At 46.4% G+C, this 142874-nt stretch overlaps 6 protein-coding genes and 2 long non-coding RNA genes across 11 annotated transcripts; 5 read left to right on the top strand and 3 right to left on the bottom strand.

Annotated features, from left to right (window-relative positions):
* Window positions 1–591: 591 nt before the first annotated feature.
* On the bottom strand, window positions 592–4013 carry LOC125708586 (uncharacterized). Its single transcript, XR_007382502.1, has 2 exons — window positions 812–4013; window positions 592–710 (listed from the first exon to the last, which is right to left on the bottom strand). It is a non-coding gene; the product is annotated as an uncharacterized LOC125708586 (long non-coding RNA).
* A 1610-nt stretch (window positions 4014–5623) lies between these two features.
* On the top strand, window positions 5624–7521 carry foxd3 (forkhead box D3). Its single transcript, XM_048976231.1, has one exon. It carries the CDS (start codon window positions 5945–5947, stop codon window positions 7058–7060), a length of 1116 nt encoding a protein of 371 aa, XP_048832188.1. The 5' UTR covers window positions 5624–5944; the 3' UTR covers window positions 7061–7521.
* A 6293-nt stretch (window positions 7522–13814) lies between these two features.
* LOC125708587 (uncharacterized) lies at window positions 13815–14850 on the bottom strand. The gene is made up of 3 exons (XR_007382503.1): window positions 14734–14850; window positions 14387–14493; window positions 13815–13952 (listed from the first exon to the last, which is right to left on the bottom strand). It is a non-coding gene; the product is annotated as an uncharacterized LOC125708587 (long non-coding RNA).
* A 401-nt stretch (window positions 14851–15251) lies between these two features.
* Window positions 15252–24985, top strand: alg6 (ALG6 alpha-1,3-glucosyltransferase). The gene is given in 16 exon segments (XM_048976230.1): window positions 15252–15459; window positions 15745–15829; window positions 16776–16865; window positions 16990–17078; window positions 17879–17961; window positions 18142–18206; window positions 18502–18544; window positions 18546–18688; window positions 19740–19875; window positions 21632–21717; window positions 22089–22173; window positions 22259–22329; window positions 23167–23235; window positions 24037–24232; window positions 24613–24651; window positions 24653–24985. Coding segments are annotated over 16 exon segments (1521 nt in total). The 5' UTR covers window positions 15252–15377; the 3' UTR covers window positions 24812–24985.
* Window positions 24986–25131: 146 nt separating this feature from the next.
* LOC125708584 (integrin subunit beta 3 binding protein) lies at window positions 25132–31537 on the bottom strand. 3 transcript variants are annotated; one of them, XR_007382501.1, is made up of 10 exons: window positions 31387–31537; window positions 31254–31290; window positions 30313–30400; window positions 29992–30058; window positions 29841–29907; window positions 29346–29424; window positions 29073–29160; window positions 28804–28860; window positions 26317–26392; window positions 25132–25528 (listed from the first exon to the last, which is right to left on the bottom strand). XR_007382501.1 is itself a non-coding variant. In XM_048976234.1 (9 exons), exons 1-8 carry the CDS (start codon window positions 31389–31391, stop codon window positions 26340–26342), a joined length of 474 nt encoding a protein of 157 aa, XP_048832191.1. In that variant the 5' UTR covers window positions 31392–31529; the 3' UTR covers window positions 25132–25531; window positions 26317–26339. The 3 variants fall into 3 exon arrangements, 2 of the variants coding, with proteins under 2 accessions (XP_048832191.1, XP_048832189.1); XM_048976234.1 differs by lacking the exon at window positions 29841–29907 and having other exon boundaries at window positions 25132–25531; window positions 31387–31529; XM_048976232.1 differs by lacking the exon at window positions 29841–29907 and having other exon boundaries at window positions 31387–31526.
* A 122-nt stretch (window positions 31538–31659) lies between these two features.
* Window positions 31660–44299, top strand: efcab7 (EF-hand calcium binding domain 7). 2 transcript variants are annotated; one of them, XM_048976228.1, is made up of 14 exons: window positions 31660–32066; window positions 32303–32514; window positions 33265–33351; window positions 34027–34402; window positions 34595–34654; window positions 36964–37070; window positions 38865–39006; window positions 39301–39395; window positions 39852–40009; window positions 40866–40999; window positions 41613–41761; window positions 42472–42681; window positions 43074–43181; window positions 43584–44299. In XM_048976228.1, exons 1-14 carry the CDS (start codon window positions 31919–31921, stop codon window positions 43656–43658), a joined length of 2061 nt encoding a protein of 686 aa, XP_048832185.1. In that variant the 5' UTR covers window positions 31660–31918; the 3' UTR covers window positions 43659–44299. The 2 variants fall into 2 exon arrangements, with proteins under 2 accessions (XP_048832185.1, XP_048832184.1); XM_048976227.1 differs by having other exon boundaries at window positions 34027–34654.
* A 650-nt stretch (window positions 44300–44949) lies between these two features.
* On the top strand, window positions 44950–57694 carry pgm1 (phosphoglucomutase 1). The gene is made up of 11 exons (XM_048976229.1): window positions 44950–45304; window positions 48876–49038; window positions 51238–51384; window positions 51506–51631; window positions 53191–53381; window positions 53922–54076; window positions 55155–55270; window positions 55541–55676; window positions 55945–56128; window positions 56228–56362; window positions 57443–57694. Exons 1-11 carry the CDS (start codon window positions 45059–45061, stop codon window positions 57530–57532), a joined length of 1689 nt encoding a protein of 562 aa, XP_048832186.1. The 5' UTR covers window positions 44950–45058; the 3' UTR covers window positions 57533–57694.
* A 7560-nt stretch (window positions 57695–65254) lies between these two features.
* ror1 (receptor tyrosine kinase-like orphan receptor 1) lies at window positions 65255–141432 on the top strand. Its single transcript, XM_048977392.1, is given in 10 exon segments — window positions 65255–66131; window positions 113277–113348; window positions 118658–118945; window positions 121606–121642; window positions 131074–131201; window positions 132427–132744; window positions 133676–133921; window positions 134915–135129; window positions 138403–139533; window positions 139535–141432. Coding segments are annotated over 10 exon segments (2835 nt in total). The 5' UTR covers window positions 65255–66028; the 3' UTR covers window positions 139832–141432.
* Window positions 141433–142874: the final 1442 nt, after the last annotated feature.

Raw genomic sequence — 142874 nt, 5'->3', positions numbered from 1 at the left:
CACTTTGCGTTTTCTACGCCTCGAATTATTTAGCTTTAATCCAATATCATTTTAGACACGTGAATTGAAAAACAAAAAAACGGCTTGCAAAACGACGCAAAAAAAACGGCGTGCAACACGACGCCAGCTAGGTGAGGAGGTAAATTCTGATGGCGCTCACTTACGCTATTTACAACGTAAGCCATCGGTAATCGAACACTAAAGTGCTATTTCGGACATAAGGTAAATGACAGAAAAACATACAAACCTACTAACACCACACTTAGGCTACTTAACACGGCACGTCGGCATGCTAATCCGGCTGACATTTAACTCTAGGTGTCATTTTCCATGCACCCATAGTCAGTCCACATCACGGTTCGTCGTGGGATGCTTGTCTAGATCAGCAGAGCATCATATCATAAAGGATGGCTCATTCCTACGCTAACACCAAGCTTCATCTGTCGCCGTCTTCATAATTAGGGATTCCAATAAGAAAATAAACTCGTTAGCACTTTCCCAACACGAAGGACCAGTATACACTACGAGCAGCATTTTACTACTGATTTGTTTTACATTTATTAGTATTTTAAGGACCTTAAAAAAATCCTCGTGAGACAAGACATTTTATTTTTGAAACACACAAAATGGTAATGCAGTCCGGGTATAATTAATCCAGTTTTAAATATATTTTCTATCTTGAAATCAACTTCTATTTTCATCGTTCCTGTCTGAAAAAAATAGAAGAGTCGATGAGACGTGCACGTAAAACCTCATTCATTATATAGGCGCAAATCACTGTCAATATTAACTTAAATATAAACAATAATACCAGATAGATGCCACGTCTAAATGATCGTAAACAAGCGCCGTCTGCTTCCGTGTTAGCAGAGTACAGTGCCAGCATGTGATATGTACACAGGAAAATATTTAAGCAGCATGGTCGTTTCACACTTTCAGTTGTTGATTTTTTTATTAGATGCAGCGTTTTCATTGGAGACCTGTCTTGCAAATGCTGTCTTTAAAACGCTCCCTTTCTTAACGAAGCGTTAGACCATCTCTGCACTGAAACGTCGATTGGAACGATGGCGTTCCAACTACATGCAAAATTGCAAAATCAATAAAGAATTATACGTTCATTTTTCGACACTAGTCACACATCCTTTAACAATAATTACAGTTATAATTGTTTTCTTGTTTCATAATGATAAAAGCATAAAATGTAATAATAATACTAACAATAGTAATAACTATGCATGCTGGTGTAGGGTTATTATTAAAATATGTTGATCTAATTTGAAACACAAAATTCTATAAAAGCATGTAGCATATCACTTGTACTATTGTGCGAATTTAGATTTTTATCGTATGGTTATTGATCTCAGTTTTTAGCTAGTATCTTGTGTTAAGCGCGTGGACCAGTAATTTAAAAAACATATCGATGTAAAAACTCCAGTATGCAAGAAATTCGTTTGCGTAGCTTCTCTCCGCCTTTTAAATCAGCACCATGCCATGTTCTCTTTTGTATAGCGCGGCAATTATGTTATTTTCTGTTTCGTGCCTTTGCGCGTTGTTGTGACGGTGAACGGCTCCAGCGTGATTCCACAAAAGGGACGGTTAAAAATGAGCAACATCATAATGTTTGACAGAAAGTTGCAGGTTGATAGAGTGGATTCTTTAAGGGGGTGAAAATGGTGAATTCCAAAAAAGGCTAAGATCGTGCCCTCTGGAGGGTATAGCCTTGAGGGAACCATTGTGTCAACCATGGAAAAAAAGATCCAATTAAAGATCACATTTAAATGAAAAGTAATTTTTAACGCAAATATGACGTGGATATTTCCCCTCAGAAATGAAATAACGGTTTTCAAGAGAATGGCTGGTTTTGATTAAATCTGACATGCTGACAATTCCGCGTTGATGTAAAATAATTAACATAATAGCCGTAATTAAAAGCGCGCTAACAATGCCATTAATTTATCATACAGTTTTACTAGCTTGCTGCCCCCAACTGCTCTCATCATTAATTAAATGAGTTGCCTTTCAAAGAATCTGCTTTTACACTATAGCGATCGTTTTCATCGCAGTACAATTTAACCTTTCACCTTATAAAACCATTTTGGTTAAAGCACTTTCGTTCAATTTAAGTCTTTAAAAACTTCTTTTAAGCAGTTTTCCTTTGTGCGCCTTTTGCTTCAAGTGAAGACAGAGCACTAATACTGCATGTACTTTTGTCCCCCGGCCCAACATGACAATGATATATTTTATTTTTCTACTGTTTAGCACATTTTATAAGCAAGAATTAAAAACCAAACTCCATAACAGTTGATTTGCCTGAACCCCGCTCGGTTAAATACATTTTAAAATAAGCGATATTTTAAATATTTTAGAATTGATACCGGTATTATCGTTTTTATCAAAATTTTAATCAACTAGACTTAAAGTGCTGAGACGATCTGAAACTTACATTAGTGAAAAGACTGGATCCAGGTGATTGTAAGCAGTCGTCAAAGTAACTATGGTTTAGGGTAATTCTGGACAAGCTTTACGTTTTCATAATTTATTTACTGGAAGTAAAGGTTTTAAAAAGATGAGAGAGTGGCTTTGACGCCAGGTCTACCTCTAAAGCGATTAATTACGCCTTGGAAGGGATTCCTCGGTACCTTGCTTAGTAGGATATTCGATTCAGAGATAAGGCCATGCGGTACAAATGCACAGTTATTATATTGCTGAAATGTAAAAAAAAAAAATCCTTAATCGTGCGTACGTTTAATCAGGTGGTTCCTGCCCCCATTGAGTCGGTGAATCTTTGCGTTGGACGTACAATACCACAAACACCAGTGTTCGGCTTCATTCTCCACGTAAGTTTATTCTCATTTGCATGGCATAGAAACTGTTCGCTCATAAACACGTTTTTCTGGTGCACCGTTTCTTCCCCGACATCTTTTTTATTTAATGTATTTAATTAATGAAATGTATTTTATGCTATCATTTCGCTATTGGTGCGCTATTCATAGTGCTGGTATCCGCGTTGTCACCTGTTATGGCTTCGCCGACTATAAGCTCTGATGCTGGAAAGAGTTAGCTTATTATTCTAAAAGGTTTTGTCCGACCAAGTCGTGCGTGTGCGCTTAAATGTACATTTCATTAACAATCTACAAGAGTGTAAAGCAGGATTTATGGGGCTTCAAAAGATCACCGAGGGGACACGTTGTATCACCTATTTTTTTGTGCTGTAAGGCGCCGTGACTCCTGAATTCGCACGCGGGAGACTGCTGAAAATCAATTCAAGATAAAGAAAATTCAAAAACAATCTTCGGACACTGTATATATATCGGAGACAATTTCCTACATATTACACTCAACAACGGCAATTATTATTGATGTAATAATAATAATAATAATCGTTATTAATATTAATCTAAAGATAAAGAAGAGCGAAAATGTAAACGATGTGTAAAACAAATATTGAGTTTTTAGGAAATGAGATCGAACCTAGAGAGCAGGTTTTATCTTCTGAGTACCAGGTATTGATAGACCAGAGATCACACAGTTCAGATGGCTCTCTGCGTGAGCGCGCGGCCACAATACGTGTCTAATCGGGTAGAAACGGCCCTATTCGCTCAATCGGGATTATTAGCGACATTTATTTAAAACTATTTTTAGTATGCTAATTAAAAGGCTTTTCGAAGACGGCATGTGCAATTCGTTCATCTTTTCCCCCTTAAGTATAAACAATACACATAAATGCTGTAAAAGACAAAAGAGAGAGAGAGAGAGAGGATAAAAGGGGTTTTATTATCTGCCATATAAATATCTATTTATGAAAATATATGAACAGCTATTTAGCCTCAGATTTGAAATGTTTTAGCAGTCGACGGTTCGTCATTATCCAGTATAGTATCTTCTTATTTTTTTAAAAATGACTATATGGGCAAGCAGACAGTTTTATATTCGTTATTTATCATTGACTGGACTAAATATTTCCCTTTCGGAATATTTTTAGAACATTTCTATTATTGATAATAATAATTTGTTTGCCTATTAAACAGTGCAGTTAGAATAAATTATAATAATAATAATAATAATAATAATAATAATAATGACAACACATACGGATAAAGAATAGTACTTATTAGCAATTCATAATTGTCACCGTGCTCTATTTTAAAATATCCGTTTATCTAATACAAATAAATAGTTTTTAAATTTCCAATCCAAAGTGCTCGTTAAAAAGCACACTGTAGATAATATTACAATTGATGCTCACAGTGCCATCACGTTTGTTCTTGTTCTCTCGATTCAAGGGGGGGCGGGAGGGGGGGGGTAATCGGTGACCGCCTAAACGTGCGGAGCCCATCGCTGTATTGCCTTTCAGGAGGGGCCGGACGAAAGACTTTGAACTGAGCAGAATAGACCGCCACGGATAACCGCTCCTCTGTTCCCATCGTAAAGTCATTTACACATTTTTGTTAGTTCTAATAGAGGGGTGGTAAGAATAATTGATTCTGTTGTCAATTAAGGATATTTTCATTACGGCAGGAGGAGAGACTTCCAGACCAAATCAATAGGCAGTTATATTGCTTGTGGCACACAGATAACTAATTTCAGTCTGGAACATCCGCTAGCCTCTCCCGCTATATATACATAAGAACGTGTTTCTTATCAAAACGCCTTTACCCTTAGCATTTTCATTAAGAATAGGAAAACTGTGCCGAAGAACACAGAACAGATATTCGATGTGCGTGTAAAATATTTTCCACTTAAACTAAGTTAAGGAGATCGACTTTCCCCATCAACTTTTCCGCAAGCTACACGGGTACAAACAAGATTTTGTTAGGAATTCTGTATTCGTTTTTACATCCTTTTCATGAGAACGTCCTAGAGACAAGCCTTATCCTCATGGTTGTGAATAGCGCCTTACATTCGCTCGCTCCCTCATTTCCTACTTTTTCATATGCTAACACTTGCAATGATTAAGTCGTTAACACCTCAGCACAACCCGTTAAAAGCTTTTATTTATAGTTGCTCATTGTTACTGCATGGTCTCGTTCCTGCTTCGTTTCTTTAAATCCGCGTCAATCACCCGAAGTTAATATTCAAGTTCAATCTGAATGGATGACACAGTGGAGATAAATAAATAATAATAAATTTGCCTTTGAACTAAAAAAAAGATCTCAGCCTACCACCTTAATGACAATTACTTCATCCGCTTTAAGAAGATCGCAGGCTATCGACCGAGGACAGCACTTAATGTTTAAGTATAAATTCCATCGCATGCAATAAACACGAGCACACAGTAATAACTAGAAGAGAGTCAATTAACTTAGCTGTAGACGTTTTCATTCAGCAGCTTTCAACACAATTTGTTTAAACAAAATTAAGATTGGTTTTTACAGCAGCAGAATTAATGCGCGTCAGAACTGAAGGTTTCAATCATGCAGCCCAATTGTCTCTTTCTCTCTCTCTCTCTCTCTCTCTCTCTCTCTCCCTCTCTCTTTCCCCGCTAATGTTAAATGGTCTATGACGGACGAACAGAGCCAGGAAGTAGTGGCAAGCGGCTTTACTGTTGCCCCTTTGTTGACAAATCCATGAAACAACTCCGGACTGCATGGTATAACTGGGGGGCCAGCTGACGTCACCTAGCCACGTGACCCCGCCGATAGTATATCTTTAACTGAAAAGTAATCTATCAGACAGTCCTTAAAAACCGGCCTTAAAAGCATGTGTCATCCCGACTGCACCATCCGGAGTTCGTCTTAGTTACTATTAAACGCCTTTTGAAGGGGGACTGGTGTAAAGCACGCGACACAATTTAAAACTTAAGGCTACACACTAGAGGAGAAATATTTTTTAAAGTTTCCCTGGCAGGCCGGGCCGACCTGCATTTAGATTTTGGTGACATTCGATCTGACGGCGACGGGCCACGCACTTACCTCTGGGTTGTTCCTCAGCAAAGTGAGCTGTGATGACTCTGTCTGGAGGCAACAGTGCCAACGACATGTCCGGTCAGACGGTGCTTACTGCTGAAGATGTGGATATCGATGTGGTCGGAGAAGGCGACGAGGAAATGGAGAGGGACAGTGACTGCGACAGCCAGGGGATTCATGAGCGCGCCGAAGAAGTGGAGGAGATCGGAGTTAAGGAGAGGGCGGGCAGCCCCTGCGAGAGCTCCGGGGAGGGTGAAGGCAAGGCGGACGGACAAGAAAGCTCATCGGGTCCCATGCCGAACAAACCAAAAAACAGCCTGGTAAAGCCGCCGTACTCGTACATTGCGCTTATTACCATGGCTATACTACAGAGCCCGCAAAAGAAACTGACTCTCAGCGGGATCTGCGAGTTCATCAGCAACCGCTTCCCGTATTACAGAGAGAAGTTTCCAGCCTGGCAAAATTCCATCCGGCACAATCTGTCCTTGAACGACTGCTTCGTCAAAATCCCAAGGGAGCCGGGAAACCCAGGCAAAGGCAACTACTGGACGCTGGACCCCCAGTCGGAAGATATGTTCGACAACGGCAGCTTTCTCAGGAGAAGGAAACGTTTCAAGCGACACCAGCCTGATATTCTCAGGGATCAGACCGCACTCATGATGCAAAGTTTTGGGGCATACAGTCTTGGAAACCCGTACGGCCGACACTATGGGATTCACCCAGCTGCCTACTCCCATCCGGCGGCTTTGCAGTACCCTTACATCCCTCCAGTGGGTCCAATGCTTCCTCCGACGGTGCCCCTCTTGCCGTCAACCGAGCTCAATAGAAAAGCTTTTAATTCTCAACTTAGCCCCAGCCTACAGTTGCAACTGAACAACCTGAGCACCGCGTCCATGATCAAGTCCGAGCCGTCTAGCAGACCATCGTTTAGTATAGAAAACATTATCGGGGCTTCCAGCACTTCGTCCAGTGCCCAGACTTTCCTGCGGCCCCCCGTGACCGTTCAGTCAGCCTTGCTGAGCGCACAGTCGCTGTCCCTTACCCGGACATCAGCTGCTATCGCTCCTATTCTCAGCGTACCCACGAATATTATTTCGGGACAGTTTTTACCCACAGCATCAGCGGCGGCTGTATCGAAATGGCCTTCTCAGTGATTTTTTTTGTAGACTTGGGGGAGGGGTAACTGTACAGCACAATCTGGCAGCACTGGTCTCTGTCCACAAAACTGTAGCCATGTAAAAAGTTTAGAATGAGAGAAACGAACGAAATGGAATGCTTTCTGTACAGGTAAAATTTGTAAATATTTGTACAAAAATTGATTTACTTGTTTGAATTGTTTTGTTTTGTCGTTTATTTTATTTTATTGTTCGAACTGTGTTTTATCCCAGCTTTCTCATTTTGCCCCGAAAGCTCTCCGCAAGTAGAAATTCACATTATCATTATGTTTTTTTTTTTTTTTTTTTTTTTTGATTTTGCTTTTTAATAAATAAAAATACATTGTTATAATTCGATTGGAGAAATACTGTGTTTATAAAATTTAAATATATGTATTCTATGTAGTTCTACTGTGTTGTAAATTGAAAATCATTTGTTAATAAATTTTAAAACAAAGTAACACAGGTTATGACAAAATGATTTAAAAGAAAAACAAACAGCCGTTATGATTATTCCCGAATTGCGTTGTATAGGCCTAAACGGAAACGTGTCACTCCGCAATTTCAAAATGGCTTTTAAAAAGTCGTTCGTACTTTACACTAAATAACGTTACAATAACAGTAAAGCAAAATGTCTCTTTATAATTCCAGAAGTACAATATCACCTGAATAATTTAAGTTTTGTTACAATTATTGTTTAATTCAAATTTCATTAGAAATTAACTGGTACAATTTCATATTTTTCGATTATTTTTGATAAACAGTAGTAAATGAAATACACCAAATAATATTTTTAAAACATAAAAAAATTTAGGCAACGGGATATTTTTGAGTGAAATATTTCAGTATGTCGGTTAGCCAGATAAACCTAAATTACAGATACGTAGTCACGATAAATATAGTACAACTATATACTTCTAAACTATACGTAATAGAAGTAATATTTATACATAATAAAATATTGATTTTTTTGCAATAAAATTAGAGTTAATCATCACTTGATTTAATACGTGTATAGTGCATACCAAAAATGTAAAGAAACTAAAAACAGCATTTTACGATTATTATTTGTCTTTATAGCCTAGTATAATTATTATCTTATTTTTCCCAGTACAGCTAATACGACTTGCCCCATCAGTAATGCTACACGCCGCTGCTGTAGCGAACGACGCTTTATTTAGCCTACGGATCGATGCAAATACACAATAATAAAGCACATTAAAATAGTTGTATACTAAATTCAAAATATGAAATCGTTATTAATATAAGTTTTACCTGTAAGTTTTTAAGGTAAATACATAGGCTTTATTAATATCAGTTCGACATAACAGCGAAAATAAAAACACGTTGGTTAAAAACATACCTATTATATAATTCAGCATATTTTTGTTTTATGTAACTGCGATAGCACAGATTAAATAAAAATAGCAGTTAATCTTTACGTGGTAAAATAAATTGTGATTTTTCCAGGGTATCTTTTTACAAGGAAAACTTAGGCGGTCTAAAAACGTTTGCACGTCGCTACTATAAAAGTGACACTTCGCTTCACAGTTGTGTCTGGCTAATCAGTTTTAGACAAACAGCAAATGGTAGGTGGTGTGCGCCGTACAAAGGTTACTGCTATATTTAACTGATACCCATGGGAAAAGTGAAAGCGCCCGCTTCTTGAATTCACTTTCAGACTGAAGAAGCTGCTGATACCATACTTTCAATGACACTGGATAACAGCGCACTCATTCCGGGGCGGACTTTTTATTCCTTAAAATGAGGCTAACATTTCTTTGCGCATTGCTGTGATGTTTGCAGTCACTGTGCAGTTTGAGTACACATACCACAAATGATTTATTGTGCCTTATGATGTGTAGGATTTCCTTAAAAAAAAGGGAAAGGAAAAGTCATTGCCTCAAGAAAGCAAAATTAGCGTCACACGTGTGGCTGAGCCAATTCCGCACGCAAATAGTTCATTGCAGCGTGGATGACAAACGATTACATTTTCGGTGGGCAGATATTTTGCGGCGTACGTGATTATTTTTGCATGTAAAATCCTGGCATTGGTAGTGTGAGAGGCGGGTCAGGTTCTGTTGCGCAGTTTGGTTGGAGGAAATATTTGTTCTGTCTAATAATTATTAAACAAAAATTTAACAAGATGCCATTCAACGCAATTGAACCTTAAAAATGTGACATAGATAATAATCTTTATTCATATTTTTTCTCAACCACCAGGTAACTGTGTATCGACATGCATCCCAACGCCTTCATTAGTGATTTAGCTAAATAGAGCTAAACTGTTTTCTCGTATCGTATCCTTTTCTTGCAGTAAGCCGTACTGAAACAGCGATAACTAAAATCATCGCTAGATGGCGTTTCACAACGTTATTATCGTTTTAGTAAACCGACTTTAAAAGGCCCCGCGACCCAGTAGAATAAGCGGTTTGGAAAATGGATGGATGGATGGATGGATGGATGGATGGATGGATGGATGGATGGATGGATGGATGGACTTTAAAAGGAAATAACTGGAAGCTCGTGTTCGACTGCTGAGACCTGGGGCAGTAGGAGGTTACACCTGGCGGAGCAAGTAATGTCAGTGTTGACGGGATATCATATTTATCTGGGAGTAAGGACACTGAATTGTTTAAATTGTAGGGTGTTTAATGGACGATCTATTTAAAGGTTACTCGATGGCAAAGACTTAACTCTCCAACAAGTGCAAGGTTGCGGATCCTTTTTATACGACTGACGTCACGCATGCCTAATAATCTTTCATAGTATTAGGTCGGTATTACTGAACGACATACTATTTTATATTCCTATTCTGCAACAAAATATTGTAATATTTCCAAGTGATAAACTTTCACCTTAAGCCCGCCGGAGTACCTTAAGTACAGTACCAACAGGTATCCGAGTAACCGATTACGGTACGACGATTCTGCAGAATATCATCAAAGCGGACACACTGCATTTTATCATTCTTAGTATGAAGCAAAAATGACACGTAGAAGAAATTTTAAAAGGAAATGTATATGAATTGGGTGTGTGTGTGGGGGGGGGGGGGGGGGGGGGGGGCTCATTGGCACCGTTACGACTCAACTATCTCCCTGGAAGGATGGACAATAAGTGCAATTTAGCAAAAGTGAAAACTTTCTGCCCTCCAACGCTACAACTGTGTCAAAATGTTGACCTTTGCAGCTGCACCTGCTCCCCGACACAACACGTGCAGAATGGGAATGTGAAAACCGCCGGTTCCCACAGACACAAGAAACAGATTCTCCGTGCAATGTTTCTTACTCATGAACATTAAGACCACCGAAGTGGTCCCGTCTTTTATGTGAATACAATTTAAACAAATACTTTGATGTTACAAATATTGTAAGAGAGACGTTGTAATGATTATTAAGCCTGGCAGATGGTTTGAGAAGAATATCGCCCTGAATAATTCGTTTATTTATTTCTGTATAATTCATCAAATTCTGTAGAAATTTGCCAGAATGTTTTTGAATAATACTGGAAATATTATAATTGGTTTAAAACATCAGTCAATGTTTACTGACAGGAAATTTGGCAATCATAGACAATCATGCAGTTTGCTACATCGGTTGTCACCGTTTTGTAGCGTATTCCTTACAAAATGAATAAAGCAAATTAAACATTTGAGTTTGGAGCGGCTCACTTTGGAAAGGGTTGAGATGGGCTGAGGCGAGGCAAGGGAAAAAACGCTTCCGAAAAAGTGTCTCGGTTTAAAATCGGAAATGTACACCCTGTAATTTATGTATTTTCATGCGAAATCCGCTTATTTTACTTAATCGGTATAATGTTAATATAACGTATATATTTAATAGTACCTTAAAGGAGAAAAGAATGGTTGTTTTATTTTGTATTTTCATGCTATCGCTGACCTCGATCCGCGTTATTATATCGCGCTTTCCGACTAGGAGTTACTTTAAATAAAAATTAAAGGTTCACTATTGGGTCAGGTGCGTTCGTGAGACTATAGTGTTTAACAAAGATGGCTGTGCTGATATTCACGTTCAACTGTTCAGTGCCTGGCTTGTGTTACGCCAACCATTCATCCATACACCCATTTGCCGTAACTGCAAATCCCAAGGAGGGCTAGTGCCGATTCCAGCGGTCACAGGACACATGACGGGGGAAAATTGGAGGGGATACCAGTTCATCACAGACCACGAATGTTACTTCTAATTTCATTCACACGAAAATCAAAGTAATATTGACTTTGATTCATTGTCATAGACCGAGGTGCTACGTCATATAGGTCTGTTTCAAAGTCGCGGCGCAGGGACGGAACCCTGAAGCTGAGATAGACAATATATTTGGCCATTTATTGGGCAATAGTCTGATGGCTACAGATGTAGGTGAATGTGTTTGTATGATTTACAAGTCCTGCCACTAATAATTTGGAATAAATAATTAATATTTTTCAATCAGGTAATTGGTTTGGTTTAGCTTGTATTGGGAATTAAAACAGTTGTTTGCATCTGACCGGTGTTCTTTACCTTTAGAAAATCTATCTATCTATCTATCTATCTATCTATCTATCTATCTATCTATCTATCTATCTATCTATCTATCTATCTATCTATCTGTCTGTTCTGTGTGTCTGTCTGTCTGTCTATTAAATATTGTCATTATTATTATTAGTGTTATTATTATTATTAGTAGTTAGTAATAGTAGTAGTTACTAAATACTATCATACTATTCAAAACCAAACATGGACGGGAGGAACCCATGAGAGAAAACTAGTGATTGATTATGCCTACGTCGTGATGGAGAATCTGGAAGGAGATGGTTTTTAAACGGGACGAGTAAGAGTATAAAATGAAATTAAAATGTCATCCTGAAAACTAACAACAAATCGATTCTTATAAACGAACGATTAACATTTATATAATTTATATAGATAAACAGGCAACATTAGTAGAAGGACTTAGAAGTCCAGTCTTTGGAAGTGCAACAAATAAAGCACCATGAAGCGGTGATATAGATCTGCTGAACTATGGCGCCGTTGAACCTTGCCAGCCAATTCATCAATTCTCAGATAATGCTTACTTGAAAGTAGAGGGCAGATTGAATAAATACTTTTAAACCAATTCATGTTAAGATATCGTAAGATTCATGGTAGCCTAATTGCCACTGATTAATAGGCGCAGAAGGGTGATGTCAATCACATCGTGTTGTTGCACCTCTATTATGATGTGTATTTTGTCTATGTCCGTCTTTTGTATCGGGCCACACTCTTTGCTTGAAATTGTGCCCGTCTGTATATAACACCAATTATATACACCGCATACAAGGTTAATTACAATTTAGAAGAGAATTTTTAAACAGAAATATTAACCTAGATGTGAAAATTGGCGTGATCTATCTGCTAATGTAGGTTACCCCTTGCAACATCCACGTCGCAGTATCTGTGGCAGGGTAAACGTCACACCTCTTATCGCACAAAACCAAAAATAAGACAGTTGCGAGCCAAGCTGAGTTTCCCGACGGGAATCTGCAAAACCAAATTAGCTTGAAAGCGTTTTTGATACGCCCTACCGAGCCCCGCTTTAATATCTACGGGAGCGGAACATGCTGAAATACGGGCGAAATTAACCAACGGAGTGAAAAATAATAAATTGAATGCAAATACAAATAAATCACCGCCGACTACAGGTACCATTTATGTCAGGGTGTCAATGACAAGCCAAACCACCTTGTGCAGCACATCGCAGACAGTAAATGTAGATGCAGCAGTTACTCAATATTTAAAAGCCGAAGAGATGAAGCAATAAACGACAGAGTAAAGCCGGGACACAGGGCATTAATAACTAATGGTTGCCAGTGACTAATAGGCTTCTCATTGTAATGAAAGTGTCACTGCAAATCAGCAGTTGTCCAAGGTTATTATTATTTATAAATATTTGATGTATTAACTACAAAGAGGCTTGCTTTACCCCACAACTTTTGTGCCTGTAGGAAACCGCGCACTTATCATGCACACGGCCGCTACAAATATAGACACAGCGACTCATGTGTGGCTCCCGTTATGGAGAGAAAAGGGTGGATATTGGGTGGCTTGCAGTATTAATGGGGTGAAACTGCTGTAGTGTCTGGGCATCTCCGTTTGGGTGTCTTTGCTAAAGAGACACCAAGGAGACCCAGCGCCTGTCTCTTAACGAGCGGTGATTTAACCTTCCTCCTGCACCGCGTATTCCGTCAATATCCGTCAATATCTAAGATCTGTGTTAGGGTAGAATAATATTGCTACTATTCCGGCAGATCTCAGTATGAGGTTACATTTTTTAGACTAGGACTCTATTGTTAATGTTAATGAATTTGACCAACGTACTGCGATATATTTTGACTAATGATTTAATCACGATACTAATACTATCTATCCATAGTGAATAATAATGTGTAATTAACTGAGCACCTTACCAAAAACTATGAAAGATACTTATATACAAGAAATTGTGCTGGTTCTTGCTAATAGTTAATGATCATTAAATGTTTTGGGGGCATTCTCAATCCAAAATGCAGCTTTCAAAATATCATCATCATCGTCACCCTCGTCGTCGTCGTCGTCATCATCATCATCATCATCATCATCTTCCCACCAGTCCTACTACTGAGGTTCATGGTGGTTACACACCAGTCATACTGGGTCAGATGTCTTCTTCTATGGAGATCTCCTTCGTTATGGGGGATCTCCTGATGTTCCTGAGCCAGCTGGGACATACAATTCCTCCAGTGAGTTCTGGGACTTTCCGGGGGTCTCTCCTCCCTGGGATGCCCACACCGCCTCAGCTGACTCTGCTCCACCTCTCCCTCTATTTTGAGGTCCCTTTATATCTCAGAACTCCTCGTGCCACCACAGGGAGACCAGAAACCCTGGGAAGAAAACTCATTTTGGCTACTTGTAGCTGCAGCTTTATATTTCCACCGTCACCCACAGCTCATGACCACAGATAAAGGACCGTGGGTGTAGATTTGGGGATGAACGTCTTGTGGAAGTACCATTTGCATTTAGGGAGGCAGGGGGTTCAGGGCTGATTTGCCCCCCCAACGTCGAAAACCAAACCTATGCCCATATGACGGATATTGATTGACCAGCAAGCCATGAGGCCCGTCTTACGATTCCACTTTACCCCCCTGTGCCTGCAAAACTGTCCCCTCCAATCCAATCTGCCCGTTAGTATCACATTCCGTCTTACTGTCAATTGTGAAGGTACTTCAGTTCCCCCAGTTCCCTCATTAAGGGCAGACTCCCCCCCCCCCCCCCCGAAAGGAGCAGTCCAAAATTACCATAGACATCCTCATCAAACCTTTATTGCTTGTCTGAGTTGTTCTGATCCACTTGACCACCTCCGCCAGCGTTGGATTTAACTCACGAAGTGGTGATCAGTTGATAGGATGGCCCCTCTCTCTTCACCTGAATGTCCGAAACATAGGACAAGTCAGATGACATGCAGAACCAGAGGTTGAGAGACAGACACCCCCGCGGCCTTTTAAAGAAAATATATAGACATTATAGTTCAATGGTACAAGAATAAAAGACAACCCACAGATGTGTTTTTACCTCTCCTGTATCCTTCAAGTTGGAAAAGTTGAAATATACATTTCACAGCATAGCCATGTGAGGCTAGGTACAAAACTGCTTGTGCGTATCTACCTTGATATGGTGAGATGACAATAAGGAATCTTACATCATTCCCCTTCGGAGCCTCCGGAGTGTCCCCCCCGACAGTGAATTGCCGACAGTGTGCGTGTGTCTCCCCCGCATTCTGCCCTGTGCTTTCTGGGATAGACTCACAGTGCCCTAGTCATCCAAAGAGGATTATAAAAAAACCTCAACAATATATGCATATATATTTATTAATAATCCAATTGCCCTAGGAACAGTCTTCATTCTTGTATATACACTACATAAAATACAGACATTCATTGTTTTTAAGGTATTAATTGCAGGACCATGGTATTACACAGACTCTGGTTAGTCCCTAATTAACTTTGTTTCACTCTAAAATTAAATCCGCTTTCTCTATACGACATACATAAGTATTTGTCATACGAATTATAAACATGTGCATTGATGCAAGTCTGTCATATACATAATACTAGCGGCGTTGTTATATATATATATAGGGCTTTTCATGACGACATCATTCAGCGCCAGAGACGTTGGCATGTTGCTGCTCGCGCTTATTTTTGACGCAACATTCAAGGAAGTACATGAAGCTAGTGAGCTAAGAGCTAATTTGTGCTTTAAATCGATGTTTAACCTTCTGTGTTCTTTTACAAAATCTGCAGGGACAAATGGAAACCTGGACCATTGTGTCCATTTGCGTTCTACTGGGTCTTACTACGAGATGGACGGTGTCTCTTAATTCGTATTCAGGTAAGCACAGCCGAATATTCGCGTAATAGTAAAATAGTAAAAAAAAATATATATATCCAGGTACCATTTGGCTGTTATTTGAATTTGCATCTGAAATACTATTTATTCTGACTGAAAAAGCATGGATTTCGGTTTGATATCACCATAACTGCATCAAACAAAAGACTACATTACAGCTAATTCCGTTTTGTTTAACCAGTTAAATGCAATGAGTTTCTTTTTAAAACGCATTTCAGCAAGTTAAAAGGCTTTTCATAGTCGCATTTTAAATTATCTGTCCTTCAGGTGCAAGTAAACCACCGATGTTTGGGGACTATGAGGCTCAGAGACACTGGCAGGAAGTTACGTACAATATTCCCGTTCATCAATGGTGGGTGTTTCTATTTATGAATAAAACGCGGCTTCTGTACTTAGTATGTAGGTCTAATACAAAATCTGTAACATCATGCAAGGTATTTGAAGATACATAATGTCACGAACTGAATGACAAGTACACCTGACAGTCAGACTGTAACAGCTAATCGTCTTTAGTAGGGAACTGAAAATATGGCATGTCTCGTTTGAAGTCTAAAAGATGGCTATAAAATATATTCTAATGAGATTCATCCACTTGAAGGGGAGGTCACTTGAAATTGATGGAGGTAAATACGTTTTTGGGCAGTGTGAGGAGGTATGTTGGATGAGGTTTTATGATATTAGGGTTCGGAGCAGAAGTTGTGTGGATGTGATTGAGATGTACAGCATGGTCCTCTAATCCCAGTTCTGCATTAGTGAAGTACGCATATTGATTCTCAGGGACGTCTAATTAAGCTGGTTGCTACATCGGGTGCATTAGAGAGATCCAATAATGTTTGCGAAATTTTACTAAAACATTACACTAGTATATTTATTTAAAAATCTAATACAATGCATCAGGACTGAGGCTGTGCACTTGAACGCCACTAGATAGAAACAGCATTTTTCATTCGGTCAGACAGATGAGGACCTCCTTAATAACATAGCAGTTAAATGGTTTCAGTTTTACAGCTTTATTGCCGCATAATTGAGCATGGAATGCTTTTTTTTTAAAATCCATATAACGGAAAGTTCAAGTTGAAATAGGAACCCATGGTGAGCAGTATTGTTTATTTGATTCCTGGCTTATTAATTGATAATTGTCTTCTTGTTCACCTGGGATGGAAAACATTGTAGCGTGTTGTACTGCCGTCTTGCTTGTGATGTCACAGTTTGTGTATGTTCACATTTCAGCTTCCCTTCACTGGTTTTAAAGCAGTACCTGGGTAGGCGTGTGCTTGAGACCCATGTTTTATATCCAGGTACTTCAACACCACGGATAATGACCTGAACTACTGGGGTCTGGATTACCCCCCGCTAACAGCCTACCATAGCCTGCTGTGTGCACACGTGTAAGTCACTCTGCTGGGCCGCTGTTGCAGGGCATCCTGAGGGACGCCGGCTGTGTGTCACACCTGGAGCACTTAGATCATGTTGTCTCCCTGCCTTACATATGTTCACTTGTGGGTCTTGCAGAGCCAACCTGATAAACCCAGACTGGGTCAAGCTGCACTCGTCCCGAGGGTTCGAGAGCCCGGCCCACAAGCTGTTCATGAGAGCAACAGGTAACCAGACAGACGCTTCTCACTTTACGGTGGTTCAATATTGATTTTATGAGGGTGTGATAGCGAAGCGTTATTCAGCAGTCATCAAACTTTGAATTTTGCTCTCTTCCTGGGTTTAACGATACGCCGCACGATGCTTTCTACTGATGCTGGGCGACGGCAGCATCCACCCAGCCACGCTTCCAGTCTCCATAGCGATTGTGAATGTAAACATCTTATACAGTGTTTAACAACATATGGAATTGTGTTTTTTTCTGTTTAAACAAATATTCCAAGCCCATTATGTTTGCCCAAGTGTGTCATATCATATCATATTCATATTTGACTTGCGGCATTTTCAGCTTCCACTGGGTTCATTGGAACGTAACCCCATCACAAGCTGAGGAGCATCTGCGCTCATGAATGAATGTCACAGAATGCACTACATCGCCAGTTTGGCATGAAGGATATCTGGCATGTTCCCGTTTGCTTCGCGTCATGAAATATTTGAAAGGGAACAAATGAACAGTATTTGAAGGGGGTTGGTCATTGTTGCGTTTTGGTGTTTTAACGATGTGTGACTTGGGTAGCTCACCAGGAGAATGCCGAGGTCCTTTATTGGTTAATTAATTAATTAATGAGCTTTGTCCAGAATCAGTGTGCTGTGTGTTTTCCACCTAGGACTGCAGAGATAATTGTAATAAAATTGTGATAAGGGGGAGCATGAGGAAATGAATGACATCATGAGTCTGCATGCTAACCCTGAGATTCCAATGCTCTCATATCCACTTTAACTACTTCTGTTTTTTTTCCCTCTTCAGTGATTGTGGCTGATATCTTAATATATATTCCTGCGGTTGTCGTCTATTGCTTATATCTCGCTGAAGGATCAGCAAAAAGAAAGGTTAGGAAATCCTCTTCCGCCATAGTTGTGGTGTTGACGCAGTTAAGGGGCATCGTAGGCGCGTGTCTGACACGGTCCATGTGATTGCCTGGTGCGCCATGCATGTGCCCCCTGCTGTGTCGCGTTTACGAGCACAGCGTTTGGGATCCTGTGATCTGCAGCACCTTCCCTTCTCTTCAGGCTTCATCGCTGCTCTGCGTCTTACTCTATCCAGGCCTCATCTTGATTGACAACGGGCACTTTCAGTATCCTTCAGGAAAATGATCTCGTGTGGGTGGGGTGGATGGGGTCAGTGGATGGATAGACTGTTTGGTGAAATTATATTATAGTTTTCACCCCAATATGCTTAACGTAACCTTGTTTCAATAGCCTCCAAGCTGCATTATGTAGTATATATTATGTAGCATAACTGAATTCCATAAACTGTACAACATCTCAGTTACTTGAACATAAAACAGTCAAAGATATAGTGATGCTGATGATCGTCATTCATCATCTGACGGTGAACCCTGAAGTCTAACTTTCTTGACGGCGGCCCAGATATAACAGCGTGAGTTTGGGCCTGGCCCTTTGGGGCGTGTTGGGGCCTGGGGCTGGGATGGGACCTCCTCGGCTCCCTGGCCTTCACGCTGGCTCTCAACTACAAGCAGATGGAGCTCTACCATGCCCTGCCCTTCTTCTGCTACCTGCTGGGGAAGTGTGTCAGGCAGGGCCTCGCCGGGAGGGGGTGGCGGCTCGTTCTCTGGAAACAAACACGTGGGCAGAAACGGCAGCGTTTGGAATGTTGATAATTTACCCTCAATCCTGTCCAGATTTGTCAGGTGAATTGGTGTCTCTACTTATAATATGTGGGCCTTGTGATGGGCTGGCGTCCTTTCCAGAATGCTCCTTGCTTCATGCACTGTACTTCCTGGGATAACCTCCAGGTTTACAGTGACCCTGAACTGGATAAGAGATTGTACGACGGATGGATGAATGTTTGATCTTCTCTGTGGCCACCAACGATAGAAGAGCCTTTTTTAAGTGCAACTGTGTGCTGGCCTCACCAAACTACATATCGCCTTGTGAAAAGATCAGTGGGTGTTGATTGACTTTGTTTCGTGAAATCTGGAAGGCCGTGATTCTCAGTCTTCTGGCGTAAAGCCTCCTGTTCGTCTGTCTTAAATTACTGCAACTCCATATCTCACGCTCAGAGACGAGCGCCACCCAGATATTATTTGGGGCGATAAAGTCCGGCCCTGTCATTACTGTCCCCTCAGTTTGTTGATTTAGTAATAATGTACCAAGGCCGTTTGGTAGCAGATGCGCCCTGGGATTACATTGCTGCGTGCAGAAATGTCCAGATGACATGTCGCACTTGCCAGTGCTCCTCGACTGCTCTGGTTTGTGGCGGTATTCCCATGGATACCAGGAGATCTTCGGCCGAACTCCCTGGACATGACTAGACAAGTCATTTTTAAAAAGTACATGTAATGTGCGGCGGATTTTTTTCACGATTCATTTTCCTTATCATTACCTTAAACTCTAGTGAGTTAGTAATGCTGTTATCAGACCTCTATGTTATGAAGGGAGCTATATAAACGTGAATTAAATTGAATAATATCAATATTTTGAATATTATTAAATGAAGTCAGGGCAGGTGCTGTTGTGTGAAGAATGAGCTGTGTAATCATTATTTTGGTGTGAGACACGTTCTCTGGTCATATTAAGCATTAAAGACTCGCACGCCCCCCCCCCCCCCCCCCCCCCCCCCCCCCCCCCGTGCCTTTCCAGCACAGCCTGACCGCGCTGGTGAAGATCGCAGTGACGGTTCTGCTGTCCTTTGCTCTCTGCTGGTTACCCTTCCTCTCCGACCCGCAGCAGGCCATCCAGGTGGCGCACCGCCTCTTTCCTGTTGGCCGCGGGCTTTTCGAGGTGAGGAGCTCTATACTGCCCCCTACAGGGCAGCACGCTCACTGCAGGTAACACCGGTCTCTGTAATCAGCTTGATATCCCTGTAGGGTCATCCCTGGTCCACATCAAGGAAGAAAGCGAAGTAGAAATGGCTAAATAAATGGGAAGATATCAGTCTGCTGGTTCTGCTCCATCTCCCAGGACGGAGGGATAAATCTGTCGTTTTTATTGCTGTGGGGAGGCGCGCATTAGCACTGCGATCTGCCGCCTGGGCTGCATCACGGCAAAAGCATCTGAAAACGCCGGGCTGTCCTTGGAAGCCCCTTGGGCAACGTTGGCACGTGAACTGTGGAACGTGGACTGCAAGGGTTGCCCTGTCCGAGGGGTGGGTGCTAGGGTAATGTGTTGGGGGGGGGTGGACTGGATGGAAATTATCCCCATTGTGTTGAAGGAAGATATGATTCCTAGTTTCTCTACATTGACAAAATTAAATGACAACAAATGTTGGCTGAGGACCCCCCCCAAGTCACCAGTGAGGTGGCCTGCTGACACGGCAGCCTGGGGGTGCATTCTCGACTGGTATGTGGAGCAGGCCCTCAGGCGTGGGGGGTAGGGGGTCGAGGGGGCAGCCTGATATCCGGCCAGCTGTACCAGTCACCAGCCATAGCCAGAACAGTTGTGTGCAAGGCTCCCCCCCCCAGATCTCTCATTTGGATCTCAAACTAAAGCCAAACACGGTGGCTGAAGTCTGTTACTGTTCCCCCCAGTGGCCCTCTGTTCCGGTTAGAGGCAGACACCCACAGAAAGCCCCATCCAGGTGCTAAACGCGGACTCGCTCGGAAGCGCGTCAAGCGGGCAGCAGCGTCGCCGTCGCTGGGCCTCGGTGTGAAGGTGCAGCAAATTCCTCGCCAGGCCGCGAAGTGCAGCTGTACCCGGGAATGCGGGAGGGATTTTTATGACGCTCTCAGCTGGGAGACGACGACGTACAGCAATGCTGATTATTGGCTTTGCTCTCGGCGCGGATCGGAGTGCGGGGGGGGGCAGTGATTTTCCCACTGGCTGTAATCATGCTGCCTTTGGCCGTGTACATACACTATACCATGCAAACATCAAAGACTATCATATTTAAATGATCTTCATGTTGATGTAAAACTATGATATTATATCTGTTCATGTGTCAGCTTGGCCATTTCAAAACCCCTGAATTTGCAGCAACTGTCCAACATACTAGTGTATATTTGTTTTTGTTTCATTGTTACTGTTAATTTACATAAGTTCTAATGTTAAGTAGCTTTTTTCCTGAGCGAATGTAAACTTACCACTCGGATAAATAGCCTTAAACATTCTTTGACTGCCTAAGATTTTTGCTGTATGTATCTGTCTGTCTGTTTATACTTGTGAATTGTGGCTAATTGTGATGAATCATGGGAATGGCGGAGTGATAGAGAGCAGTATGGGTACAGGGGTGCTCCTCACGTAAACATTCATTAAAGCTGATCTCTTTTTAAGACAAGATGCACTTCAGTGATGCCAGGGGTAAATTCTTGAGAGAAACTTCATTGAAAAAGGGACTTCAACCTGGGCCCTTGGATTAAAAGGCTAATGCTCTAATGACCGAGCAATTTGGGCTAAACGCATTGTGTTTGTGTGTGTGTGTGTGTGTGTGTGTGCGTGTGTGTGTGTGTGTGTGTGTGTATTACATGATACATACCCGGTAAGTCTATGGGAAATACCTGGATGCAATTTCAAAATGATGTGTCTCTTTTTGTGTTTGTAGGACAAAGTGGCAAACACATGGTGCAGCTTGAACGTGTTAATTAAGATAAAGACTTTCCTGTCCCCTGAGACACAGATATACCTCAGGTATCCCCCCCAGCCACCCCCCCCCCCCCCCCCCCCCCCGAGCCGTTTGATGCTTCAGGGAGTAAACTCAGGATTCCAGCTGTCATGTGGTTATCCCAGCAGCCTGGGTCACACAAGGCCCCTTGCTGTCACAGTATGGGCGGGTTTAAATCAGATGGGATATATCCACATACTGCTTCTTTAGCACCTCCTACTGGTGGGCATATGTGGCGCATTTAAAATCTTGAAATTTAGTGGTGCAGCATTAACAGCACTAACAAAATTGTCTGGAGCCAGTATTCAGCGAATGAAGCGCAAATCCAGCATTTCAGCGCCGATGTTGTCCTCAGATTATCCCGACTGACATGTAGCTTTGCGTCGTTCTGTTTCAGCTTGGCTGCCACCCTCCTGGCTGTATCCCCTTCCTCTGTGAAGCTCCTCTCCAAACCCACCTTTTGGCAGTTCAGACTCGCCCTGGTGAGTCGCTTTCACCATCTTGCCGTCTCTTCCGGTCTCTGTCACGGTCCGCTGGTTGACGCCATCTTCTCCGTCCTCCTTGAAGGTGAACTCCTCCTTGGCCTTCTTCCTCTTCTCTTATCAAGTCCATGAGAAGTCCATCCTCCTGGTGGCCTTGTAAGTTCAAACCTGCCAGTTTTATATCTTTTTTTTTTGGATCGATCAATCTGTCAAAGAACTCCGACCCACTCCATGTGATTAACCTCTGTGTGCCCCATCACCTGACACCTGTCCGGCAGCGAGCAGTTATTACTGGCTGTGGAAATGCAGGCACCGGATCTGAGAGTGTGTGCCCAGTGTCGGGGGAGGGATAAGGGACTCATAATCGCCTTCCACGCCACAGGGCTTCGAAAGAGCGAGCAGCTGGAGCCTGTGGATTTGGTTATGGATTCCCTGATGTATTACTCGTGATTATCCATGATGCTGCTCCATTACCTGTTGAGTCATGTCCTGCACCTGTCCGTGAATCAGCTAGTAATGTGTGCCCCAGGATTAGGAGCGAACCAGGAGAGGGGCCTCTGCTAGGGAAGCGAGAGCTGTGATGGCGGGGGTCAGTGCTGGACGGCAGGCGTTTATCGGTGTTTAATGCCCATGCTCCCCCTGCTTTATGCGGCATCGTGATATCAGCGTGTTTTAGCGTGTGTTTGGGTGGGTGCAGACCCAATTTACTATGTGGGATTTTATGCTGTGTGGCTCAGTGCCGGACTCTGTGCCGGAAGGTCGCTGGTTCAAATCCCAGGGTTGGCAAAGTGATGTCATCAATGGGCATTTTAGCAAGGCCCTTAACCCCCCCCCCCCCCCCCAATTGCTTCAGGGTCCTGGCTGACCCTGCGTTCTGAAAAAATGTGTCTTGCTTAAGATAAAGGTGCCTGCTACAGTAAGTAAGTAAATCTGTTTAAAATGGTCCGGAATTAATTGTGAAGGATCTGTGTCTTCATTGGCTTGTCATTCCAGGCCTGTGTGTCTCCTGATGAATGAACTGCCTCTGGTGTCAGTCTGGTTTTTACAAGCCTCTACTTTCAGGTGAGCTTACGCTACTGCCCCCTTCTGGAAAACCCCTGATATTTCCGTTATTAATATTTATGAATAATTAGTGTTCTGCTTAATTGCTTTTTTATTACGAGTATAACTTCAGTAATAAGCAGCAGACATCGCTTTGCCTTTACTGAAACCCTGCTGGGATTTCAGAACAGGCTCAGAAAGTCAAAGCGGACAGGAGTTCGTATCGATTCGTGCCCCATAGGTGTAGTATTTCTGAAATAAGCAGGAATAAAAACAAGAAAGCGGGCGACAGTTGCCAGTGATATATATAATTCCACTCCTTTCTGCTGACACTTTGCGGGGCAGGGAATAGATCAGCCTCCTGTAAACATGCTTTGTGGGGGTGTCCCCTCACACACCCCCACATTACCTCAGCGTCCTGCTCATCGTGACTGGCCAATGAGAAACACGAGTCGAATGAAAAGATAAAAGGCATTTTCTCAGAAACTGATTTACGAAATGAATCCAAAACAATGCTGAGAGACACTCTTCACGCCACAGACGTCAGCGAAGGTTGTTTTAAATGGACTTGCATGGATTGTTGTCAGCGTGGTCAACAAAAAAAGTGTGAACAAGATCTAAGATCTAATCCAGCTTTCTTTTCACTATTAAAAACAAAGTTAGCTAGCTCGTGATCAATGTTAAATTGCTAAAATGATCTAAATCCATACTGATAACCAGCATGAAATAGGCAGTTTTCATTGCTCAGCAACACTGTATTTTTGTCTGTTTCCTTATTGGTTCGTTGTTTGACTTGGATGCCCCGCCCTGCTCTTTTCCCAGCATGCTCCCGCTCCTCCTCAAAGACGGCCTCCTCCTGCCATACATCGTCACCTCCCTGGGTTTCCTGTTCTTCGGCTCGCGCCTCCTCTCAGTGCTGGACCGCAGTACCACGGACGACCTGAGGCTGGCGCCGCTCTGTGGGCGGCTCGGCGTCTGCCTCCCGGGGGTGACCTTCTCCTCGCTCGTCAAATGGGGAGTAGGTGTCGCACCGTTTTGGGGACTGAGCGGCCGGGCCTGCTCTTTATATGGGGATGGTTCCTGGCGCAGGTCAACCCGGACATATTTAAAGACAAGCTGGTGTAAAAGATGAGGAGGGGCGGCCAAGATCGGGTTCCATGGCTGGGGCAGATATGGCTTCTACAGCCGTGTTTTACTGACCCCCACCGACTGCTGCTCCTAAAAATGGCGGCCCTCTCCCCCCACCCTTTCTCATGGATGATAGATACCTTTGTTCAGAATGCATTCACTGGTGAGACTTCTAAGCACTTGCGCAAGTCGCTCTGGCTTAGGGCGGCTGCCAAATACTGTAAATGTTCCTAAAAGCCCCCCCCCCCCTTTTTCTCTCTCCTTCCCCAGTTCGCCTCCTCCGTCCTCGCCATGGCCGCCCTGACCCTTCGCCAGTGCGGCGCTGGCCCCGCCGGCCCGCTTTCCGGACCTGTTCCCCGTACTGGTCTCCACATTGGCCTATGCCCACTTCCTAGGGGCATTCGTGTACTTCAGCGTTGTACAGCTGCTGGAGGCCCCACGAAGGAGCAGCAAGAAGAAAGCAAACTGAAAGGCTCCGCCCGCTAGACAAACAGTGGGCTCATCTGTGTCCAGGTCCGGTCCGGTCCGCAAAATCATCCTCATGAGAGAGGAGGCGCCCCTCATTCCACTTTCGTTCTACATGTCAGGGGTCTACAGGTCTGGTACCATTTTTTAAAATAAATTTTCTTAAAGCGTTCCGTTACTCAGGTGACCCCAGATTTGACCTTGAATTTAATTAGATAGCACCTTTGGCTGTCTCCTCAGCAATCTGTCTAAATAAACCCTCCCCGTTGGAGCATGGCGAAATAAGTCAACACTGCAAATGAACAGTCATATAGCCCACACTAATTAATATCTTAAAGCCATTTATTATCATAAAATATTCATTACGAGCGGTAAATACAGAAGCATCCCACGCAGAGGGTGCGTGCTAGCAGGAGAGCGGCGGACACGATGTCATAAAACTGAAATACCACACCAATCTTATGCTTCTTTCTGGAAGTTAATGATGGGCATTAAAAAAAAAAATCTATTTCGACTAGAAATGGTGGAATCGGGGTTGGGGGGGGGGGGGGTGACATTGCCGGGAGCCCAGAGGATCCTGAGCATTGCTGGGGGTGCTGCTGAGTGCTGCAGAGCTGTTTCCGGATAAGGGCCTGGTGGCTTCTGCAGAAGAAGCGCGGTGGCCAGCTGGATGGACCGGGAGAAGCCATCGGACCCTCCTCCCTCGTGGGTCACAAAGCTGCTGCTGGGGGGGAGGGGAGGGGGGGTTAGGGGCTGTTCTTATTGGCAAGGTCCATTTACCCCCCCGCCCCCCCCCAAGGGGCTGTACAAAAACATTAGTTTTGTTTATGGGTGTATGTTTTTGTCCTTCACATGGCCTCCAAGGGTGATAAAGTGAGAGTTATATGATCCACCTTGAGCAGAAATGGGAAATGTTACAGCGCAGCACCAGCTGTTGCATGGGTCCCACCCCCCCCAAGCACTGCCAAATAAAGAGGCCTGCTTGGACACAGCCCCTCGTATTCACCCCCACTTATGTATTCTGGTCAAATCTCACCCTGGGCCAAGCCACTGGCATTAGCCCGGGGATGAATTAAAAATTGTTCTGCTGGGCTGTGCATTCGGCATTAATACAACAGTAAAGGTTAGACAGGGCAGATGGGAGACCTCTGCCTGAAAATAATTATAATATAATAAACAATGATAATTTCAAAACCGAAGCTCATCCTCCAAACGCATGGTCTGTATCTCACACCCAGATTCCACATTTGCCACGTGGCAGGAGAACCTTCCGGAAGCTTAGCGTGCAGAGAGTGCTGCTGCAAGGCCTGCTAGCCTGCATGGCACCGCAAGACACGCTACTCTCCCGCATGAGCATCCCCAGCGGCACCTGGCACCAGTCCTGCAAGTGCTCTGCTTCGGCTCCAGTGCAAACTAATTACCAAACTATAAAAATAATCAATATTTTTAATCATGTAATAATCTGCTGTTTAACGTAGGCAGATGGGTTTTTTTTTTTTTTGTACTTACATCAGAGGACGCAGAATTACTCCTCAGTTCAGGATTGATTTTAGGAATTCGTAGGAGCTTGACGGCCTTCCGGGACCTGCGGAGTGTCATATGCATGCGATTCATTTTCTGTCCAACAGGACAGGCATCGGAGGGGACCTCGCCGAAGACTGCACTCACAGTAAGGTGTCAGCGTGCGGAAAGGCCCGGAACCTCGCTTCATTGAGGTGCCTCATCCGAACGAGACGGGCCAAAAGGCATCAGAGATGATGTCTGGCCAAGGGCACGGTAGACAGCCATTTTAACTGCAGCTATACCTTCAACAGTACCAGAACGGCTCCATTCACGTCAAACTGCTCTAAATTTATGTACCAGATACTGGGATCCTCCACATAGTATAGGGTATAAAAAAAGCACTAAAATCGTATTTGGTTTATTATATATTTTAAGAACCTTGCTTTAATACAGTACCTATTAAGGGTACGATACAAATCTCTCAACACACGCCTCTGTCTATTAACTAATCAATTTCTATACTGCTGATCTGTCCCCTTTGTTCCCGTTTCGTCACCTGAAAATTCATATTATATAGGATTTTCTTATGGACGAACCGCAATAAAACGCGTCGTGGCTTGGAAGATGCAGGGGCCGGTCAGACCCCCGCACATGACTAAATGCTTTAGAGGAAATAAAATTAGTTTCTGCGGTAAGCAGAGCTGTTTAAATGTTATTTATTTTCATGCTCCAAAGAAAATATATTGTGAAGTACAACATTGATTTAGGACATTACGACGTCTCTGTGTGGGCCGAAGGTGGAGAATTTATAAAGCCTTTGCTCAACTCCTTTAATTGAATTTTCCAAATCTCTCACCACACACAAATAATCGATATCTTCTGCGGAGGAACTTGCTCAGAATTATTACGACCTTTCTTTTCAATTCTGTTGTCATCAGCACATACCGGCAATGCGGGTATTCTGTAATGCCTCGACAACGCTGGGAATTTATATCAGACCAAAAGCTGATTACTCACAAAAAATATATATATATATATATAAAGTGACTTTCTCTAGAATGCTTAGCGAAACTTCTGTTAACCTAAAGAAATGACTGCGGACATTTTGGGGGGGAACTTTAGGACTTGCCTGGGGGAGTGGGGGGCGGGGGTTACTGGATACTGACCCACGATGGAGGTGGTAGTGAGGGGAGTGTGTGTTTTAGAAGTTTGGTCAGCAAAGTTAAAATACCCCTCTCCATTTACTCAGCTGCTCTGGCGGGGTCAAAGAGCCCCAGGGTCACAGCGCACAGGCCCCACCGCCCCACCGGACACCCTCACACTGCCATGAGTGTGATTTCATACTCCTCAGGTGATCCGCTTTCACCCCCCCCCCCCCCAAACCACCAAAACAACGTGATAAATTTCCCAGTTACAAACACATTTGAGTTAAATACAATGATCCTTCATCCTCCGTATTAAATACAATTTAACTGCACAGAGCCACAGTTAGAGATCCACCCTAAATCAATGTTACGCTGTGCAATATATTTTCCTCAGAGCATGAAATTTTTTGAACAGCTCAAACTAATTTTATTTCTTCAGCTGCATTTAGTCACGTGTGGGTTCTGATACATCCCTTAACTTTTAGTCAATAAGCAAAATGACAGAAAATAGTTTTTTTTAAAAAAACCCAAAGTGCTCATGTGTGAAAGTAATACATTACATGAGATCCCTAAAACATAGTGACATAATAGATATTTGAAATAAGTCATGTGAAATGTACATTTCAGATATACCTGTAATTGTGTAGTTTCAAGTAAGGAGTAAACAAAAAAAGTAAGGTTACTAGCAAGAAAGTTATACAATTTTCCTTCGTTATAAAATCTGGGTGATAATTAGGGAGCGTCTACAAACTGCCATTCCCAGCGTGATTTGTGCTGGAAGGTGTGAACTACTTTCAAGACCCGATACAGTAGGACTGGCCTTTGCCCCAGCCCCGGTACATGCCCCCCGCAGCCGTGCTCCAAAGGCGAACACCATACCGCCACTCGTCCTAGTTCGACGCTTTAACAAACGATGCCCTGTTTCCTTGCACGGCCTTGAATGACAATTTGTTTACAACGTAACGAAAGTCGCGAAGGAACAATCGGACCTTTCTTCCTCGTGCCTCCACTTCCGAGTGCCCGGCACTTCATCGCTTTAAGTAAATGCATCTAGTTCACACTACGCCATGCAGATCAGAAGCAGTGAAGATCACCCCCCCCCCCATCCCTGAAATCCATCAGCTTGTGCGGTAAGTGGAACCATAAATATTTTCTATTTTCATTCACCAGAAAACAAGCAAAGGTCATGATTAAACAAGTGGATCCCACTCAGTTACACCCACTATACAATACAGGTGGTTTAGTCATCATTACTACTTCATTACACACCATTTAAATGGTTCACTGTTTCACATTTAAACTATCTGTATCATGTAAGCCAGGTTTAAAATATTTAAGCTGGTTTTACCGTCTCTGCGGTGGCGGTTGAAGTCAATCCCATCGAGGCGAGCTTCCACCAGGGCACCTGGGACAGACTGGGTTTTAGCAAAGGCGTCCGCATTCCATGATGGTATGGAAAGCATCAGGAGGGACATGGAAGCTCCTGATTGGAGTAGGACACCCTTGCTCAGAATCCTGAGCCCCGCATGTCTCCTCCCGCATCTCCTTGCCATTTTCCCTGACAAAGGGGCGGCTTCCCGGGGATGCGGGGTCTGGATGAGGTGCCATGCCACTCACAGAGCTCCCTGTTTTTGCGCAGTTCGGCCTGCAGGTCGGAAGAGCCTCCTCTGAAGAACCCGCTCAGCTCACTGCCGCCCTCCGTCGACTGCGTTGAGAGACAATTAATTTTACAAAAACATTCCGCACATTGTGATATTCAGTTAATGGTCTTTACCGTTTCAGCTTTGTCATCCATCAAAACGATGACATTTCAAGATTCTACTAAAACATCTATGAAGTGGGTTAAGAAAGACAATTTTTAAAAGCAACAGGTGAAACGGACAGACGTACCAACGTTTTTTCAATCTGCTGCCTGGCCTTTAAAAATGCATTTACTGACGCTTCAATTTTAGACCGCAAGGCATGAAATCTGGAGAAAAATAAGCAATAAAGCTCAGATACAATATACAGGAGTAAACCACCTTCTATTGCTTTTCAAATGATCTTTCTGTTTATCATATCCACATGTGATTGAATGCATATCGGACCATTAAACTTCTTAATAGTTCTTGGTTTTCTCCTTGGGCCTAAATGGCCAGCAATCAGCATACTGAACATGAATTTTCAAAACCGTCATGATTGTCTTGATGTAGTGCTTATGAAAATGCCCTGGGGGGTAAAATGGGATTTTTTTTACTTGACAAACCTTGTCCAACTATTTTTAGAGCTATGTAAATCACTGTGGCCCCATCAAGTGATGAATACCTCTTGATTCCACACCTCCTGTCATTAAAAACTGATCAGTCATAATGACCATCAGGAAACTGCAGCAATTGAAGTACTCACTAATAAAGAAGCTTATCTCCACCCTGAAGTATCGGTACAGACTTCCTTTTCAGCACTTTAGATTTTACTAAAATATTTAACAAATATCATTAATGATTTAGCATTTCAACTCTGTGATCGATTAGTAACTTCACAGGACCAGAATACTCACTTTTCTTTATCTGTCTGAAGTTCCCGTAGCGTAGGACTGCCAGCATTTTCCCTCAAATTTAAATTAGCTGGCGAGAAAAATACAGAAAGATTTTGTATATGCCTGTGCTGTTTTTACATCATTGATGACTTCATCTGCAAGAACGGGAGCCATTTAACACTCTGAAATATTCAATGCACATTTACAAAAAAAAATTAATAATAAGATATATATAAAACATGGTATTTAGAACTAATGCATTTTTTTAAATGTACGTACCAAGAAACATTAAGTAAAGAGTGTAAACATCACTACAAGATAAGAAACAAAGCTGTTCTGGACCTGAAGAAGAATGTATGTGGTGAATGGAGCAGGTGCCTGTGGATGGGGAATAGGCCCAGTCAAGTGCTGGTCTCTTGGATGGAGTTATCTAGACACAGAACAGTTTTGATTATAACACTGTATGCCTTACTGCATCAGGAGACAAATTAGATAAGTAGATCAACACATATATTTATTTAATCATACATGAATTCACATTAATAACCGAATTGGGCAGCTAGGCAGAGATCACTAAACAACCCGGCAATGACACTTGGCAATACAGCAGCCTATTCCCAGGATCGTGTAAACCAGGGTTATCGGAATCGCAGTCCTCAAAGTCGAAGCACTGCTCAGTCTCCAGCCTTCTTTTACCTGCGAGTCAGGTATGAAGTATCTGTAGCCAATCAGTAATTATTAAACTAACTACCTCGGAGAACTGAAAACAAGTCCTGTACTTGGAATCGAGGGTCAGATTTGAAAAGCCCTGTCATAAACCATGGGGGACAAAGAGAGTGTCACAGACGAGAAATGTATTTGACTAAACAATATAAGGCTCCCCTGTCCAGGGTGTACCCTACATTTCCCCCCTATGCTGCTTAGGATTGGCTCCAGGCCACCCACAACCCCGACCAGAAAAGCATTTAGAGGATGGATGGATGTCAAATGAGTTTCCTAACATATTGCCTTTCCCTATTACACAAACAAACCGTAAATACCAGCTGTGTTATACTACTTATTTTAACCATTTATCATCTACACTGAAAATTAGCCACAACTGATTTTGAATAAAGATCATCTATAAACAACAGTCATAAGCAAACGACAGTGGATGCAGCGCTGGGAACGTTACGTAACATCTGATACGTTAGTACATCTTCTTACTTATTGAAATGTACTAGTGTCACTACACTACGCAAAAGGACTAACGTCGACCCTAAGCCACCTTTCACCCAACTCACATTTTCCTTTTCTTCCAAACGCAGGGCCCTCTTAACTCTGCAAAACAAAACAAAACAAATTTTCTAACGTTGAAGGGACTGCTCCCCACATACAGAATAAATATGTGCGAAAAATACCGATGAACATACTTACGGCATATTTACAGTAAGCGCACAGCCTCCAAAACAAATAATGCCCGTTTTGAAAAGTGGCGCGGTACGACCGGAAATGGGTTCCCCGTCACCGTTTATTTTTTATTTTTCTTTTAAAAACCACATGCGGTGTATGGATATTTTTCTAAAGTATCCTATAGTTTAGATTTTAAAATAAAATGTAGTGTGACGTGTTGGCCTCGTGAGTATTTTTTATTTTATTTTATTATAATATTTTGTCCTCAGCGGAACGTTGTAGCGCTATGTTTCAGTCCTTGCCCGTCTTAACGATACACATTGTTTACATGGCAACGGCCTGGATGTATGCGGCAGGCGATGATGCTCCGTTTAGCCTGCTGGCGAACTAGATGAAATTAAGGGAACGTTTTAAGTATAAATTATAAGTGCTTTCATCTATGCTAGTGCGTACGTTTGCTGCGTGGTTGCCTGAAACACGGTTATCGACATGCTAGCTAACTAATATGGTCTGCGGTTTATAGGATAGACTCTGCATTACAATTTAACATTTAAGGATGTCGTCGTATATCACACCGTCCCACTGTTTGCAAAAATCGCAGCAGACCGAGGATGAGCGATTCTACACGAGATGCAGGGCCGCGTACGTGGCGGTGTTTAAGTCCAGTCTAGCAAACATACAAAGCAAGGAGCAACTGTGCATAGGTAAGAAGGCCGATACACAGGCAGTTAAACCTTTGTTCTGTGGTAGAGTTAATAAACTTCCTTTCATTAAAACAGAGCATTGCCTATTGGTAGTTAGACAGATGTTCTTTTTTTCTAGAAGTCGGGCATCCATTAAAACATTGTTAGTTGACCTGGTTCCCGGAGTCCATTGTACGAGTCCATAAGCAGCATTTGATATATGCGTGTTTTTTTTTTTTTTTTTTTTTTTTTTACAGTTTTGCAACAGGCCGGGCTGAATCCGTCTCTGAAAACTCTGGGTGCGTACTGGACCCCGGGTACAGTCAAACTTAACTTTGACGACTTCTGCGAAATACTTAAAAAAGAGAAACAAATTGACCAAACTGAGGTGCTGAAGGCTTTCAGAAAGATGGATCCAGATGGTAGCGGATATATTTCACACGGCGATCTCTACAGAGTCCTCACTTCAGTGAGTAATGCCAAGTATCTCGCTGTTAATAAATTGACAGATTCTTTTCATAAAAACACCTGTCTTCCAACTGCTTATCTTAGTCAGGGTTGGTCACACCAGTCAGCCTAACTGCATGTCTTTGGATGTTAGGAGGAGATCCATGAGATGTGGACAGAATTTGCAAATTCCACACACACAAAGTTGAGGCGAGATTCAAACCCATAAGTGTGAAACTGAATCGTACAAGTCTCCATATATCTTACTGGGCAGTGGTGTCTTAATGTTTAGGGAAGCGCACTTGTTCGAATCCCCTACCAGCAAGGTACCCTGAGCAAGGTACTGCCACCTAGCACTCCTCCCCGGGCGCTGAATTAGCTGCCCCCTGCTATGTCACATATGGGTTAAATGCAGTGAACACATTTCGTTGTTGTACACTGTGTGTTGAGGTGTGTCAACAATGTCTCCCGATCTCTATCTTCTTATAGCTTATCCTGATCAGAGTCCCAGGGGCATAGGACAGACTGCTAGGAAACACCCTGAACAGGATGCCAGTCCGTTTCAGGGCACATGTATGCACACACTAATAATTATTCTGTTTGGTCAGTTAAAAAACTCCAGTTAATGTAGCTACATGTCTTTGGGCTGTGGGATGAAACCCACACAGCAGAGAACATACACAGAGCATTGACACAATTTGTACCACCATTTTGCTATTTTGCATTGATCTTAGTTTAGTAATTAGTTTTTAAACTTGCCCTCGTTTTTTAGACCGGAGAAAAGATGAGTCCAGAGGAAGTAAACAGCATCTTTTCCATAATGGAAATTAACCGGGATGGAAAGCTGGACTACAACGAGGTGAGATCCTCCTTCGCCGACTGACTTTATGGGTGTTTGCAAATAATGCGTTTAGATCACTGCTTGCAATTAACAGAAGCAGAACAGCAGCGTAATTAATTCGTTGTCAAAACTGACTGCGGTGGAGAAACGTGATTTTCGTGGAGGATAACAGTACCGGCCTTTCTGTGCATCAAACTGCAGTGCGCTGCCACCCCTGCGTGTCAGCAGTATGGGGGACGGGGGGCACGAGGTTCCCCCCAGTATCGTCAGAACCTCCTCCTTCCCAAACAATAAACACAAATAACAGCACATGCCTTATCTTTTTATTATGAATGCGCACGTTACTGAAGCCAATTCCCTGTGCATGCGGAGCGAGCGGGAAACTCACGTGGCTAACGAAGATGGTTGTGCTACATCACACTCGTTTTATCATATGCATTAGATATATATTTTCTGAAATTGTACCATAAACAGTGTTCGTCTTATTTAAAATGATTAAAACTTTATTATTCTAGAATTATTTAGAAATCTTTCTTACACGGCATCTTCTCACAATGTCACTAATGCACGTGTGTCCGTTGTGATGTAACAATATAAATCGCACCCCCCACTGCCGTGGCAATTCGGTACTGACCAATGTCAGACTCCTTCCAACGCCTGCTGCTGACATAACTCCTCCTCCATGGCGCTCAGTTCTGCAGGCTCTTGGTGTTCGTCACCGAGGAGTGTCAGACCACGGACCTTCAGAGACTGGAAGCCGATGGCAGACAGAAGAGGCAGAATTTCGGCAATGATTCAGAGAGCTCTCCCCAGAGGCCTGCCACACAGTCCGGCCCTGTGGCTTCAGAGAGCTCTCCCCAGAGGCCTGCCACACAGCCCGGCCCTGTGGCTTCAGAGAGCTCTCCCCAGAGGCCTGCCATACAGCCCGGCCCTGTGATTTCAGAGACCTCTCTCCAGAGGCCTGCCACACAGCCTGTTCCTGTGGCTTCAGAGAGCTCTCTCCAGAGGCCTGCCACACAGCCTGGCCCTGTGGCTTCAGAGAGCTCTCTCCAGAGGCCTGCCACACAGCCTGGCCCTGTGGCTTCAGAGAGCTCTCTCCAGAGGCCTGCCACACAGCCTGGCCCTGTGGCTTCAGAGAGCTCTCTCCAGAGGCCTGCCACACAGCCTGGCCCTGTGGCTTCAGAGAGCTCTCTCCAGAGGCCTGCCACACAGCCTGGCCCTGTGGCTTCAGAGAGCTCTCTCCAGAGGCCTTCCACACAGCCCGGCCCCGCGGCTTCAGAGAGCACCCTGAAAACAGAGCTGGACACCACTCCGAGGAAAGGTATGACTGCTGTTGCCGTTGCTGCCGCCCCCCCCCCCCCCCCCAGCAGAACACAGTGAGGCTACCCCATGCCCCTCATTCCGTGTTTACAGACGTATAAAAGCACCAGGGGTCTCCAAGGGTACAGCTAACCGTGCTGATTTATTATCCTATTTATAAGCAAGACCAGAAATGCTTCTAGTCCTGGTGTGTCCAAAGCAGCCCTGCCGGACCCCCGTTTGCCTTTTCTTTAGAGAGCGTAATAGGATGCCTCACAGAATTATCTAACTGATTAAATAAGCGAGTGGATAAAGGACAGTAGGACCTACGCGGCTGGAAGATGAGATGAGAGAACTGCAAACAGACTGCCCGAGAAGATGAAGTGGATGTGCAGCGGGCGGGGCGTGTTCAGGCTATTGATTGGGGGAGAGCCGCCTGGACCCCGGGGAGCGGGAGGGGCTGCGGGACTGTCTGGGGGAGGTCCCTCAAACGGACGGCTGGAAAAACAAACAGGCTTTTTGATACTTTCCCAGATTAGCGCATTATGCTCTCCGGCTTGAGGTATTGATTTATTCAGCGTGCATGTTGTCACTGATGTAGGTTAAACGCCCCTCTGTCTCACACTTTGCTTTCGTTTGGGTCTGCTTGAGCTGATTTTGTCAATGGACTGTGGGGTGCAGGTCTCACTGGGGCTTGTGGTGAGTCCTTTGGAAGGGGATAATGCACTTCCATACAGTGCATGCTGTACCTTTACATTTCCCACTCAGTTTCTTTCATTCAGAGCAGCTGAATTTTTACCGCAGTGAAGCATGTTGTTTAATGGTACAATCGCAGGCTCCCCTTCACCATTAAGCAACAGCCTTGCTTGTTGACCCCTCTTCCACATTGCTACACTAAGGACAATGTGTTGCTCAATGGTTAGGGATTTGTGGCCAGTAGGTTATGTGTTCAAATCCCATAGCTGGCACCAAAAAATTTATTTTTATTCGGCAGGCCCTTTGTCCAAAATGACGCATTGCACTCGCAATATATTCACCATTGCGATCTTAAGCAGAGCCCTTAACTCCAACTTCTCCAGAGATGCTGGATGGCCCAACTTTAAGATGTTTGCTTGTATCTCTCAAAATCATCTCCTGAACAAACATCCATCCATCCATTTTCCAAACCGCTTATCCTATTGGGTCGCGGGGGGTCCAGAGCCTATCCCGGAAGCAATGGGCACGAGGCAGGGAACAACCCAGGATGGGGGGCCAGCCCATCGCAGGGCACACTCACACACCAGTCACTCACACATGCACACCTACGGGCAATTTAGCAACTCCAATTAGCCTCAGCATGTTTTTGGACTGTGGGGGGAAACCGGAGTACCTGGAGGAAACCCCACGACGACATAGGGAGAACATGCAAACTCCACACACATGTGACCCAGGCGGAGACTCGAACCCGGGTCCCAGAGGTGTGAGGCAACAGTGCTAACCACTGCACCACCATGCCGCCCCCTCCTGAACAAACAAATAAATATAAAATCTATACTATGTGTCCTGTATCTCCAGACTGGCTAAATCAATCCAAAAGGTATGTACAGTGCCCATGTCTCCTACTAATAAATATGAGTTGAAAGGGATCACAAGTAATCATTTTGGTTTATATGTTAGCGACCCGGCCCTCTTACATTCACGTTAACTGGTAACCATGCCAACCACACGGTCAATACAAAACTCCACCACAGCACGCAACACCTTTAAACACCAAGGCGGCATATAGCTGTGCTTTTTGCAGACTCTGCATTGATCATCAGCACCTGGGGTGATGATTTAATATTGTTCAACACCCAGGACGTATCATTCCTATGTTGTCCGTGACAAAATGGCACAATTTCCAATTTTAGCTGCGGTGATGAAAGGTAGAAAGTTCTCGAGTCTGAAATACGATCGAACAGCAGCGGTCAAACAAATCTCGGCGTCTGCTGAAAAGATCTAAATTGAGAGAATCCCTCTTCTTCATTTTTTTGCCAGTATATTTTTCATTGAGCTGCCTCACTGCTGAGCTTATGGGTATCTAAGGCTCTGGAGAACGTGTCAGAGGACGCTACCTTTCGAGTTTCGGGGTGTTTTGCTTATCGTTAATTCCAGACTCTTTTGGTCAGCCTGTCTATCTTATAATAAGAGGTGTGTTGTGTGGTACTGTGCTGTGTGATGGCATCTTCGTTGTTTGTGCTTTTATTTAAGAGGTGCTGAAGCTGAGGGCAGTTTCCTGAAGGTCAGCCTCTCCCCCACGGTGTTCCTGACTCTAACTGTCTGGTGCTTTTCTGGTGGTCTGGGGGGGGGCAGAAAACAGGTCCCCCGCTTGGCCCTCCTCCGCCCGCAGCCGGAGATCATCCACGTCAGGAGCCGGTGGGACGAGAAGCAGCAAACTGCTGGAGCCCCGCTCGCTGCAGGTTAGGTGACCGGCCTTGTCTGTCAGCAGGCCTGCTCGCCCTGTCCCCGGCCCGCCGTCACGATAGGCCTGGTGCTCTGGGAGAATTTGGGTTGGGGCTCTGACACCAATCTCTTATTTCTGTCCTTCCTTTGCGCTCGGCTTCCCTTAAAGCCCCTGCAGTTTTTCACAAAATAATAACCGGTGTGTCAAGCTGCAGGATTTGGGGGTGTCCGGGGGTGTCCGGGGGTGTCCGGGGGTGGCTGTAGGAATTCCCGCCTTGAGCATCGCGCTGCACAGTTGTTTTACGGCCTGTTATGTCGCTCCGGCCCAAACTGCTAATTGGGAGCCGCGAGCGAGCAAGCGGGGTTGTGTTTTTGGGGTGAGGGGGGCGCGTGCGTGGGTGAGGCCTGGGGAGGGGGCACATTGTGGTAAATCAGAGAGGGGGTCGGGCTGTGACACTCCATTGTGTGGGTCGTCAGGCAGAGCCACCTCTGAGGGACACTATTTCAGGGTTTAAAGTGGCGCAGGGCTCGAGGCTGTTTGTTTCATTTGTTACCAGGTGTACAAACTGCCCGAGTCTTTTACCCTCTCCTGTTTGATCCCTTATGCTTCACAGCCCTCGGAGTAAATAGGCTTTGTTAAAGGAATTACATTTCTGTCCATGTCGGGGTTTATGTCTTTGTTTTACTCTAATTTATTAGCTAGCAAAATAGTTTCCATTTATTTTCGGACAACAGGGACCACTAATCCTTCTAGAGCAAAACAACTATATTTCCTTGAACGAATCTCCAATGGATTGAGCAAAAACATCTTTCAGCATTTGAATGGGATACCCACAATGCACCCTTATCGGCCTTCCTGTAGACGTCTCACAATTTCATAATTTTATACATATCTATGAAATATTTTTTATACATATTTTTTTAACCAGTCAGTTTTTCAGATTTTAAAATGTCGTATTCCTTAATGGAAATGAGTTTTTTTTAATGAGATAGTATACTTAAAATTTCTGTAAACCCTGCACACCACATAGGCCAGTCTGTGAACTTTATATTCAATTCAGTTCTTATTTAATTGCTCTTTTCCACAATATTGTAAATTATTTCTGAATGTGTATGTTTTTGCACAATAGCCTTTTTTTGTATCGCACACTGTGTTGGTGTTTAATGCTCTATGTTTAGGTCGATGCCACGGAACAAGTAAGACTTTCACTGTACGGTGTAACTGACTGTTTTTACCATGCATATGACAATAAATCTCTTAATCTTAATCTTAAATTCCAGTTTTAATTCACGTTTCAGTTAAAATATTCTTGGTTTCAAACAAACATAGATTTTTAAGACTTGGCTGCATGTAGTAAGTAACACTTGTTTAATATATAAACAAATTAAGGCCACGTCAGAAAGATACAGTACAGGTTTCCAGGGCATAAAACCTTAATAGAGTGGCTTGTTTAATGTTCCCACTTCTGTTCAGTCAGCAGGGTTTTACTGTACTTGGTATTTTAACCCCCCCCCCTCCCCCCCTGCAGGCTTTCCTTTGTTTTGACTTTTCTGGCACCATAGCTCCCCCTGGTGGCACTATCTGCTTTTGCATGTCGCACAACAAAAGGGCCGAAATTAACCACGACTATTTTGGTGACCGTTGTTTTAAACAGTGGTAGTTCATTTAAGTTGATATACATGAGAAGTGCCTAAAAAAATGTTTAATTTAAATGTAAGTAACGTCTCAAGGAATTACTTTATGCTGTAACTTTAAACAGTTTATCACAATCCCTACCTGTACGTGCTTTCAACAAGCTACCTTTTTGTAGGACTGGCATCACATCAGTTTGAAAGGTTGCTTCCACCTGGAGGACAATGGAGAGATTGTGTCCCTGCAATACCGTCTGCACCTTGCCCAGCCGACGGCCGTCTTCCTCACCGTACAGCCAATGAACCTCTGTCCGGTGGACGGTAATGAGGAGTCCGCCTGCCTACCCAGCATGCAGCACTGCAGGGCCCCAATTGTGTTATTGGGCCAAGTCACAAAACTGGCCACAGACCGAGAGAGCAGGGAGCTGCCCTCATACATTTCACCGCTGTCTGCATTTTGTTCATCCCGCCCGTTTTGTTCCTGCTGTTGTTCTGTTCGTCTAACACGTTTTATTCCCCTTCTAATTTTGTTCCTTTCATTTGTATCCTATAGCATCATTTGGCTACGTAGAACCTTCCGGAATTTCATTCTGCTGGTTTTTTTTCTCTCCTCAGACAAACCCTCATCTTGGATGAACGTCGACACTGCGCTGTTCCTTGTGAACGAAGGCTTTAACGTCGTCTGTTGTACGGAGTTGCACGATAAAGAGGTCAGTGCATGTTTTGCTCAGTTTCCTTTAATGTGTTGTTGACGGAGCACTTTCTTTGCAGAATAATGTTTCTGAGTGGTATATATCAGATGGTATATATCAGATGGTATATATGAGATGGTATATATGAGATGGTATATAACACCTCAAGTCATATCTTTCATATAGTTTCATGTAGTTGTATGGTTTCGATGACAAACATTCTGCACATGTTAGCTAACCTGGAAAATATTCATAAAACTATGAGAGGGGATGTAAATAACATGCATTTGTATAACTGTGAATTGTTCAGATTTACATTTTGAGATCATGTGGAGTGTGTCGATACAGCCCAATTCTAGCAGGTGAGACATGTGTCTGCTGCCCTCTAGTGTCCAATGCAGTGGGACAGATGTGAAAGGTGTGCATATCTCCCCCTAGTGGCCAAATTTACTGATGCATCCTGTTGATTGACAGAAATTTGGCTGGAAGGGAGAGCTGAACGCCGGCACGTACTATATAATACCGTTTACCACGGGTTGCAGACTGAGAAAGAGCAGGCAGCCAGTGACAAAGGCTGCCCAACTGGTATATCGCACCGAAACCGGGGAGCTGGCTCTCACTAAGGAGTTCAGGTACACTCTGCAGGCTTCTTTCTGAATGGTGCACTGTCCCTTTAAGAACGCGGTACGTGTGCATGTCCATTCCACGTTTGTATGTGAGCCGTGGGTCTGAGGTTATTCAAACTGAGCTGCGTTCCACTCAGGCCCGTTTCCATCGACGCTTTTGTTCTGCTGAAAAGTAGGGGGTTTGTATGCAAGCGACAGAAGCTTTTAAGTTCATTAAGATGCGAGGAGAGGCCTGTAAAGGCTTAGTAAGCAGGCGAGCGGGGGAGTCAGGGTCCCGTTCCAAACGTAAGGGCTCTTCTAGGGAGAAAACCTTTGTAGGTCACCTGTGTCTTTAGGGGAAGCCTCACCTGCAGTGCTTCTAAGGTCCCAGTGGTGACCAGCTTCCAACTACCAAGATTCAGGGCAAAGAAATGACCGGAAAAGGTCACTGCTGACTCTCCCACCATGACAGCCACCCTTTTCAGTTACTCGCTTCCTCTCAAAGGCCCAGGCCGGTGTGGAGTACAAGAGTTAGGGGTCTATCTCCATTTCCGGAATGTCGTGGGTTTAAATCCCATAACGTGAAGAGTAATCATTAACTGTTGGGTTCTAGAGCAAGGCCCTTAGCTTGTCCAGGGAAATTGACTTGATTTGACATGCACAGATGGTACATTTGTATGGTCGTCACACATCTCAGTTCACTTTTAAGCTCATATTCTGTGTGTTTGTTTGCATATCCTAACACGTTCTGATTCATCATGTTCACGGGCACCTGTGCGTATGCGAGTGCATAAGCTTCCGGTGTGTGACACTGCACGGAGTGATCACTTGCACATCTCTCGCAGCCTGTTCGTCCAGAATGTCTGCCCACTCTTTCCTACAGAGCTGCCCTCTCAGACATATTTGAGGTCATCGACCTGGATGGCAACGGGCTGCTCAGCTTGGAGGAATACAATTTCTTTGAGCAGAGGAGCAGCGGCGAGAAATGCGACGGGGATGCTTGGGCCGTCTGCAAAGGTGCCTGTGCAGAACTGGCAGCTTTATGTTGCTATGGGAGATGGTCATATTCAGAGCAGGTCATGTGGCAGCCAAAGAAGCAGGAAATTGCAAAACAGGAACTGTTAATGATGTAGCATCATCAGTGTCTGAGAAAAAGATAATATAATATTCAAATGAGTAGAAATCTAGAAGAAGATTATTATGATTATTATGATCTGTGAGTGGTGTGGGGGGCTCACTGGGTTAGGACTAGGGTAGGGGGCGGGGGATCGATTCTATTACAAATTTCAATTCTTCAAGGTGTCAATTTTAATATTACTGTGAGAGTTAAAAAGTTGATTTATAAACATCGGTTTAAACATCCATCCATTTCCTGAAACCACTGAATCTCAACTGGGGTCGTGGGGTGGGGTGGGGGGACTGGAGCCTATCCTGGGTACAAGGGGCACAGGCAGGAGCCAACCCTGGGCAGGTGCCAGGACACTGGTGCACACACTCACACACACACTCACAGCGGAGATCAGTGCGCAGTCGGTGACACACAGAGAGGCGACCATGAGGCCAGAATGCATCTGAACATGGACTGAGAGCCACGGAGGAACCTGTCGATGGATGTCTGCTTGTTCTGCAGAGAACTTTGACACCAGGAAGAACCAGCTGACACGCCAGGGCTTCATGGAGCTCAGCTTGATGGAGGCGAACGACCGCGAGGGCGACCCCAGTGACTTATGGGTAACCCTGGAGTCCATGGGCTATAACAGAGCTTTGGAGATGGTGGAGGTATGGAATCCTTTGGCTTTGTGCTGTCACCTTCTACCAGCTGCATTGCCGTCATGTATGTTGTTATATACTATATATATCATGGCCGTTTGATGAAGAATGCCTGTCTCTGAAGATCTATTATGTCAAGAGCATGAAAAAACTGCAAAATGAGCGTTAAAACAACATGATGAGGCACCCTTGCCACGATATTTAAAAAATCATTAGACGGCCATCAGGAAATAGTTGAATGTTTTAAATGTATTTGCATGGATTGCTGTCAATAAGGCAAGTATGTCAGTATTCACGATTCACAAATTATATTAATTAGCTAAGTTTCTAGCTATCAATGTTAAGTTGTTAAAATTAGTGAGTAATCCATACAAATGACCATCACAAATACAAATGTTAACTAGTACAAACATAATTAAATGGATGATTTCATAAATCATTGGTCAATTACATGTCAAACCCTATCAGTAGACAGTCTCAACCATCAAAAAGTGAACATAGGCAGTTTTTATTGATCAGTAAAGATATTATATATACTATATATAAATATTATAAGCAGTATAGTAATTATGTAATGCATTAGCTTTTTAGTAATTGTCCTCATTGCCTGTAATATATAACTATTTTATATGGCAATAGATTTCCTTCAGTTGTGTGCTGCTTAGACTTGATAACAAGCGTAAAGCAAGCACTAATCCGCCTGCCATGTCCGATTGCAGGCGTGTCCTTTCGTGGTCAATGTGTACGCTGAGGCCTCCAAGCCCACCATGCAGCCCGTCAGCCTGGAGTCGCCCGGCAGGGCGCTGCACGCCGCAGTGTGCGAGTCTGTCATCGCTAAAGGGCAGGCCAGGCCGCTGAAGAGCCACAGTGACGTGCTCGTCCACACCTACAGGAGCGAAGCCAGGATCTCCTCCGTCATCGACAACAAGGTGGGCTGGTACCGGGAGGCATTCCGGAAGGTTCTACGTAGCCAAATGCGGTGACTTTGAGTTGAAGCGACTCGTTTGATGGGTCTTTTAAACGTGTCTTTCAAAGATTGAAGCCTCTGTTTCACTCCTGTAAGCAGAATAAAGGATTGTGCCACTTTGGCTTGTATAAATCACACAATGTTTGGCCTGTATCATTATTATATTCTTATGTGTTTGAATGATCAATTCAAAGGCAGCTATGCCAGGTCTCCTTTATAAAGGACTGAATCTGTGTGTTGAATTCATATATTTGTTCATTCGGCCAGCCGTGCCATTGTGACTCGTGCATAGGGGTTCTAGGTATGTCTGACAAGGTTAAATATTCTGCTAAATGTGAATGTTTGCTGCCGCAGTCTGCAGAGAAGGTGACCGTCTACGTAAACAACGAGCAGAGTAAGAACTGCTGTGGCAGCAGGGGCTTAAGCATGTTTGCTGTGGAAGTCCCCCCCAGAAGCAAAGTGGTACGATCTCTTATGCTCCTTCTACACTCACATGGTGCGAAACTGCATACTAAATACACGGTGCCTGTAAGGGTTTGGAACTGCATTAATGTCAAACATTTCACTTAATCATCCATCCATCCATCCATTTTCCAAACCGCTTATCTTACTGGGTCGCGGGGGGTCTCACAGTGCTCGAACCCGGGTCTCACAGTGCTAACCACTGCACCACCATGCCGCCCTTCCAGGATCCATGGCCGGTCCACATATTTGCTACCTCCCAGCTCTTTTCCGCGAGATCCCCTGTCTAGGGGTCCCCGATCAATGGGAAACATTGATATAGATGACATTGTGCTGTACTGTAGACTGGACTACGTTTTGCTGTATAGATTATAACTTTGGTCATGTCTGCTTTTGTTTCAGGTCTGTCAGCACATTGTTCCTGTCAATGAGAAGCAGGAGTGGATCTACAGCTGTGTGGAAAGCATCTTAACCTGAGCTGCAGACTCTCACCGTCCATGTGGGACGACGAGCTGCCATTAATGAGGCAGTAGCAATACCTTCCCAAAGGCCCTGGGACACACTGGCATCTAGTGTAGGCCAGGCCCACAACCATGCCCTGGAGTGGTGGGTGTGAAACGGAGGAAAGGGATGAGTAGCTAGCAGTTTGTTTCTGTGTGTGTGTGTGTGTGTGTGTGTGTGTGTGTGTGTGTGTGTGTGTGTGGGGGGGGGGGGGGATTAGGTTTATATTACATTGTGGAGACCATTTTTCATCTCTCCATCTGTTTCAGTCATTTATCTTGTCTACATTTTGACTTATTTAGCAGACACTTCCAGCCAAAGTGACACAGTTAAGAAGGTAGAGTTGGACAGAAATGGGGGAGGTGGGGGGCTGTGGTTATGGGCCTTGCAGGTGAAATCACTGCCAACGGTGAGACGTTAACCTGTGACTTTCTGACTACAGGAAGTGTCCCACCCCACTGAGTAACACACTGTCCCCTGGGTAACAGCTCACTAACAAAATATAAAATATTACCTGTATAAAATATCTGTAAGCATAAACATTGTGTTTTATTTCTACTGCAAAGGACTAGTTTATGGATCCATAAAAAAATCAATAAACTACCACAGTCACTTTAGTAATGCTTCTATGTGATTGTAAAAGGTAGGTTTTGTTTATTAATTTGTATTTATTTAAGTATCGAACCCTGTAAACCTGTACTGGATAAACAAATGGAAGAGGAATGCATTGAAAAGCACAGCACGGTTATTTAAATATATTTAGAAATTAATGTTCGCGGTGTCTGTTTGCGGCGCGGCTCGTGTAGCCGCTGCGGGTTTAAAGGTGGCCGTTCGGCGGGGGCGTTCTCTGGGCTCCCTGTTCAGCCTGTCAGTCGGGTGCATTGGCCTCATTGCCAGTGCCTGTAACCCTTAATTCCCGGGGTAGTCCCGACCTGCTATTTATATCACATAGTGGTTATACACTTTGACCTTCTCTACTGTAACTGTATATTGGTCTGCTAAATGTCATATTAGTTGTATGAATCATCTTCGCCTCTTTGCTTTTGAGGAAAATACACAATCAGTAGCTATTAAAATATATATGGCATACTTTGGGATGAATAAATACAACTTATGCATTATGTATTACATTAATCACTGTATGATTAATAACATGATCGTGTAGATATTGCTTGCAAAAATCATAATAAAGTATCGTTCATAGCCTAGTTAAGGAGCTATACAGGAAGAAAAGGCTGCACTGTCTCTTTAAAAGGGAGGGTGGGGGCGGCTCCCCGTCCCCCCGGAGGGAGACCGCGTACGTGTATGACCGGTTCCATCGCAGATCCCAGCCCTGCGGAGCCGCACGACGCCGGTGAAACGTTTCGGGGACGAAAATGTACAAAATAATCAGCGTTAAGACGACGCCGTACGCCGACCAGAAGCCGGGCACCAGCGGCCTGCGCAAGAGGGTTGCTGTCTTTCAGAAGAGCCAGAAATACGCCGAGAACTTCATCCAGAGTACAATTTCCACCATCGAGCCCCAGGACAGGCAGGGAGGCACGCTGGTGGTGGGGGGAGACGGCAGGTTTTTCGCGAAGGATGCGGTGCAACTGATCGTGCAGATCGCGGCGGCGAACGGGGTAGGTGGGCCGAGTGGCGCTATCAGTATGACAAGCCGCCTGTCGCACATTATTTGGCATCGTAAGCGGGGGGAGGATCGGGTACACGTACTGCACGTTAAATGGCACCATCCCTCCCTGTTAAAAGCAAACATTTCCTCCCGTCAGATTATACATCTGTGTTTGAATCGGTCTTATTCTGCAGTTTCCTTGTTTAATTGCCACCGGATGGAATTAAAGCTGCAGCTCAGCTGATACGAACCCCAAAGGAAACGATGTATCACAGATGTTTCAAAATCAATTTGTTCTATATTAGTTCATAGCTCATCCAAAAGCAAAATATTTTTAATGAAAGTTTTATTTTAGTTGCAGTTCAAGCTAGTTCATAGAGGGACAGCTGTTGAGTTTTTTAGGTGTAGTAATGTCGAGTGACCTTTCGGGGATGGGAAGGGGTCGTGTCGGCGTCGCCTTTGCCCTTTCGCTTACTGACGCCTTTGGACAGAAAATATGTCGCCCCTCACAACGATAACACAAGTTACTAAATGCAACGTACGTCTGTCGCGGCTTCCTTTTTGCATCGGCGATTGGGAAATGACCTTTAGTGCATGTGAAACACAGTGCTGTGTATGTTGAAAATGAGCTGAAATCGCTGGGATGCACCGCTGGTATGCTGACGCACGCAAGGATGTTTGGTAGTTGCAGGGCTGGCGAAGTTCAGTTTAGAGACTTAGAGAGGTAAAATCTTTTACCTTTAGAGAGGTCAAATCTGAAATAAAATAACATGTAATGAGCAACTGCCGCGACACGGCCGGATCCTGCGCATCTGACAGCCGTGGAGGGGAGGGGGTGACTGTCCTGGTCGTGTTTGTTACACTGCAGCGCATGTGTGCGAAAACTACAAAGCAGAGAAATAACCCCGACCCTTCAAAAATATTAATGTTTAATTAACGTGAAGTGTAGCTCAATACCAGTAACCACTGTCATAAAGGCATCAAAGCAGACGTTAATGTTATTTGTGTAAATCAAGTCTCAAATACATCGCATGAACATTTTACCCATTGCCGATTTATGGCTGCGCTTGTTATTCATAAAGCCGCCAATTCTGATATTTTAGCATGTAATCTTTAGTCCTTAGATGCAATAATTTAATACTAGACATTTTAAAGTTTTTGCAATATGGAGCTAAACGTATAATTCAGCAACGGGCATGAATTTGATTTTTTTTAAAAAAGCCTGCAGACCGGTTTAACATTAATAACGTACTTGGTATTCATTATAGTATAGAAATTACGTCTAAAGCAAACCCAGTCTGACAACTGTTGGTAGTGTGATATGATTTTACTCTGATTTGATAATATCATATGATTAATTAGCGAGTTCACAGAAAAATCTTTTGTAACAAAACATCTGGTTAGACGATCCTTTTTATCATCAGTATTTCTGTGAATAATTTATGGCTTAAAAAAATTATATATTTTAGTTTGAAGGAGTAAAAAGATTTGCTGATCTTTTTATTAATCTAGATTATGGGGGGGGGGGGGGGAATTAAACCTACCCCTTTAAGTATAACTGTTGACCGATGACGGAAGATCGTTCATGTTCAATCCTCTGAGCGACCACTAGGTGGTCTCAAGACCGCACCTCCTTTTCATTGCATTGCATTACATTGCATTAATGCAAATGGATCAGTTACTAATAATGTACATATTGGTGTCTGGGAGATACTGTCATATTACATGATGGTATGTATGAATATTGGATTTTACATACTATTTAATCGCTGGAATAAATGTCAACTTAATACAAAAGTAAGAAAATTGCATGATGTTTTTTGTTTTAAGAATTATGGATGATCTTCATAGTGCATGTGTTTATTTGACAAAATATAACGTTACCTGGGGAAAAATGTGTATTTTCATTTTTAATAAAGGAACGTGTGTGTGTGTGTGTGTGTGTGTGTGTGTGTGTGTGTGTGTGTGTTTGTATTACTTGTGAGTATGTTCAGATCTGTTCAGCTGTCTATTTGTAGATGGCTTTAAGCTAAATCACACCCAAGGAACTGGTTTTAAATTACACTTTAGTATTAGAATTGTGTTGAGGGCATTCCACTGGGTTTCAAAAGTTAAATGAAAGTATAACGTTTTGTATTTTGATTGGATGTGTGGAGTTGGGACTAGATTAACTCTGTAATTTGGTCTGGCGCTGGTGACGGCCCAGAACTGAGTGGGAGTGTGCGTGACAGTGCCCTCCCCGCCCGAGTGTGTCCTGCCGTTATTTTTGTACGCTCTGCTTGAACTTTAAAGACTGACCTGTCTATTTTCCTGTCTATCTTGTCGTCTCATCCATTCCAGGACATCTGGTTAAAGTTACCCCCTTTCTGTTGCTTGGCTCCTGACTAACGACGGATGGTAATTCCCGTGGAGCTTTTGACATTGTTAGATATCCGTCCCTCTGAGCAGAACCTGTGAATGACAAGCAGAAGGCCTGTATTATAGAACTAATGTATCAGGTAGCTTCAGAAATGTCTCTGCCATTATGTCCCTCTCGGTTCTTCAAGTCAGACGGTAGATGCTTGTGGATTTGGCTTTTTAAAGACGGCAAAGTTCTGTGCGAAGTTACCATTCTAAGTGGAACAGGCGCACCGAAGAATCGCAAGGAAGTTTCTTCCACTCCAGAACTTTTATTTTGTGAAATAAGGGGTTTGGCCTCTAAATGACATCACAATTATTTCCTTTCCATGTGCTTTTTTTCCAGTTTAAATTGCTTACAGTAGTACAATTTTGGCCAACTGTTTATACACTTGTGCATTTCTATTGAAGCAGTTTAGCTTAAATACTTTTGCTCCAGGGTACTCGGGCACCAGAGAGGGGGTTACAGTAGAGGATTCTTTCTGGGATTTGAACCTGGAAACATTTGGGTCAGTTCAAGTATAGTTCCTTACCCACTGAGCCGTGTGCCGCAGATACGTATGTTTAAGGACATTGTGAAAGATGCTATATAACCACACTGTACCCATCTGCAAGCAGTTACTCTGTAGCTGATTTCCTGCTTGGCTGTGCTGCCCTAATATCACAGTCTTGGGAGCATCTATTCTCTCCCGTTGTTGCCGTTTATTGACGGTGCCTCATTACGCTCACCCGTACGCTCACTTTGAATGCATGATATATGATTCTCGTGCCCTTTTTTGCCCTGCAAATCTTTCTTTCTCTGACTTCTGTGTACACATCTTCAACAAGGTTGGTGCTGCCATCTGCCACTTGTGTTTTCAATGGGGGGGGTGAGGAAGTGGTGAGCATGAGAAGCGGATCCGTGCAGGCGGTTGTTAAATACCGTGCGCTTTGAATTACAACCCAGAACTCTTGGGGAGAGCTGAGATCAGAGCTGCTCTGGAGAAGGTCTGATGATCACAGTTTCCATATGTTGTATTAACTGGAGAATGTGGCCCGTCCTGAGTATCCCAGTCAGCAACCCTGGTTTTGCTTGTGTTGAGAGATGTTCCACATTTCGTTGTTGTCTTTGTGCGCTGCTAAGGACCCCAGTGTGACCAGCCCCCCAGGACAGGAACTGACTGTCCCCCTGTGCCTCGCTGCAGATCGGCCGCCTGGTGATTGGCCAGAATGGCATCATGTCGACGCCGGCGGTGTCCTGCTTGATCCGGGAGATCAAGGCCATTGGGGGCATCATCCTGACAGCCAGTCACAACCCAGGAGGCCCCAGTGGGGACTTTGGCATCAAGTACAACATCTCCAGCGGAGGTGAGAGGCAGGACAGCGGCCATCCACTCGCATCACTGAAGGTTTCCAAATATATATGCAGAGGATTTTCTTTGTATTCAAATTAAATGTACAGACGCTCCTCTACTTACGAATGAGATGCGTTCTGAAGGGCCGTTCGTAACTTGAAATGTTCGTGAGTCGTTATTCAACATCATGTTAAGGGTGTACGCAAGTACAAAGAGCTAGGATAATGGGAGTGCACACGCTGCGCTGCTGTGTGGTTGTAGTAGCGGCCAGAAGTCGTACTATCCGGAATTGGCACGCAGAAAAAAAATTGATGTTGCGGACAGGAAACGGGAGCCCAGTGAACACAGTTTGGACTTACAGTCCTCTTCGTTCGTAAGTTGAAAGTTCGTAAGTATAGGAGCGTCTGTATTCACATCTAATGTACTGTAGGTTTGATGTAGTTCACATATATATATTTGCCCAGAAAAAAACACACAGTTTAACATTAGAAAATGCGCAAATTATCAGTGGCAAAATAAAAACTAAGAAGGATTTCTTCTGTTCTCCAAAAAGTTACTGATATCTAGTTGGACAGTTAGATGAACATCGCTTCAGTTCCCAAACCTCTCCTCAGGGGCACCTCATATGATCCCATCCAACCATTAAATTTCAACACCAGCTTAATTAATGAAATTAGTTAAATAACGCTGTGAGGTACTGATTAGCTAATCAAAGTGTCGTCATAAAATCCTTGATGGTTTATTTGATGGTTAATGGAAATATCGAGGTGAATTTTGAAGTTTTTCAATGATTGAAGTAACATGCTATGACATAATTATTTATATTACATATTTGCAGTGTATTTGACAGCATGTCAGTGTTTGCAGTGATTTGTACAGCTAGGATCACGGAATTTTTATGTTCAGGTGACCGTTACTATGCAAAAAATTTTCTGTAGAAAATGCATGAAAATACAATATTCATTTTGTTATTTAGTTGTCGAAGTCTATGAGCAAAAATTCTGCCAAAATGAAAATCATAATGTTTGTATTTAATGCTGTAAGATTAATTAATTTTCTTACCCTTTAAGCTTGACGTATTTCACCAGTAGGGGGCAAAGGCTCTCCGTACTGGAGGATCCTCTTTAAACTTGGTCAGATGATTAAGAGCGAAGCCGCAGCAGTCAGCTGACTCATGATGACCAGACGAGCCAAGATCCTGCACTCAGTCATCACATTAATAACAAAAGTCACTCGTTGCTACATTCCTGCCTTTAGACCCACAAGAAAACTAACAAAACAAGTGCAGAGTTTAACTCCTGACAGAAGGTGATTGTCACGGTGAATGAAATTCGTAGCTCTCCCCGTCATCCTGCGAATACCACAGCGAACTTTTGACAACGTTTTGACGTTTTTTGTTTGAAGAAGACAAGCTTTGCCTTTATGTGAGCGGTTTTCACTTCACTGTTATCTGACATTCATGTCAGTGTTTTTCCTAACCCTGCTCCATACCTGTTAGCATTTGCTTGTTTGATGGACTCTGCTAAGCCTGGGATTTCCATCTCTGTCCTTTGGCTTCTGCTGCCTTGAGATTCAGTGTTTGTCCAGGTGATTTTCGTCTCGTGAAAGGGGCTCCACCATTGGAGGGGACTCTATGTGTGGAACTTGACAGTTGGCTGCCATGTCCTTGGGGCGGCTAAGCATTGTGGTTTTCACCTCGGCTTCAAACCGTGACGCGTGTGAGGAACTGCAGCCCTCTCCAGCCGCTGTGCTGTGACTGCTTTGCATGTCAGGGATGCTATGTAGCTTAATCAGGCAGCCACAAACCAGCCTCTCTAATGTTTATCCTGTCTAGAGGTTCCCCAGAAATTAACGTCTCTGACATGATACGATATTTATTTTATCCAAAGTGACTTACAGTAAAGGGAAAGGTCACGTGTGGGAAAAAAAATGTATGATCTCTGGGATTCGAACCTATGACCTTTATGGTACTGGCACAAGATTCTACTGGTTTAGCTACAGAACCTAACCGAGTACCAGAGATACTCTGCATTCTCAGCTGCTACTACAGAATTGTATGTAGTACTTTTTCTGTAGTATTCCTTGTCGGTTATTACTGTCTGTTGGTCTGAATGACTTTGTTACTGTCTTAATGTCTGTGTTGCAACTGTAAACCTGCAATTTCCTTCAGGATTAATGAAGTGTCTGTCTTGTCCTGTGCTGTCCTTCACAGGCCCTGCACCAGAGGGCATCACAGACAGAATCTTCCAAATAAGCAAGACCATCGAGGAGTATTGTATCTGCCCGGACCTCAAAGTGGACCTGTCCACCATCGGCAAGCAGACCTTTGACCTGGAAAACAGACCCAAGCCCTTCACAGGTCAGCGGGTGTCCACAGTCCATCCGTGAGGTAGATTGCCCAGGACAGGGGTGTATAGATGGCAATGTGTACCTAAGGCGGGGACGGGCTGCTTGGGTTACACCGGATCTCTGCTCCACAGTGGAGATCGTGGACTCTGTGGACTCGTATGCCAACATGCTGAGGGACATCTTTGATTTCGCTGCCCTGAAGGAGCTGCTGTCTGGACCCTCTCACATCAAGGTCCGGCTAGACGCCATGCATGGAGGTAAGAGCTGGACCTCATTCCTAAACACCTACAAGCAGATCGTGATCAAGTGCAGACGCACACGCAGACACACACACGTTATTGTGGTTATTATTATTATTGTTGTTGTTTGTTTTTTGATGTTGTGTTTGACACAAGCATGAAATACAGAGAGATTAATGTCTTTGTGACTTGCGTTAGGGTGCTGCTTCATCTAACGGTAATCAAATTTCCATGGCTGCTGCCATTTTAACGGGCCGGTTCAGTCTCACCCAGGCTGCGCAGCCTGGAGCTCTGCTGCGCTCAACATGCCGCCAGTAAACAAGCGTGTCGGGAGCGTCCGCGTGTCAAAAGATGGCTGCCAGAGTCCGCCTGAGGAATGTGGGCCGGGAGCTGCGGAGCATCAGCGCTCCAGCCAGGCATGGGAGGGAGGCCCCAGGCACACAGCGGCGGCTGTTCCCCGCAGCACGGCCAATGAGCATGGCTCCTCCCGAGGCCTTGGCCAATGGTGCTCTGTGATGGAGCAGTGCATTATGGGAAAGTGGGCAGCCACTCCAGGAGAACCTCTGGAGATACATATTTTGTTGCTCTGAATGTTTATTAAAGCTCACTTCAGCAAGACGACAGTCCCTGGAGCAACTGGGGGTTAACGGCCTTGTTCAAGGTTCCAATGGTGACATCATTCAGGTGACCCTGGGATTTAAACCTATAGCCTTCTGATCACTGGCATATCAAGAGCCTTGCTCAGACACATGCTAATTTTTTGGCTGTGGGGCTTAAGTCCCGAACCGCCACCACTAAGTGCTGCTCTTTCATGTGTTTGGAGCGAGTTGCCCGTTCGAGGAAAGTGTCCCAAGTCATAGTGAGATCTGAGAGGGAGAATGTGACTTTCATCAAGGATGTCTGCTGGCTATCGTGTGGATCCGTTTCAGCCAAGTTGGTGTTAAATTGGGCGTCTTCTTTTAACCCTTACCCACAATGCACTTTGCTATAATAGCTGACTTCTGGAACAACAAAAAAAGCTCTTTGCCTTTGTGCAAACCGGACATGAATAGCACAGAAGCATTTTCATCCTTCGTTGATTAAAGAAAAACTAAGAATGAATTCATGAAATCCTGATATGATAAATGACCCCTGTGACCCCTTACCCCTTCAGAAGTGTCATTTAATTCTTTTTTTTCTTTTCCATTTTTTTTTTTCTTAGTCATCAGTAAGGTTAAGATAAACGTTTAAGGGAGAAGTACAGACAATGTGGAAGGTGGACCACAGACGAACGCACATTTAGTGCAAAACAGACAAAACGCAAAGACGGTACACACAAGATGCAAACAAATTTATAGGGTACACAACTAACATATCCTGAAAAACAGTGTATCAACATATTAAGGAAATTATTATTATTAGTAGTAGTAGTAGTAGAAGAAGTAGTATAGTAGTAGAAGTATAGTAGTAGTAGGACAATTAGTGATACTAGTAGTATTTCTGCAATGAAAAAAACATATACACCAGTTTTTATACCACCATAAAGATCGGTTGCTTCCTGATGAGAGCGTGAGAATGACACCTGGTGCTTTCCACAGTGATGGGGCCCTACGTTAAGAAGATCATCTGTGAGGAGCTCGGTGCTCCAGCCAACTCTGCAGTCAACTGTATCCCCAAGGAAGACTTTGGGGGCCACCATCCCGACCCCAACCTGACCTACGCTGCTGACCTGGTGGAGGCCATGCGGGGCGGCGAGTACGATTTTGGGGCCGCCTTCGACGGCGATGGCGTGAGTGCTGCCTCTTTGCGCGTCCTGCGGTTTCTTTGCGGGTATGAAGGCTGTAAATGTTATGCTTGAGATACATATGCGTCGTGCAGCTCACGATGTGGCCTGCAGCAACGTTTACCGGCGCGCTAATCATGCATTTGTGGGTTGGTGCCGAGGTTTGAGGTCCCCTGTTGGCCACAAGTACTCACTACACTGAACAGGGGGAGCAGCAAGGTGACTGAAGGACCGTAGGTGCCACTGGGTGAATAGCGCTCATATCCAAGCATGTCCTGTCACCAGGGGAAGGTCTGGTTTTGTCTATGGTCTTCACCTCTCCCAAGTCTGCAAGTGGGGGGCTTGTAAGAAAACGGGATAATCGGAAGATCGAGACTGGAATTAGAAAAACAGGAATGTTACACGATGTTCATTAGTCATGTAGACCAACCAGTGACGAAGCGGGGTGTCAGTTAATCAAATGTAGCCTGAACCTGATTGGCAAAGATGAGTTTCCCGTGTAATGTGCCCCGTTTCCATGGTTTCTCCAACCTCTCCTCCACGCAGGATCGGAACATGGTCCTCGGGAAGCACGGCTTCTTTGTCAACCCCTCGGACTCGGTGGCCGTCATCGGCGCCAACGTCACCAGCATTCCATACTTCCAGAAGAGTGGTGTGAAGGGCTTCGCCCGCAGCATGCCTACCAGCGGGGCTCTGGACAGGTGAGGCGTGTCTGGGCTGACCACTAGAGGGCGCTAAAGCCAGTTCAGCGTGAGACACGTCCGTCATGCGTGACAGAAACGCATGAGAAACTCTTCATGATTTTCAAGAGCATCACTGTGGTTACTTTCCAAAATGGGGAATTCAGCTTCACAATATCAATAAACTGGGTATTTTATCCATTCTCAGTAATAAACTTAGACTCCTTTTCACACTAAATGATGCACCTTTTCTACCCTACTCATGCCACCTGTGGTATAATGAAATGAAATGGCACTTTATATGTGCACGTATGAGTAGAGATAGTCTATTTGTACATTGCTTTTTTTCGCATATATCCCATAATGCTCTGCTTTGAGACGCTTACAGTTTAGAGTTAAGCTTGGAGTCCAAGTGCAAACTTGGGCTATTTATCTGATGCCACTGTAACATTTCTCTACTGTACACTTTTCTTTCTTTCTTTCCTTTCTTTCTTTCTTTCCTTTCTTTCTTTCTCTATTTATTTATTGCTATTGGGCAACAAAGAAATCCCAGTTCAGGGGACCCACAAAGGTCTTATCTTACCGGAGATGAGCTGACAATTAATAACCATGAAAGGAGGAAGGGGGTGTCATCTTTTAATAAAAACAAGATTTTAATTGGAATTCCAGGCTGGAATGTGAGGTTAAAACCTGAGGCCCCAGATGATGAAGGATAATCCGGATTAGACGCGAGCAGCACTGACAGGAAGATTACAGAATACCTGTGGAACGAATTAAGATGGTGCATTTTGTCAGGAAAGAAGTGTCGATTTTTTGTTTCTGAAATGTGAAGTATAATTTCATTGAAACGCTTAAGGGTACATTGGCAGGTGATGGGGGACAAAATTAACTGTAATTTTTGGGTAGAATTCTCCTCTAAGACAGGGGGCCACAATGGAGTAACTTTCATAAAGAAGGATATGTGCAATGTTCCTCCAGTCTCATTTGTGTAACACTATACTCTTCTGCACTGAAGAGGATGTGGGCTTTGCAATGCGATACCAGGGACTGACGTAAGACACTCTCACTGCGTATTATTGAATACCATGTGCTTTCTCAGTGTTGCTAAGGCTACCAAGGTCCAGCTGTATGAGACGCCAACTGGGTGGAAATTCTTCGGTAACCTGATGGATGCCGGCAGACTTTCCCTGTGTGGGGAGGAGAGCTTTGGTACAGGTGGGTGAATGTTCCTCTCTGGGGCTCGTCTCGCTTCAGCAGAGCATGCAAGGTCTCGCCATACCTTAAAAAGACGGGATCTTGAGAACTTCTGTTAAGCACCTTATTGGTAAAATCACGGGTAATATGAATATACCCAAAACCTTAAACCTTGAGTAGTTTTAGGGCTGATTAGTTGGCTTGGCTAGCATGATGCACAGATGAAGCATCTGCGACGATCTTGACTCTTTATGAACGTTGCCAATCTTACTCTACGCTTTCGTTGTCTAGGTTCTGACCACATTCGAGAAAAAGATGGACTTTGGGCAGTGCTGGCATGGCTGACGATCCTTGCGACCCGGAAGCAGAGTGTAGAGGAGATCATGAAAGACCATTGGCAGAAATTTGGAAGGAACTTTTTCACCAGGTGAACCCTGAGCTACAGCACTTCACTGACCTCCAGTGGTAGCGTCCTTATACTTGTCTGTCAGTCCATCTGTCTTCTGTCTTGCTCAGGGTCTCAAGCCTTCAGATAGGTTGGGTTTGGATTATTCTGAAAATAATTTTTGTTGACCAGTCAGAGTTGTAACTGGTATCTGCTGTGATTCTGCCTTGGAATCCATCTGTTAAGGAACTTCTGCACGCCAGTAAACGTAACTGAAATCATGACCTTGCCACCAATGCGCCCCAAATAGGTATGATTATGAAGAAGTGGATTCTGACGCTGCAAACAAGATGATCAAGGACCTGGAGACCCTGATCTTAGATGCAGCCTTCATAGGTCAGAAGCACACGGCAGGAGACAAGACTTACGAGGTGGAAAAAGCTGACAATTTCGAATACAATGATCCAGTGGATGGAAGCGTCTCCAAGAACCAGGTGAGAGGTGACATTTGGTGTCTCTGGTACAGCAGGAACGGAGTGGAGAGACGGCCGTCATGCTCCTAGTAACCCTAACCCCCATATTGTGCTCATCAGGGACTGAGGATCCTGTTCACTGACGGCTCTCGCATCATCTTCCGACTGAGCGGCACAGGCAGTGCTGGGGCAACTATCAGGCTCTACATAGACAGCTATGAAAAGGACCCACAGAAGATATACGAGGACCCACAGGTGAAGGCGTCAGAGTTGCATTCAGCTGCTTTTCCAAAACCACAAAAGAATCCCAGCACTGATTTTTACGCAATCGTGGATTGTGGTTCTTCTCAAAACTGGGCACCAGCTTTGGGACGCTACCCCCGATTTCTGATTCAAGTTAATGAGCTATGCTTGTGTAATGGTGTGTGGCAGACCTAACTATTTTAAGTGCTTACATGCTAAAAATTGGCCCATTCCGCTGTTTCCATCCAGTACGATATTTGTCTTCAGTTCAGGGTTTGTAGCAGCGCACTGTACAGTTTGTGTACCACATCATAGTATTTTTTTCAATGCTGCATCGTGTTCTGGATCTGCTTAAACACCCCACCCAACCCCCCCCCCCAAAGTTTACGTAACCCCCCAAACCAAGCAAATGCTCTGTCGACTTAACGTACGTGTGTGAACTTCTAGAGACAAAAGGCCACATTTGACACGGCAGAGTGACCCCGTTAGGCAGAGTGCGACACGAACAGCCCCGTCTTTGTGACTCTGCTCCCTCGCCAGTGCCGTGCCAGGGCTCATTATGCTGTTTGACTGGAACAGCACAGAGCAGCAGGGTGTTTGATTTAGCCCCAGGCTTTTGCATCATCCCATCTCTAACGGCCCTGAGACGGGTTTTTCCACAGTTGGGGTGTTTTTTCCATGCATGCGGATAAGATACCGCAGAACGTCAGTGATCCAGGGGGGGGGGGTTGGGATTTCTTTGTCCAGTAGCACAGAAAGGAATCCAGCAAAGGCGACGTGTGGCTCAGCAGGTTAGGACGCTGTTCTGAGGATCCGTAGGTTGCTGGTTCAAATCCCATGGTCAGCTGAGTGATTACACTATTGCACCCTGTTTATGAAATATGTTTGACGCTTTGGATAAAAATGTCAGCTAATTAAACAAAATGCAAGTAGAAATAAATACAACAAATGATAATGCAAGTAAAGGGACGATAAAGGAATATAGGAAAATCCGTAATAAAGGTAATGTAGAAGCAATAAGAGGATTAATACGCAGATGTGCTGTAATGCGAGGCTGATGCTGCTCCATGTCCCTCTCGTATCTGGAAACAGGTCATGCTGGGTCCCCTAGTCAGCATCGCCCTGAAGATCTCACAGCTCCGGGAGAAGACGGGCCGCGATGCCCCCACTGTGATCACATGATCCCCTCCCTCCGACCGTCAGGACGTGGCCAAGCCTCCATCTCAACCCACATCACATCGTCTTTTGTCTACCGTTTCCCAAAGCACTGCACTGCACTGCACTGCATTATCTGTCTGGGGGAAAGAAAACAAACACTAGAATAAAATGGGATCTTCAAAATGATCTACATCTGTCCTTCATCTGTCCGCCCGTCACAGGAACCCAACCCAGCTCTGCAGGTCTGCAACGTAGCATGCAGGCCTGCTTGTCTGCGCAGATAAAGCTTCTGCGACGAAGCAGATGGAGCGATATCAATCTCCGGTCCATGAATTCAGCCTCAGGAAGTGAAGGCAGAAACAGAATGTGGTTATGGAGGCCGAGCCTTGAACTTCTGCAGGCCCCTCATAATGAAGCGAGTTATATCATTTCTGAGATGCGTATCCGTGAATAATTGGTCCTTGCCTCCAGCATAATAATATTTGCAGACTGTCTGTGAGAGAGTCTTTTAGAAGCAGTTCCAGGGGAGGAACCATTTATAGGGGACAAATATTAACAGGAACTTCTGGAATGTATAAATTTGCCTGAAAATTACATACTATGCCATTTCCATTCAAAAAACCATAAGCCGCATGTACAAAAAAGCACAGAACAAAAACATGACCCACAGGAACCTTTCTTTCCTAGATCTTAACCCCTTTTATATATATATAAAATAGTGCTACGGTTTCATGTTTTGCCGAGACTTCAACTATCCGTAACGGGGCTTCAACTGAAAAGAGCGGCGTTATTTTTTTTCACCAAAAGTTTTCAATATTCCTTCTCCCGATTTAGAATTGCACCCAATTTAGTTAATAATAGCCGGAAAGCTGAAAAGGCAGGTATGCCTCTGTGAAGGGAAAATTGCCTTGGCATGCTGGGGCGTCCCGTCCCCCCCACCACCAATGGCCTCCGCTCTGCCCCGGTAAGATCCCTCCCGTTTCACTGCCTGCGCCATTGAAACCCAGTAAACCCCCGCCGGCGCTCCCCAGTTCCCTGCAAAACGAGCTCGGGGTTGTGGTTTGAGAGGGGGCTTCAGTGAGGTGCCCCCACATACATCGGGTGGGGAGACGTAGTAACCGCGATTGGATTTAGATAAAAGGTCAGATTCCGAAATAGGAGCTCAGGTAATCCGCGCTCCTTAAAGCGCGAATGATTTACACGTTTTATTCCCACCGGCCGCCGGTCTATAGCTGGTAGCGTATTTATTAATATAGAAAAAAAATATCAGTTTTTACTGCGAAAACACGTTTTGAGCTCATTGTGCTGAAAGGCGGACCCACCTATAGTTTTCTAGTTAACAGAAACAGGCGATAGCAGTTAACAGTCGAGAGTAGGCTTTTAGAGAAATAATCAGTCAATTCTGAGCCATTATGAGATAAATAATGTAGCGCTATGTTTTTCGCTGACGAAACAGACAACATGCTTACCCTCCACCCCCCGTGCAGCCCTCCTGGGGCAGGAGATTTGCCGCTAACACCCAGACCCTTCTGAATTCCTGCATTATTCGTAGTGTGTAGTCAGTGTATATATGAAATATTGATTATTTGTCCTGTATTCCAACAGCGTGCTTAGGTGAGTCGGTGCCCATAGTGTGTGACAGCGCGTCTCAGCGTGTGCCTTTTAATAGACTGGCAACCCATTCCCCTATTTCCCTGCAGTGTTTAGCGGGATAGGCTGCAGGCTCACTCTAACCCTGTCCTGGATAAGCGGTTAAGATGGATGGATGTATAATGTGTGCGTATACATATAAACGTATGTGCGATGCACACGTAGAGCGCTTAGCTCTTTCGGCGAAATTTGACAGTGTTCTATTGAATAATTAAACTAAGAGACCAGGACAGGGGATATATTTCTGTGTTCTAACATCTGGTGTAAATTTGCGAATCCGCCCTGAACAATTTATATTGTTAGGGCGCAATAAATGTGTGACATGACTAATGACAACTCAGGATTTCAAAGTAAATGGTCGGAGGTGAAATGCGGAAACGTGAACTTAGCGTATTATTGGGTTATTCGTCATTACATGACATGCAAAATAATTTGAAAAACTGTAGTAATGTATCCATCCATCCATCCATATTCCAGCCCCTTATGTTGCTCAGGGTTGTGGGGTCTCATAGCAAAACACAGTGGAATTAGCCTATATAAATATACATTTATTCTTTACTCTGTAGCATAACTGTGAGAATATTATATTACTGTATTTTAAAGCAAGTGCTTTTTAAGTCTTGTAGCTTTAATATGAAAGTTGAATGAACCTCAATTAAAAACTGACAAACTTGCCAGTCACTCAGCAGAAAAGGACTATGAGTTTTTGCAGAAAATGGCCACAGAGCTTTGAGTATGTAGCTTGTGATTATCAAGAGATCAAGCTGGTCACAAAGGGCAGCCACCCATAGCAGCACTCAAGCCGGTGGGGACTAAGGGTCTTGCTCAGGGACCCACAGATACGCTGAGGCTGGGCTTCGACCGACAACCTTCCAACCAAGGGCATAGAGACTCACATGCAGCAAGGCCCTAGTGAACCTTCAGGAAAAATACTGGATCAAACAATTTACCACTCCTTATCTTTTTAAGACCAAGTCTGTCCTCTTTTTTCTTCCATCCATCCATCCATCCATCCATCCAGATTATTCAGCACAGGGCCCTGGAGAGCCTTAGGGGGTATTGGGGTGCATGGTGCATTACATCTCTAGGATTGGGAGTCTGTTTCCTGCCCCCAGCTCACTGAGGGCGGAGCTTCCAAAGAGAAGCAGAGTGTGTGTATATGTGCCCCAGAATGGGCTACCATCCCTCTCACAATGTCCCCCTCCTCGTGCAGAGCATCCTGGGACACGCTCCAGACTCTGTTTGATTAAATAACTAGCAGTTATTGAAAATGAACAGATGTTCAGTTTAGCCTCTGACAGTGATGATGGATGATGGTTTCCCCTCCTTGTTCCATGAGTGTAATTCTCCCACGGGTGCCAGGAAATGCGAGGTGAAGTGCCGAGAGGTGGGGCCGGTGGCCTCCTGGCCAGGCTGGGTGCCTCGGGAGTCGTGGGCGAAGACGACGTTTCAGTTGGTCAGTCATGCACAACGCCTGGACTCGGCTGCCATTTTGGAACATGTTCAGCCCCTTTCAGATCCAATCATCCGCTGCACTCTTGAAGAGGTGAAACAAAGTCCTGGCGCTCTCCAGATTTCCTCGCTGTGGTCAGAAGGACGAAGGCAGCCATCAGGAGATACACACTGTTGGGATGTTCTGTCAGTCTGACTCCATCACAGGGGGTCGTCACCATGGCAACCAGCAGCTTGAACGTGAGGTCAATATTAAGCTCCCCTCCTGCAATATTGCTTAAGATTACAGTAAATACCCAACAACCTTCTGGGTGGAAATGTAAGCACACAGCACAGCCTGGGAATCTCACATTGGAGCTGTGCATCTCATATGGTCTTTATTTAAACACCATTGTGAGGGACGCGGTTTATTTTGCAACAAATGTTATAATCATGCACACGATCCATCAGAGAATACACTTGGGGTTACGTATGTCTTCATCTCAGAGCAAGAATGTGTTGTACCAACTGTTAGTCAGTTCTAGTGCGGATTTATTCTATTTTAGTTCATATATTACAACCATCCTGACAGTATCGAGGATTTGGTCCAAATTACACACTGCGATTCTACTGGAGCGTTTTCACAAGGTGTAGGACAGTCATTAATAAAAATTAAACACAACAATATCATTGTGATTGCCTTAACTGGTGTCTTTCCGCAGTCGAGATATGTTTACTGCCCACACAGAGACTATCCTTGTTAGCACTGTTGCCCCCGAGCCAAGCAGGCAGCATGTAAGCTGGTCTCTTCATTCCTGCTGCATAAAACAACATATTTATCCATGCTTGTAACTGTAGATAAGGAGGGATAAAATCACTGTAGAAAAGTCCATCAGCATAGACTTCCCCAGAAGCCAAGCACAGACATTGTGTGTCTTGGAATGAAGGAGTTTTTTTTCTCCGATCTAGTACAGGGCCGGCCACCCATTCTTTGTTTTTTCCATCGAAAGACCGGACTAGGACTGTCCTGAGCTCACTGCTAAATGCTGGGGAGCAAAGCTACGATTGAAGTATCGAGGTTAGGCCTGCTGGTGTTGAGGAACCTCGGCCTGCCCCCCCTAAACTTCAACTCCACAATCTCCAAGCATATTCTCTCTTCATCTGTACTGGTGGAATCAAGCGCTCATCATTTGGAAGACAAATGGACAAAACGGGCAATCTCGGAGATTGCTTAGCTGTAAAGTAGCAATTATAAAAAGCCTAAGCTGGATAGCAGAGTCATCCTGCCTCTACTGTATATTACTTCACTGTCCATTTTTTATGTCACAAAGATGCACATAACTCCTGTTATTTTTACAGTTTTCTGCCTCATAAACATCTTGACTGAAGCCAGCAGGGATTTTCCGAGCACGACTCCCTTCACTTGTTTTATTCTTTCCAGAATTTACATAGCTGCCGACGCCCTGAGACCTTGTGTAAATAGCTGCAGCATTTCATGGTGCCCAGGGATGTAAACAGACAGAACACGCAACGACCCTCTTGCACAAGCTGGATGTAACAATGAATTTCTGTTAGCTTACATTAGTACACGACGATCACAATGAACTTAACATGAGCACTTTTTAACTCAAAAAGCAATCAAACAATGAACGAGGAACAATGGTTGCCGTTTGTTTTTTTGTACTCTATGTAATACTAATATATTTTTTTTATCTCGACAGTGCAAATTATAGGCAGTGCTATATCCTATTTAAGAAACCTTCAGCCCCACTGTGGGTCAAATCTTAGAATCGCTCTTGGTGCAAAAGTTTTTTTTTTCTTATACACAGAATTAATTTGCTGTAACAGCTGATGTTGAGCCTCACGAATGCATGAAAATGCGCTGGTTGTAGCATGGGGTCAGTAGGGTTTAAAGGACATTTTAATAACTGTATAATTTGCCCCAGATGGCGCCAGGTAAGGTAACTGACTACTCAAGTAATAAGTTCAGCGGAACAATGAGAAGCTAAGCAGGGCTAAAGTCAGCCCCGAGGGAGACCCCTACCCCTCCCACGTTAATGCGATTGACGGAAGGTGACGTTTCCCTGTAATTTATACAAGGATCACGCACGTTAAGTTTGTCGGATCCCACAGCACGAGGGTTTCAGTGTGAACGCGCATGTGTGTTGTGTTCGTGATCGGAGCGCAGGAAATGAGCGAGACAGCTTTCTGTAGGCAGAAGCAGCTCCTGCCGTATAACTCCGCTGACGGTGAGGTACGCCTTCAAAGATGGAAATGAAATCCTGTCAATCCGTAAGCGGAAGGCGTTTAAACTTTCATTTACAATTTTTTTTCCTTAAATATCCCATTTCAGTCCCGTTACACATTTGCTCAGTTTCTCTCGTCTAAGCAGTTGGTTAACTAGGCCTACATATTTGTCTTATTAGAATTATTAGATTTTACTGTCTTACGTTTTATGTTTGTGGTAATATTAAATATTTATATTATATTTATTAGGTCTCCTTTTTTAAGAAGCGATATTTCACCTCAGTGTATGACCCGGTTAAAGACGAGCTCAGGTGACGATGAACTTCATTTGATTTGATATTCAATATGGCGTAAGATTCAAACAACATAACTCAAAAAGACTGAAATGTAGGATTAATATTCTTCTAGACATCTCATGCGTTTTATCTTTAATGTGTGATCATTTCCACAGACACGGCCCTCTCAGCCCACATCATCTGCAGGGCGGAATGGGTTATGCGTAGACCGTGGCTTATCCAAGGCCTTGAACCCGAGGCCAGCTCCCTGCCTCACTTTCAGATGTTTCCCGGAAACCCTCAGTCCAAGAAACATCAATGCCAATCTGCACGCCGATATTAGACGGCTTTTACTGTGAATGGTTGCAATTTGGATAATTGAATTATACTTTAAGGAAATGAGGTAGATAGACATCACAAAGGCAAAGACAGCCACATGTTAGAAATATTTCAGTTCCACAGCACCCTTCTCTGCAATAGTTTCCAAATGTGTAATATCAGATGCAATCATTTCTCAGTACGTTAAATGAATTAAGTGTAGCATACTACAAAAATTAAACGCATATAAATACAATTAAATACAATACAATACAATACAATTTAATATAGGCGTATTACACCCACGATCCTGTCTTATTATTAAATATAAATCATCCGGCCTGTTGACAGTAAATTGTGGAAAGCAATTGCAAGGACACGTCATACGTCAGACTATCCGTCTGGTTTACGCATAGGCCACTTATCCAGTTTGCTGTTGCGTCTTTTACTATATGTGCTATAGCTTAAGTTTGACCACACGTTTTACCCTGAATAAAGGTAACGATTTGATTATCTGTAGTTTTATAAGTAATCAGGGTCGTCATTTTAAGAGAGACGATCCTCAATCTGATCTCCATTCTTGCAAGAAACAAAGAAATAGGAACGAGTCGTGATCGCTGCCATTCTTGGCCATCTTTCCAACTTCACTGCTGGTAGTTTGCGGTAATCGCTCGAAAGCTTAGAAATGGGAGCTGCAGTTGGAAGGAAACACTGCGTTTTTATTTGGCCCTGTAATTGTCAGAATTGCATTAAGTACAGGATGCCGTCACGGTGCTGCAGCGGAGAGTCCGCTAGTGTTGTGCCATCCGTTCAACACAAGGTGGACTGCTGCTGGTTAACTGGCTTTACTGTGCATATCTACTTTGCGACGCAAACATTTGCCAGTAAAGAATGTTTTGATGATGGTCTTTTTTATTTATTCAAAATGTAAAAAAAACTCAAGGCACAATTTTCTTAATGGTTCAGCGGTTATGCAGCCTGGATTACGCAAACACGCATGCACTACCTTTGCACTTTTGCGTCCTTAGACTTCCAGAGCATTCCATTCATTGACTTACGCAAACCCGACTGTCTTTTCTCATATTCTCCAAAGGGGCATGCAGTTATTCCACCCAGCCTTACATAAAAAATTAGCATTCGAGTAAAAATACCCCTCAAATAAATCAAAGTTGGCCGCAACAGCAATTTTAAGCGTATAGACTATAGGCTATATTTACACGTCTACTTTAATGTCTGCCCTGATTCCTTGGGGATGCTCAGCCTTATGAAATAGTTTATAGCTATAATTATTTTGCGGATTTTAAAGTTTCCGTTTAATGATAGAAGTGAGCATCAGCGACCTCCATTAGATCACAACATGATAACTTAATAATATTTAATAACGTTCCAAAAATGGGGGGGGGGATACATTTTCGTAACAGAATGTTTCTCTCATTTAATATGCACCGCCTTAACAGTCATTTGCCATTATTAAACACGAATTTCTCACCACATTTTATTTAAATTAAGTAGTGTTAAGATGTCTTTGTTAAGGACAGCCTTTTAAAAAAGCCCCCTTCCTTTTGCACTTAGACCTAATTCATTAGCAGTAATCCCTATGCAAGGCGGGGTCACGCTGATCCCTGTCGGGCCTTGAGTGTGTGAACCTCAGGCACCTTCCCACACCTGCATTATCTTAATCACTGCTACGAATTAGCGGTTTGTTAGTGGCAATTATTGTTTTATGAGCTGCCGCCAATACGCACCGCGTGGTTCAATGGGTCTGTTGATAACAGGCATCTAATTGTATTATTTATCCCACACGGGAAAAACGTAGTAATTTGAAACCGACAGCTGGTTAAGGTTAGGCGACGTTGCAAAAGTAAGCACTGGGAAATGTAGGTAAAACGAACGTTTCGGATAGGTTTAGTAAAATAAGTAGGTTATTATAGAAACAGTAACATCGCGATTATATAGGCTGAATAAAACTGTGAACTTGAGTTAGAGATGTATGTAAAAACATGCCATTAGAAGTCCTATAAACCTATTACTATAAGGCAAACTATGTGTCTAATAGACCTATTAGATATAATTAAATGCATGTTTTAACTACCACGGTACTCTTAACCAATATGTATTATATGGGCACTAATATGCGTACGTAACCTGTTGCAACAAAAAATAAGATTAAGTAACTCTAATGAATAGAAATATCTCGGACAATACTGAGATTCTTTACACTAGGTTGACGGTGTATATAAAACTAACGAATTGAGTATCCTATACGGTACGCTCCAAATTACAAGTGAACAGACAAGTTGCTTGGATCCGTAATTGCCCTTAAACATACTGTATACGATATTTTCAGGTTGGACGCCAGGTGGCGCAAAACGGACCCGCAATGTAGCTTATCGTCCAGTGCTCGTACGAGCCTCGGTTTTGGAAGAAGGGGCGAAAAAGCGGAACAGCCCCAAACTTAGCAGAGGCTGTGGACGAGCCCTCGGATCCCAGTTTTCTACTCCAGTGTGCGGGTGCAGGTAGCTGGGATCCGGCCGTAAAAACTTTAATTTATTTTAATCCCTAGTAGTGGATGTAAAGATACCACCTCGAGTCTAGCGGAATGAATCAAATGCGGCCAGCGGTCCTGTTTCGGGGATGTCAGATGAACTTTCTTCGACTCTTTGTCATACGACTTATTGCTCTGGGGATGCGCACTTCAGCGGGTAAGAGACAAATAATTCATTATAATGGTTTTAAGCTTCGCCAGGAATTCCTGATTTCTCATGTTGCGGAATAAGTACTTCCAGTAATAATTGTTTGATTTGCGCTTTTACTTATTGGAATAAAGGGTTTCGTTTTTTTCGAATTTTTGACCAAAAGTAACTTACTGTATGTCTGCTTATTGTGCATTGGGTAGTCTACGTTATGGGCTATGATGTATTTCACACTTGCCGGATTAAATTTAATTTCTTTAAATGCTTTATGTTAAAGATTATACGTATTACGTATACGTGTATTTACCACAAAAATACTGCAATTAAGCTACCAAAGTCTATAGGCTATACATCCCTTCTAGTTAGTGACTGGCTGCCGACTATCTTTCCTTTTTTGACTTGGGTTTTGGGAGAAATAATTCGTAGGGCTATACATTGGGCATCTTAAAAGTCAGAATTGATAGACGTGAAGTGGGAAGCCTGTCTGCTGGATGTCCATTGTCCATAGTGTAAAGGACACACGGCAGACACTCCGTCTGATATCGCATGATAAGATGCAGTGTATCCGACGTCGATCTGCCGAGAAAATACGCAGATTTCTATTCCTCTTATCGGGAGCCTAATGTAAACTATTTCTTCCTGCCCCCTTTTCGGAAATGCAAGTAACTCTGGTGAACGGTACACATCGAATAAACTCTGGTTAGACTTTGATAAAGTTGCCTTTTCTGGCAAGTAGGACGATCTGATGAATGTTAAGAAAAACAAGCACCATTTGCGTAGCTAACATCGGACGTTTTGATACATAACCAAGCAAACAGATTTCACCGGTTTCGGGCAACTCAGACCAGATGTTTACATTTGCTACAAATAATAATAATTATTATTAATAATAATAATCCATATTGTATTCCCTTTCAGTATTTTAAATTGTATTTATTTATGCGCTGCTTAATAGTACAGAGGATAAACTACTTTTTTTTCCCAACTAAGCTACCTACTGGTTGGGTTTTACAATACATATTTTCCGAGATCAGGTGTGTGGAAAATGGATGAAGGCAAATTCCTATTCAGTGCAAATAAAGCTTAACCGTGTAACACCGAGTTAATCTCCAGCTATCTGCAAATGAGCTCTTAAGCACTTGAACAGGCGTCTTCGCACTGAAAAGCCAAACCACCTTGACACTCGCCATGCCGCCGTCTTATAACACACCCCAGCGAAACCACTGAAGCTGTGTTTTACATTATGTTTACATTTCTTTAAATGTAGTTTTAATGTAAATAACATTAGGGGGCTGTGGTAGATTACCGAGCCTCATCGCTGTTAAATCCAAACACTCTGGGACCTTCTCCCACTTAACCTGCGCGAGGTTATAAATAGCTCCCGCATAACCGTGAAAGACAAACAGGTACCCAAATACATCCGTCTGTCCCTTTTGTCTAATTATGAATTAATCTAGTCTCTTGGATACTTAAAACAACATCGTGTGGCTTTATTATATTTTTCCTGGACTAAAAACCACGTGGGAACAAATTAATAACCTTACACGAGGTCTGATAACAGTGGAGTGCCTACCAGTCAGGTGGTATCAATTAATCGCCAATTTAAATAGGAAATACAAAAGAACTGCACGGAAATTTCAACTTTCGCCATAATGCTCACCAACCTCTAATATAAAAAGGAATTTTATTCACGTACGAATAAACTATTATAGAAAAATCTGCGACATTGAAGTGGGTGTATTTTTAGCATCACTGAAAATCGCTTGTACTATTTAATTCGGTTTTATTACGGGGATGTAATTTTTGCAGAAAGGTGCGTTTTACGTGGAATTAATTCTTGTTTACAAGCCGTTTCTGGGCGCTTTCCTGCGTAGGCACGTAATGTAGTAAATCCCTAAACAGGAATAGACGCCTCATCAGAGTGAGTCTTCAGCATTGTAATTTAATATCCCCCCCAGTACATATTACAGTCACGATGGGGCTGGACATTGACTACAAGCTGGGTTTCGCTGTTGGTCTTTTAAACCGAAGTCGCTGAGAGAAATGCAAACAACTTTGAGTCTGGGTGGAGAAAATAATGAAATACAAGATGGGGATGAGATGGGGGCGGGGGGAGCAAATTCCCAAGAGCTGACCTCTGTGTGGTCTTTAATCCGTTTCTTAATATTATAGTTATTCAGTGTGTATATGGGATACTGCTTTGGCAAAATCCCACCCGATGCTGTTTCCGTGCAATGAAGATACCAGTCAAATACAAAAACCGCTGTGACGGTTCCTTAAAGTAAGATTGGAATATTTTATGCAGTGTTATTTAAAAATGTTCGCAAATACCCCCCCCCAAACGTAAGCCTGCAGTGATATTTTGATTAAGTTTATATTATTTCTTAAATAATATTATCATGTCAAAGGCGGGGGGGGGTGGCTTTGGCATTACATTTGCAAATTAATTTCCTGTAATTTACTGTAGTTTGTCATAATCCTAAAAAGTGGCGCTATGTAGAGAGTGGAGTGTTCCTTCGTACCAGTTAGTTAATATTAGGAGACCGCGGCTTGTTCCTCTCAGGAGTCCGGGCGGGTCGCGGCCGCTTTAAATCTTCCTTTCGGTGTTAGTGTGAGTCCTGAGTGTTAAGTAGCCGTCGCAGCCGGAGGACCGGCACACTTACGTCTTTGTGAAACCCCCAACTCTCTCAGGCGTACTAAACACCTCTGCTTAAGGAGTTCTCGAAGATTAATATTTGTTTTAAAAGGAAAACATTTTATGCCCCCCCCCCTTTTTTTAAAAAACATTTTCTCTTCTGTACACTGCTCTGTTCTTTCATTGGTCAGGCCTTGACATATTCATTGCCGTCTGTCTTTCCCAGAATGTATGACTCTTTAATTCTGCCTTCGCAGCGAGAATAGCATAAGGAGTAATTCCATATGTTGATGTCCTGGCAGAGATTTATGTGGAGATGGCAAACATAAATGGTTGGCGTGGTAGGGTAGCGCTTCTGAGGGTCAGTGACGGGGTGGCAGTGAAGGGGCACCCTGTCTCTCGCATCTTCTGGCCCCAAACTTCCTCCTTTCGTCCCTGCCAGCGGCCCCTTGTACTGGGCCACTCCCCTCCTCCCTTCTTGGCTCGCGCCGACTCCGGACGGCAGCCATCTTCGGATGATTGGCAGCGCGGTCCCGCCATTCATCAGTCTGTTTTCGCGGATCAGAAGAAAGCGAACCAAAGGGGGGTGAAGGTATTCCGAAGCGAGCCTGCGGTGTTTTGTCAGGACTGACACTGAAGTAACTCGTCAGACAGTAGATTAAGCTGTTTGCTCCGGCGAACACTGAAACCCAGCAGGAAGTTGTCAGTATTCCGTTACTGATCCGAAGGGAGACACTATGGGAATATGTGGGAGTGTCTACTCTGAAAGACCAAAGAAGGCACATTTATGGGAATATTTGACCTTAACCGAGTGAATATTTCTAACCTTTTTTTGGATAATGCACTGGAGAGTAACAGTTACAAACAGTATGAACTCCTGAATATTGGAAGAGGCCACTTTCCACTGTAGATATATGCAGCTCTGGGACAAAAGTGAGACAACTGTCAAACATCATTTTAAAGTCCTGGTTTAATCCTGCTTCTGTTGGCAGAAGGCGACACTGCAAGGCAGGTTGTGTCCAGGCTCACAATTTCTAAGACGGCAGTACACAAGAATAAGGTGAAGCAGGAGACGCTGGGAACGACCAGAAGCCAGACAGACAGAGGGCAGAACCGACTTTCTAATGCCAGAGATGAGCGTTAACTTATAGTGTCTTTATGAATCAAAGGCTGACATCAAGTGTCTTTCAAAAAGAGTGAGAAGCGTGAAGTGCAGGTGTGAGGTGCACTGATAGGACAGTGTGTATCAGGCTCCTCGAAGCAGGACTGAAGCCCATAAAGGAAGGAAGAAGCTCTTCATCAATGAGAAGCAGGGAAGAGCCAGGCTGGAGTTCGCAAAAAAATGCATATTTTACACAAATATACATTGTTTACCTTCTATTTGCTAAGAAACCACATTGACAGCTGATAACTTGTTGGAAATGTTTTCATTTACAGGACTTGACCTTTTTTCTTTTTTACGTGACTCTAAAAATCTCTTGTAATATGTAACTTTTAGCTTCAATGCTTTATTCCCCGAAGTTCATCATTACTGGTAACTTTGTAAAATTGTGCACAGTGACCTTTCTGGATGTGACCTAAATGAATACGGTGCATGTTGATTTCGGCGCCGTTCCTTGTCTGCTAGGCTGAATTGCTCCGGTTTTCGTTCTCTGTTCAGCTGTCTGTCGCCCTCAATAACATTACAGCGAGCTACACCAGCGTTTAATGACCTGCCGGCGAGGAACAAGCTCCCCTCTCTCTCGAAACAAATTAAGGGTCTTTGTAACACCGGGGACTCGACAAAAAGAAAAACCGCACATTCACCATCTGCACCGGGCTGCTGTCGGGCTTGGCGAGCGAGAGTCAGCTTGGATTACGGGAAATTAAGTTTTATGGCCGACTAATGGTTTGTTCCGAATACTGTGAAGCCTTAACTCTGCGTTCCCTCGAGCCTCCGGTCACGGGGGTGAAGTCGCTGTCGTTGTGAGGGCTGTCATCTTCTCGGTTGGGTTTTTCGTGGATGGATGTTTCAGAAGTGAAGGACGGAAGAAAGCAGGGGTTTACGAGCGCGTGTGGATAATTCGGAATGAGGTGTGAGCTTGATATTAGCTTCCCTTCAACACAAGGCCGTGTATGAAGTTATGAACGATTTTTTTTTTTCCTCGTTTCTACGTCACGACTTACTATTTATCAGTATCCATAGAAACTCTAATCTGAGCCCATTTTTAAAGCTAATTCTCTGCGCTTTGAAGATTTCGTTCCCTTGAAGAGGTTTAGTATAAGCTCAGTAGACGGGCTAGTTGACTTCCGGTACAGAATATACATTGGATTTAAATATTATGGGAAAATCTAGGAGCCACACCAGGTGGCATTGAGACGCAGGCAGGGTTGCTGCTGCTGTTCCCGCTGGTGTCAGCACCATATGAAGGGACTACAAGTACATGACTTTATGTGCTATTGCTTTGCCTGCCGAATTTCGTGTGCAGTTCAGTGCAGTGAAGAGCGATTTTGTTGTCCCATTGGAGCGGATCTGCTGCTGGTGGCTTTGACAGGCTCCAAAGTAACCCCCACCCCCCCCCCCCCCCAACTCAGTTCAACACTCTGACATCCAGCAATGGAGGCCGGTTCCAAGAACACGTGGACTGACTAAGGTTCGAACCCTCATCACTCATCAGCGATCCAGTCGACCCTGAAATTCGCGGTGCCTTTGCGTTTTAATAAGGCGGCGAGTGATGAGATGGTGTGGGGAACCACTTAGGCCCGTAAAAGCTGCTGTTTTTGCACTTAGCGGCTGGACCTGGGATGTAGGTCCCAGCCGAGTGTCCTCGGCATGCGGCGGTATCGTGCCGCCCGCCCGCATTTGCTCCACAGCCCCGGGGTGGACGTGAACATGCACATAATTCTGTAGAACTTGTATACACAAAGCCCCCAAGTTGTGTGGGGGGAGACGCTTTCCCCTCCCACCAGGGCAGGTTACCCAAACGTTACATGCTGAATGAAGGGGAAAAAAATCCTATGTGGGATGTGATGTGTGTCCAGGTTTGGCTGGATCCCTTAGAGGTGGATTGAAGGAAAAATAATCGGAATGAAAAGGTTTCCCACACAGCGAACTTTTCATATTTCCACCTCGACAGTTATTTCATTTCCGTCTGGATGTTTATCAAACCTGGCACCGCTTTTATTTGATTATAATATTATTTTTTTCCCTTTTAACTTTGGAGTCATACCAAGTGCACGTCTAGGCTCCGGTACCTTCCCTGCCGCTGTGGCCTTTTTTGCGAGCGCATCGATTTCAGCGGCGCAGGAAATGAAACTTCGCTGCCAGTAGCGTGCCAGGTTTCAGGCCTGCTGGAGACTTGGGAAGAAATTTAACTTTATTTATTCTTTTTTGTTTCTTTTCCCTTATTCATAAGAGAGAGAATCGCTCCCCCACCCCTAATGCCTTTGAAATGCGTGGCAGTGAAAACCAATTTAATTCTGTTGTGGCCGGAGCGGAAATGGTGTTTTCAGATTTCCGATAACACGACCTAACTGCTTCCGGAACCCATCCGAGTTTGGATGGTATCTGTGAGCCCAGTTAAGTGGGTCTGGTCACCCTTCTATCCCCCCTCTCCTCTGCTTCCCCCGCCGGCGCATAGAAAGGCCTGGAATCTGGGAACGGGCTGATTTTCTCATAAGCCGTTCGAGTGCTTTCATCTCAGCGTGACTTTATTGCGCATGTGTGTTTTTCATGATGCGCCCTGTGGTGTCCCGGCCAAGGCAGGGTCGGTGGGTTCGAGGGGGGGGCAGCTTGACGGCAGGCGTGAGGAGGCAAAACGGCTTTCCCAGCATGCCTCTGCAGTGCCCCCAACAGGGCGAGGGAGAGAGGGCGTTCTGCTTACTCCACCCCGTGCCTCTCGCATCATAAAACCCCAATTATCTCCTCTTTAAAGGGACCTAAGAGGCTTAGTAGCACATGATTTTAAACTTGTCTTTAACCTCTTTCAGTCATTGCCCCCAAGCTCACCTTTACCGCTCTTAAACCCACCCGCCCACCCCGATCTTTCACAGATATGACGCATTTCGGTGAGATTGCCATCGAAATAAAAATCCCACTCCTTTCAGATTAGCTTGTTATCCTCTAAACCCTTTGACCAGCCCCTGAGTTTAATAGCAGCTCTGAGAATACAAATCTGTTTTTTTATAGTGTCCAAATGCATGTTTTGGAAATATTAGCTGTGATTTGCAGGCTTACTGGGATGGGTAAACGGCATCCCCTGGAATCTGCTATGGTTGTATTTTGTCTTGTGATCAGCTGTTTACGCTTGCCAAGGGTTGCTTTGTTTTGTCAGGCACTGTTGGTCTGAAATCAGTGCTCTTCTTGAACCACTTCTCCCGGGGATTCATTGCTGTTTTACGGGTCCGGTCGCTGGGGCCGTCGTCACGCGTCTGTCTGTGACGTAGAGAGGCTTCTTGCAGCGGCATCCCTGCTCGCACTCTTGCCTCTTCCAATGTTCCTGTCGAGCACCGGCTTGTTTTCCCGCCCCAGGAAATTACACGTTGTATTTCTCCTTGGATGTTTGCGTTTAAACGGCCTCATCACGCTATGCCGCCTCCACGTTCCCCGCACCGGAGTCGCCGTCGTTAGCCTCGTGTGGGCGTTACGGCCACCCTGATGGAGATTCCTCCCACTCGAGCACTTCTTAAGTTAGGCACCGTTTACTCCACACACTCCATCACCCTGGCAACCCACCACCTGGCAACCTGCTGATTTCTCTCCAGATTAACTTTATGGGGTATTTATAGGCAGCCTGTCCCACAATGCCAAGGAAATCCAGAGTGAATCCAGATTCTGTGATTAGGACACTGATATTGCTTCTGTGAATTTGGTTTAGGCTCCCGGGTATCTGTCTCCTCTTCAAAAGTTAGTTAATAATGATCTAAAGAAACTGCAAAATTACATTCAAAGCACCGTTTTGATTAAAGTTGTTAGTTTTGCATCTTTAGAACTTCATCGACTTCTGAGTATTCAGTGCCTTGATGCGTCTAGCCAGTCAGCCAGTCTGTATATGGTCATAATTTTTTGTTTATTGGCTGTTCTGTGCCCATTTTAGATCCAGGCCAAATAAAACGTTTTAGAAATAAAATTTTGCTTATTTGAAATGTCTACTTGGCATTTAATTCACAGTTTATGAATTGCAAAACCTTGAGCTGCTTACAGTATTTTTCAGGCAAACATTTTTCTAATATTTATACAAAAGCATTTAAATTTGAGGAATGGCTTTCTGCAATTACGTTTGGTTTCAACGGGGGTTTTCCTGTGTAAAGAGTATTTGTGGCTCCACGGTCTTGAAGGTGGTCTTGGACGGCAACCAAGACGTGTGATTGCCTGGATGTTTGGTAATGTGAAAGCACTTAGCAGTGGTTTTCCAGGGAACCCAGATATGTGAAATAAAGCAGGGATGTTGGTTGGAGGAGGCCCCGCCAGCTCTGGTAATACCATCCTGAGCTCGCCTGAGGCCCTTGAATATGGTCGTCTCATGGTCCACCACCGCAGATCACTTTGAAGGTTCATCTTCGTTTTCCTCTGGCCACCAGCTTTGGGACGAAACGGTGGTGCTTCACGGTAACCACGGCGACCATGAGGGAAGCGCGTGGCACGGACAAGCCGGTATGTGGGTGGGTCGCGGCTCAAGGTCGAACCTCTCCTTCATTCGGAGTGAGGGTGGGGTGAGACTTTCTAAACAGGGGGGCCCGCAGTTAAATACCAGGCTTGTTGTTTGGACTGCAGAAACGTGGCTCACGGCACCTCCAGACGTTACAGATGTCTCACCTGGGTATGGAGGCTTCTGCTGAGAGACTTTGCCTTCCTTTTCAGTTGTCCTTTCCCTGACTGCTCTGGCTCTTGAAATACACCCGAACGCAGGAATACCCCGACTCTGCCTACATCAGCCTAGCTACTGGGAAACCCCGCTGTACTTCCACTACCAGCCTGAACAGTGCTTCTGTGTGCTAAGTTCCCAGTGTAGTGGGGCCTGTTCGTTTGTCGGTGGTGGAATATTTGATACAAGTGGCAGGGGTGTTTCTAGGATTTGACCCTCAGATAAAATCAGTAAATGGATTTAGAACAGGGTTTCCCAATCTGGTCCTCATGGACCCACGGTTGGTCCATGTTTTTTGTTCCCTCCAAGCTCCCTGCCAATAAGCCCACATTTTTGCTCCCTCTAAGCAGCTGGGAGGTAGCAAAAATGTGGACTGTTTGTGCACCAGAGGACCGGATTGGGAAACACTAGTTTAGGATAATAATTCTTCAAAGGGGCTGAGACAAAAATAGTGTGGCGGAATCCTCCCTTAAAAATGGGTTGAAGTCGCCTATATTAGATAGTAAGTAGAGGTGCCACTTTCCTGTGTCTCCCCTCCACCATAAAATATTAATACATGGACAAGAATCTTCTTTTATGTAAATAAACCCATAACCGTTTTTAGCGCTGTAATATCTGTCCCGTCATGAATGTTGCACATGTGAGACCAGGAGGAACGTCCCTCCGCTTCACTGTGTATTTGTACATGGGTGGGATGACGGTGAAGCTTGACTTGACTTGGCTCTGCTTGGCGCTTTTGGTGGGCGCGTCTCCTTTACATGGCAGAGTGCTTTTCATTTCACCACGGTAGGCATTCATCTCTCAGGCGCGCGGCGCAGAAATCCGAAGTGTGTGCCGAAACAAAAGCAAAAAAACGGGACCGATAGCGGCCGGAGTTTCAGGGAGGGTCGCCGAGGGCCAGACATGAGGTCACTTCTGAAATCCCGTGAGCTGAAACGCACCGCGGTCTGATGGCACCGGCCTTGGCTCTGCCGGGTTGCTGTGAGGTTATGGAGCCGGTCCATGGAACCGGGACACCTGCGGAGGGTGTGCTGGACCGTCTTGGCACCCTGCTTGGGAGTCTTTCTCCCAGACTTACCCGCTATTATAGTGTGAGTGGGGGCCCAGTCTATGTACATGGTACCCCCCCCTTCCCGAAATGCCCCCGGTGCTCCACTGGGGGCTTGTCATCATGCTTTCTCCATTCCCCAGGCTCCTACACACTAGCTTTTTCCAAATTTCTGACTTTTTTCATAATTTGTGTATTTTTTCTGTCTGGGAAGTTGGGTGTCCTGTTCTGGGCTCTTTTTAGGAACGTTTGTCTGTCAGAGCCTGGATCAGGGGCTGGGATTCGATTGGGGGGGGGAGGGGGGCATTCCTGGCCTTCCGCTCACCTCCTCTCGACTTCTGCTCGTACCTTAAACAAAGTTCCTGTATATGAAGTTGGCCGAGAGAGGCTTTTTTAAACCACAAGAAAACTAAACTCTCCTTGTCCATCAAATCTTTCCCCGAATAGCCCCTTGTAGGTGTTAAATCATCACCTGTGGTTAGTCTAAATATACTACATAAACCTTCTTTTTAAGGTAGAAAATCCTCAGGTCGAATAGAACATTTTAATGAACGTATCGCTATCCACCGAGAAGCCTCTGTGGGACCCTGTGCCGTGGCACCAAATGCCGTCTGGCCCATGTCACACCCTCTTCTCCTCTCTTCTCATCCATCTTGTTTGTACTCTTCCTCCTAAGGAGGTATAATTTCAATACCAATTTTGTTTGTGTAGTGCATTCTCACAACGTGACATTGTGTCAAAGTGCGATACATTATCCCGCCCGGAGCCCCCGGTGTGCAAGCCAGAGGCGACAGTGGCAAGGAGAAACCCCCCTAAAAGGAAGAAACCTTGCGGGAAACCAGACTCAAAGGGGGAGTCCGTCCTCCTGGGACCAGCGGAGGAAGCCCAGAGTAACACAGTCCTGATCTATTAGGCAGAACTGAGGTATAAATGCGGAAGGTTCAGTGGAGGTACGAGTGAACATGGCTGATACGTGATTATTAGGAGAGAATCTCTGCGGTGATGATCCCCCCCCACACACACACACCATCTTCAGCTGTTAAGTGACCTCAGATAAACAAGAACCCCATATCTGTGGGTCTAAAAGGGGTGGGGGGGGCAGATGACCCTAGGAAGCAGGCCGGGGTGAGGATCAGGTTTAAGAGGTATGAGCACGAGCTCTGTCACGCTAAGCCCCCCCCCCGTTCCCGTGCCTGGTGAGGCTGAGGAATGCGGTGAGACGATGCCCCTCGCAGGGCGCCTGCTCAGAAGGCCACTCGGAGGCAGGGGTTTCAAGAGCAAGAATAACATTATTCCCGGCTCTGACTTTTCCTACACAAATACTTCAGAGGCCTGCTTCACCACCCCCCGTGTGGCACAAAGCCACCTTTGTATCTTGGCTCTTGCACCGTCACGGCAGGAATGCCTGGAAGGCGGGGTGCCCTCGCCCCCCCACCTGGCCGCTAAGAGCTGTGTCCGAGGCTGCAGAGGGGTTCGCGTCTCCCCCTGCCCTCAGAGGCGTGAACCCACGTCCTTCATCCTTCCCTGTGGTCATGAGGGTAATGAGTTCTGTGTCATACTTTATGGTCAAAATAACTGACTTCATGTTCCTTTTGCCTCAGAGATTACAGCTCCAGCAGGTGGCCCCAGGTCTCCTCCCAGGGGAAAAATTTGTGATATTTATTACAATGTTGCTGTAATATTAATCAGTCCACATGACAGCAAAGGTGCCATAGGGAGGCCTGAAGACCCAGACGTGAGAGAGAATGTTCTAGAAGAATGCCGTTTATATGGTCAACTGAAGTTGACAGACAATTAATGGCACAAAATAATGATAATAATAATAAATGTTTCCTTTATTCATCTGGCACTTTAATTCAAAGTGTCTTATAGTAGACGGGTTACATCATGTGCTCTCGGCTATTCGAACCCCTGACCTTCATATTGGTAGCACAATGCTATACTTGTTCAGTTACAGGAACTAAAATCAGTAAAAGGTAAGAGTGAAAAGTGTTATGTAGAGGATGAAAACAGGATTGCAGTTTCTGTGAGTTATACATGGATGTTTATATAACGCGGTTTTTCTTGTCCCCCCCCATCCCCCCCCGGGGAAATGCTCAGGGTCTGGATCTCGGCACCATGTTGGCTTTGTGTTTGGGTTTCCTACAACACGGCACTCGGAGGAGCAGAACCTTGACCACTGCTGTGAGCCCTCTGGCTCGTTCGCCTCGCTGAGTGACCTGGGACTGAAATAAAGCCGAGGGCGGGGCTGAACCGCGGAGCCCCCGCACATCCGTACGTTTGGTGCGACGGACCTCCTGCGTGGTCCCTTGACCCATGTACTTTTGGGATCTTCGTAGACCTTCTGCTTTTTCCAGAAAGGAAAGGCACCATTCCTCATGCCTTAGGACCAGTAATGCATGTCATTGCTTGGTGGGTGCAGTCTTGGCGCTGGGGGGCAAGGCACCATATGTTTATATGCCTGCTGCAGGGAAAGTGTGAGCTGATGTTAGAGGCTGACCTTGTATAAACATCTCGGTCCGTTTGTTTGTGATGGCTGCTGTTCATGGGGTGGATCTACCTTTGGCCCACGGTCTCCTGTTCCTTTAGAGAGTCTCCGTACCCCGTTCAGTTTGGACTCCCAACACTGACCGTGAACAGAAACACGAGTTTGCCGAAATGTGTAGGACCACAGAACTGTGTTCTCTTTTCCCACAGAAATCCAAGAATTATAAATCTAATCTTTCAGAGAAATTCTGAGGTATTGGGTGGAAATGAGGGTGTTCACGTTGTCTGTGCAGTGATACGACCCGTGTGTGGAATTCGCTTGAAGAAAATAGTCTGTATATTAAACTGCTCGCTACAAAGTCTATGGATTATCGCGAGTAACCAGGTGATCATTTCTGGTAAGAGACGTTGCTGTTAAATTTTTTCGAATGTATTTGTCTGGCATTAATCACCGCAGAGAGAGTGCTATTCAGTCTCATTATATAGGAGAGAAGCCCGACATTTCTACGGCCGATATCTCCAAAAGCATGCAACTCACAGCAGAACAACCTAGATGGCTTTAGTGCTTTCAATCCACTCTAATTTTTTATATATTTTAAGTTTTGGGGTGAACTGGCCCTTTAATTGCTGGTGGGGGCAGATCTAGAAATGACCCTGGACTACCCATGATCCAGAGATATCCTCTATCTTATTCTTCATGAGACTGTGACCAGGATGGCAGTCCCAGTCAAAGTCTGTCATTCCCTTGGGAACTGCTGCTGCCCCTTATTGGAGACAGTTGAGTTGTTTCGCTAAGTTGGCACCCAAGACACCTATGCCACCCTAATGGGTTGACTGGGCCTGCAGGATGGCTTCGTTATTTCACTAAAAAGGCGTGATGGGGGGTATTCCATGACAGTAGCTAAACAAAGCCAGACTTTCCCGAAAAAGTCACTCAACCTAGCACCATCTCTAAACTTCGGACTTCGGATCCCAGGCCAATGATCTGTGAAGGCACCTGCTGGGGGGGTTACCTGCGGGCTTGGTTGCGGTGTGGACTTTTCTCCTCTTCGCCCCCCTCTCAGCCCCCCCCCCCCCCCCCCCCCCCCCATTGTATCCCACTCTCTCCATTTTCTGCTATAGCTGAAATTTCGCATTCGTTTCGCTGCGACTCGTTTGCCTTGGAAAATCTCCGCTGATGTTTTTTCAACGACTTCCACATAAATCTCTATATAAATGTCCGAAAGAGATTTATGTCAGTTGAGGAACAGCCCTGCTTACTTAAAAAATGTAGCCTGTTCTTTTTAGGGAGATTTTTAAATTTGCCCTGAGGAATTTTGTTAGCTTGTCGTGCTCCGTTGCGTTAGCATGTGGAGCTGGCCAGCGGAGTCCGTAAGATTTTGACCAATGAGGTTGTGAATATTTCATTGCGATGTTTATGGAGTAAGGGGCCGGGTGGCTGGGATTGTGGAGGAGAGAGTGCAGTCGCCCTGGGTGACAGGGACACGCGCGGCCGTCTCCATATCGGCTGCTAACGGGGGCTGCTTCTCCTTTTTGAGGTGTCCATTTTCCCGCCCATTTTTTTTTGGGTTTCCACGTCTCCCTGGCGCTGCTCTGAGGTCACTTACCAAACCCCCCCCTATCTGTCACATTTTGCCCCCACTTGCCCCGGCTCCCCAGCAGTCCTGCGCCCGTCCCCCCGCCCACCTTCTCACCTCACTGTTTTTGAGTCGGGGTCGGTCTCCCGAAAGCGGCGCCTGGTGCCCGACCCGACCCAGTGGGGGGGGGGGTTGGCCCATCGCCTGGCGCAGGCAGATGCGGGAAGCGGCCCCATCAGCAGACAAAAAGGTCTTTTGAAGGAAGGCCGGCGACCCACTGGGATAATCCCAGCGACAATAATTGAGAGATGTGGAGTGGTGATGGTGGGGAGGGTGGGGAGGAGGGGAGGGGCCCCAACAGCCTAGGCATGGTGAAAAGGGCCCAAGGGGAGGCTGGCTGTCGGACCCGGACTCCCACTGCTCAGCCAGACGGAGCCTCACACTCCCCTCCCTCCTCCAAACCCCCCACCGCTCCCACCAGCAATGCACAGCTCACTGTCCCTTAGTCTCTTGGATCGGGACTTTGACCTGATGTCCCACGCGTGTCCCTTGACCCTGTGAGTGAGTAAAGAACGGATGGATGATCCCTGTATGACTCCCTCCCATCAGCAGGTACAGACTCTTACCTGTAGTGATGCCGCCCTTATTTTCTAAGCCTCTGTGCCTGCGATCGGAAGGTCGCCAGTTTGAGTCCCAGCCTCCGCACGTCTGCGGGCCCTTGAGCAAGGCCCTTAACCCCCCCAGCTCCCCGAGTGCTGCTGCGGGTGGCTGCCCTTCACTTATAGAGAGCAAGCTGGGGGAGGTGTAAAGAGAGTGTCCCCATGGGGGATTGATAAAGTATCTTCTATTATTATTCTTATTCAGAAGGGCACTTGGGCCGGCATGCTGGTGCAGTTGTTGGCTCTTTAGAAGCTGCGTTTCGGTCTCCGCCATAACTCTGTGTGTGGAGTTTGCGTGTCTCCAATTGTCCCTCGGGGACAAAACAAGTTTTTTTTTTTTTTATTTGATTTGTTCTGCTTATGTCGTCATGGTATTCCTTCTGGGTACTTCAGCACCCCCCCCCCTCCAGGGTAGGCTCCGGACCCCCCACAACCCTAAATAGGACAAGTGGTTTTAGAAAATGGTTGGATGAGCCGCCCTGGTCACATGGCTAACCCCTAACCCCACATCATGAAAGCTGAGTACATTTAAGGTCTGACCCCTCCCTTCTGAGGGTTTTACCGTCAGGGGTGCCAAATGTTTACTTGGCATGTCATGTGACCTGCGGGTTCTCTGTCGCCCGGCTCGATTAGGACGCGAATCCCTGTTGTGTGTCTTTGCTGCTTTTGAGTTTTGCCAATGAACCAGATGATAGAAACTAGCAAGCATGTTTCAGGGGACTGCCATTGTGTTGCAGGTAATTTAATATCATAAGAAGGCCAGGGGAGCGGGGCTGGGGGTTCGGACGGGAGACGTGGATTTCATTAGCGGCTGGGACGCCCGGTCCCACCCCGCCGGGAGCTGCAGCCCATTGTTCCTGCTGTCCACGAGCCTGACGCTTATTAAACGAGGGCCCTCCCGATGAGAATGCAGCACAAAGACCCCTTTGCTGTGCGGACGGCCAGCTGGGGGGGGGACATCAATATGTGCCAGTCAGAACCCAGTGTGGGGGGTGGAACAGCCAGCTTGGGCAGAGGTGCTGACTCACGTATAACAAGCGCGACCCAATAACCCCCCCCCCTCAGCTGCAGGCACCTGTCAGTGTAGCTTCATTTTGGCCGCGGGGGCTCCAGGCGGCATGGGAGGGCAAAGCTTTGATGGGGGGGCAGAGGTCAGGAGGAATCTCTCAGATGTGATTTGAAACAGAATCGATAGGGAGGGGGATCCTATGAAGGGGACATTCTCTCCATCTCAGTCTCCCACCCTCTCTCTCCTCCCCGCTCTCTCTCTACCTCTCTGTCCTCCTCCCTTTCCCTCTCTTTTTCTCCCTCCCTCCCCCTCTCTCTATCCCATATGGAAATACTCCTGGCATTCCCAGATTTATGATTTGCCAGGAATAATAATAAGATGGGCTGTGTGTGTGTGTGTGTCCCTCCTGTCACTCTGGAAACCAGCCATTCTAAGATGCACTTCCATGTCTTTCTTTTAATGAAAGGATAGAAGGATCATTTTAATTAATTTGACGACGCTGGTCGGTGCTCATTTTAATGGTGATGAAATCACAGCAGTGTCCCCCTCCTCAAAGTCTGTGTTATTGACGCTGCCCACATGTGCCAGACCTCTGATTGGCTGACACTGACGCATCTGATATGTTATTTATTTTGATTCTTCATGCCGTGATGCCCTCCCCACACCCCCCATTGGCATGGCGTCTCCTCCCAAAGAGCCGTGTCACACAGCTGGCCGGAAAATCAACCGTGCTACATGGACGGCACTGTGCCCCCCCCGTCCTCAGTCTTCGACTCCCCCCGCAATTCCTGGTTTGGGGGTCAAAGGCGACGGCCAACCGTCTGCCATTTACACCCTGGGCCTTTATGAATGCAGTCTTGGCAAAGGCCCGGAGAAATCTATTAGCTCTGACCTGGCCTCCGTGAAATTTGGCCTCTGTGTGCCCTTAATTCCTGTGCTTATTGCCTCACTGCTGATTACTGGTCTGTTCAACTCGGCGAAAAAGCAAAAAAAAAATTCATTCATTCACTTTCAGTGACTTGCAGCTTTCTCTCCACTCCTAAATTGTTTTCTTTTATCAGAAGTCATAAGGAAGCAGTTTACGGGCTCTGTAAATATTTCCCTGTGATTCTCTTCTTGTTTGTGTGTCGCTTAGCAGCTTAGAAGCCCGTTTATACCATTCCCGGGATGCTCGTGGCTGTTGGCCACACTGTACTGGTTCCAGTCTTGGGGTGTTTGTACTCTGTTAGGTTCTGGTGTGAGATTTGGCGGCGGGTTCCGTCTTGCCATTAAATGCGGCGTTCCGCTGATGGGTTTCAGATGCGAGGGGGCTGCATGCGTCTCTGCTCTGCCTTTTGCCCTGAAGTTGTGGACGATGCATGAATGGAGGAGGATTCCGTTTTTATAACTCCATAGTACGGTCTCACAGATCTGTCGTGGGAAGCAGCCATTTTTGGGGTGTTTATGTTGATGTGTCCTGAAGCTCTCCTACTGATGGGGTCCAGGATGGATGCTTGATGTGCTCCAGGTCCAGTAAGGCACTGCTAACTTCCTAACATGCCCACTTTGCTTGACCCCCCCCCCCCCCCCCCCCCCCCGAGGTCTTCACAGATTTTCCAATGTGTGCGTCATGCCAAAGTGACCGCAGATATTCTGGACTCTGAAATGCAACTCGACAGCAACAGCAAATACAACCAAGACTTGGATGTGTGGGTGTGACTCAGTTAGGATGCTGAGCCTGTAAACAGAAAGTTGTAGGCTCGAATCCCAGGATCGGCACAGTAACTTTGCCATCGGGCCCTTGAGCAAGGCCCTTAACCCCCAGTCGCTTCCGAGACTGGCTCGCCCTGCCTTCTCAATGGAACATTTGCTAAATAAATGAACCGTGAATGTTGGCTTTAAATAGATCCCGTCCTTTGAAATGTCGGTTTTATGCAGTGAAGTTTCGGTGGCATGCAGCAGTGAAGAAGGGAAAAGCAGCAGTGATTCCGATCCGTTTGCCGTGGTGAGAAATGTCACCCGGAGACTTATGTGACCTGCGTGATCCAGCACTACGCCGCCCCTATAATTAGCGACGTCTTCACCCGACCAATCATGCTGCCGTCTCATTTGAAGTCACCGGCTGGGCATTTCGGACATTTATGCCACGGATCCGATGAAATTCCATTGTATTCCGGCTCCTGGGTTCTGGGTTGATGTTGATTCTGGTGGATCCATCCATCCATCTTCCAAACCGCTTATCCTACTGGGTCGCGGGGTCTGCTGGATCCGTCAGATGCTATCCCAGGGCTGACGTTCCGTTTATCAGCTGTTCCAGCATGCTGTGTTCATTGAGCTGAATGTCGTGGTTTAAAAGCATAAAAAAAATGTGTTCATGTCTTTCCCCGGATGAATAGAGAACCTTGGAAAGTTGCGAAAGACAAATCGCGTAGCCATATTTACGGTCGGATGAAAATGTGTTTCTGTTTCCAGTTACCGACAGCCTTTTCCAGTCTGCACTCTTCTTTTAACGTCTGAAATTTATGGCCGTGGGTTTCCAGTGGGTGTTGGGTTACAGCCTGGGACGACGTGTCTTCTGGGTGAGTCCTGAGCCTTGGAGGATGCCATTGCCTCCGCGTTTGATGTGAGCCGCCGAGCTTAAACGGCAGCCTTGTTGTCATCGTGGGGCGGGGTAACTGGGCGGCGAGCTCACATGCAATTTGTCCCAGTGATTTGTCTTCAGGCATGAGCCCTAGAGTGTAGGACAGATCTTTCGCCCCCTAATGGTAGCTCTGGGTAAGAGCTATATAAGTGCTTTTCCTTAATTACACCAACCACACCGACAGGAAACCAGCTTTTAAGACTTCTGTCTTGCGTCCATCTTAAGGAATCATACAAGTTTGTTTTGACACCTTTTTGAGGTGAAATGTACAAAGGATCAACAATGAGACGAAAATAAAATGGACGGCACTGTTAAATATCTGTGTGAACATCATTCAATAGAGTGTGGATTGCAGTGTTGGCTATTATACAGAGGGATGGGAGATGCTGGCTTGACCCCACTAGGTTGTGGTTTAAGCCCCGTATCAGTCTGATTTGTGTTTAATCTGAGTCAGTGCAGTAAATAAGCAACAGCTAAACTGTAAACTTGAAATGAGAAAGTCGAGTAGGTGACTTAAACAAACACTGTGTGTGTGTAATCGAGCTCTCAGGGGTAATGTAATCACACTTGTTAACTTTTTTAACTAGCCCTTTATTATGAGACCAGGTGCTTTTGACGTCTTGCTTAGTGTTTCTCGACTTGGTCCTCAGGGATCCCCCTGACAGTTCACGGTTTTTGCTCGTTGAGCAAAAATGTGGGCTGTCTGGAAGGGAGCTGGGAGGGAGCAAAAATGTGGGCTGTCTGGCAGGGAGCTGGGAGGGAGCAAAAATGTGGGCTGTCTGGCAGGGAGCTGGGAGGGAGCAAAAATGTGGGCTGTCTGGCAGGGAGCAAAAATGTGGGCTGTCTGGCAGGGAGCAAAAATGTGGGCTGTCTGGCAGGGAGCAAAAATGTGGGCTGTCTGGCAGGGAGCTGGGAGGGAGCAAAAATGTAGACTGTCTGGTAGGGAACTGGAAGGAAGCAAAAACGCGGACTGTCTGTGGGTCCCTGAAGACTGGGTTGAGAAACGCCAAGCTAAAGAGCAGGGTGATGTGGATAAACATGACCTCAGTGGAGGGATATTCCCTGTGCCTGTATCCCAGACCCTGTCAGTTAGAGAGCTTCAGTGCTGGTTGTCTGGAATTGCTCTTTCTGAACTTCCTCTCTGGGCTACACCCCCTGGGACTGGACTGGGACCCGCGCAGGTCGCATGTATGTTCCAGACTCTCTTCCAGGGAAGGTGATATTTTTTTTTTTCAGCACCTGGTTTTTTTAGCCTGTTTTTTTCCCCAAGAAATTGGACTCTAAGCACTGATACTGTCCTGTGTCCCTTCTGAAGGACAGACGTGTTGAACGGACAGTGAGGACAGTCCCTACAGCGGAGCCTTTGCATCCTGTTGCTTTTCGCTACATAAATATCTGTTAGCAGAAACGGTTTGGCTTCTTGAAGCGGCACCCGGGCAGAGCAACATTTTCATCAAGTATTGTAGTGACCTTGTTGAAAATTTGACCCATTAATCCTGCTTTGAACTGGGTTACCCCTCCTCCGAGAGCCCAAACCAAAGTAGGAGGGCGCGGGCAATTTAAGAGTAGCATGTTTCAAATTCAAAATACCAATTTTCTGTTAATCCGAGAGTCTCTCTCCTCCGTCGGTTGTGTTACTTATTAAAAGCCAGTGAAGGGTCACCCAACCGTGCAGGAAGGTCATACGGCGCGGTCATTACTGCAGAAGGGAGGGCTTCGGGCATCCCGGAGCAGGCATGGGTGCTGGGTCACGGTAATGGTGGATAAAAGGGTCATTCTTCCTCCTGTGGGTGGGGCAACAGTGGTTATACACCCCCCCCCCCCCAAGATGGTCCCGGTTGCGTGTGTTTGATTATGTACCCAGAAGGGAAGCAGACTCCCCCCATGGCCCAGAGCCCCTGTCTCTTCGCGAGTGTCCCAATCAGCATGGAATTTCCTGCCCTCTGCCATGCCAGGACGAACACCTGTGTTTCTCCTCTTCTAGACACCAGCCTGGGCGGGTAGGCTTATTGGGGGGTGGGGGGCTTATTGGGGGGTGGGGGGCTTATGGCCAAATGACAGCAGTGGATGACGAAGGCCACACACACAACAACCAATAAAAATAAAGCATCTTTTTTATTTATTTTTTTTTTCCACCAAAGAGAAATTACACATCTGCTCGCAGGCTGTCAGGGGGGAGGGGAGGGCTACTGACCACGATACATATTGTGCCGTTATTCACCGTTGCCACGGGACTCGACCGACATAATTCATCAGCGGTTGTGAGTCTCATTACAATTAATATGCTTGCACTCTGTGCCCCCCCCCGCCCCACACAAAAAACACAGGAAAAGTCTGAAAGACCACCTGCATTGCCAGACCACCTGCCTGCCAAATCGGTGGTTTGTGACTGATGTACTGGTATGAAGGCAAACCTAGATGGTGACGTCTTTGCCCGATTGTGAAACGTCACGTGACGGATCTTAAACACGGGACCGCGTATCTCTGGTGGTGTGTCACCTCGCGGGTGAGGAGGACGACGAGTCAATACCGTGTTTTCCAGCAGGCGTTGGCGAAGACGGCTAATCCTAATCGATTCCATATCTGGGGCCTCACACATCCAGAGCAGCGCACGATGAAAGAGGCACATTAGAGTCATTATTTTATTATCATTTGCAGTATTTTTTATTTTTCTGGCCGCAGGCCGATGGGCCCGGCGTCACGGGTTAGATATTCGACAATGAACTTGTCAAAACACGGCCTCGTTACAGATGTTTAATTGAAGAGGATGAAAATGGCCGCTGCAGTATTAAAAGTCCTCAGGAATGAAGTGTCAGTACTTCGGGCGGCTGTGCCAAGGCTACATCTGTCTTTATTATTATTTTTTTTTACCAGAAAACACACGGGAAAGTAATCGGGCAGGGGGGGGCGAGGCTCCTGCTTTCATGTTTCTTATTCATCTTGATCTCATACTGTATGGACCTTTTGAGATGGAAAAAATACAAATTGCACTTCAGGGGGTAGGTCTGGAAAGGAACGCACTCCTTGAACGACAATAATTCAGCAGGAAACCAGAGCGAAATGCTAAAGCAAAGTCATTTGTCCGTCCGGACTCTCTCATGTTTGCGTAAATGAAGTAATCCGTCAAAACTTGCCGTGCCTTTTGCAGGCGCTGGCGGGGGCCGTGTACGGCAGGCTGCTCACAGCTTTCCATCAGCCCAGTACGGTTTGCGGAGGATGCATTTCTGATTCATATCTGATTTCCGGTCAGATTTTATTGGTTTTCTGCCTTGGCGGGGGGCAGGATGGGGGCGTGGTTAAGCTTCATAATTTCACCCTCAGCCCAAAGACACTAACCGAAAATATTTTTCTTCTGACAGTGCAAAGGAGGGGGGGGGGCACAGCTGCCTGGGGCACATTACTGGTGCTCGCCGTAGGCCAGAATTAGAATTATTAATGGTCCCCGTCAAGGCGGCCCACAGCAGAGGGGTACAGAGGGGAGAGATGGACCTTGTTAGCTCCCCAGCAGGCGGGGGTGGGGGGGGGGCGTGAAACGAGGGCCACGTGCCTAAGATGCCCCCATGTGAAATCTGAGTCACCACAAGTGTGCCACGCCGCTCCATGTCCGCTGGAACGCAGAAACCCCACCCTGACGTCCATTTTGGATGGATCGCGGGGTGTCCCATTACGCTCCGGCCTGTTTCCGTGGAAACGGCATCAGAGCTCCCCAGAGTCCCTGATCACCCTGCGTGTCTGTCAGCTGCGACTAGCTCTGGTGGGATATAGGGTTAGGGGCAAGCTATGAGCGCTTTGAACAAGTGTCACGGGACATCCTGTTAGCGAGGGGGTGTCGACGTGGTGTTTGCTAAAGTCAGTGCGTAAAGAACGTGAACTGTTAACCTCTCGTTAACCCCACCTGAAATCCAATGATAGTTAACTAAGTAGGTAGATAGGTAGACTTTAATCGCAAAGGAATTTGAGTTTATAGCAGTGCGACCTACACATAGCAAAGAAAGACATTTACACATAAATAGGCATAAATAATAAATGACAACAAACAGTTCTAGTGCAGAAGGTTGCGAGTCTGGCCAGACTAAGGACTAAAAAATGGGAACAAGGGTCCTTTCAAACAAGCAACACCACTGAGAAACTCAACTAAAGATAAACAGAGGCGATGGAATACAAGTCTTCGGTTACCCACGGGCCTTAGCACCTGACAGACATACCTCAGAGCCCTGTAACTCCACATCTGCCAGGCTCACCCTATTTTTAACATGAATGAGGTTATCGGCCTGATCAGCAGGGTCAGCTGGCTCTCATTACGCGTGGTGGCCATGTATGTGGGGGATGGCGATCGGTCACCACGGTAACGAAAGAGGTCACCCAATCCCAGATTTGGGCCTCAGCTCTCTGCCCCGGGTCGTCTTGCAGAAGTCCCACAGGGAGCAAAAAACTGTATCAACGTTTTTTTTTTTTTTTAGTCGATCTCCCTTAAGTGAAAGGAGGACATGAATGCAGTGAAGATAAATACATGTGAGTCAGTGCTTTCTGATAATGAAACTGGAAATGCTTAGTGTCTGAATAAGCAGCTACATGCCTATATGTCCATTTCAAAACAGGCAAGGTATTAACCAAGCAGATACGTTCCAACTCATTAGCTGATCTCAGAAATCTGCAAAGAGGAGTGCAGTGCAGTGCCTTCTTGCCGTTTCCCGAGCTGTGACCGAGTGCTGACCTGTATTCAGACCAATGAAAAAGGTTCAGTGGAAGCTGTGAATCGCCCTTAATCTTGCCTCCCGATTGCTTGGAAATAGTGCATCTATCTCTGCTTGTCCTTCTTGACTAAATGAACGGAACGCAGGTGCTTCCCAGTAAAACTTCTCCACTGCTGGCAGAAATATCCCCCTCTTTTACGATGTGGGAACAACTCTCCCCTTAAAAATTTCGTCGTCGTGCACTGTGTGCTGTGGTGTGTCGGACAATGACAATCGATCGCTACGTTCTAAAGTATTTGCAAGCTGTATTGAGATTTCTGCTAAACAATATCGCATAAAACGCATTTGTAGCTTTTAAGGGTAAGGTTCGTTTTCACTGGAGTCTGTGTGCACTCTTTCGATTTGGGCCGGTGCAGCTATTTAACCAAGTGCTCTGATTTCATGCTTGGCTTGGATCACACTCTAAGGAACATCTACCTCATAGCTATCAGGGGTCTGCTGGCAGATGGTTGGTCTTTGGGAACGTGTACTAAATTTCCTAGGCTGTCTGGGAGAGGATTCCCAGTAGATGGTGTTAGAGGCACCAAGTTTAGGACAGGAGAGGCAGAGAGAGTAATGGAAGGGTTAGGGTTAACCTGGGGGGGGGGGTGTTCCATTCCGGGGGGGGGGCAGTATCTCTGCTGATTTCCCCAACAGCCCATTCTCTCAGCTTAATTGGGGGCATTTATTTATACTCGCGTGTTTTTTGAAACACTGCGGTACTTAAACGCTGCTGTTTCTCGGAAGCCTGGGAAAAGCCCCCCCCCCCAGTCTTCAGCTGGACTTTTGATTTATTTACTTTATTTATTTGTCCGGAGCGGTAAATCTTACAAAGTGTATGTGATGATCTGAGGAGGGGTCCGGAGCAAGACCCCTCAGACCCCCGGATAATTATTAACCCAGAAATCGTATCTTAAGTTTTATGGTAGTAGAACAGCAGACATATTAATTACAATTTTAATTCTTTCTTTTTTTTATTAATTGTTTATTAATAACTGGAATTATGATAAAGAACAAAAGAAAAATTGCTTACAATTCATGCTGTTCCTAATCGATGCAACGAAACAATCCGAAAAATTTCGTTCCAGAATCGGAATGAGTAACTTTCATAAAGGTCCCACACTTTCCTAAATGTAACTCTAGTCTGTGTCTGGTTTTCAATCGACTCCATATTCGTAACTGTTGCCAACAGATATTATTCAAAAACATCATGTACTCAGTTGTGATAAGACTTTTATTTTGATGCATCGATATGTGTTAATACACTGCTGCAGTGACGTCCAACAAATGCAGCTGAACATGGTAGGTAGAGGGTCTGTATTGGAGGAGCCTTGCCTGTAGCCATGGTGTCAAAGCGACAGAAGCTTTGGGGGGTGATAGAGGGGAGGGAAAGCGTGGGAGGTGGAAGGAGAGCATCCATCAGTCACTGGAGAGTCGCGGGTGGAATCAAGCAGCATGAACGATGAATAATTGGACCATGAAATAGGTCAAAGGTCACAAGCCATGATTTAGTAGAACAGAGAGAGAGTGGTCAGTAGGGGGGTTATGCAGGGGCGACCCCCCCCCCCCCCCCCCCGACAGTTTCCCAGAACCCCCCTCACAGGTCACGCCTGTCAACCCTGTTAGTCAATACCACCTCAGCTTGGGTTTGCCCTCTTTGGTTCTGCTAACCAGCTAGCTAGCTGCAAGTTTTTGACTCTCTAGCTATTTATTTAGTTTTTGAAGCATGTGATGGGGATCAGCATCTCCACATTTCTCCAGCAAGCGCAAGCCCTGTGATGTGCTGTCGTCCCGCCCACAGTCTCCCCTGTCTTGTGTCCTGTGTTTTCTGGGGCCTGATAGACTCTGATGTCATTCGATTGCTAACCAGATTTTCTCCTTGGTGATTCATATACATCATTTATAAAATATAGGTTTAGCTTGGTCCTACCTGAGGGGGTTCTGCACGTGTGGGCTGCCTGTGTGGTATTAAGCTGACGTGCTGGGGGGGCATTTTTGGACCAAGGTTCTCATTTATCAAAGACCTGGGGTGGGGTGAGGTGGGATTTCCTCCTTAACTAAGTTATAACCTCCCAGTTAAGGTCCCACGACTCTTCGTCTCACCAGAGGATCTTCAGGCCTCAGAGAGCTGAGGCATCAGACAATCTGGAGCAAGGACGAATCAGACTTTAGTCCCTCCCCCTTCCTCCAGATCATTCCATGCCTCTGATAGTTCATAGTGAGCATAGCTAATCTATTACCGGGAAAAAACGGAGAGCTCAGTATTTCCCGATTCCGAAGACACCATGCAGCATGACTGTCTTAGTGATCTGGGCCACCTCCTGGTCTACCCTCCCTCCTCGTCGGTGTGTAACAACACTAATGAATCGTGGCAAAAGTCGCGAGTCCTCTCATCACCACACAAAGCAGGGGGGCAGGTATATCTGTCAGCAGGCAGTTGGAAACATCCGGGGGGGGCAGCTAGGGAAAAAAATGCTAAGAGCCATGCAGGGTCAGGTTAAGCAGCAGTCTTGGTTTTCTATTAGTGGTTGTAGTGGTCCATTGTAGGCAAGTTAAATATATGTAACATGATCCAGCCGTTGAGTCTCAGGAACGGAAACCCACTCTGCTGTGCCCCCCCCCCCCCCCCCCCCGTTCCACACGGATGGCTGCAGGAAGCATTTCGCCATTCAGACCCGCGCCTTGAAATCCTTAAAAAATATGTAAACTAAGATTTCCCAATGCTCCTTTTGATTTCCTGCAGTCCGCGGTGGCTACCCGGGCCGGGTCACTGTTTCTCCTTTGAAATGCAGATAAGGTTTGCAGGCGGAAGGTTCCAGGCCTTTGGTGACTGGACGACATGCTGCTGTCAGAAGGCTTCTTTGGGAATCTGAAAGCGCAAGACAAATAAGCTGCATAACTACATCTCCTGCAAATTCCTCGGTCTGATTCTGCCTTGTGCGTCTCATTAATCTACCTTACGTAATGCGATCGGCTTAATGCTCAACTAATTACACACTGAATACTTATCTTTAGCCTCTTTCTCCCCAGTCCTTTCCTGTAGTCTTCCTCCTCAGTTGGGATTCCTCCCCAGCCCATTCCTGTAGTCTTCCTCCTCAGTTGGGATTCCTCCCCAGCCCATTCCTGTAGTCTTCCTCCTCAGTTGGGATTCCTCCCCAGCCCTTTCCTGTAGTCTTCCTCCTCAGTTGGGATTCCTCCCCAGCCCTTTCCTGTAGTCTTCCTCCTCAGTTGGGATTCCTCCCCAGCCCTTTCCTGTAGTCTTCCTCCTCAGTTGGGATTCCTCCCCAGCCCTTTCCTGTAGTCTTCCTCTTCAGTGGTTTTCTTCCTCAGGCCCAACCTTCTACGTTTCCTCCCCAGCTGGGTTCAATGTCCTGGCTTTCATTTTCTCCACCTTGTTGAGGGACACTGAGCTGCACCTGAACCAGAATGTGATGAATGTCCCCTGTGTGCCTTTTTCATCTTGTAAATAATTGGCCATTAGAAAGAGTCTGGAGAGGTTTTGGTGACACACACCCCCCCCCAAGATGACGAGATGGTGCTTAATGGCCTCAAGGAAATAAAAAAGAAAAGCTCTTCGCTGTGGAGAGTTTGTTTCAGACTCAGTTGATTCTTCATTCTGCTGAAATTTCCCCCCGTGATATTTCCCAAAATAACACACAGTGAGAATTTGCTTGTGGAATCAGGGCCATGGTTTGCATTTTGATCCGGCATCAAAGCTTTTCCTGAACTCCAGTCCCAGAAAGTCAAGTCACCGTAACAGAAAAGTTATATAAATTTGTATGATGTGTGTCACCAGCCCTCTGGTTCACATCCCAGGGTCGGCAGTGTGATTTCATTTTAGGGCCCTTGAGTGAAGCCCTTAACCCCCCAGTCACTATAGGGACTATCTGATCTTAGAAGAATGATTCTTTCTGAGAGACGTCTGAGCAGAACTTGAATGTATCATCTGTGACATGGCAAAGTTCTCAGGGAGCAGTTTTTCACATATGGCTACATGCGTGTTGTATGTAGAAAGACACATGCTTAGTGGAATGCAGGGAGCAGGGATGTGCCCCAGGAGGGGTGGTGGTTTGAAAACCCAGACTCCTGTTTTAATCCATTGGCCCTGGTACTGCCTTTTGGAGGACAGGACAGACGGCGATGGGACACTTGAAAGTTTCTAGAAGCATGTCTTTGTAGTTGGGGTTGGAACATTCTGAGTGGTGGGGGCCTTGAACTGTCTATGACCGAATGGCTGTCCCGGGGCAGAGAATCAGCTGGCCTGCGTGCGACGGCTAAGCCCCAGACAAGCCATATATAGCAGGAAAGTTTAAACAGAAGGGGCCCCATTTTTCACAGACTGTCCGCATAGACGGGTTTGGGGTGGGGGGGGCTACCATTTCCGCTCCGAGAGCTGCATGCCGAGTCCGACCCGGAACGCCAGTGACAATTCATTCCTAGAGTCACTTCTGGCCCCTGATGCCTTGCGATCCGGAGCAGCCGGCTAGCCCAGACGGGGGGGGGCGTTCTGCTTTTGAAGCCCCACTCAAAAAGTCCCCTGACTCCCCCATTGCAGTGACTGATGGTGACCAACAGGGGGCCTCGTGTGAGTGTTCGCTACTTGACCCTGCTTGGCAGATGTAGGATCGGGTCCTGAAGGAGATTCACCGTGAAGAATCACATCCCCGTGTCTTCCATCAGAGAGGGATTATCCTCATGGATATACGTCATATGACAGAGGGGCTATGAGGGAGCCCCCCCTCACTAAAAACATCCATTTAGCATTTCTCAGCTTCCACCCAAAAGGCTCCGATGTCCCATCAATCATTGGATGCTCAGTGCAAACCCGCCCTAGACCGCTAACGGTGTCCGGTACCCAGAATGTCCGCACAGGTTTAAGCGAGGAGTATGACTTGGCGATCCCTCAAGGTCGGGTGGGGGAGGGGGCCCATCCCATGTACCTGGCCTGTCCTCTACATCCCACTTATCTCTGGGAGACAGCTGGATCTGAACTTTCGATACAGGTCAGTCTTTGTACCTCAGTCACTTCTCTTAACGTGTCTTCGGCGAAGTCTAGCCTGGATTTACAAAGCGCTCCGAGGAGAAAGAAAAAATAAAAAATAAAAAAAGAAACCAAACCTTCGTGTGTATCGCAGCATGTAGTGCCGCGTGTGCTGTGTGATATCTCAAGTTAGATAGATTGAGCTTTCCGTCCGGCTAATTAAGGAATCTCGGAACAAAGGGTGTGATTGATTACACATGGAACCGCGCCAACATGGTGAGGTCATCGCTCCTCGTGGCCGGGAGGGGAGAGAGCGTGCTGGCCCCCGGGTTTGAAGGCAGATCACACCCCAGCGCGTGCTCCGGCCTTCCCGCCAGAACTTCAGGTGCTTCATGGACGGGTACAGTGGCATGAGAGAATTTGCTATTGGGGGGGGGGGGGGGACCTGTTAAATGATCTCTGCAACTCGCCATCATTTCAGACTCCTCTTTGCGCAGGAGAGCAAAGGCACCCCTTTATATTTGGTTTCATCCCATTTTTCTGCTGGAGCTCGATGGGCCGATAAGAGGTCAGCATACACAAAGGGCCTCTGTGTCCGCGCCGGGGGACTGGGCCGGGCCATGCGTCCGCAGGTGGGCAGCCAGGCGGCTCCGAGCCCCTACTGTCTTTTCCTGAAGCAGGTTTTCCGTCTGCAGCTTCTCAAAGCCCCAGCGAGGGGCTCTGATTGGACCTGGCGTCCCACCCCAGCAGCCTACACGGCCTTGCTTACCCCACTCGGGGGCCTCACGCCCTCCCTGCCCCCCACCCGGCACACCTCTCAGCCCCATAATCGCCGATGCTGCGAAGAATCAGTCGTTTCTCAGGCTTAAAGCCAAGCTGGGAGCACATGTGCTGCGGGATGGACTCTGTCACAACTGTGTCTGTACACACTGTCAGCTGAGAGGGAACCAGGTGGAAAGCATGATGACTGAAGTACCAAGTGGATGGATGGATGGATTCCTGGGGAGTATGCGAGCCATCTGTGTACAGGGTCCGCTCCAAACATGAATCATTAGCAAGAAGCTCTGTGGAGTTAGGGTGAAATTTTCAATCCATATGTTTGATTTTGTATATTGTAGAATTACTCTGCGGTTGGCGTTTTCTGCAATCGCCATTGATGGCAATATTTCCTTGTTAATAATAATAATAATAATAATAATAATAATAAAGAATAATAGTAAATAAGGATCCTGCACTGCCTCTAATAATGTTGGTCACCATAACGATGATGCAGGCCCTCATTGCTCTTTCCGTGACATTCCTGATCCCCATGCCCGATTGCCCCCCCCCCCCCCCCCCGGGGTGGGGTCTGTTTGGGCCTGCCACCATTCAGGCTGGTGCAGGCACTTGGGGAGTTGATTCATCCTAGTCGGTGGTACTGCGTATGAAACAGCTTGGGGGTGATGGGGGGTGCTGCCTACCAGCCCCACCCACCTTCGATCTGTGTGTCCTAGACATTATTCCTCAGGGCTGGGCTGTTGGATGAATTCTTGCATCCCATTGGCACAATATCTCAGACCAGTGTTCTGTTTACGCTGAGGGTCCGGGGGAACCGGGTCATTTCCAGGAGCCCCAGAACCGTAGCAGATATCGGTCCACTTAGGCCTCGGCCTGGTAATTCAGCCGGAGGAATTCAGTTACATAGGTGCAACTGGGAAAAACATTCGGGATACGGGTGTTTTTTCTGTAACTCGATATTGTCTGTGATGGATCAACTGGTCCCGCCTCTGTGGCCGATGGCCCCATGTGTCTGTCCTCTTATTCGATTATTGAAGCGTATTCGTCAGTGTCAAGGGTGGAGACGAGCTGCACGTATCCACGCCTCCACCACATGGCTGCTTCTTGGCTCCTTGTGAGGGCAGGGGTCTGTTAGCGATTTCGCCTCGGCGCTCGAGTGAGATTCTGACTCTGCCAGACAGCTCGAATGTTTCTTTTATGGTGAATAAAGTGTGACACACAATAAGTCTATTTAAATCAGACCAGCCCCACCCCCCTAAAAAACATGAAAATACCCCCAAAGTTACAAAAGCAAAGCAGTGAGTCAAGTCTTGTTTTTTTTTTTCTCAACCTGCAGCTTTTCCAGTAAGTTTGGTTTTTTTAATCCGGGATTCCTGAGGCGGGATCCGCAGATAAACCGATCCACAGAAAGTGGGCTCTCTGTCGCCCCTGACGACACCTGCGGGCTGTGGATGTACCGGTTCGCCTGGGAGTGACGGGGGGGCAGCAAGTTTTCGGATATCGCATGTCGTCAGCGCTAAGCGCTTGGCTTCGAGACGCGGGTTTCTGTCAGCGGGGTCTAATCACGCTTTATTGGTTTCTGCTAAACGATCGGACCTGATTGGGCATCTCTTGCTCTCCGCTTTCAGTCGCAATTTCACGTAGAGCCGTGTGAAGATCTCCGCTATTGTGAAAAGCTGCTCATGGGACTAGGAGATGGGAGGGGTGGGATAAGGACTTCATTTGAGGAGGGATAAGAGAAGGCTTTGGCGGAACAGTGGATTTGGGAGTGGGTTACAGCTGAGTGTGGGCGGGGCACCAGAAGTGTGTGTCAGGGTGTGTAGGGGTGTGGCTTAGGCTGTGGGGGCGTGTCTCAGGGTGTGTGGGCGGGTCTCAGGGTGTGGGGGGGTGTGTCTCAGTGTGTGGGCGGGTCTCAGTGTGTGTGGGTGGTGTGTCTCAGGGTGTGTGGGCGTGTCTCAGTGTGTGTGGGCGGGTCTCAGGGTGTATGGGGGATGTGTCTCAGTGTGTGTGGGTGGGTCTCAGGGTGTATGGGGGATGTGTCTCAGGGTGTGTGGGCGGGTCTCAGGCTGTGGGGGCCGTGCTTCAGTGTGTGTGGGCGGGTCTAAAGGTGAGTTGGGGGCATGTCTCAGGGTCTGTGGGGGGCATGTCTTAGGGTGTAGCCCGCTGTCCATTAGCTGTTGCTGTGTGTACTGTTTGTGCAGAGGTCCTTCTGGGGGGGGGGTTTCTGCTGGTTGCATGACAAAAGGTGGTTTGTAACTCTACTGATAATGATGAGGATGATAATGCATCCAGTTTGTCTAAAGATGCCTTCAAATAGGTATTATGTTGGAATGATTAACTTTTTATGGAGTAAGCAGGACCTTTTCTGGAACCTCAACATGCAAATTTCATATTAAAAGTCTCTTTTGATCTTTGCTCAGACTGGTCAACGCTCATTTCCCCCCCACAAACACTGCAACACTAAAGACATACAAGGAGCTTCCAAAACCAGACGTCCATGCTTGTTTGTCTTTTCTGTATTAATTCTGCATGTGCATTTTATGCAATCGCTGAATCTGTGGCATCTTCCGGAAAACTCCCTACAGCATGTGTCTGCTCTTTTCATGTTTACTAAACTAACAGGAAATGCAATGAGTCATAAACCACCAGTATAAGCAGGTGTGTGCAGAGGTGTGTCACGTGACTGGGATCCCCCATTCTGATTTGTCCTGGATTGTTCAGATTTCTTCTCGAATTTGCATTTTCCCACCTGTGTTGTTTCGCGTTGGCCCAGCGTTGACCCCATGTCCCCATTTAAGTCCCTGCTTTCCTGAAATTCTCCGCAGGCTATTTTGTTTGTTTCCTTCCCACAAACCCGGCTCCTTTGCTTTTTCCATTTATGTCGTTGTCGGAATTTCGCCTGGCCTCGTCTCTCGCTACAAATGAAAAACAAACATCGGAACGATTCCACCTCCCTGACCAGAGACTCTCCCACGGTTTCATTCCCGAAACCCCTCTCCCCGTGACTTCGCAGACGATCGCACCGGCGGCAGATGAACGAATGACTTGATTAACGCTGTTGCATGACGAGGTTCCCGTGCCCTAGTCGTACAAAGAGCGGGAATTCGCGAAACCCTCTGATGTCGATGAGTAAGACGTGAACGACATCTCTGTGAACAGGAGACTCTTTGAGCTGAACAATGGAGAGAGAGATGAGATTAATTAAATGGGAAGGAACACAGGAGGAGCATCTGAAGATCTTCTAGTGAGATAAGTCAGCAGTAGATCAGGGAGACCTCAGTGTCTGGGGGGCTGGGGGGTGGCCTCAGGCCTTCTGTGCTTCTTGTGCCCCCCACCGCTGTAACTAAAAAAAACTTCTGACATTTTTGTGGGGTTTCAGCGGGACTTTAATGTTTTTATATATTTTTTGTTTGCCTTAGACTGGTATCCAAGGTATTGTGTTTGCCCCGTGCTGCCTGGACTGGGCTCCAGCTGATGGTAACTTTGCAATGGGTAAGACGTTGGGTGCCTGGATGGATGAACTTTCTGGAAAACACACCTCTGTTTCCCACTCATGCCTTTTGACTCGATATTCTTCCCCAAAGTGAATTCAGGCATAATTGCAACGGCAGGCAACGGGCGTTAATGCCAGTCTGGCTCTGTGAGAATCTGCTCTCTGCCAGGTGGGCGATTTCCTCACCGGCTTGTTTTGTTTTCCCTCCTTTAAAACACCCCCCCCCACCCTCATTTGTGCTCAGTTCCCGCTCAGGTGCCTTTAAAAGGTCCGTAGTTCTGAGTTCTCCTTCCAGACGGTCGGCTTGAGTCCCGCGCCGAAGCTTTTTCCCATGAAGCCTGACCAGCAGAGGCACGAGCTCCTGCTGTTATCGCCGAGACGGTCCGTTAACATCGTCCATCACCCCCCCCCCATATCAACCCCTCTCTCGCTCTCCCTCTCCAGCGACTCACGCCACATTTCCACTGAAAGGCCGGCTTTCTTCTCGTCCTCTCTTTTCTTCTTTCCCCTCTTTCTTTCCCTTCGGAGTGGAGGAGCTGTCACAGCGGATTGCACATGCGGAGACGCGAGATGGATGACGAGGGTACAAGTCCAAATTTGTGAGATGCCAATCAGAGCAGCTGCCCCGGGGCCCGAGAGGGGGGGCTTTACAGCTGTTAGTATATCATATTTTCAGTCACCTGCCCCCACCCCCACCCCCCCACCACATCCTGCAGTTTATAGGCCTTGTATTGCCCCAGGCTTTTCTTTATGTTTTATTTTGCAGTGTGTAGTCTGTGATCGGGGCCCCCACACCACCCGGCTCCTTGTTAATTAAAAAAGAATCATGCCAGTCATGATTTTGGGGGGGGGGGCATCGAGGGATATACGCAAGGAGAACGGAACGCAGCCTCTGTTTCATGTGGCGGGCATGAATTCCTTTTGTTTTTGCCATTCCGGATTTTGCATTGGTCCTGGGGAGGCGGAGAGGCCACCTCCTTACCACCGTAACACTGTATCGGGGGGGGGGCCGGCAGTGTGCCGTGCGCTGAACTACTGGCACCTTCACGGGCAATTTCCCTCCCCGGAAAGCCCCAACACCGGCAGTCCCCCAGAGGAGAGAGGACTCCACATTCTGAAAGTGTGACATCATCACCTCCGGGATTGCTAACCTTTGAGGCAGCCTAGGAGGCTGGTGTGTGGCTTAGCAGGTTGGGATGCTGTGTTTGTGATCGGGAGGTTGCTGGTTTAAAGCCCAGGGTTGGCAGAGTGGTGTCACCGCTGGGCCCTTGAGCGAGGCCCTAAACCCCCAATTGCTCCAGGGTGTGACCCTGCTTTCTCAGAATGTACACTGCTTTGGATAAAAACATCTACTAAATAAATGAGAAGCTATATTACAGAGGTCAGTGGAGACTCCATCACAGCCCCGACAGGAAGGCTGGGCCCTTCGCTGGACTGGCCCGGCCCACCAACGCTCCCCTGGGCATGAGACACCCCATGGATACAGGCCGTGTGCCAGCACGCCACCACAGCTCAATAAAATGTGCAAATAAAACTACTGCTTTTACGAACTTCCCTTGCCACGGCAGTGGGTTTAATCTAACCCCGTACCCCACCCCCTGCATTTGGGGTGTTGAAAAACAACAATCCATATATTCCATTTTCCGGAAGCTCAGCATTGCAGAAATGTTAATAGGGATTATTGGGCAGTCGCTTAGGAAATGAAAAATAAATTTTCGTTTCTGCATATCACTTCATGCTCTCCTCGGAGACACAGATAGGTGAGAGTGAGGGACATCCATTTACCTGATGCTCTGGTTAAGGGTTCAGCTCAAAGGTGTAGCTGACATGCGGCTATTCTGCCAAGCATGGGATTGGAACCTGAGACCTTCCGAACGCAGGCACAGAGGCCTAACCCACGGTTGCGCACACACCTTCCCCCAAATGCGTGCTGTCAGGGCGGAGGTGCTGATGATGATGGCTGTGTGGGGAAACTCCAGCTCTGCCTGAGCTGTACGCTGTTCTCCTTTTTCCACGTTTAATTGCGTCTCCTTTGAAGAGCGCGATGCGGAGCGTGCCGTCACGAGTGCGGATGCTAACGGCCTGAAACACAAACCTCACAGGCAGTCGCCGTGGAGCGTGACCCTGAGTGTTTCTGATGCCCCTCCTGGGTGAGCCCCTTCCTGGGGGGGAGGGGTCTCGCTGCTCTCTGACCCTCCCCACTCATCTCCTCAGCGGGGGCGATGGGAATTGGAATTGTGGGCATGTAATGGATCCGGACTTCATTTTGGCTCAAGTGGTGCCTTTATGCTGTAACTGCTGGCTTTCACTCGCCACAGCCGCCCATTACCCTTCCTGGGGAGGGGGGCACTGCTCTCTGACCCCCCCCCCCCCCAGCCAGGCGTGGAATGAAAGGGCTCCAAGGGGTCACAACATCTGGCTGTGGCCAAAATCTGATTTTTTCCTGAGCGAAGCAGATGGAGTTATCTGGCTTTCAGCTGCGAATTGTAATCGGTGGACTGCCAATTACAGCCCCCCCTGGATGCGGGGGGGGGGTAATTTTGTGAAACACCCGCTCTCCATCAGTGGGATGGGGTCTCTGGTTCTTATAGAGGCTGCATTTTGTCACTCTGGCAGTGAGGGTCTAGTTAAAATCTGTTACTGTCCCCCAGCAATCTGGGCAAAATATGCAGCGATCAGTAGTGCAGATGCTTTCTTTGTATACTTTGTGTACATTTTCAGTAACGCTTTACATTACCTGCACCTTCATAAAGCCTTCAGTATGCATTAATAGAACATTCACTGCACTCTCATAATGCATTCATAATGCGTTATGCACTCAGTCAGCTTGTGTACTGTTACGGTATACTTACATGCTTCTTATGAATGCTCTATAAATGCATTATGTAGGGGCACCGGACCGCGTCCCTTGTGTGGGTTTTCGAAGCTCCTCGTGAGACTTTGGGTGGTGTAGGCATGTGCTCAGGGCACATGATCAGAGAGGCTCCCTGGTCTTCCTCAAGCGCCGCACGGATCAGCTGTCGCAGGGTTTGAGGGCAGCACAGGGACAGAACGTGGGACACGGTGTGTCCATCGTATTTAGCAGAAACTTTGGATAAAAGTGACGGACATTTTGTTTGTTTGAGAAATGAGGGTCTGACAGTCTCTGGAACAAGTGAGGGTTTAGGGTGATCTACTGGCAATGGAATTTGAATCAGTAACCTTCTGATCACAGGCACAGTAACCCACTGAACCATGAACAACCCCCCCCCCTTATCACCCTTACAACCCCCAACGTCTACCTGTCTGTCCCTTTTATTCAGAGCACGATATTAAGTCAGATTTGGCCGCTGTCTTAGGGGAGTGCCCTGTAACTGAGCTGTCGGCTCTGTCCCCCGCCTGCTGACTTCCAGACCCCTGCCGTCAGATCCAGGCTCCGCCGCTGCCTGTCTGCGGAATGGCTTTGAAGTGGCTGCGGGACCCTGGGTGTGGGACAGACGCTGAGGCACAGACCGGCAAACAAGAACATTATTGGCCAGGAAGAAGGCAACTGAGGGGCCAGTTTGGGAACGAAAAGGGCAGCCTTGTTGGAAAAAACGAGGATTTCATGTAGAAGAAACAGGAAATGTTTCAGCCAGTGAGTAATACAGCATGAGGCTGAGTGTACAGCGAAGGGGCCTGCGTTATGTACTGCAGGGGAGGGGACCCCGGGGGGAGGGGGAGACTCCTCTTTTTGTCTCTAAACCACACAGATTCAGGGGCCCCTGGAAAATATAGGGGCCCCAAAGCCTACTGAAGGAGGCCCATATTTCTTCAGACCTAAAATGCCAGCCCATAATCGGGGGGCAGAATTTCTTGCCAGGAAACGCTGCTTATAATTTGAAATTGAACCATTTCGATTCGGACCGGCCTATGGCGTGATATATTTGAAGGTGCTTACGTTCCTAAGTGTCCTAATTTCCTTGTTTCCTGTGATAGGCTCTGAGGTCACTGTGATCTTGCGTGAGGTAGGTGGTTAGGAACATGCTCACACACACCTTCCGAGAGAAGGTAGAGTGATGTTGGGAATACTGTACACTGTACACTGTACACTGTAGGAGCCGTGCATAAAGTCCCTGCACTGGAACGGTATAAATAGTTATTTAACTAAAGACCTGACTTTGGGGCCTGGGGCCCCATGCAGGGCCTGGGGCCCCGTCTCCATGGCGTTGCAGGGGCCATTACTCTCCAGCATCTGCTTTTGGACGGTGCACATGCAGTCCATTTCCCCGTCGCCGAGTACAGCTGCTTGGCTCGCTGCCATCTGTGCGCAGACGCGGAGCGCAGACGCAGTGCGCAGACGCAGTGCGCAGACACGGAGCGCAGACGCGGCGTGCATTTAGTCAGGCCCCCCCCCCAACCCCCCACCATAAGGCAGGATCCCCACCTCAGTCTGACGTCCTGCATCTTTTATGTCTGTAACTCAACCGTCTGTGATCTTTCTGACTTGCGTCATGCTGAGTCTGTTGTCCTTTGTGTTAACGCCACATCCTTCAAGTGGCACAATGATCCCTTGTAGTGTTTTTTTTTTAAAACACCTTCATTTTAGCTCATCTCACAGTAAAAGGGGAAATGGAAATGATATCTCTCCCTGCCATTAAATTATATTAAAATGAGACTGACTTGCTTTTATCTGCCGTGCCTGTGTTGGATTGGGTACTTGTATGGAAAATGGATGGATGAATGGATGGATTGATATGTGGGTAGATGGATGGAATGAATCTCTATGAGATTCCTCAGAAAGTTCAGGCTCTCACCATTTACTGAGGCTCATTTAAAGGGGAGTTATTAAGGGAGAGTAATTGGTGGGGTGTGTGTGTGAGGAGTCATGGTCACATAATGGGGGAGGAAATCATTAGCCACCTCACCCAATGTGTGGCAGAGGTATTGCTGTGCCTGGGTGAGGAGCTGCTGAGTACTCATGGGAAGTGTAAGCAAGTGCTTATGGGAATTGTAGTCTAAATCTGCACGTTTTCATGAAACAACAGATATAACAGTAAAGGAAGTTTGGTTTAAATTTGACCCTATAAAAATGAATAACACAGCTTCGTAAACCATTGAAATATGTTATGGGGCAGGGCTGTAAAGAGTAGAGTGAGTTCATCACAAAGCGAGACACCTTTCCAGATATAATGTGCTCTCTAGTATTTAAGGATGCGGAAGAAAAAATTAAGGAAGATGACCGAGGAGGATTCTGGATCCAAAAGCGGCATTTACACCCGGCCGCCACGATGCCGCTGGGTGATCCCTTCTGATCTGGGGGGTGTCAGGGTACGTCTGCAGGTGTGGGGGGTGTACGCATACGCAAACAGCATGATTTATGAATTGCCGGCTCCTAACGCCTGTTATGGGCTTGACTAATCGTGACTAATCACTCAGAAAGTGCCGGAACATTTTGCATCTGGCCTCAGGAACCAGAACCCAGCTCCTTCCATGCCTACCCCCACAACCCCCCCACTCTCTTTGTCTGTCTCTCTCTCTCTCTCTCTTTTTGCTTTTGTTAGCCCCCACCTGGGACTTGATGAAACAGTCTGAGCCACAGGAGAGCAGGAGGAAGCGGGTGGGGAGGTGGTAACAGGAAGTGGGGGGGGGGCAGCAGTGAGGTCAAGGTAGGACCCTGGCGAGTTGGTAGCGCTGGCTGCATTCTTACACCCCGCATGGACAGAATCGGGTGGCGCGAACTAGCAGGTCTCGGGGGGGGCATATCTTTCTAGGAGGCTTCTTTTTTCCGGAAAACTCTGAGCGTATGACATTAAAAACATGCCCAGGCGCGGAATCCTCTGAAAGCTTCACACAGGCTCATTACTTTGAAAAACAGGGAATGTTTTCACAACGTAACTGGGATAGTCAGCGAAAGTGTGCGTGTCTGGAGATGGGGGTCACGATGCGTCACAAGCGTGCATTATCCCTTTTCGGTGACTAATTTTCGGAAGCATTACGGAGCTACAGTAAGCCAGGTCTTCGTCGCTCGCAAAAACCGCAGCGCAACTGGTCAGATCATCTTGTAGCCCAATGAGAATCCACACATCAGCAGATTAAGTAAAAACGAGATCTGCAGAGTGTGAGGGAACCAACCCACTGCAACTCGCTGGGTCTGGAGGTGGTTAAAATAAGATGGCGACCATCTTGTTGTCATGTAGGTTGTTCCCGAACTGGGAGGAGTTTTGGGAGGAGAAGCCGTCTGATCGTGGAATCGGATGATCTTTGACGGGAACCTCCGATCCACAAAATGGAGGCGAAGGATAAGGTCAGCGGGACAGCGGCGGTACTGTAAACACTTTCCATATGGAGCGGGACCCCAAGGCTGCTTGGGCCCTCCACTCTCACACATTGTTTTGTTAAGGAGCAAAACCTCCTGACTCCTGAACGTTTTCGATTGAAGATCTCGTTTGATCTCACCAGGCCGTGACAGACCGTCCTGGGGGGTGGGGGAGGGGGGGCAGTCTTAAGCCCACATGTGTCCCCGATTAGCAAGCAGTAAATGAAATAGTGCAGATTTGGTGTGAGGTGCTCGACCGGGGATGGGAGTAAGCCGCCTAATCAGGTCCAGATCTCGCTCGCGTCCGAGAAGCGACCTCCATTCCGGCCTGGAGGGCACAGCGTCTTAGCCGAGGTGCATTAAGGGTGTCGAGCGTAAGCGCAGAATGCCGGCGCATCTGAGACGCACGACGGCCAGTTTAAGTGGCATACTGGGAAGGCGTCGCATGCTTATCGCGGCGAGCAAAGGGGAGATCTCACCACCAGCTCTGCTGGGAAATGAGGTCGTTCCACCAAGATTGCGGGGCGTATTCTTTTCTTTTCTCCTCCCCCCACTGTTCCCCCCTTTCGCGTCTGGGTCAAATGCCAGAGTTGAAGGGGGGGCAGGGGGCGGGTGGGATTCTGTCTTTTCACACACAGTTAAAGATCTCTGGAGGGAGAGGCCCTCAGACATGGCTTCTGACTTGGTCAGCCTCCCTCAGTCTCTCCCTGACCCCCCCTCTCCCCCCCATCTTAATTTCCCCCGGAGAAACAGGAGCTGATGCTGCTGAAACTCTAAAACAGGCGGAAGTCGTATGTGTCGCTATCCGGAGAAGTGGTCCTTTGGAAGGGGGTAGAAAGGGCACAGACACTGGGGGAACCCTGCCTTGGGGCAAATGGAACAATGGATCCACCCGCAACCCCCCCCCGGGAAATTTAATGAACCCCTGGCAAGGGGCTGCAACTCGGATTTTGCGTTGGGCCCTGAAAAGACTTGGGCTGCCCGGGTGGGGGGCAGCTGTACCACCCGACATGTTTGCATGATCCGTGGAAATGCAAATTCATTAACCGTCAGAATTCCCAGACAGAGCATCTCCACGGAACCGTTCCGAGTTCCCTGTGGTTACAGACTCCTTACTCTGTCATTAGGCGTCTGCCAGAAATTAGTGTGCTTTTTTTTTTTTTTTTATAAGTCTTACGGGACCGTAAATGTACAGTAATACTGAGCATCTGCAGGGCATGCCCCCCTAACCTTCTGTACCGCTTAGTGTGAAAGCGCGGTAACACTGAACACGCGCTGCCCACAAGCCCAACAGAAGGTCTCACTGGGCTCCCTGCAAGTTCTGATCCAACGATTACGAACATGCTGACAGGGTTTTACCTGCAGTTGTGTTGGGTTTTTTCAGTGCTGGCAGATGTGTTCTTGGCGTGAAGAATGTGTATTTTTTTCGCAAGTGTTCTCCTCCAGAAAGTAAACGGGACCTTTCATGTTAAATCATCCAGGAGTGAGATGAACAAAGCTGATTAAACAGGCTGCTTCTAAAAATCGGAAAATCATTGGCAGTGGAAGTAGCAGAATTTTGATTGGTCAGGACCAGCCACAGTGGGGTGATCTCCACTGATAGGCTGTTAGGTCTTGATCTTCAGCTACGGATACAGTTCTGGCCAGGTGTGATAGTCAGACTTTGTAGATCTGAGTGTCTGTCTACTCTGTGTGTTAATGTGTTTTGACTGGCGTTCTAAATATGCAGCCAATGGAAGGTAAATAAGTCAGTGAGTGAGAGAATGATTTACACACATAATTCCTGCACATGCACATTGAATATGAACCTAGAGTGATCTCATTCTGATAAATATATAGTATAATCTTTTAAAAAAGAGGGAAAAAACAGATTTTGGAGTTGATATCCAATGTCAAGGACATTTTAGGTCAGCTGCTAAGCAACTCAGGGATTGGGGAGGGAGGGGGGCATTTATGGGGGGAGTTGGAGAAACAGTGGGGTAACTAAGGGATCAGCATGGATGGGATAGGACCACCAAAACCAAGGAGGAGGGATCGATCTCTGGAAAAGGGGGGTGCATCGCTGAAATGGGAATCGAGCAACGCTGCTGTGAGGATGCAGGGCACACACACACACACACACACACACACACACACACACACACACACACACACACACACACACACACACAGATTCAGCATCCTTACACACACACACACACAGATTCAGCATCCTTACACACACACACACACAGATTCAGCATCCTTACACACACACACACACAGATTCAGCATCCTTACACACACACACACACAGATTCAGCATCCTTACACACACACACACACAGATTCAGCATCCTTACACACACACACACACAGATTCAGCATCCTTACACACACACACACACACACAGATTCAGCATCCTTACACACACAAAGGCCGTGTCATACGACACATCAATCGGCGACGTTCCTCGCGACAGGTGAAAGCCGTTGCTTCGTCTTGCCTCTGATTCTGCCTGTTTTTTGGCCTCAGGAATTTTGAGTCTTGTTAAACTGCAGCCCCCCACCCCCACCCCCAAAAAAAGCCCTGAAACTGATGATCTGGGCTATTTATAGGCACCGCAGGGGGGCCTGCTGCTTCAGGAGACGTGCCTGGCCCCCTTTATCCCGTGCCGTCCTGATCATTATGTCTCTGGAATGCTGTCATTGGTTTGTATAAGCATCCATGAGACGGGCACCGGGAGGAGCTCAGCACCCGGCCGGGGCCTCTGGGAAACCCGGCACGGACCCCTAAGCGGGCGGAGGGGAGGGTGGGGACAGCAGGAGAGGCAGAGATGACAAAATGTCACAGAGAAAGTGGACATAGAAGCCTTGCTGAGCCTGGAATTCACAACAACGCGTAAGAGGCTCCGTGGGTCAGAAACATAAAAAAGAGTGAAAGATGTCAAAACAGAGGATGGAATAAATCCCCCAAAGCATCACATCTTGTGCAGGCCGGCCCAATATTAATTAAAGCAAAAAAATATTTTATAGTTTATTCTTTGGAAGCAAGATGTTTCTAAGCAGACAACAAAAAATAGGGAAAGTAGATAATGAAGAACATGCCTGGGGGGGGGTTTACAGACACTGCCCTGTACACCCTCCGCTCCCCACTGCCCACCCCCCCACACAGTGGTGGCCTCCTTTGCCCTCATTTGACATTACGGAATGCATATCTACTGCTCAGCCTGCGTTTAATATTCCCTTCTTATCCCTAAAAACTCACATACTCTTTTTTTTTTTCTTGACATGCAAAGACCAATATGATTAAGCAATAATTAAATAAAATCTTCAAGGAGTCTCAAATTATGGAAAGTCCAAATCGACATAATCCCCAGGCCTGTACTGTGACATACATACATTTCCAAGACGGGGAATTTGGAAATTCGAACATGCTGTTATGCGATCTGCGTTTCATGGAGTGAGCTTCCTGTTGCGTCGATGGGTCTGTTTGGTGTCGAGGGGGGTCCCGCTGTGTTTCAGACCACCTGGCTGCTGTGATCAGTTCCACCACCTTCCTGAGGAGTGACTGACTCGTTCCACAGGCAGTAATGTGCCCGGATCCCGGCCAGTCACATCTTCTAGACGTCTGTAAGTCATCGATACCGTGTCTTGAAAGACGGCGGAATGATATCGATTGGCCGACGCACCGTGAACCCTGAGGTTTTGTGACACGCCAGTCGCACCCCCAACTCCGACCCTGTGCAAATGCACTTCCCTCCCCAATGAAAATATACCCTCCTTTAAATTATAATTGGTTGGGACACTTTGAGTTATTAGTTAAATGAATTCATTGTCTGCCGGTAAAACTAATGTTGCAAAGAGCAGCAGGACCAGCTGGGATTTTAATTAGCTTTTATGTAAAGTGAGTTTGAGGATACAAATGAAAAATTAAGTCAAACTGAACAGTTAGATGCTCTGTGATGGGCTGCCCCCCCCCAGCCTCGTGCCCATTGCTTCTGGGATAGGCTCCGGACCCCACGTGACCCAGTAGGACAAGTGGTTTGGAAAATGGATGGATGGATGGATGGATGAACAGTTAGAGTGTGGCCTGTTTACTTGGGTGATTTAGCATCGCAAGCTAGCTAATTTCCCACGCTGCCCGTGTAGCGGAATCAAAGTGCGTGGCTGCACGCTTTACCCGAGCGCCCACGAACGCAGGAATGTTAAGCGTTATAATTAAGTGCTGAGGCATACTGCTCGTGCTTAACTGACAGATCTTCTCAAAGGTCCTTCAGGGGGGAATCCCTCTTGAGCAGAGCGGAACCTCGACCACCCCCCCCCCACTCTGCTCTCCGGCCTTTGTGTTTCGCTGACCAGCCCAGCTCTCGCAGTGATCGGAGAAGGTTCTCGAATTGCAGCCATGCTCCCGGAGGAGAGGCGGTTGTTCCCTCCCCAAGCTCCGCCTCCTTTCCTTCGGGACGTGCTTCCTGAGAGCCGAGTGACTGATGACAAGCTAGGCCCTCCCTGCACACCAAATGGCGTCTCCTTATTCAACCCCGCGTCTCGCCTCTTGCACCTTCATCCATGGCTCAGTTCCTCAGCTACCCGGCCTGCTGGCTCCGGATTAGCAGCGTGCCCCCAGAAACCATTCTTAGGACTCTCCCTCTTTCCCGTCGAAATGCTCGTGATCACTTCTGTTTGCCGAGGTATTCCTTTTCCACTTGTAGACATTCTTTTGGGCTGTAGCTGAGGAACACAGTGATACGTGTCGATCTCTGCCGTCATTCTCCTGCCCCTTCTGGGTCTACATCCTAAAGGATGGCTGGTGCACGCTTCTGTTTGGAGTTTGTTCGAGGTGATCATTTTGGGCTCTGGCCCAGAACAGATGTTTCAGTGGGCAGGAAATCCATTAACGGACATCCAGAGGTATAAAACTGAGGCTTTAGAACATATTCTTACCTTAAAGCTGGTTGTTTCTGTCTCTTAAATTAGGAACGCATTGACTTTTCAGCTATTACTGGTCTTCTTAAGATGACATCTAAGAAAATACTACTCAGTATCATTATTTTGCATTTTTAATCTGCGAATGTACAAAGAGTTCATCCATCCATCAATTTTTTTATCCAGTACAGGGTGAGTGTCTGGATCTCATGAAGTACTGGGCATGAAGACTCCTTGAATGGGATACCAACCCAATGCAGGACAACAGTAGTCTATTATAAATATTTATAATACGGAAAATTTCATTCTGCTGCGGTGGCAAGCTGATGTAGTGTTTAGGACCACACCAGCAGGCTTGGGAGATTGAATTCTGGCCCTGCCCTGGATGTGTGGAGTTTGAATGTTCTTCCCATGTCACATAGGTTTCTCCTGCAGTCCAAAGACTTCCACAGGGTGTTCCTCTGACCTGTTGCCCTTTAGGGACCTGCACAGGAGAAACATTTGCAAAGTGGATGGATATCTTTGTATTATGGACAGTGGAGATGATGAAATTTTTGTTAGGAAGGATGCTACATAAAAGTGTATGTCTTCAGGTTAGGTCTTCAAGTAGGTGTTTGGCATTCTATTACTCCTGTCTTGCCATGTCACTGTCGTAACGTAGCATGAATGTGTTGCTAGCGGAGTTAGCGGATCGAAGCCGGCCTCCAGCCCGGCCCTCCTCAGGCAGCTGCTGTTTGTAGAGCATCTTTAACAAATGGTCCTAATAAAGCCAGCCTTTGTTGCCGGGGAACATTAGAATGTTAATCTTAAAATTACCCTGCAATTTTCCAGATATTTCTTGATTGCATAATGACGGGTTAGCTTGCAGATGTGTGCTAATTGAGTAACAATGCTTTTCATCTGTCGTGATATTCTGTGGGCTTTGCAGCGCACATTTTCCCCCGCGGTTTTGCACGTTCACCAGCCTCTACCTGTCCTCCTCGGCCGAGCTGTTTAGGTCCCTCAGCAAGCCTTACCGTCCCTTTCCCAGAATTCCTTTGTAACCCAAGACAAACTTCAAGAAGTCTTCCTTGCACACTCCAAATTCCACACTGACCTACCCCATAAATTAAAAAGAACCGTTTAAAGCGTGAAGCTGAAATTAACCACTTTGAAAAGAGGACCATCCAAGGGGCAATCCTTGACCCATTCCAAAGATCTCTGGTTGACCAGACAATGGGCCAGCTGTCTCCTTCCACCAACACGGGTCTAACGTGCTTCTTCATGACCTCCCACCGCGAGGTACAGGCGGCCAGCTGGACTGAGGAGTTTGCTTTTGCTCCTCATCCACCTGTTGCCCTTTCATTCTGACTTCCAGCATCCACCGTAAGCTTTTCGGTCTGTTAATGCTGCCATTATCTTCCTTTAAATCAGCCCGTAACATTGTTGCCACATCTTACCGTGTGCCAAGCGCCCAGGGTGAGCTGGACAGGGATTATGTCTTGCAAAGAGACATTGGTTGATATGTTTATGTTGCAAACATTAAACCAGGTGTGTAGGCTAATATGAGCAATAACCCAGTAACATTTGGTTATTTGGTTAGTTTTCTACTCAGCTTTTATGCTATAAAGCCCAGCTGTTAAACAGCTGTTTAGTCATTGTTTAAAGAGAGATAAATGCGATCCTGTACACACAGTGTACTTTTCTTCATTGTTTATTTCATTTTTGCATTTTTCTTTTGCTGTATGTCCTTAAGCGGTTCAGTCTCGTGACTGAGAGTCAGCCCCCTGCCCGACGTAGCGGTAGCTCACCAGTCTTCTGGGTCGTAGTGGCATGGGCTCCGGCAGCAGGCGGTTACCGCGGTGACGTGCGGCCCTCTTTAATCAGGATAATAACGTAATGGCTGTTTACACTAAGCTCTGTTCCCCACCTGCCTTTCGGTAGCTGCACTGGAGGGTGGCACTGAATCACATCACATGACTATGGCCACAGTTTACACCCTGCTTTCATTAAAGCTGCCATGCCTCTCCCCCTTTTCCCTGTTTTGTGCACAATTCTGTGTAAATGGTGTAGTAATAGATGACCACACATTCCTCATTAAATGCCGTGGGGTCACTGTGTTATGAAAGGCGCTATATAAGACCTTTTTGGATTGAGTCCCTGTGCTAACACACGTCCACATTACAGTTGGCCTCATGTTTTTTTCCTTTGTGTGAAAAGTGGTTAATGATCATTGTTGACGTACCGCAATGAAATGTGTCCTTTGCATTTAACCCACACGTGACATAGCAGTGGGTAGCTAATATTTAGCACCCGGGGAGCAGTGTGTGGGGGCGGTACCTTGCTGGTCAGGGATTTGAACCAGCAACCTTTTAATCACTTGCACAATTCCACTAACCATTAGGCCACAAAATAGCTACAGGCCCTCATAAGCTATGCCCCAATAGGGCTGCCTGATCATCCTCTGGCTTCATCGTAGGGAAAGCTGACAGAAGCAAGACCCCCCCGCCCACCCCGCCCATGAGACAGGCTTGTCGTCTAACTGAAAAAGCCGCAAACCTCCATCCATCCATCCATTTTCCAAACCGCTTATCCTACTGGGTCGCGGGGGGTTCGGAGCCTATCCCAGAAGCAATGGGCACGAGGCAGAGAACAACCCAGGATGGGGGGCCAGCCCACAGCCGCAAACCTGTTTTCACCTAATTAAACGGCCTTGTTTTCTGACGCTGTACTGCCATTATGGCAGGTTAGCACCTAATTAACACCGTCATACCTCTCTCTCTCTCTCTCTCTCTCTCTCTCTCGCTCTCTCTCTCTCTCTCTCTCTCTCTCTCTCTCTTCCTGAGCTGAGCTTTAAAGCTCACTTAGGATTCTCTTCCTAACACCGTTTCAGGCCTTGTCCTCACAAATGCCTTCCCAGCCCACTTTATTCTCGCTTTAGTCCTGCAAAGGGAAAGTATTCGCACATATTTCATCCCGGGGGGGCACCACTCCATCCCAGAGCTCTGTATCTCTCTGCCACTGGCCGGTGACGATCCACCGTAAGGAATTCACACCCGAGCTGTAACAGCTGGGAAATGAATCAGCCTAAAATTCCTCTCTACTTTATGATGTTCATCCAAAGCGACTGATATTAGCGGGAAGCTGCGATTTCGCCACGACCTTTACATCGTTAGTGCAACGCTCTGCTTCTTAAGTTACAGGAGATCATTGTTCCTTAAATGAATCGGCAGTCGTGCAGGTGGACGTCGTGAGGAGCATCTGCAATGGTGTCCTGCTCACCCAGCGATACCCCGGTTTTAAAAACAAAAACAAACACGCCTTCTCCTGAAATCACTAGCATGTGGCTAATCCAGAGAGCCTGGCTTCCTGCACCGCCCGCGAGTTTTCCGAGGCGTTAATTAGCAGCCGGGAATAACGAGCCAGTCGCGGTGTGCCTCCAGCATTCCAAGCTACCGCTAATGAAAATTTATTGCCCTTTAGCCAAAACTGAGTCGATGCAGAGTGACATATTACTCAGCCGATTTTAAACGCACACATCTGTGTACGTTAGTGTCTTTTGCTCCGGGAGAAAGGAAAACTAGCTTAGACAGAGCGCTTGTAAACAACCCACTGGGACTGGTTTGGAGCGGGCCCGTCCGTACGCCAGGTCACATTTGGGGGGAAGGTGTCCCACCTGCAAGGCTGACTAATCGCTTCCAGGAGAAACTTAGATTTTCTGTCAAGGGTGACGATCGTTTTGTTTTGCCTGGCATGTCCCAAACACTCGTTCCATGCGGCGAAATGCCGTTATTGTCTCTCTCGGCCCGGAGTTGTCATCAGATATTAATAAGCGGGTGTGCATGTGCTTTAATGAAATGTTGCCGTCGTCCTAAATCCCTTTCTCGGAAGTGTTTTATGAAGCGATCATCAAAATCATATTAAAGGTGGATTAAATTTAGGGGTGAGACCAAACATCTGATTTGGTGGGGGGGGGGGGGTGAGATTTTGGTCTTCAGGCTCAGTGCCCTGCCCGGCTTGTTTTAGCAAACGCCAAACCTCATAAAGCTGTTCGCTTCGCAGGGTAGGGATCAAACTGCTCTTCTCACGAGCTAAAGCAATTACACGATGATTGATTTTTCTGTCTTGCAGGCACAGATGTCCCCCATGACCCCAATGGATTGTCCACGGCGTCATGGAATGTCTCTAGCGAACCTGAGAAAGGTACCATGTGGACGTCTCTGGATCTGTTTGCTTGTTCTTGTTGTTGTTTGCTCTGTCAGGCAAAGTGTCTCTGCAGGTTCATTCTGTTTAGATTTGATTGCCAAACGATTCTAGCGGAGGCTAATACCAGCATGCTAACATCGGGGCGAAGGCACAACACGTCTTTACGAAATGATTCCCTCGGCATTTTCTCCCCTTACTCAAGCAGCACTTGTTGCAGGGGCCATTCTAGGATGTTTTTAAGGTGGGGGGTATGAGAGGGGCCGTAATTCATACAGGGTGGCCAATTTTATCATTATCCAATGATATGTGTTGAATCGATGAGTGACAGGTGAAGGGGCACTAAAGGCCAGTCAGATTTCAGCTGTGGCCTGTGGCCCCGCCCCTGTATAGATCCCCTTGGTTGGCACGAGATCCTTTTCCCAAGCCCATACGATTATGATGACGAATTTCAATACCGTCATGTTGCTGAAGTCCATGATAACATGTAGAAGAGTTTCCTATCAGGGTGGCTGTGTGGGTCTCTGCTGCCCTTGGGCTCGAGCTCACTTTGCTGAGAGTTGAACGCACAAACACACACATGCTGCTACTCTCCCGCTAGCTTGACACGCTAATAAGGCTTTACAGTTTCCCTTCTACTAACAAACCCAAACCAAAGAAAACACCCCATTTGCCATCTGTTTTCTTAGCTGTGAACCAGATTAGATTTCAGCTTCACTCCCGTCTTTCAAGTCCAGGGTATCGATATTAGTTGGTATTAACAGATGAGTCATCGCAGGCAAATAACCGCGCAAGTCCAGGCTATAGATTTCGCAGCTCTGAAAGGACGTTCATTTGAACATCATCTCTGTTATTTGGATTTAATTTTCCTCGCACCTGTGATGTGGATCTTCTGACCGTCAAGCCCCTTCAAAAGAAAAACAGCAATGCAACTGAAGTCAAACAGAGCTAATGCAACTGCACTTATTTAGTCTTGCGTGATGTTAATGAAGACTTGCATTTAGGCAGCGGTTTGAATTTCGTGGGGGGGGGGGCGTGGGGGGGGGGGGGCTGCTCCATCGTGGCAAGGGGTTATCCTATGAAATTTGGTTAAGAAGAGTTGTTGTGTACGGACGTTGGCAGGGACAGAGGTGCAGAATTTTCCGTTTGAGCTGATGGATCCTGGCAGAGTCCTAGAACTCCTAGAGCCATCATTTGTAATTAAACGCAGGCAAAATACAACGGGGTGATTATGCAAGTCGTCTGATGGAGTCGGTTAAGTGGTTAGAGGACCAGAGGACTGGAAGTTTTGGTACAAAATCCTACAAGCCACAGAGCAAGTGGAAGGGAACTATCTAAGGAACTTTTGGGGAGGGGTTTAGGCCCAGTTTATCACACCAGGAACATGTCTAGCGGTGCAAGTCTCAAGCGGAGAAATTTGTGACTGTTCTCCAGACATCCATTCTGTGGGCCGCTGGCTAAAATTACCACAACTCCAGCCCAAAGGTCTGACCTCTTCCTCTCCTGAGGGCTGGCAGGGGGAGGTTGGGAGGTAAAGTAAACAGCGCCCCCAACATGTCAGACCACGTTGTCTGATTCTTCTGACATTATATCACATCATAACATTATTTTCACAGCCATAAAATGTTAAGATAACACAGTTTCCTTCTGACTTTCTATACAATGGGGCCATTATATGTGATAACTTTGACATGTACATTTTATTACCCAGAGAAGTGAGCTGTCAAGATGAAGCAGAGTCATGATTTTTTTAAGCTCCTGTGTGCATGAACTGTGGCGTCCACTGAAGTGGATCGATCAAGTCATGTGGAGATGCAGACAAGGGTGATTAAACCATTGTTTAGTTACTGCGTCTTCGAGGGGTGTCCGGATGCAGGAGTCAGACACGGACGCAACAGGAGGTCACAGCAGAGACATAACGCCTTAGACACTCTTTACCAGGGGCAGATGCAGGGGCGGGGCCAGAGGAGGACCTGACCCCAGCTGTAAGCCGATTGGCCCCTGAAGTGCCTCTACCCTGTCACTCACCAATTTACAACATATCACTGGCTAATGATGAAGTGGGTCACGCGGTAAAAATTATGGCCCCTCTTATGCACCTCTGCATAAAAGAAATCCTAGAACTACCTCTGTCCTTTACACAAATATATTTCCCCAAGAAGCCATGGTGGCTCATACGCTTCCAAAGCACATCACTGGGAGTGACTAGACCTTTTGACGCGGTTTCTCTTGAGCCAGAGTAACCAGGGAATAGGATGGTTTTGCAGTAGCTAAGAGAGACCCCAGACGAATTAGTAACCAGTAGAGGTTGACCGATATGGGTTTTTCAGCGGCGATGGCATTTGTTTTTGTTTTTTTGGGAGGGGGGGGGGGGTTGCTATTATTAGGCAATGTTTTTTAAGGAGATAAAAATAAGTGAGTAATACGACTGCTTAATTTATATTTTATCTAACATTGATAACATGCTAAATCAGTACTAATATAACTTTAAATATTGATGTCACTTTAAACGGGGGCATGCAGCATTTTAAGGGATGGATGAATGTTACATTTATAAAGCGCTTTTCACGACACCCAAAGCACTTTACTGAACCAGCGGGGAACCACTTCAACCATCACCACTGTGTAGCCCCCACCTGGATGATGCGACGGCATCCGTTCTGCACCAGCCGTGCATGTCCTGACGCTGTTGACTATATGGTAACTGGCTATGTACTTAATTAAGTTCCAGAAAAAGGTCATTAAATAGCACAAATGTTTTATACCAGCCAGCCCTGAAGCTGTGACCATGTTGCCGGTAATTACAGACCTTAAAGTCCTTTACATAGATTCACTTCATCATCCATCCACTTTCTCCTCAGTTATCCTGGCCTGGCTCACCTGGAACCTGGATGGGATGTTAGACTCATTCTCATATTCTATGCATAATTTAGAAACACTTTACTTGACAGGACACTGGTACTCAGTAATAACTCATCCATCCATCCATCCATCCATCCATTCATTTTCCAAACCGCTTATCCTACTGGGTCGTGGGGGGTCCGGAGCCTATCCCGGAAGCAATGGGCACGAGGCAGAGTAATAACTCACTGAAGTGCAAACTATGAACGAATGCGTTACGATTCATTACTGATGAAAAAACATCAGATCAGTATTTCCCTTGTGTTATTCGTGACTTCTTCCTTGAGCAGCTCACAAAGGTTTACAAAATTAACAGATGCAATAACAAATATATGGGCTCCGGACCCCCCGCAACCCAGTAGGATAAGCGGCTTGGAAAATGGATGGATGGAGTAACAAATATAATGTTTAAGATAAATCATGCATTACGATTCATTAATGACGAATTAACAGGAAATCAGTATGTGACTAATTAGTGCATAAATGGTAATATAATGCTATACTACTTGTGCCGAGTCAAGTAAAGTGTTAATCCATAATTTAGACACCCATTAGCCTCGCTGTGCTTATGGGCTGCCGGAGGGCGTGCAAACTGTACACACATGGAGCAGAGACACAACGCTCCGACTCTGGCAGTGTGAGGTACCATTAATACCTAATGAGCTTCTTAACCAACAATCATACAGTCTGGAAATACGAAGAAAAAAAACACTAAATAATGTAGCTAAGACATTCAGCCATTTCGGTGTGAATCCAGGGAATGTAATGTTTGATAAAGTACATGTATTTCCAAGGACATGTTGTTGTTTTCTGTGTAAAGTTCACAGAGACCTAAGAGTGTCCTCTTCAGGAGGGTGATGTGTTGGATCTGTGTGCAGATGTCATGAGCGCAGCTGCGGGGACTAGGTCCCCAGAGGGCGTGTAGAGAACTGCGCACAAAATGTTTTCATTAACGCGCCTCTCAAAGTCACATTCCTGACAGTGTTCCTCACAGACGGACGTCTTTCATACAAATGTGTCTCTTCGGGTTTCGTCTGAGGGGAGACGGGAGATAATTCATTGTTTGAGAAAATTATTTAAAAAAGCATTTTTTTTATCAGGTTACTTTCTCAGAAGTCGGTGATTCTTTTAGCGGAGCGGGGTGTTGGAACGCGACGGGAAGATAAAAATCGCGTGTTTTATGAAAGTTGGCCGACGTTATTCAGGAAAGAGCAGCTGCAGAGGCCGAGCACAGGAGCACGCCGTGGGAAGCCCTGAGGAATTCTGGGAAGGCCGGTACTGAAACACTGGAAGATTCACGAGCCAGAAGCTAACTGTCTATTGCAACAATTGCTGAGGGGAAAAAGAAATACATACATGCTGACTTTCTGTCGGTATTGTAAATGCCTGTAGGCCTGTAGATGATTGATGGAGCCTGCTGGGGTCCAGGCATGAGCTTCTACCAGAGCGAGTCATTTGGGCTCCTTCTGGCTTTATTAAAAGTCAGAGATGTCCTGTTTGCTCTGGCATGTGGCCAAAACCAGGACTACATCTGGCATGACATGTGTAGAGGGCAAACACTCCAGTTTTTCCTTTATGACGTAAGTATGTTAGAGGCCTTCTGGCCAAATGTGAAGATCACAAAAAAAGCGAATGTTTCGCTACCATGAGTGCGACCACAAGGATGTGGCGTAAAGAATTCCTAACCAGCTGTCAGGAAAGTCATATAGACTCGCAAAGACGTGCACACACATGTACATACACACGGGCACCCGCAGGGTCAAGTCTGTCGAGGAGAATTTGCAGCAACACCCTATAAGAAGTGAGACCTGGTTTGATGTGGGTCAGCGTAATTAAAGTCAGGGTGACCGCGGACGACAGACACGGGTCAGGACGAATCATCGCGGAAACATTTATTGGCCGCCCTGAATTTTAATTTGGTGTGTAATTGAAAGTCAGGAGGCATTAGGGAATGATTGTAATGGAGGCGAACACACAGTAGCTTGAGAATCAGGCGTGGGCCTTGTAATCTTCATACCAGATTTTGAATGACAAATCCATATTTAGTTGGTGAGGGTCACAGATCCATGTTCCAGTTTAGGATGCACTCCATGCAGGTCCTTCATGTCCACCCCCATCCACCCCCAGAGGCACCATTACTAAAATTGTATGTGAGGAAGGAGGATGGTGATAATAAAAGTTACTGATTGGATTGGGGGGGTGGGGGTTATGGAAGTCAAGAACTGCCGTGCTCGCAATATTCTTTAAATGCCGCTTTTTATCGCGAGATAACGAGATAATTATCGCACAGCTGTTCTCGGCTTCCGTAAGGGATTAGATAAAAATTTTATTAATTCTCTCTCAGCCTGGGAGAGCCCGTGTATTAAATCGCCCGTGTCGGAATCTGACCCCCCCCGCCCCCCCCCCAGACCACTTCCTGAAGCTGGAGGCCCCCCTGAACAACATCACCACATCGCTGGGCCAGACAGCGGAGCTGCACTGCCGCGTCTCGGGCTTCCCGGTGCCCTCTGTCCGCTGGCTGAAGAACGACGCCCCTGTGATGCAGGAGCCGCGCCGGGTCTCCTACCGCCCCACCGCCTACGGCTCGCGCCTGCGCATCCGCAACCTGGACACTACGGACACCGGCTACTTCCAGTGCGTCGCCAGCAACAGCTTCGGCTCCGTCTCCTCCACCGGCATCCTCTTTGTCAAATTCGGTACGTCCGTCCCTGGGGCCGCAGAAGGGCCACGGACACCCTAGCACTTTACAGGGGCCCTGGAATACAGTAAATCACACATAGAACAGGTGCAGTGTGTCCTGCATTCTCCGCGTTTGCATACCATGCCCTACATGGCTACCAGCGCTCATGCAATTTGGGATGTTAAAATATATAAAAATGTACAATATAAAAAGCATTCGCTTATCATTCACAGCTACGTCAATCAATCATACATCCAGCATAGGATGTATAAAAATATACGCTACTGGCCAGAAGTGAGGGCCCTCCCTTGGATTTAAAAAATAAATAAATAAACGATACACTGCTTTGTTAAACTTTTATCACTATAAAATATTAGACATACTAATATACAATATAATATAACTGACTGAATTTCAGTATCTCATCGCTTGTAGTAACGCATTATTTAGCCACGAAGGGCTATAACCATTGGTTGCAAAGAAGACATAGAATGCATTGACATTCACTTTATGTTGGAATTCTGTTTACTGATGTCAGAACTTGATTCGGTCTTGGCCTCTTGTTTGTGTCGTAATGAAGTAAATGGTAGCTGCTTGTCTGGATCAGTCTGTGAGAGGCTTAATGCACAGTCTGCTGTTTGTTTCAATCTTCTGTTGGATCTCCTTCCGTATCGCAACTGATAAGTCAGAATTTTTGATAAATATTTGTTATTTTTATGCTTGTAATGGGTAATAGGGCACAGCTAACAATTAAACAGAGGGCTCAAATCAAAATTTTGAGTTGAAGAAGCGTTCTCTCATCGCCAAACAGAGAGAAAGTAGAATCTCTCTAAGCATGGAGTGACCTGCTGTTTACAGAGAGAAAGGTTTACGGGAAGCAACAGTGACTAGAAACGGTCTGAGGCAAGGAAAGTAGCATCAAAGGCTGAAGACTTAGTTGTGACATGCAAGAGAAATTGGAAGGTGACTGCAGGGGTCTGAGGGCTGCGATTAATGTGAACAGAGGGAAGCCGGCGTCTCTTAATACAGTCCAGCGAAGACTGAGAGCAGCTGGACTGTGTGGTCGAGTCTCTGCCAGAAGACATTTACTTTGCAGTGTTAACAAGAAAGTGAGACTATAGGCTAAAGAACAGAAACACTGGAGTGTTCAGGATGAGCAGCAGGTCTTGTGGCTGGACGACAGTCCCATGAGTGGGACGAGTTGGACCAGCAAGTTCAAAGTGAGCGTCTTCAAATGAGACAGACACTGTTTGCATGCTTGAAAAGGTGCGAGAGGGTTTGGACACAAGTCACTTCCAAAAATTGCTGGACAGGAGGCTGTGAATCTGTGCTGTGACAGAGGCAGGCGCTGGTTACTTTGAAGAGACTCGCACTTAGACACTCGCGTTCATTAAATTGCACTTACAATGCACAGTAAATTGTTACATTAGACATCAAAACCAGTCATTTGCATTTGTTTTACGTAATTATAATATATTCTTGTCATTTAAAAAGCAGTGTGTCGTTTATTTTTTCACAAATCAAAGGATGGGCCCAAACTTCTAGCCTGTAGTGTATAAAATAAACAATATATACCTGAATGCATGCATACATAACACAGCCATACAGATTTTATTTATATATGAATATGTATGTATGTATGTACATACAGTATAATCCCGTTATAAGGGACTTTAAGGGACCTGGCAAAACAGTCCGTTATATCCAGAGTCGCTGTCTGCCCCAAACACAACTACAGGACACCACTTACTCATGCCACACCCCAGCAGACACACTTGTGTTACAGATTATTTTATTGTACATGTAGTAATCCATCTTTACCTGACCAGATGTGTGACTATTAATAATCCTGACTAGATATCCGTGCTGGATATCACTGGCACGCCGCGCGCCTTGTGGGCGGAGCCTGCATGTCCATTATAGCGAACAAAACTACCGTTATAAGCGAAATTCCGATATATGTGTGTCCGCTATATCCGATGCTTTTTCTGCATATTCTTAAAGGCACACGGCCGGGACCAGCGGACCTTGCAGTCCACATCTTTGTATGTGTGTATGTATGTATGTGTGTATGCATGTATGTGTGTATGTATGCATGCATGCTTACATATTGCACAAGACTAGAACATCAGCATTCAGCAGTAATGATGAACACATACATACAGATACATGCTAATGTGAACACATACATAAATCTCAGCTTCTTTGGTGCCCGTAGATCCCAGATTTATGGGATCGAGTAGCTGCGAGTTGGTGTTGATCTGTCTCTCTTCATCCATGTGACACACGAGGGTGAAGTCAGTTTGGACAAGCAGAGCTTCACTCTAATTCGGTCAGCTGGATAAAAGCCTTACGACAGCCTTAGATCAGGAGTACGGACGCTGCTCCGGGAATAAGGAGGGAGAGTCTGACAGAGGGGCAGCAGAGGCCTCCTGTGGAATAGGCCAGCACATGGCGGGGGGGGGGGGGGGGGGTGTATTTTGACAAGCTGAAGGCCAGTCGTTCAATTATGTCATTTCACATGTTAGTTAAAGTCAAACAAGACATCTGTTAACCAGACAGGATTGACCCTGGGGGTGGTGGTGGTGGGGGGGTCTTTCAAAATTGACCCAGGGTTTAACGAAAGCAGGCCTCAGGCTTGTTCCAGCTGTCCTGAACCCGTGTCCTCTCTTCCAGATCCGCACCCCACCCCCGGCGGAGGAAGGCCCTCTCCGTAAGTGTGCTGTCCTCCTCTCTCCTCGACATCTGTCACATTTTATGCGGCAGGTGAATCTCGCCACCTTGAGCTCGAGCCTTGACCTTCTGGTCGGCAGGCGGGCTGGTCTGTCGCCTGGAGCGGCATACTGGGATTCCAGCGGAGGCGGAGCCTAATGCTGCTAGCATTTTAATTTATGGCCTGATTCTCTGAGCGTTTAAGGCAAAGGAGGTGCCGGTCCTTCCCGCACTTATACATGTCGTTTGTAATTAGAGCCCCTCTTATACCCCTTATTGCCTGTCGTTCAGAAGCTTCTAGATGTTTCGTTTTGTGTGTTTGATCACGTCTGTACCCATACATTCTGTGCCTTCAGGCTGTTTCGGAGCTATGCGACACACCTGGCCTGGCACTCAGCGGGCCCCACTCATCAAATCCAGATTCTTCAACAGTAACTGTCATTAATGTCCCAGTCCATGTAGATAATTTTGACCTTGCTTATATATATGTGTATTTTTTAGGGAAACAGTGTTTCTCATCATTTCTCATGGTCCTTATAAATGCAGACTGTCTTACTGCATTTAAAATAATAATAATTTTACCAGTGATTTCCAAAAGAGAGAGATTTAAAGTCCCGCCTCTGTGCTCAGCCACCAATCACGGGGCAATGAGGTCATCACGCGGTTATATTGGCACGCCTTCTTCTGATGTTGCTTCGTTTCAGCTTCTCGTTATTATTAAGGTCATTTTGTCTGGATCATAAAGCCCACAGAGCTTCTTGCAAGGTGAGGGTCACATGATCATGCCAGTCAAATGCCCCCCCCCACACACACACACACACAGACACACACTATACCGAGCCTGTCAAGGTTGTCAATCATGCTTGTTCCCCCTGCTCACAGTAGGGTCACCTTGCCTCACACCTGGGCCAGTGAGCTCCGTCCATCAGCTTCCACAAGTGCACTGACACCCCCCCCCCCCCCCCCCCATGGCTTCTGTGATCTGGGGGGGTCGAATCCATCTCATTTTGTGGTTGGAGAGAAACCGGTTGTTATGGTTAAATCATGAGAAGTAAGAAAGAAGCGATGAGAAAGACAGGGAATTCATGGAGGTCAGGAAAAATAGCAGGGGGATTATTATGGGATGCTGGGAACCCTTGGCCTTCTCTTGCCACTGTGAGTATTACATAAGATCCACGTTCACTCACGCATATTTACGAAGTCAGTGTTTGAGGACATTATTAAAAATCGCAATGTATGTGAGCCCTTTGATGGCCTGGCATCCCGTCCTGGACTCCCGGGAAATGTGCCAGGTTCCAGGCTCCAGGTTCCAGGCTCCAGGCTACAACCACTCACTGGGAAAGCGGTTACGGAAGATGGCCGGAATGATGGGCGGCTGGGAGTAATGTGAATTTTTTATGACCCCAGTAAATATAACTGGTGTATTATTTTACCATATAAAAGGCTTTCAATCTGGCTGTTATTCCCAAGACAGACAAGCGTGATGGGAGGGATGGGAAATGCCGGCCCGTGACCCGTAAGGCCACAGGAGACACGCTGCCCAGGGCACTTTCCCGCATTCAAGCCGCGCCGCTTTCATGTACGGAGTGATGATTTATTATAATGTCGGCCCTGTCCTGCCAGGCTGGGCGCCGCCCACTCCGGCCTCTATTGGGAACTTCTGTGATTTTCTGGGGTTCTGTTGTAGCACCATGACTGCTTTTTAGCTCATTTATTAATGCATTTATAGTTTTATTGTGAAGGTATTTGATTCAGCGCTATGGACGCCGTACTGGGTGTCACCCCCTTGAAAGCCGAGTGATCCAGGGAAGGGAGTTTAACAGAGCCAGCCACGCACCCTGCCCCCCCCCACCCCAATACCCGTCGGCAAGTCTGTGTGTCACTGTTCAGTACGGTTCTCCTAATTTCCCGTTTCTGCTTAACAGGGACCACCTGGAAACAGGGCAACAGAATCGGGGGGGTGGGGGGCAGCCCCTTTTTCAGCAGAACAATGGGCCTCATTGTCATGCTGGGATGTCAGTCATTTCCTCAGGGCACTCGGCACCGCCCCTGCCCGCACCTCAGTCACCCCCCCCCCCCACACACACACACACACACCTCTGGTCGCTCCAGACACGTGCTGGCCGTCCTTCTCTCCAGTTTCCATCGGCCAGAATGAAAATCCCATTGGGGGTTGGGGGGTGGGTGATGACTCCCCATTCCGAAATTAGCTCTTTTGGCAAGAAAAAAACAACCTAAAAAAAAAGATCCGAAGAACGGGGACCCAGAGCCATTAGCTTAGCGCCGCCGTGTTCTTCCATGGCATCTTTGACTCCCCCAGTTTCTGGTTCAAAAAATCCTGAGATGAAGGCTGTTTGTCTGGAGAACGGACTTCATGAGCAAAAGCTGTAGGAATTAATTCAGCCTTTCAGCCGCTGTCATGCGACACGATTCAACACCATCAGGCGGCTTATTCCATTCACATGAAATTAGAACAAATGAAGTCTGTTAGGAACTGAAGGGATTACGTTCCTTATCAAAACAGTGTCGACATGATGGAAACTGACAAGGTGTGAGTGTAGGGTTGTAACTTCGGAAAGCCTCCATAACACATACAGAGGTGGATATTGTACCCTGGCGTGTCTGATTAGCTCATTTATACGCGACGTGTGTTTGCCGGTGTTTGCGATCAAATGCAATCTTTTCTGTTGGAAAAGACGATAATGTCCTAACTAGCCTGTCTGAAACGTTTGCTCTTTTCCAGCCTTCTCTCCCTTTCTCTCCGTCTGTAGAGAGATCAATTAAATAATAAGAATATTCCGGGCCCCACTTTCCCCACCCAGGCTTTGCAAACCAACTCAGCCCTCATTTTTAATAAAGACCAGATTCTAGCCTTAATGTGTGAAGCGGTCCCTCCTTCCTCTTAAGGAGGCAGACATGGATATTGCATTCAGACAGAAAGAGCTCCTTAACCATTACATTTAATTCATCCTCTGCTTCTCGATTTTCTTTGCGGAGTTATTTCTGCAGACTTTGTCCAGCCTGGCTTTAGCTAGGTGGGGTACGCTGTCTGTTCACAGACTTGCTATTGATGACAGGACACCTACGTGGGAGGGTGAGCGCTTTCTTATCCAGCAGTTTTTATATTTTATCTCAACCAGTGAATTATGTAATGAAATAAACCTCCGAAGCAGCCCAACATAAACCTCAGGTGGAGTTCAGATAAATCACAGCATGAACCTAAGAAGCAGATCAACGTAAAACCTCACATGGAGTTTAGTATAAACCTCTGAAGCAGCCCAACATAAACCTCAGAACGAGTTCAGCATAAACTTCATAATGAGATGTTTGAACACTGTGTGGAGCTCAGTGTAAACCTCAGAATGAGCTCATTATGATCCTCATACGGATCCCAGTCTGAACCTCAGGAGAATCTCTCTGTAAAGCTGAGAAGCTCGGCTGCCGCTCGGCTGCAGACTCATTTAGGCAGGTGTTGATGGATTCGGGACTCGGGGTCTGAATATCCGCCACGAGGGAGGTGTCCTTGCTGACTCATACAGAGACGGAGTGTGAAACGCAAGCCAGTTTAGCCCATCTGTCAACCACCGCCCCCCCACCTTGCGAATGTGCACCAGTCCTGTACAGTCCTCATTTGTGCAGCCGGGCTAGATGTGGGGACCCTGCTTTTACACAAGCGTAGACCCCAGTCAGTCATTACGGGGACATTAGCGTCCTCCAGATGTCCCACCATATGAGTCTGATAAACCTGTTTATTCCGTCACCAGCCCAGGTGGAGAGTTCAAGCAGGGCTAGGAACTTTAATCCTCCAAAGAAAGATTTAAACCCCCCCCATCACCATCTGAGGTGGGTGTGGGCCTGCAGGGAACGCAGTTGCTTTTGGCCCCCTTTTGTAGGTTTTCATGAGAAACGTCGGGAAACATTGGGGGGGGGGGGGGGGGTAACCTTGCCATGCCAACCCTCCTCGGGCACCCCCCCCTCCCATGAATGATCCCACTGTGTCTGGATGCCACAGGCTAACACGACAAGCCTCTCCGGTTGTCCTTCCCCAAAATCTTTCATGTCGCCCCCACATTTTCCCTCGTCTCTCTGTCACAAAGCCATTCCTGTTCGTGGCCTCGCGATTGCCAGGAAAGCCGGCTCCTCTGCTATATTTTTATAAACTTTAGCCACAATAAATCTGTCGGGTTTTTTAAGAGGGAGATCAGCAGTTACAATGGTTGTCAGCGTTCCATCAGGGAAATAAGCACAAACTCTGCCCGTCAATTGGAAACGACTCGATTTTCATAGGGATTGTAAAGCCAGCAGTGAACCTTAGAAAGGCCATCCCTGCTCCTAATCATGCCCTAGATGAACAGTTTGTTTTGTTTAATATATTTACAGTACAAATGTAACTTTCTTATGTGTGTAATCAACAACATCCTGGAGAAATTCAGTTTTTTCCAGTCGATTTCCTTTCCGGAATGTTTTTCTTGTAAATTATGGTTGTTTTTAACAAGACTTCAATGTATTCAGAGTAACATTGCAGAATATTTATCTAACAGGTTTAAGCTAAAACAGCTCTTATCATACTGTTATATAATGTTTTTTAACATGGTGACTTTATCACAGTGTTTTTTTTTCCCAGAATCCTCCTGGTTCTTGCACGTTCGCCAGCCCCCCTTCCTGGCATGTTTAGGGAAAGAGTCTTAGTTCTGTCACCATCAGAACCAAGTGGGTCACGTCACGGTGCATCGCTCTCAAACTCTTTCAGATGAGCCTCTCATTGGCATGTTAAACCAGGCAATAAATGACGCCCCCCCTAGCTTTTTTGCTGGATGCGGGCTTAGGGTGGGGGGTTCCCAGAAACCCCCCCCCCCCCCGAGACAGATCCATGCAAATGTGCAGACAGTGAGTGACTAGGATGTAGGCCATACACCTCTACAAAGCTCCGACACGTGAAACCTAGCCAGTAATGCCACGCATCATCAGCTAGGGGGAGCTCCACAGCAAATTGCTAGATGTTCATCATGTTCTTTGCTGCTATTTGCAGGGGTGGGGGGTGATATCAGGATGAAGAAGGCTGGTAGGGTGAACTTTTGAGGAACTCCAACTTTACAGGTGTGAGTCTGGACTAGTAGGCAGAAGAACGTCATCCATTATAAATGATCCTGATTTGTGTGACGTTTGAGAAGGTTGACTGAGCTCTGCAGACACTTAAGGCCCATTGCCCCCCCGCCAGCTCAGGGATACTGGCAGAACTCCCCCACCCATCAGCGCACCATTGCACCTCACCTAAGTTATACCAGCTGACATGTTTCTGCCTGTCCATTGCTGTCATGTTATTTGTTTGTTGGTTTTATTTATGTATTATTTGGTGTGTGTGGGGGTGGGGGGGGTATTCTGATGGGTGCAATTTATACTTATAACTGGATAGACCCCTGGGGATCAGTAAAGTTTTATCTTGCCTCATGGTAATCTGAATTTACAGCCCACTCCCCAAGAAAGATACTCCAAAGTAACAGCCTCCCCGCCCGCCTATCCCATCTTCTCAACTCATCCTGTGTTTGCTTAATCAGCACTTCCTTCTCAATTCGTTCCATGAACTACAACCTGTCGAAAACCAAGACATATTACCACATCAGTCACTGGAGGCCTGACATCTCGAGATAAAACTGTAAATACGAAGAAAAGATATAAAAGGTCTTCCTCTGTTTTTGTGTGAATAAATTACAGCCATTTCCTATTAGCTGTAGGGGAAATGCAGGCCATAAATTCATTTTTATTGGAAGATCACAGGCCATATTTTCTGGGTCCCCGTTGGACAGATGACATGATACCTAAAAAATGTATTTGTGTCCAGCTGAAGTCAGTTTTTAAAAGTGATGGGCGCACAGGCTTGCAGTTTCCTGTTTTTTTGTTGTTGTTTTATTAGGATGGTTAATGGTTGAGTCTGTTGGGAGATGGTTGCATCCAGAACTGAGTTTAGAAGCTGGCCCAAAAACTTCACTCACAGAGGGCTCACTGGTAGGATAAAAGGAACGATTTAGGGGAGCAGTTTGAGGCTTTGGTGTGACTGAACTCACTCCCAGAACATGCTATGCTAATAGCTGTGGTAGCTATCCAGCTCGAGGACTACTGACAGATGACAACGAAGAGTGTATTCAAGCTTATGCTTTATTGGGAAAATGTCCAAATGAAGACACAAAAGGTGATACAGTCTACAAAGTACAAGGCTATAGTCAGAGGAACTTAAGAACTGGCCAGTATCTCACCAAGGTGCTTCAAAGCTGCAGAATAGATAATAGAACAAGGGGAGCTTACATAGGCAACGCAACAATATACCATGATCAGAGGGTTGGAACATTCTGGAAAGGCAGTGAACCTTCTATAGAAATCAGTGTGTTCCAACTGCAGGCACTGGATGGGCAAACTGCGAGTTGGAGCTCTTGTAGAAGGAAAAGCTCACCATTGAACGGGAACTGAAAGGTAGTAGCTTGACAAAAATGTTCTCAGGGCAGAATGAAAAACGGTTCTGAGAGCGTTAAATCCGGGGATAACCAGCGTGGTATTAGCGGTTCATTAGCGTTCACTGCCATTGTCATTAGTGACAAGCGAAAAAGTAAATAGTGTACGGTCAGCGTCTGGGACAGGGTACGGCTCGTCTTCTATTGGTAGGAATGTTGTAGCAGGAGTGGAGGAGCAGTACAAGCAGGGTGAGATTTCAGGAGCAGGCAGAACGCAAATCATTCCTGTTCTGGGAATTTTAAGGCACCCAAGGGATGGCCTCTGCAGGTGAACCCCCCCCCCCCCCCCTTACATCTCCATTAGACAGGTCTGCTGCCTGAGCTGCTTTGGGACCATGAAGAACCACAATTTACACGCCTTTCTTAATACTTATGGAAGAGCCCAGTCAGCCTGAGGTCGCCTGACGCGATCTGGCACATGGGGGCCTTTGTTTTGAATCTCTGTCATCTGTGCTCTCAGGAATATCAGCAGATGAATGCAAAGGAGAGGCAGCTTAGGGAATGTGGTGGGACTGGTATCTATTATGGATGGTTTCCTTTTCAGAGGCGGAGGGGGTTGGTGATCTAAATGGGAAAAACAATTACCAAAATAAACCAAAAACAGAGAGGGGGGGGCTGGAGTGCAGCTCACTGCCTGGGTAATCAGAACTGCTAAGCTATTCTCCAGTCTGAGCTTAGTGGGTGGGGGGCAGTTATATGCATAACTGGAGAAACATGCAGCAGGTGGGAGGATAATCACTGAAAACCACACACTCCTCCCCCCAACCCAGAAGGGAACAATGCTGGCATGGTTTTGGAAATGCTAAAAAAAACAGCTTTTAAATCCTCATTACTATTTGATTTGTGGTTCCATAGTAAAATGTAATATCACAGCTAAATTGTTCGTAAGGAAAAAATGGTGTAACACAGAAGCAGATGCTGGTCTACATTAGTGAGTAATCATGTGACTATTTCTTTATGCGTGTCCGTTGTTGTTTTGCTTTTGTAAATAAGGTGTGAAGCTGTGATGATTGGCTCACACCGTGGAGGGTGACAGTCAATCATTACTGTCTCCCCGCCCTGTCAAGCTTCAGCTGGCTCATTCGTCAAATGTGATAGGGCAAATCAGAGAACAGGGGGTGGAGCTCAGTCACAGGCTCGTCGCCATGCGGCCCTCTGGGCCCGCCCCCCCTACCCACAACCCCCTGGAGTGCGTGGGCTGTGTTTTCCCCGTATGACGGGATCATAAATCTGCCGAGGTTTATCTTCGGTCCATTAGCAGGGGCCGGGCCTTAAGTGCTCACAGCTGTAGTTTTTATAGAACCCCTTGCCCCCCTCCCACTACCACCCCAACTAAGGACCAAGGTCAAGGATGGAGACTTTGCTAGAGCTCAGGGAGAAGCTAGACAGGAGGAAGAGTGAGGAAGCTTCTGGGTATGTGGACCGACTTTTTCTTTTTTTTATCTGATCTGGGGGTTCTTTTCACCTGGTCCACCAAACCCCCCCACCCTAACAGCTGGCCACAGCTCTGCATTCATGGGTGACTGTTATCTCCACACCTGCGGCAGTGATGCGGCCTCTGTGGGACTGTCTGGATGACAGTGTCTCTCCCTCGATGGCACGTGGCAGAGTGCCCGGGCCGGGTCCTGCCCGCACGCCGTACAGGTCAGCTGCCCGGTCCTCTTTCTCACACCATTTTACTCGATTGTAGGTAGCGCTTCCATCGGCTGTTGATGTGCAACTCGGTGGGTTAGTGTTTACGATGGGAAGGTCGCCGGTTCAAATCCCAGCAGCAGTCGAGTCATTTCACTGTCGAGACCCTCAGAACGACCCTTAGCTCCAGGCATTGGCTGAGTCTGCTTTTGCAAAAGTATATTTCACTTTGGAAAAACACATATAAAACATCAACCAGCTCCTCAGATTACAGCTACGGACTTCGTGGTGTCAGTGTGCTGCAGTGCAGTGCAGTGTGTTTCTCCAGCTTGCTGACGCAGATGCAGGCATAGGGTGAGTGATTATACAAACTGGAGAGCCAGATAAAAAGCATGCAGACCCCTATGTTAACTAGGGCAAAACGGAACAAACAAACAGGACTCCAGTGAAAGCTGTTTTTTTTTCTCCTAATTTCTACCCATAATCCACTTGCCATTTACCCACATCGCTTTGACAGACCGTCACTAGAAGCATTCTGCCCTGATGGAAAAGGAGTTTTATGTTGCCTTGTGGATTTTATTTCATTTTGAGATTGCGTGTATCAGGGGTGTTGCTGAAGACTTACGAAAAGGTGCACTTTTCTTTCTAAAGATCATTTTAGGGGGCAAAGCTTCACTAAAACAGCCCTAGCGATGGCACTGGTATGTGTGGTTACAACTCCGACTCATCTAACAAAACACACATGTGCTTGTTTGGAGGTGATCTGTCATAAATAAATCAAACCCTGGACTGAAGTTTCATTCAAAAAAAATCCCGGCTGTTCACGGTTTTCCTCCTGGGGAGTGAGAGTTACGTGACTTCTGAGTGCTGCTCCCGATGGGTTCAGTCAGTCGCTGCACGGATAAAGGCTCCGGCATGAATGTTACGGCGGCACACGTATGTCGTGGCATGTTTAATTTGCTGCCCCGCTGCAGAATCTATGAAATTACAGGTAATGACAAGCTCCTTCGAATAATCAAAGCGGTCTGTAATTCCGGGCGAATGTTAAGACAGCACAATGGGAGCTTGTTTTTTTCCGGATCGGAATAATTATATCATTGGGAGGCGTAAGAATGCAGAATGAATCTTCCCTGAGCAGATGGGAGCTGGGCATGCTGATATCTGCTGCTCCAGCCGCGCGCAACTAATGCGGCTACACCTACTGCCCTCTTGTGGCCACCTTGTGAATAACAAGCATTCAGCAGCACGAGCTCACTGTTCGACTTCCTCCCTGTCCACCCTTCTGTGCCTCCTCCAGGGACGAGTATGATGAAGAGGGCTTCTGCCAGCCTTACAGGGGCATCGCATGTGCCCGCTTCATCGGCAACCGCAGCATCTTCGTGGACTCTCTGCAGATGCAGGGCGAGATCGAGACTCAGATCACAGGTATTGGTGTTCCAACGTTTCACCCCTCATCCAGATCGCCAGCTTCCATATGGGCCCATTGTCTGACCTTTGACATGCCTTTAATCACGATAAATATAACATGGCAAGTTAATCAGCTCGTGATACTTCTGGAATCTTCACCCCAGTCCCATCCTGAAGACGTACCTTCCTATTAGCCTTTGGGTAGATGATGTGAACATTGTCCAGGTTCAGCAGAAGGTTGGAGGTGTACAGTCCCATGGTATGGCTCACACATGTGGCCAACTTTGTCTGCTAGTGTCTTTGTTCACCAGACGGCGGCTGAAGGTTTTGAAAAGAAGATTATAGATTCGTAAACAAATCACGCATGCAGGATTCTGTCATTTTAACAGTTCCCTCGTGACTGATTTGTGAGGCTTTGTTACTGCAGAAACACATTCATGCAATATAAACGCTGTTTTCATTGGCGAATTTCGGGAAACCACAAGGCAGAGATCTTCACGAGTGACAAAATTAGAGTCCGATTCAAGTCACAAGTCTCCTCCGTGGGTCCAATCTGACATTCATATTTATCACACATTTAACCGCTTATTTCTTTTTTTTCCTGTTGGTAACCGTGAATAAATGGGAATCACCAGCAGAAATCGCGTGTCTGACAGTTCCTTAGGCTGATATACATGTAATCACTATTTCAAATGTCTTTAAAGCAACTGAATTTTTGTAAGAACCTAAGCACATTTCATGTAGGTTTCAAAAGTAACATTATGATGAATACGCCTGTTTCTGGTGCCTTATAATGTAAAATAACACTCGGAATAACACTTGGAATAAGCCCATGCACGCTTTGCCTGATCGAGTCCGCAATTCGAACTAGTGGCAAAGCAGAAAAGGCGTGATGTTCGCTGGCATCGCCTGAGGTCACGCTTCTCCGGCTCCAGTTCCTACGGTCGGTGCACAGCCGCACATCGTGATGTGTTTTACACCGTTTGGGGAGAGTTGTACGCTCAATGCTTCATGTGTAGAAATTTCAACAGAGCCTCTAAGACTTATTATTCATGAGTCGCTGTCAAGCAGCGGGAGCCGAATCTGAGCAAAATAATGACTAGAAGTCTAGTCGGAGGTCAATTTAAGAGCAACTGGAGTGCAAGTCAAGTCGGAGTCGCAAACTCGAGAGTCTCCATCTCAGCCGGGTGGTGAATCTCTGTAACGTGTGAACTTACACCTCCCCCTTCCCTGCATCCCACAGCGGCCTTCACCATGATTGGCTCCCTGAACCACCTATCGGATCGCTGCTCGCAGTTCGCCATCCCCTCGCTGTGTCACTTTGCCTTCCCGGCGTGCGACCGCAGCTCGGGGGTGGACCGGCCGCGCGACCTCTGCCGGGACGAGTGTGAGATCCTGGAGAACGACCTGTGCAAGACGGAGTACATCATCGCCCGCTCCAACCCCGCCATCCTCAAGCGGCTCAAGCTGCCCAACTGCGAGGACCTGCCCCCCCCCGACAGCCCTGAGGCGGGGCGCTGCATGAGGATCGGCGTCCCGCTTGCCGAGCCCATCAACAAGAGTGAGTCCCAACCCCCCCCGCCCACCCATCTGGTCCAGCAGAAGATCCAAATCTTCTCAGACCTCATATGTGCTCCTAAGCTCACGACATGCTCATTCTCAAGTCACCATTGCTGAAAAGTACTCAGAGCAGGTGTTGCGAGCCGGTCATTATACTCCAAGCAGACTTAAGAGATTGAAACTGGCTGTGTCCATTCCTTGGTCATCATACATATTTATCAGGCGCTTTTGTGCCAGGTGTCATTCCACTGAGGAAGAGCGTTTCTTTCTTAGTGGCTTCCAAAGCGATAAAGAATGTACCCCAACACTACCCCTGTCCTGCCCCGATCGTCCGCTCCGCCCGTGTGCCACGCCCCCCAACACTACCCCTGTCCTGCCCCGATCGTCCGCTCCGCCCGTGTGCCACGCCCCCTCGTTAACCTCTAATGGAATCCCCGTGTGATCATCTGTTTCTGCTTGTTGTCATTAGTCTTCTGTATTTAATCCGCGTGTCAGTGTGTTCCCCGAGTCCAGTCATTGTAACGTCATTGTGTTGTTCTGCCTGTTCTCAATTAAACCCCATGTTTCCCGATCGCCTGAGCCCTGTCCTCCCAGTCCCGGCTTGGCAGTTCGTGACAACCCCAAGCCACGCCCCTACACTGTGCCAATATATTCAATGAAAAAGCACTATCACCCACAAACGACGCTCTCACAGCGAACGCGAGGCTGAGACCGAGGCGTTACTCTTTGTTTCTGCTGACAGACGTGCCCCGTGACTCATTTCCCTGCGCGCACAAGTTATCTTAGGTCGGCGTTCACGGTTCGATTTCTGAATCGAGTTCTAGGTCATTTTTTTTAGAACTGGTTGGTTTGACTTTTAAGAAATTCGAGCTCTAATGAGTTCGAGAACTGAGGTACCGCTGTATGTTTATTTTCTGTTCATTTCCTGTCAGACCACAAGTGCTTCAACAGCAGCGGTGTGGATTACCGGGGAACGGTCAGTGTGACCAAGTCTGGCCGGCAGTGCCAGCCGTGGAACTCCCAGTACCCCCACAGTCACACGTACCTGGCGGTCCGCTACCCGGAGCTGAACGGAGGCCACTCCTACTGCCGGAACCCGGGCAGCAAGCAGGAGGCTCCCTGGTGCTTCACCCTGGATGAGGGCATGCTGATGGAGCTCTGTGACATCCCTGTGTGTGGTGAGTCCTGCTCATGTTCCCCTGCGAAGTGCAGGATGGGGGCTGGAGACAGTTCTGTCATATTAAGGCCTGAATCACAGTACTAGCCCACAGTACTGTAGCATGAAGGCCTGAATCACGGTACTAGCCCACAGTACTGTAGTATGAAGGCCTGAATCACGGTACTAGCCCACAGTACTGTAGTATGAAGGCCTGAATCACAGTACTAGCCCACAGTACTGTAGTATGAAGGCCTGAATCACAGTACTAGCCCACAGTACTGTAGTATGAAGGCCTGAATCACAGTACTAGCCCACAGTACTGTAGTATGAAGGCCTGAATCACGGTACTAGCCCACAGTACTGTAGTATGAAGGTCTGAATCACGGTACTAGCCCACAGTACTGTAGTATGAAGGCCTGAATCACAGTACTAGCCCACAGTACTGTAGTATGAAGGCCTGAATCACAGTACTAGCCCACAGTACTGTAGTATGAAGGCCTGAATCACAGTACTAGCCCACAGTACTGTAGTATGAAGGCCTGAATCACAGTACTAGCCCACAGTACTGTAGTATGAAGGCCTGAATCACAGTACTAGCCCACAGTACTGTAGTATGAAGGCCTGAATCACAGTACTAGCCCACAGTACTGTAGTATGCATGTCTTTCTCATTCTGCTGACCCATAGATAGCTCAGAATTTGGAAAAGACAGAAACTTGTGTAGTTTTAGATTTACTCTGACCACCGTGTGCCGTACGGCATTGTACATTCCTGTTTCCTTGGCGAGACCCAGCTGATACTCACTACTTCAAATATTTACTTTCTGTATATATAAAAATGGGGAAAAAATCTGGCAGGACAAACTGATTTACTGCGTAGCCTTTCAGCGAATTTGCCAAAGTCCCGCAGTAAAATAATCTGTCTGATGGTATCATAGTTTCCATCATGACTTCTTTCATGTTTCAAGAGAAAAGCACTCAAGGACTTAATGCTTTGTTACGTGTCCCGGCCAGACTCCAAGGAGAACCGGGGAAAGGGCAGCATGGAGATCCTCTACATCCTGGTCCCAAGTGTGGCCATCCCCTTGGCCATCGCCCTCCTCTTCCTCTTCATCTGTGTGTGCCGTAACAATCAGAAGGCTGCCCGCCCGCCCGCTGCCCGCCAGCCCAAGCCTGTCAGAGGCCAGAACGTGGAGATGTCAATGTTCAGCACCGCCTACAAGCCCAAGGTGAGAGTGGTACACCGACATTTGGGAAGAAAACGGTCGATTAACAATTGACGAAGGGTCAAGAGACGCTCAAGTCAGTTGACAGCCAGCACAGGGTCAACAGATGGTCAACACAGTCAACGAGTAGTCCCACTCACTGGTAACTGGAGAACTTTTCCCAGATTCATTGGACTGAATGGTATGGCATTCTATTGGGAATACTTTTTGTTTAAAAATCACTCAGCATTTTGCAGATGTTGCATGGGGCTGGTCAGCCACCCATTAGTTCCATTCACACATAAGACTGGTGTAGTTCCCTGTCTGACTGGTGTATTTTTCCATGAGTAATCGGCTGATCCACAGTGTCAAGGAACCGAATGGCCGCATGTCTTATGCTGTGAACTTGTGGATATAGCAAAAACACTCAGGCGTCACTGATGCGGCAGCCATCCCATAATGTTTGGGTTCCTCCTCGTTGGCTGCACCATCCGACCCTAAACCCCCCCACCCGGCCGTCCATCTGAACCACGACAAACGACAGGCAGAGAGGAAGAGGAAGGTGCATTCTTGAGTCTTACACTTCTGCGAGAAGCTCAGGAGGCTCCGGAGTGTCCTGGTGCAGCCCGATAACCAGCCACCAGCTCACTGAAGCTCATTTTAATTACCAGTCCAGGCTAACAACCAACTTATTTACTTGTCTGTGTCTATGATGACATTTAACCGTCCCGTTTAGCTATGTTCCCCAGAGCGTTTAAGAAATGCAGAATCCAGCCAGCAGTGTGCCCCCCCCCCCCAGCACGCAAGGCCCGATGGTGTTTTGGGGGGTGGTCTTATGCCATCAGGGGGCCAGGGGATTATTTAGGTGAATAGCAATATGAGAAAACAATTCAACAGTCCTGCTCATACTTTCGTTAGTGATCAGTGAGCAGATACTCTGGCAACTTCCCGGGCACTGCGGCCTGCTATTCTCCGGCCCCGGGGTCCCCTTGATCAAGCGGGCGCCAGCTCCAGGTCATTTGAAGGTCGTCGGTTATGACAGCTGTTTGGCCGAGAGCGAAGATGGCTCAGCGCAGGACCCCGGGATGCGTCCCGTAACGTGAAACATCTGTCCTTTCTCAGAGGGGCTGCTCCGCCAAGCGTCGCTCCTGTCAGGAATTTCATTTCCCCTCCGGGGGTCAGCGGGTCTCTCCCATCCCAGGCAGCCTTTCATCTCCGGATCCTTCTGTCCGTAGCTCCCAGATTACGTCTGCAGATTACCGAGGCGGCTCGCATGAAGGTCCACCTGGAGCCTCCTGGAATGATCAGGACACCAAAAGCTCTGAGATTATGAGGCATCCACAGAGCAGGCTTCATTAACCCTCACGTCACCTCGATTTCTCTTCATTCTGCTTAAACTCCAGCTATAAAAACACCCCCAAAAATGCTGAAAATAACCTCCCCAGTTATCATGTTTTCTCTGCTTGTCCTACATAGTTAGAATTTTAACAATTGAGCTTAAAATCTCGTTATTTTTATATAGTGACACCACAGTTGTGCCATGGAAATCCATGAATCTTTTACACAAAATGTTTCAGTTACAGCTAATTTGAAAAACAAATTCAAAACTCACTCAATCTGTCGCATACATGGACAGGATAAGTTTGTAAATTAGTACTATTTCTGTAGACTTGATGAGTTTAGGAAATTTAACGAAAGTTCTTCCTGGATTATATGAAGAATGAGTGAGTTTCGGTTTCTAGCGCTGTAACGTACAAAGAAGCCTTTTCGGTCATTTGCAGTCTCATCAAAAGAACAAAATGTGGAATGAGTTTTGGAAATTTGCTCAATTGTATGTAAAGTTTTCCAAAAAACTGATTCTTTTAGCCTCCCAGTCTTGTATTCCTCATTTTCCAGTTTGACATATGAAAGAAATTAAATGAAGATTTTATACATGAAATTCTCCATCACTGTCTGAGGACATTGTATTAAGGATTAGTGCGCAACCGAAACTTAAACTCTCATTTTGAAAGGAGAAATTCTGTCTAGTTCAACAATAGAACATTCTGAACTTGGAGAATTCACTATAAACAAGCAATCGTGAAAACAGGAAGTTGGGCTTTTCTCAGGGCAACACCAGGGGGCAGTATAGCTAGACGTGCTGTTTGAGAAGGTGCTGCGCTGGCCGATTAGCTACCCAGGGCAGGAGAGGAGCTCGGTTTGAATCTACTCCCAGTTCAGAACCACTTAATTTCAGTGAAGTGTTGGTTTCATGTTTGCCAGCTGTTACTTTTTTCACACCAGTCACTGGAGGAAATTAATGCCTCCTTTTCTTGGAAGCTGTGTATGTTCTCGCTTGTGCCTAAGGGCATTTCGCCCCGCTGGCCTTTTGCAGGGGCCCTCAGAACAGTCTGGACTGTGTAAACACAGACCCCACCCCCCTGCTACATTAGGCTGCTGTCCTACCTCTTATGCGCACGGGGAGCGTTCGAGGGCCGCGACCCCACTGCGTCTGCAGCTTGTTGACACCCCTAGGAGAGGCTGGAGCGTGGAGCTGTCAGATGCGTGTCGGTCAGAAGACAAATGGTCTCCACCAGTGTTATTCTTCAGAAGTGTGCCTGTAATTCTGTAATGTTCATGCATTATTTGTCGGCCCTTGCCAGCGGGGGGCGCCATTAGCACAGCAATGGCGGCGCTCGATAGCACGGCACCCAGCAGCGGGCGAGCCGTGCCGTTCAGGCTGCCAGGGGAGCACAGCAAGCCAGAGCCAGTACAAACTGGAATGCTCTCTCTCTCTCTCCCTCACTTTCTCACCCTCTCTCACTTTGTAACTCCCTCTCATTCTCATCCATTCTCTCTCTCTCTCTTCCTCCTCCTCTTGTCTTTCTCCACCTTATTCTGTCTCTTTCCCTCTGTATCACAATCTCCCTCTTTCCCATCCTTTCTTCCTCCCTCTTTCATCCCTACTGTCCATTATCCCTTTCTCCTGTTTTTCTCCTCTCTCTCTCTCTCTCTCCCTCACCCCCTACTGGCCCTTTCAATATCCCCCTCTCTCTCTCTACCTCTCTCTCTCCCTCTCTTTTCTTCACCCCCTACTGGCCCTTTCAATATCCCCCTCTCTCTCTCTCTCTCTCTCTCTCTCTCCCTCACCCCCTACTGGCCCTTTCAATATCCCCCTCTCTCTCTCTACCTCTCTCTCTCCCTCTTTTCTTCACCCCCTACTGGCCCTTTCAATATCTCCCTCTTTCATTTTCTCCTTCTCTGTCCCACTTTCCATGTTTCTCATTCTCTCTCTCTATCTCTCTCTTTCTCCCTCAGAGCAAAGCCAAAGAGCTCCCCCTGTCTGCCGTGCGGTTCATGGAGGAGCTGGGTGAGTGTGCCTTTGGCAAGATCTACAAGGGCCACCTGTACCGGCCAGGAATGGAGCATCCGCAGCTGGTGGCCATCAAGACCCTGAAGGACTTCTCCAGCGCGCAGCTGTGGGGCGAGTTCCAGCAGGAGGCGTCGGTCCTGTCCGAGCTGCAGCACCCCAACGTGGTGTGCCTGCTGGGTATGGTGACGCAGGACCAGCCCGTCTGCATGCTCTTCGAGTTTCTCAACCAGGGCGACCTGCACGAATTCCTGGTCATGCGGTCACCGCACTCAGATGTGGGCTGCAGCAGTGATGAAGATGGCACCGTCAGGTCCAGCCTGGACCATGCCGACTTCCTGCACCTGGCCGTCCAGGTGGCTGCGGGGATGGAGCACCTGGCCGGCCACTTCTACGTCCACAAGGACCTGGCTGCTCGCAACATCCTGGTAGGCGAACAGCTGCAGGTGAAGATCTCCGACCTGGGCCTGTCACGGGAGATGTACGCCTCCGATTACTACCGCGTGCAGCCCAAATCCCTGCTGCCCATCCGCTGGATGTCCCCTGAGGCCATCGCCTTTGGGAAGTTCACCACCGACTCAGACATCTGGGCCTTTGGCGTGCTGCTCTGGGAGATCTTCAGCTTCGGCCTGCAGCCCTATTACGGCTTCAGCAACCAGGAGGTCATGGAGATGGTGCGCAAACGCCAGCTGCTGCCTTGCCCCGAGGACTGCCCCCCTCGCATGTACGGCCTGATGGCGGAGTGCTGGCAGGAGGGCCCCGCCCGCCGGCCTCGCTTCAAAGACATCCATGCCCGCCTGCGTGCCTGGGAGGGCCTCTCCTCCCACGGCAGCTCCACATCACCCTCTGCTGGCAACGCCACCACCCAGACGACCTCCCTGAGCGCCAGCCCCGTCAGCAACCTCAGCAGTCCTCGCTATGCCGGCTACATCTACCCCGCCCAAGGTTTGCCCCCAGGGCAGATCGCCGGATTTGTGGCGGCGCCCATGCCGCAGAATCAGAGATTCATCCCGGTGAATGGGTACCCGATCCCTCCAGGCTACGCCGCCTTCCCCGCCGCCCACTTCCAGCCCCAGGGCCCCCCCCCGGCTGCTACAGCACTGCCCGCCCCCAAAGAGCCGCTCGCCCAGCAGCGCCAGCGGCTCCACCAGCACCGGTCATGTGACCAGCGTGCCGTCCACAGGCTCCGCCCACGACGCTAACACTCCCCTTCTGTCCCACTGCATGACCCTCTCCGGCATGCCAGCCGCGGGGGCGGTGCCTGTCTTCAATCACATGACCCAGAAGGCACTTCAGATGGACTCCACACAAGCCAGCCTGCTGGCAGACTCCACCAGACACAAGTACACCGAGTCCGTCATCACGGCCGATCTGTAAATACACCTTTATTTTTTTTTTTAGATGTTATAATAATAATAATTATTATTATTATTAACTGTCTTCTGTAAATACAAAGGCTGAATGAAATGCAAAAATTTATATTCAGAAATCTTTTATAATGGAAAAGAAACCACAGAATACCGTGATGGACTCTTCTTCGAGATCCTAACCCTTCCCGTCGCCAACATGAAATGTGAGCCGAGAGCCGGCAAAAGATCACGCTGATTCAGAGAGTAACTTCTTAGCTCCTATGAAGTGCCTGGGCGTTGGCACCGTCGATGAGTCTGGCTGTTCCACCAAAACACAGAATAGTTTGCCTTTGACAGGGTTTTGTTTCACATTTAATGACATTTACAGTTACCGTATGTTGCTATAATGCGAACGTGAGCAGCCATGTCCATCATGAAACGGCGCGGAGAGGCAGGTTTCCAAGGTCACTTATGAGCCTTAAACCGACATAAGGCTCGAATTAAGGAGTGGGTGGGGGGGTGGGGGGGGGTGGAGATGTTTCAGTGACATGCATGCAGCAGCAATGGTGGACCTAAATCTGCTCAATCAGCCATAGATATTTTTTTCTCTCTCATTCCTCCTTTTCTGGAACCAGATGTGTTTATATCATTGATCTTCTTCTTTTGGCTCCGTCACAGAGTTGAAAAATTGACACAATTCAGAATGTATTTGGGTTTTTTTTTATGGTATAACACAATCCCCCCCCCCCCACCTTGCTGTGTGCTACCTGGGACTGGCTCCAATCCCCCCCCCCACCTTGCTGTGTGCTACCTGGGACTGGCTCCAATCCCCCCCCCCCACCTTGCTGTGTGCTACCTGGGACTGGCTCCAATCCCCCCCCCCACCTTGCTGTGTGCTACCTGGGACTGGCTCCAATCCCCTTCCCCACTGGCCACTTTGACCAGGATAATAGGTTGGAAGACGAATGGATAGTTAGATGCTTATTTTTTTACCTTTCAGGCGTGGGACTGAAAGATTGAACCATTTACAACAAATCCTTTAAATGTGCAAGAGGATCCACGTAAGAAGCTACATTTCATTGGTTGAATGTGTTTGTTGCTATGCAACTATTTAATACAAGGGTACAATAATCACCTGTGTAGAAGACAATCATTAATGCAGCCAATTGTGAGATGCGTAACATGAGAATGAAAATAGTCACAGGTCAGTCCAGAGTTTTAGGAAGATTGATACTAAGGTAACTGAATGTGTAATGTGTTCAGACAGCTGCAGCTCAGTTATTTAAAATTAAAAACTGACTCTTGACGTTTTGATGCGAGCGGTTTTACTTACCCAGGTGTCTGGAGTTTTGTATTGATTTCGTGTGTTTATGCGTTAATTTTCCAGTTCAAAAACCACTCCAATACAAGAATGTGAATCTCGGTTACTGGATATTTTGACTTCTGAGGAAAAAAAAATGTTATCCATATTCCTTAAGGGGCAATTGCATAACTTTGTAAAATTCAGTTTACAAAATTACAGGAGGTTTACAGTTTCCATACTGTGTCACATGACCATGGGATTTTATTGTATTTCAGAAGATATTTGCACAAACCTTTTGTATTGGTAAATAAATGATCAGGACTGAACCAACTGTTCACTGTTCATTTCTGTGCTTTGATTACCTATATAATAACAACTTATACCTTCTTCCACACTGTCACAAAAAAAGAATACCAATTTGTACCTTTGGTCATCACTCGAACTGGACCCTCAGGGTTTTGTACCCTAGCTGTAGATAAATACACCTTTTAGTCTAACTTAAGGTACAGAAAGAGACTATGAGGAACATCCCCGAGGTACAAACAACATTAATGTACCATCAGTGGTACAAAACGGTTCATCGTAATCTTTATCTTAAAAGGTACAATTACCTACAGCTAAGGGTACAACTGGGAAACCCTTCAGGGTACAGACCCAGTGACAAGCAAAGGTACAAGTTGATACCCATTTTTCTGACTACTTGGATTTAAGGCTCGTTCAGCGTGACAAGACCTAAGATAAGTCACAATAGATAAATAACTGTCTGACAATTACAGAAAATCTTACAGGAGCCATGCCCCCAAATAAAATTTAATGACTGTTGGGTTGGGGCGTGAGCAACATTCTTTTTCTAAATATTGAAAATAGTTTTTTTTTTGTTTTGATTCCTGTTTTACGAATCACTCTTCTTGCCAAATTTCACGTAATTCCAAGTAAATATTTCTAGACTTTTTTTTAGGTCACCGCTTTGATTTATGGAAATCTGAGTACTACTACACACTGGAAAGTGGCTGGAGTTCACCGCAATAAAATCACATAAAGCAAGACTAAACACAGACTGAACAACCCTGTCAGAGCCGTCTATCACTAAGAAATAGAAGCGACATTGTAGCACCTAGACATTAAGACAAAAACGTGATAAGTTGGGGTGAAACGATACAAAAGAGCAATTAATAATGTTGTATTGGTGTCAAAGAAACGGGAGACCGCTGACCTGTAACACAAAGCACCGACAGTTGAAATTCAGACAGAAAAGGATTTGTCAAATTCTGACACTTTATCTTTAAAAATGTTTAAAAATCAATTTTTGTTTTCAAACACTGGAAAATTGCTACACGTGTTTTCGAGATGTAGTGTCTGCATTTTAACAAAAAAAATGCCTTTTCGCATTTTAATTAATTATACACAAAAATTATACGTTATTCTGCTGAGCTGAGTGCGTAATTATCTATCGCGCGTTTGCTGACTGTCAGGCCGCTGAGATATGTAATGAAATATTGCTAATTGTCTGGCAAAAGGCCCTTGAGGGGGATTCGGGCATAATTACAATGAAAAATGCGCAGATGTACGCATTCAGCATATCCGCTATCCAGGTATGATTCAATCTATCCGTATGTGCGGAATAAGGGTAGACTAAGAAATAAGACTAAGGGTAAGTTCCAACTTTATTTCCTAAATGCTGCGTCAGTTAAAGGAGACATCTAAAATAACAGTTCAGATGTACAATACTTAGATTAAAAAAGAGTTTATTGTGCTTAATTGCCATTAA

The sequence above is a fragment of the Brienomyrus brachyistius genome, chromosome 15 (genome assembly GCF_023856365.1).
Source record: "Brienomyrus brachyistius isolate T26 chromosome 15, BBRACH_0.4, whole genome shotgun sequence".
In the NCBI taxonomy this organism is placed as follows: Eukaryota; Metazoa; Chordata; class Actinopteri; order Osteoglossiformes; family Mormyridae; genus Brienomyrus; species Brienomyrus brachyistius.
This window is presented reverse-complemented; position numbering and strand designations above follow the sequence as displayed.

What these genes read in the sequence shown, in the direction of transcription:
- pgm1 (XM_048976229.1), top strand. Translation starts at nt 45,059, where the DNA reads ATGTACAAAATAATCAGCGTTAAGACGACGCCGTACGCCGACCAGAAG. An exon ending in ACCAGCGGGGCTCTGGACAG is followed by an intron (nt 54,077 to 55,154) that starts GTGAGGCGTGTC and finishes GTGCTTTCTCAG; the next exon opens with TGTTGCTAAGGCTACCAAGG. An exon ending in GGAAGGAACTTTTTCACCAG is followed by an intron (nt 55,677 to 55,944) that starts GTGAACCCTGAG and finishes CGCCCCAAATAG; the next exon opens with GTATGATTATGAAGAAGTGG.
- LOC125708584 (XM_048976234.1), bottom strand. An exon ending in GTTTGGAAGAAAAGGAAAAT is followed by an intron (nt 30,401 to 31,253) that starts GTGAGTTGGGTG and finishes TTCTGTGTCTAG; the next exon opens with ATAACTCCATCCAAGAGACC. An exon ending in CTTCAGACAGATAAAGAAAA is followed by an intron (nt 29,425 to 29,991) that starts GTGAGTATTCTG and finishes ATTTTTCTCCAG; the next exon opens with ATTTCATGCCTTGCGGTCTA.
- efcab7 (XM_048976227.1), top strand. Translation starts at nt 31,919, where the DNA reads ATGTCGTCGTATATCACACCGTCCCACTGTTTGCAAAAATCGCAGCAG. An exon ending in TGGAGCCCCGCTCGCTGCAG is followed by an intron (nt 37,071 to 38,864) that starts GTTAGGTGACCG and finishes ACCTTTTTGTAG; the next exon opens with GACTGGCATCACATCAGTTT. An exon ending in GCTCTCACTAAGGAGTTCAG is followed by an intron (nt 40,010 to 40,865) that starts GTACACTCTGCA and finishes TCTTTCCTACAG; the next exon opens with AGCTGCCCTCTCAGACATAT.
- foxd3 (XM_048976231.1), top strand. Translation starts at nt 5,945, where the DNA reads ATGACTCTGTCTGGAGGCAACAGTGCCAACGACATGTCCGGTCAGACG.